General features: G+C 41.3%; 3 protein-coding genes and 3 long non-coding RNA genes across 10 annotated transcripts; 2 read left to right on the forward strand and 4 right to left on the reverse strand.

The window, feature by feature from the left end:
• Positions 1 to 35,015: 35,015 nt before the first annotated feature.
• LOC120552631 lies at positions 35,016 to 38,939 on the forward strand. Of its 2 annotated transcripts, XR_005638051.1 has the most exons (5): positions 35,033 to 35,099; positions 36,432 to 36,639; positions 37,517 to 37,618; positions 37,872 to 38,126; positions 38,255 to 38,939. It is a non-coding gene; the product is annotated as an uncharacterized LOC120552631 (long non-coding RNA). The 2 variants fall into 2 exon arrangements; XR_005638052.1 differs by lacking the exon at positions 36,432 to 36,639 and having other exon boundaries at positions 35,016 to 35,099.
• LOC120552628 (WAS/WASL-interacting protein family member 3-like) lies at positions 37,834 to 43,843 on the reverse strand. Of its 3 annotated transcripts, none has more exons than XR_005638049.1 (5): positions 43,535 to 43,843; positions 42,692 to 42,768; positions 40,495 to 40,571; positions 39,019 to 39,164; positions 38,417 to 38,521 (listed from the first exon to the last, which is right to left on the reverse strand). XR_005638049.1 is itself a non-coding variant. In XM_039790813.1 (3 exons), the coding sequence occupies exons 2-3, from the start codon at positions 38,247 to 38,249 to the stop codon at positions 37,868 to 37,870; spliced, it is 297 nt and encodes a 98-aa protein (XP_039646747.1). In that variant the 5' UTR covers positions 38,250 to 38,317; positions 43,535 to 43,676; the 3' UTR covers positions 37,834 to 37,867. The 3 variants fall into 3 exon arrangements, 1 of the variants encoding a protein (XP_039646747.1); XR_005638048.1 differs by having other exon boundaries at positions 42,692 to 42,967; XM_039790813.1 differs by lacking the exons at positions 38,417 to 38,521; positions 39,019 to 39,164; positions 40,495 to 40,571; positions 42,692 to 42,768 and adding exons at positions 37,834 to 38,144; positions 38,230 to 38,317 and having other exon boundaries at positions 43,535 to 43,676.
• Positions 43,844 to 44,392: 549 nt separating this feature from the next.
• Positions 44,393 to 47,444, forward strand: LOC120552630. The gene is made up of 4 exons (XR_005638050.1): positions 44,393 to 45,113; positions 46,413 to 46,488; positions 46,728 to 46,842; positions 47,219 to 47,444. It is a non-coding gene; the product is annotated as an uncharacterized LOC120552630 (long non-coding RNA).
• A 1,228-nt stretch (positions 47,445 to 48,672) lies between these two features.
• Positions 48,673 to 82,466, reverse strand: eci2 (enoyl-CoA delta isomerase 2). Of its 2 annotated transcripts, none has more exons than XM_039790804.1 (12): positions 82,275 to 82,466; positions 78,805 to 78,866; positions 77,803 to 77,903; positions 75,759 to 75,854; positions 73,996 to 74,184; positions 73,407 to 73,476; positions 71,999 to 72,101; positions 70,156 to 70,276; positions 68,833 to 68,922; positions 67,386 to 67,529; positions 66,712 to 66,873; positions 48,673 to 48,922 (listed from the first exon to the last, which is right to left on the reverse strand). In XM_039790804.1, the coding sequence occupies exons 1-11, from the start codon at positions 82,328 to 82,330 to the stop codon at positions 66,718 to 66,720; spliced, it is 1,188 nt and encodes a 395-aa protein (XP_039646738.1). In that variant the 5' UTR covers positions 82,331 to 82,466; the 3' UTR covers positions 48,673 to 48,922; positions 66,712 to 66,717. The 2 variants fall into 2 exon arrangements, with proteins under 2 accessions (XP_039646738.1, XP_039646737.1); XM_039790803.1 differs by having other exon boundaries at positions 77,803 to 77,906; positions 82,275 to 82,464.
• A 4,814-nt stretch (positions 82,467 to 87,280) lies between these two features.
• Positions 87,281 to 111,612, reverse strand: LOC120552613 (NLR family CARD domain-containing protein 3-like). Its single transcript, XM_039790791.1, has 14 exons — positions 111,551 to 111,612; positions 106,581 to 106,761; positions 104,529 to 104,627; positions 104,390 to 104,407; positions 103,780 to 103,896; positions 102,119 to 102,197; positions 101,749 to 101,956; positions 99,853 to 101,614; positions 99,593 to 99,766; positions 95,401 to 95,574; positions 94,262 to 94,435; positions 93,771 to 93,944; positions 89,006 to 89,052; positions 87,281 to 88,023 (listed from the first exon to the last, which is right to left on the reverse strand). The coding sequence occupies exons 2-14, from the start codon at positions 106,640 to 106,642 to the stop codon at positions 87,491 to 87,493; spliced, it is 3,621 nt and encodes a 1,206-aa protein (XP_039646725.1). The 5' UTR covers positions 106,643 to 106,761; positions 111,551 to 111,612; the 3' UTR covers positions 87,281 to 87,490.
• A 22,329-nt stretch (positions 111,613 to 133,941) lies between these two features.
• LOC120552633 lies at positions 133,942 to 135,010 on the reverse strand. Its single transcript, XR_005638054.1, has 3 exons — positions 134,973 to 135,010; positions 134,760 to 134,879; positions 133,942 to 134,080 (listed from the first exon to the last, which is right to left on the reverse strand). It is a non-coding gene; the product is annotated as an uncharacterized LOC120552633 (long non-coding RNA).
• Between the last annotated feature and the right edge of the window lie 9,169 nt (positions 135,011 to 144,179).

The following is a 144,179-nucleotide window of genomic DNA, read 5'->3' on the forward strand; positions in this document are numbered from 1 at the left end:
TACACACAAACACACACACACACACACACACAACCTGTCATGTTGTGTTTTATGCTCAGCATGCGTATATATATATACATATATATATACTGATAATATATATATACGTATATATATATATGATGTATATATATATATATATGCATATATAGCGATATATGCTGATGTATATATATGCGTGTGTATATGTAATATAATATATGTATATATGCGTGTATATATGTATTAATATGTATGCATATGCATGTGCATATATGTATGTACTGTCTTGGGTGGATATGTCATATGTATATATGTATGCATGTATGCATATTAAAATAATATGTATGTACTTGTAGTGTATGTATATATATGTATGTATGTATATGCATATGTAATATATATATATATGCATATGTATATATATAATATGTCTGTCTTGATTATATGTATATATATATGTGATGTGATGTGTCACTCTCTGAGGTTCGTTGAGACGGAGGAAGAGGAATTGAACTAGCGGAAGGGGTTGATTTCTGTGGACGGGAGGTTAACAACCCCTGCTGGACCAGCTGAAACTAAACACACACACCTCTTCTTCCTAAAATGTCTTTTTCTCTGATTTGATTCAGAGCCCAGACTCAGCTCAGGAAAGACCATTAACTTAAAGTAGGGGAGAGCCGGGACCAATGGAACATTCCAGTTTTCTCTGAGTGTGATGATGATAGACAGACTCCCCTATGGATCAACACATAGAGCATGTTATAACCTCCTTCTAAAATTACCAATGTGTGTGTTATTGATGATGATGTTGGTATTGTGTTGTACTGTCTGATGGTATTGATGTGATATGTGATCTATTGTATGTTTGTGTATTGTTGATATTTGTATTGTTGATGATGTTTGTTGTAATGATATAGTGATACTTTAGTATGTGTATTATTGGTATTTGTATTGTGTATGTACTTGGTGTTGATATAGTATGTGTCTGTGGTGATGTATGTGTCTTGTGATATAGTATTTTTGTGTCTTGATAGTATTGATTATTGTGTGTTATTGAATGTTGATGATAATATTGATATAGATGGTATTGGTGATGGTATCTATTGGTATTGTGTCTATTGTGATGGTAATGATGATAGTGATGACTGTGTATTGATGTTGTAGTGTTATTATTGATGATATTGTTATTGGTATGGTATAACAGTATTATGTCACCGTGTAATCATTAGTATTGTACTTCGTATTATTGATATGATGATGATGTGTGGTATTGTTGATGATGATGTGTATGTGTCTGTTATTGATGATGATCATATTGATATTGTTATTGTATTGGTATTGATGATGATGATACTTATTAATGTGATGTCTGTGTATGATGTATGTTATGATGGTATTGTTGATAGGTTAGTGATGTGATGATGATATTGATTGTGATATATTGTCACGTGATATTTAATACTTACTTATTGATGTGATGATGTTAGTGATGTTCTATGATGATGATGATATTATTGTATTGATGATATTGATGCGTGTATTGATATTGATGATGATATTGTTGTTGAGTATTATAGTATATTGTCTCAGTATTGTTGTTCTGTGTTATTATTAGTATATGATGATATTGATGATGTTGGTATTGTTTGATTGTATGATGGTATTGATGTGTTTTATTGTGTGTATGTGTGTATTGAGTAGTATGATGATATTGTGTATTATTGATGATGTTATATATTGTTATTGATGATGATATTGGTATGATGTTTGTGTGTTGTGGTATTATTATTGGTATTTTGATGATATTGTATGTGTCTGTGTCATATGATGATGATGATGATATTGATGATCTATATGTGTTATTATTGTTTGGTAGTATTGGTATTATTATTATTATTGATATTATTGGTATTATTGTGTGTATGTGTTTGTGATAGTATTGTATGTGTGATATATGGTATTGTATTGTGTGTTATTATAGATGATATTGATGATAGTGTTATTGTATTATTGATATTATTGTCTAGTATGCAATTATTATAGTAGTGTGTGTCTGTTGTATTGGTATTGTGTTGTTGTGTTTATATTTTATTGGTAGTATTGGTTTATTATTAGTATTATTGTTCTTGTTAATTAGTGTATGGTCTTGTGTGTATTGTGTTGTGTATTATGTGTATGATGTGTTATGTGTTGTTGTTATTATTATTATTGTTACCAATGGTGTATGTGGTATAGTATTATTGATAGTAGTATTATTGGTTTGTGTTGTTGGTATTATTATTGATAGTGTGTTTTTTTTGTTTTTTGTGTGTTTTGTTATTATTATTGTATTGTTATTATTATGTATTCGTATTATTATTATTATTGTTGATATGATAGTATTGCATTATTTTATATTATAATCGTTTTATATTATCTATTGTTGTGTATTGTTATTGTATAGTATTGTGTGAGTTGTATTATATTAGTATTGTAGTATTATTGTTTGATGGTAGTATTATTGTTATTGATGTTATTTATTATTATTTGTTGAGTTATTATTGATAGTAGTGTGTATATTGGTTTGTTATTCGTGTGTATTATTATGTTAGTTTTGTGTGTGTTTTGTGATATTTTGTTTTGTTGTAATTGTTTTGTGTGTTATTATGTAGTTGTGTGTTTTTGTGTGTTGTATTGTGTGTATGTTTTTTTTTATTATATTTTTATTCTATATTGTATTAGTATTGTGTGTTTATTTATTTTTATTTGTTGATATTTGGTGATTTTTTTATTATTGTATTGTTTTGTTGGTTTAGGAGGTGTTTTTTGTTTTGTATTGTTTTATTGTATGCGAGTTTTGTATGTGGGTTGTGTGTGTGTGTTTTTTTTAGTTTATTTTGTGTGGTTTTTTTATTATTAGAGGTATATGTGTTTATTTGTATTTTGTATTTGTTATTGATATTTGATTTGTGTTTTGTTGTGGTTGTGTGTGTATTATTATTAGTGTTAGTATGGTTTTAGTATTAGTATTATGTGTATGTGTGTGTTGTATTATTATTAGTATATGTTGTGTGTGTGTGGTATTTTTTTGTGTGTATTTGTTGTTGTTTGTTTGTGTGTGTGTGTGTTATTGTGTGTGTGTGTTGTTATTGGTTGTTTGTGTGTTTGTTGTGTGTGTGTTTTGGTTGTGTATTGTGTGTGTGTGTTTGGTGTGTGTGTGTATGTGTGTGTGTGTGTGTGTGTGTTGTGTGTGTGTTTGTGTGTGTGTGTGTGTGTGTGTGTGTGTTTGTGTGTGTGTGTTGTTTGTGTGTGTGTTGTTGTGTGTGTGTATTGTGTGTTGTTTGTGTGTGTGTGTTGTGTTGTGTGGTGTGTGTGTGTTGTGTGTGTGTGTGTGTTTGTGTGTGTGTGTGTGTGTGTGTTGTGTGTGTGTGTGTGTGTGTGTGTTGTGTGTGTGTGTGTGTGTGTGTGTGTGTTGTGTGTGTTGTATTGTGTTGTTGTTGGGTATTTATTTTGTATTTGTGTTTGTTTTATGTTGTTTTTTATGTGTTTTTATAATGTTTTTTGTTTATATTTTTGTATTTATTGTGTTTGTTTGTGTTGTTATATATTTTGTTTGTGTGTATGTGTTTGTTTTTTTTGTGTTATATATGTATGTATGTGTTTGTGTTTGTATATTTATGTGTTTTTATTATTTATTTTGTGTGTGTTGTGTGTTATATTATGTATTATATGTATTTAATATATTATGTGTGTATTTTTTGTTTTTATTGTGTTTATTTTTATTATATTGTATATTTTGTGTTTTTTATTTTTGTATGTATGTTTTATGTTTGTGTGTGTATTTTTTTTTTTTGTTTGTGTATTTTTTAATTGTGTTTGTTTTTTTTTTTTTTTTTATATTTTGTGTATATTATATTTATGTATTGTTATGTATATTTGTGTATATGTATATTATGTGTTTTTTGTTGTTTGTTTTTGTGTTTTTTTTATTATGTGTTTGTGTGTGTGTGTTTTGTGTGTGTGTGTGTGTGTGTGATGTGTGTTGTGTGTTTTAATTTGTATTTTATTTGTGTGTGTTGTGTATTATTTATTTATTATTTTGTTTTGTGGTGTATGTGTGTGTGTTGTGTGTGTATATTGTATTATTATTGTGTGTTTGTTTATGTGTTTATTTTGTGTTATTTATTATGTGTGTATGTGTTGTGTGTATGTGTGTGTTTTGTGTGTTATGTTGTTGTGTTATTTGTGTGTGTGTGTGTGTGTGTGTGTGTGTGTGTGTGTATGTGTGTGTGTGTGTGTGTGTGTGTGTGTGTGTGTGTGTGTGTGTGTTGTGTGTGAGTATGTCTCTCTCTCTCGCTGTAACATTAAAGTTAGTGGCTGTCAGGTAACCTAACTGTTTAAGCTTACATTGAGAAGGGTTATGGTTATGGTTTAGCAGACATTTGTGTCCAAAGCGACTAAATATGAATCTTACAATGGTTAAAATTAACAGTAAACTGTTTTTAAAGTTGCTAAGCCAATATTAAGCAAAATAGTAATAATAACAATATTGGCAATACAGTTTCAAATATCAATAATAAAAAAATTATAAAAATACCATAAATATACAAATCATAACTCTAAGAATTAATGAATTATTGAAGTGTAAGATCAACAGATAAGTCTTGACACCCCTCTTGAAGGATCCAAAACTATCACATGAACGCTGAACACTAGGCAACTCATATCATAGCATGCACGCAGATTTTAAGAGGACTGTCTGCAGGGAATGTGCCCGACCAATCACGGTGGGTGTGGGCCGCCTGGGCCAAAAATGCCAGGGCCGATTTTTTGTCCCAGTCCAGCCCTGGTCTGGTCATACCTAGGCAGTCTCCTGTGCATCGCCTTGTTGTTGTGCTGCTGCTGGTGTCTGCAGCAGCTGGAAGCATGGCTCTGGTTCCCTCCTCTTCAGCTGATTGAGGAAGCAAAGTCGAACCTCTACGTATACCAACTGGGCTTCCTCTTCCTCTTTTAATTAGTCTGTTATTGTTGTTGAAAACAAGTTGAAGGAGCTTTCAGATATATATATATATATATATATATATATATATATATATATATATATATCCCCAAAAATCTGGGTTCAATGCATCCCTAATAAATAGTCTGGATATATCACAGACTATTTATTAGGGATGTATTGAACCCAGATTTTTGGGGTTCTGCTTTATAACGAACCCACTGGTTAAGATTCTGCCGAACACCAAACTGAACCGAACCCTACTCCCATCCTTAACACAGTAAACACATTAATGAAGTAAACAACGTCCACAGCAGTGCATTTTTCATTTTATTTTATTTTAACTGTAAAAATTAAAAAGAAGAATAGACAACATTATGCCTGGCACACAAGTGGGAAAAACTATTTTTGACAAGGCCTATGTTTACCCTATCTCAAGATCCAACCAATATCCAAAATATTAGCCTTTTAGATTTATAATCCCATAAAGTAGGCTATGGTGCATCCCTACTATTTATTTCAGATAACTTTCATTGACATGTGTTGCAGCGGTATATTTTCAAACTGGTAAAGGAAACCCTGTCTTTGCATTTTATTTTAATCACAATCAATAAAAGAGCTTGTGGAAATGATGAGATGATCAGCCATGAGTTCATCCGTGGCTGATAGTTCGTACGTAGTTGATAGTTCTTTCGCGGTTTTTATGATATTACGATATCCAAAATCTAAGAAGATATCTAGTCAGACATCGTTGTGAAAAGTAAAAGAGTTTTTTTATCATTTTTACCTGCACTTTAATGTTTTAATTAGTTATTTAATCGTTTTCTAACTGCTAGTAGTTGGATGCTCAGTCGGATGCTGTAGTCGGATGCTGTAGTCGGATGCTCAGTCGGATGCTGTAGTCGGATGCTGTAGTCGGATGCTCAGTCGGATGCTGTAGTCGGATGCTCAGTCGGATGCTGTAGTCGGATGCTCAGTCGATGCTGTAGTCGATGCTGTAGTCGGATGCTCAGTCGGATGCTGTAGTCGTGTGGATGCTGTAGTGGATGTTAGTGTTTATGTGTCGGATGCGTATGCTGTCAGCTCCGTCGGATGCTGTAGTCGGATGCTCAGTCGGATGCTGTAGTCGGATGCTGTAGTCGGATGCTCCGGTCGGATGCTGTAGTCGGATGCTCAGTCGGATGCTGTAGTCGGATGCTGTAGTCGGATGCTCAGTCGGATGCTGTAGTCGGATGCTCAGTCGGATGCTGTAGTCGGATGCTGTAGTCGGATGCTGTAGTCGGATGCTGTAGTCGGATGCTCAGTCGGATGCTGTAGTCGGATGCTCAGTCGGATGCTGTAGTCGGATGCTGTAGTCGGATGCTGTAGTCGGATGCTCAGTCGGATGCTGTAGTCGGATGCTGTAGTCGGATGCTGTAGTCGGATGCTGTAGTCGGATGCTCGGTCGTGGCTCCGCCCACTCTAGACACACATATATACAAGAGAGGAGACAAGAGGAGACAAGAGGAGACAAGAGGAGACAAGAGGAGAGAAGAGGAGAGAAGAGGAGAGAAGAGGAGAGAAGAGAGCCTTCTGTTGGACACTCAGCCTTCTGTCAGAGGTGGACAGATCATTGGTGTGAAAGTCAGATCTAACTCAACGATGGAAGGAGTCTTCAGAACAATCCCCGGCAGACTGCTGCAGACGCTGATGTCTCTCAGGGACTTCATCTCTCGGTTGGATGTACAGCTGCTCCACGAGGAGCCTCATGGGCTGGTTCTCATCATTTCGGGGGCCAGAGAGAGGCTGGCTGTGATCTCCATCACTAGACTGCTCACGCTGATGCTGACCACCAGAGGAGGAGGAGAGTAGCAGGGAGATCACAGTGACCTGTGTTGGCTCATGCGGACTGAACGAGACTTGCTTCCTCAACGTGAAACTCTGCTGACATGATGACACGATCACAGTGCTGAAGGGGAGTGAATTGATCTTTTTTTATTTTATTTTTTTTGTCCAACCGATGTATCTGAAGGTTCAGACTAGAGCTGGGCATTATATCGATATAATATTGATATCGTGACATGAGACAAGGCAAGGCAGCTTTATTTATAGAGCACATTTCAGCAACAGGGAGATTCAAAGTGCTTTACATAAAACTTTAAAGAGCATTTAGAAAACGATTAAATAACTAATTAAAACATTAAAGTGCAGGTAAAAATGATAAAAAAAAAACTCTTTTACTTTTCACAACGATGTCTGACTAGATATCTTCTTAGATTTTGGATATCGTAATATCATAAAAACCGCGAAAGAACTATCAACTACGGACGAACTATCAGCCACGGATGAACTCATGGCTGATCATCTCATCATTTCCACAAGCTCTTTTATTGATTGTGATTAAAATAAAATGCAAAGACAGGGTTTCCTTTACCAGTTTGAAAATATACCGCTGCAACACATGTAAATGAAAGTTATCTGAAATAAATAGTAGGGATGCACCATAGCCTACTTTATGGGATTATAAATCTAAAAGGCTAATATTTTGGATATTGGTTGGATCTTGAGATAGGGTAAACATAGGCCTTGTCAAAAATAGTTTTTCCCACTTGTGTGCCAGGCATAATGTTGCCTATTCTTTTTTTTTTTTTTTTTTACAGTTAAAATAAAATAAAATGAAAAATGCACTGCTGTGGACGTTGTTTACTTCATTAATGTGTTTACTGTGTTAAGGATGGGAGTAGGGTTCGGTTCAGTTCGGTGTTCGGCAGAATCTTAACCAGTGGGTTCGTTATAAAGCAGAACCCCAAAAATCTGGGTTCAATGCATCCCTAATAAATAGCCTATATATATATATATATATATATATATATATATATATATATATATGAAAGCTCCTTCACTTGTTTTCAACAACAATAACAGACTAATTAAAAGAGGAAGAGGAAGCCCAGTTTGTTTACGTAGAGGTTGGACTTGCTTCCTCAATCAGCGCTGAAGAGGAGGAACCAGAGCGCCATGCTTCCAGCTGCTGCAGACACCAGCAGCAGCACAACAACAAGGCGATGCACAGGAGACTGCCTAGGTATGACCAGACCAGGGCTGGACTGGGACAAAAAATCGGCCCTGGCATTTTTGGCCCAGGCGGCCCACACCCACCGTGATTGGTCGGGCACATTCCCTGCAGACAGTCCTCTTAAAATCTGCGTGCATGCTATGATATGAGTTGCCTAGTGTTCAGCGTTCATGTGATAGTTTTGGATCCTTCAAGAGGGGTCTCAAGACTTATCTGTTGATCTTACACTTCAATAATTCATTAATTCTTAGAGTTATGATTTGTATATTTATGGTATTTTTATAATTCTTTTATTATTGATATTTGAAACTGTATTGCCAATATTGTTATTATTACTATTTTGCTTAATATTGGCTTAGCAACTTTAAAAACAGTTTACTGTTAATTTTAACCATTGTAAGATTCATATTTAGTCGCTACTCTCCTCCTCCTCTGGTGGTCAGCATCAGCGTGAGCAGTCTAGTGATGGAGATCACAGCCAGCCTCTCTCTGGCCCCCGAAATGAGGAGAACCAGCCCGTGAGGCTCCTCGTGGAGCAGCTGTACATCCAACCGAGAGATGAAGTCCCTGAGAGACATCAGCGTCTGCAGCAGTCTGCCGGGGATTGTTCTGAAGACTCCTTCCATCGTTGAGTTAGATCTGACTTTCACACCAATGATCTGTCCCGTTTAATCAGATTACATTTCGGAGCTGCAGCCACCACCTTCAATCTGAAAACTAATGCAGAATATTTTTGTGTTTCTTATGGGTGAATGAAATAAATATCCTCTTTTTTTGGTCAGGGCACTGAAGTTTTACATCACATTACATGTCATTTAGCTCACGCTTTGACCCAAAGAGACTTACAGTTGCTATATGTGTCACGCCTCTGGAGCAACTATAGAGGTTAAGTGCCTTGCTCAGGGACACACTGGTTGATGTATTGCAGTGGGAATTCAACCAAGATCTCCCACACCAAAGGCATGTGTCATATGTGTGCCTCCCCTGTCTCCTCCTCTGTCTCCTCTTCTGTCTCCTCTCCTGTATATATGTGTGTATAGAGTGGGCGGAGCCACGACAGACTATCCATCCACAGCTGTATATCGGACTAAAGGCTCCTTCTCGGATTGTCCTCCTACTCGGATTGTGCTCCTACTCGGATTGTCCTCCTACTCGGATTGTCCTCCTACTCGGATTGTCCTCCTACTCGGATTGTCCTCCTACTCGGATTGTGCTCCTCCTTACTGCACGTACACACCGCCACCGACTTGAGCTGCAAAGGAGCTCTGGCCGCCCTGTCCAGGACGCTTGTCAAAAAGTACGGGGAAGCTGTTTGACGCTTTGGCCGCTCTGACGTGGCAGCATATGATCGATCAATGGAGAAGAGAAGTGTCACAACATAAAATGCAAACAGAAAACAAGCACACCAGGCATCCAGAAAACACATGATTGAAGAAAAAGAACAAGCAGCCACTGCACAGCCAATACATTGACACTAGAAACCTTTATTATTTAGTTATCATTTTTTATAACCGTTTTGGTCACATTTGGTCGAAAAAAAAAAATAATTAGCCATTTGTAGTACAGAATAGCCAGTCCTGTTAGTTTGTGTGTGGCCTGTATTACAATAACTGGCATTGATTGAAGTTAAATGCATTGTGCAAGTTATAATTATTATTATTTGCATCTAGTGCAATTGGTCAAATCGGTGTTAGCCTACTGTGAGCAAATGAATTGCATTCCAGCTTAAAACAAACGTTCGTAAATATTAAAAGTTGCGCTCATCCTCAAATGTGTATCACTGGATCATTATGGATCATCGTGAAGTTGTTGTGTTTGTTGCTGCTGTACTGTATTTGCGGAGAAGACGTCGGACACGGACATGACACCCTCCAGGACCGTTACCAATTTGGAGAGTATCACCGGCTGGTGCAGCAGCTGCGGCTCGATAACGAGACGTGCAGGACCACCACCAGCTGCAGACAGGGAAGTTGCTGGGCTACAGGCAGTAACCCGAGTGGGCAGCAACAACTCCGCACGGGAGGCCATCCGTGTCCGGGAGACATATACCTCCTATTTCTCCACCGAGGGAGCTGTACGCAGGCAACCAGGAGTATAAGCCTTGTAATTACACTCGTCCAATTAAATAGGGCCCTGCACTACAAAAAAAATAAACACATAAAATACAATGAGTCAAATATACTTCTTTCAGTCATTTTACCATCTCTTAAAGAAAAACTTGGAAAACACAAAAACAAACTGTGAAAAAAAGGCGTCAAAAACGTCGAAAAAAAAACTGACTAGCCTTTAACTAGACGGGCCCCACAATGTTAGTGTCACTACAGTACAGAAAGTGCATTGAATGCAAAGAAATTACAACAAATATAATAACACAAAATATGACAAGGCTGAAATACCAAAGCATAATTACCGTGTTTGCCTCTTGGACCCTGCCCAGTCACGTTCGCTGTCTCTGTATTCCTTTTTACCCACAATGCAACAGTTGTTAACATGGATTTAAAAATACTATGAAACACACAATCATGAATGTTGAAAATATTTATATTTTTATATTTTTTTTGTATTTTATAATATTTATAATAACTTTAAAACCCCTTTTTGTCTCTGCCGCTGTCAGTTGTCATTTCAGAACGAACAGATGCAAATAATAATAACAAATTTAAATGTGACTAAAATATTTACTTTTGAGTGAACTAACAAAACTTGGTCCCAACAGGGCCTTTAACGTCAACGTTACGTTAGCATGCGAGGGAGAGAGAACAAGGGGCAGCCTCACTGCACTTCCTGTGTGAATGATACTGTGTGTGTGCATGTGTGCATGTGAGGGAGAGAGAACAGGGTGCAGCTGACAGCACTGCGAGGGTAACAAGCTTACTAACACCCCTCACAGTGTTGTCAGCTGCACCCCGTTCCTCTCAGCCCAAGGGTCAACCTCACGACACTTTGCCTCATACACCAGGCGGTGCATCTCAAACTTGAGATCCTGCCTTGTTCTTAAAGACAAGGTTTTGAAGTCTTCCTGCAGGCTTTTAAAAAATAGCTATCACTATCCTCAGGAGAAGGCGGAGGAGGAGGAGAAGGGCTGGGGACAGGTCCCGGTCTGTTGCTCACAGCCTCCAATGCTGTGAGCAGTCTCTCCTCAAAGTCAGAGGTGTGGGGCCTCTTCCTTCTCGGGGCGGGCTTGCTTGCTCTCTGCACTGGTGTGTTTTCTGCTGCCTGAAGCTCTGGTGTCTGCTGTGCCTGACTGTACCCGGCCATGGCATCTTCACTGTCCTCTAGCCATTGTCCACTGTCCTCTAGGGCTTCCCCTCGCCCCATATTACTGGACGTTGGTCGGTCCTCCATGAAAGGGTTGAGGAAGCCCATGACAGCACTGTACCGCCATGGCCGGTCACTGCTTGAACCTGCGCCACTCATTTGCTATCTTTTTCCTTCTTTCTTTCCTTCCTGAACATGTCCCTCAAGCTCTTCCATTTCTTTTTGCAATCCTCAGCTAGTGAACAGACAACAGAAAAAAACCATAAGCAATGTGAATATTCAACATCACATAACAGAGCAGCTTCTTTACATGAAGACCTATGTTTCTCTCTTGTAAGCTTAACTTTATCAGAGTTGCTATACTATGCTTTGAGGCTGGCATTATCACAGTCCACTGTCATCTAAGGTGACAATATTTGTTATCCATCAATCAAGGAAATAGCATGATTAACGTTATTTATCTTTCAAAATTACTTACAGAAAATTAAAAATCCATAGCAATCACTGCACTATATCGATATATCAAGTTTTTAACCATATGAGCCTGGTATGCATTTGGGGGGAGAGCAAGGTTATATTACTGGCAAGACAGAGACAAATTTGAGTATCTGTCAGAAACAGTTTAAACCTAAAATGGACGGCGGAATGTATGACAAACGCCGAAAAAAATGAATGAAACTGGCGGTAACTTTATGGCGGGCGGGCCAGATGTTGTAGCCGTAAATCGTTTGACACAACTCATTAATGTAAGTGCATTGCACTAAAATGCTTCTTCTACTTTTAATTACTTTTGCGCATTTAATAAGGGAAAAATGATCTGCAAACAGATCGTACCATTCACATCAAGCAAGGAAGACTAGCATGCTATTTCCCTCCTAGTTAAAAATAATATATATCATCAGGACGCACAACTCACCGGAGACACCAACTTTCCCAGCTATTTTATCCCATGCCTCGTTCTTTTGTAACTGGTCCCTATATGCAAACAACGTCATATCATAAATGATAGGGGAACACAGCAACGGCGATTATGAGATTTTCCTCCATTTTCTCTGAACTAATGTCTTGGTAGGAACTAAAGTTTACATCGTATGTTTCTCTGGGATCAGCCAGCGCGAAGGACGTCTATATTCTGATTGGCTGCTGCCGTTTGCCACTGCTTGCCGCTGAACCGCGTCATAGCTCATTACCATGAAGCTGACCAAAGTTCAACTTTCTGATTGACGCTCTGGACGCTCAAAACGCCCAAAACGCGACGCCGACTGATTTGATGCTCCTTGCAGCTGAGAGAAGCTCCCGTTGAAAATTAATGACTTCCTGTAACTTTAGAAGCTCAAGTCGGCGCCGGTGTGTACGTACGGTCTGACTGCCCACCTCCTCCTCCTCAGACTGTCTGACTGCCCACCTCCTCCTCCTCAGACTGTCTGACTGCCCACCTCCTCCTCCTCAGACTGTCTGACTGCCCACCTCCTCCTCCTCAGATTGTCTGACTGCCCACCTCCTCCTCCTCAGACTGTCTGACTGCCCACCTCCTCCTCCTCAGACTGTCTGACTGCCCACCTCCTCCTCCTCAGACTGTCTGACTGCCCACCTCCTCCTCCTCAGACTGTCTGACTGCCCACCTCCTCCTCCTCAGACTGTCTGACTGCCCACCTCCTCCTCCTCAGACTGTCTGACTGCCCACCTCCTCCTCCTCAGACTGTCTGACTGCCCACCTCCTCCTCCTCAGACTGTCTGACTGCCTACCTCCTCCTCCTCTGTCCACCTCTGACAGAAGGCTGAGTGTCCAACAGAAGGCTCTCTTCTCTCCTCTGTCTCCTCTCTTGTACTCTGTAAGAAACAATACACCATATCTCCTCAATAAAAATGAGGCAACAGATTACAAGCAATATTATTAATTAAATTTCACATGATTTGGTATTGAGTAAATATTTGTGGTGGAAGTTTTCTCGAAGCAGCAGAGTTTAGTAAATATCAATGATAAATATGAAAACGAATAAAGACTGTTTGAGAATTAAACCAAAGTCTGGTCTTTGAGCATTTATTATATTTTGCAAAATAGAGGAATACAGATTCACAGGTACACGCAGTACAACTGCATGAGCATTTCTAACCTAAAATCTAAACATCAAAACATGATATAGTCAAAACCTCTGCTAAGCCACCCCTCTAACTTTATCTTTTAGCCTGGCCATAGTTGACAAGAGGACATCACCAAAAGTCAAACCATCCTCACCTTCCTCCCTGCTCTCTGTTCCCAACATTAGTCTAAACAATAGTTTATCTCAGGAGGCAGAAGGAGACATGGTTTGTGGCCTCCTCGACTTTGTCTGCTAAAAAGTTAAACAAATGAGAAGCTAGAGTTTCTTAAAAATAAAACTACTAGGCTAAGAGTTCATGGCTACAGCTGTCCCTCTCTGGTCTTTAAGAGTCTAAGAGGAAGGAACAGCATTTTGTGGAGGTTTAAAACAATCTTTAAAAACAAATGGTTAAAATCATTAATCAATAATGGAGTAAATAAAATTTGCCACCACATATTAATTAAATGAGACCGTTAATAGTTATCCATTTAATATGAGTAGATGCAAATAGAAAACATTACAGAATTAATTATAACTTAAACAAAAATATTTAGTTGATTTTAAAAAGATAAACTCCCTAATGTGTAAATAGTAGTAAAAAAATGTAATTTAATTCTACATATCAATGATATATAATTTAGTAGTAATCATCTACATTAATCTGCACATTGATTTGAATGTAATCAATGCAATGAATTAAATCTTCTTTCTTTGGAATAACTAGTCTATTTTATTAACAATTCACTTTTGTGCTATCCACCCATTGTAGTAGTGCTGGGCGGTATAGGATACCGGTGTTCATTTCCTGTTTGAGAGGAATTTTTCACATACCGTAACACCGGTGCATCGCCGCAGAGAACACTACGGCCAAATTAATCTGTGTCTTCAGAACGGGAGCCCTGTTAACTTCGTACCCTTCTCACTCATGGTTGTAACTTTATATATATAGGCCTATATATACATATATATATATATATATATATATATATATATATATATATATACATATATATATATATATATATATATATATATAGTATATTAAATGAATAACCCACAACTAACTCTCTTCAACAGGATAAAAAAAAACACCATAGCACACAACTATTTGTGACTTTAACAATTTCTAACACTAATAATTTGACATTTACAAATGTACATAGCTGAACGGCATGCTGGGTAACATTATAGCTGATAGCTAGCTAGGTTGACAGGAAGTGCTTTTCAATTAACATTTGCCTGATTACATTAATTTGAATTAACTCAATATTCTCTCTATTTGGGATTAGATAAATATAATGCTTATGTTTTATTTAACTACAATGGGTGGATTTTATTCCAAACATCCGACCGAAGGCTGAGCATCCGACTACAGGCTGAGCATCCGACTAAAGGTTGAGCATCCGACTAAAGGTTGAGCATCTGACTAAAGGCTGAGCATCCGACTACAGGCTGAGCATCCGACTAAAGGTTGAGCATCCGACTAAAGGCTGAGCATCCGACTACAGGCTGAGCATCCGACTACAGGCTGAGCATCCGACTAAAGGCTGAGCATCCGACTAAAGGCTGAGCATCCGACTACAGGCTGAGCATCCGACTACAGGCTGAGCATCCGACTAAAGGCTGAGCATCCGACTACAGGCTGAGCATCCGACTACAGGTTGAGCATCCGACCGAAGGCTGAGCATCCGACTGAAGGCTGAGCATCCGACTACAGGTTGAGCATCCGACTACAGGTTGAGCATCCGACTAAAGGTTGAGCATCCGACTAAAGGTTGAGCATCCGACTACAGGTTGAGCATCCGACCGAAGGCTGAGCATCCGACTACAGGTTGAGCATCCGACTACAGGTTGAGCATCCGACTACAGGTTGAGCATCCGACTAAAGGCTGAGCATTCGACTACAGGCTGAGCATCCGACTAAAGGCTGAGCATCCGACTAAAGGCTGAGCATCCGACTACAGGCTGAGCATCCGACTAAAGGCTGAGCATCCGACTAAAGGCTGAGCATCCGACTACAGGCTGAGCATCCGACTACAGGCTGAGCATCCGACTACAGGCTGAGCATCCGACTACAGGCTGAGCATCCGACCGAAGGCTGAGCATCCGACCGAAGGCTGAGCATCCGACTACAGGTTGAGCATCCGACTAAAGGCTGAGCATCCGACTACAGGTTGAGCATCCGACTACAGGCTGAGCATCCAACTACAGGTTGAGCATCCGAACGAAGGCTGAGCATCCGACTACAGGTTGAGCATCCGACTAAAGGCTGAGCATCCGACTAAAGGTTGAGCATCCGACTACAGGTTGAGCATCCGACTACAGGTTGAGCATCCGACTAAAGGCTGAGCATCCGACTAAAGGCTGAGCATCCGACTACAGGTTGAGCATCCGACTAAAGGCTGAGCATCCGACTAAAGGCTGAGCATCCGACTACAGGTTGAGCATCCGACTACAGGTTGAGCATCCGACCGAAGGCTGAGCATCCGACTAAAGGCTGAGCATCCGACTAAAGGCTGAGCATCCGACTAAAGGTTGAGCATCCGACTACAGGTTGAGCATCCGACCGAAGGCTGAGCATCCGACTAAAGGCTGAGCATCCGACTACAGGTTGAGCATCCGACCGAAGGCTGAGCATCCGACTACAGGTTGAGCATCCGACTACAGGTTGAGCATCCGACTACAGGTTGAGCATCCGACTAAAGGCTGATCATCCGACTACAGGTTGAGCATCCGACTAAAGGCTGAGCATCCGACTAAAGGCTGAGCATCCGACTACAGGCTGAGCATCCGACTACAGGTTGAGCATCCGACTACAGGTTGAGCATCCGACTACAGGTTGAGCATCCGACTACAGGTTGAGCATCCGAACGAAGGCTGAGCATCCGACTAAAGGCTGAGCATCCGACTAAAGGTTGAGCATCCGACTAAAGGCTGAGCATCCGACTACAGGTTGAGCATCCGACTACAGGCTGAGCATCCGACTACAGGTTGAGCATCCGAACGAAGGCTGAGCATCCGACTAAAGGTTGAGCATCCGACTAAAGGCTGAGCATCCGACTACAGGTTGAGCTTCCGACTAAAGGCTGAGCTCCGACTAAAGGCTGAGCATCCGACTAAAGGCTGAGCATCCGACTAAAGGCTGAGCATCCGACTAAAGGCTGAGCATCCGACTAAAGGCTGAGCATCCGACTACAGGCTGAGCATCCGACTACAGGCTGAGCATCCGACCGAAGGCTGAGCATCCGACCGAAGGCTGAGCATCCGACCGAAGGCTGAGCATCCAACTAAAGGCTGAGCATCCGACTACAGGTTGAGCATCCGACTAAAGGTTGAGCATCCGACTAAAGGCTGAGCATCCGACCGAAGGCTGAGCATCCGACTACAGACTGAGCATCCAACTAAAGGCTGAGCATCCGACTACAGGCTGAGCATCCGACTACAGGCTGAGCATCCGACCGAAGGCTGAGCATCCGACTAAAGGCTGAGCATCCGACTAAAGGCTGAGCATCCGACCGAAGGCTGAGCATCCGACTAAAGGCTGAGCATCCGACCGAAGGCTGAGCATCCGACTAAAGGCTGAGCATCCGACCAAAGGCTGAGCATCCGACTACAGGTTGAGCATCCGACTAAAGGCTGAGCATCCGACTACAGGTTGAGCATCCGACTACAGGTTGAGCATCCGACTAAAGGCTGAGCATCCGACCGAAGGCTGAGCATCAGACCGAAGGCTGAGCATCCGACTACAGGCTGAGCATCCGACTAAAGGCTGAGCATCCGACTACAGGTTGAGCATCCGACTAAAGGCTGAGCATCCGATTAAAGGCTGAGCATCCGATTAAAGGCTGAGCATCCGACTACAGGTTGAGCATCCGACTACAGGTTGAGCATCCGACTAAAGGCTGAGCATCCGACTACAGGTTGAGCATCCGACTAAAGGCTGAGCATCCGATTAAAGGCTGAGCATCCGACTAAAGGCTGAGCATCCGACTACAGGTTGAGCATCCGACTACAGGTTGAGCATCCGATTAAAGGCTGAGCATCCGACTACAGGTTGAGCATCCGACTAAAGGCTGAGCATCCGACTAAAGGCTGAGCATCCGACTAAAGGTTGAGCATCCGACTAAAGGTTGAGCATCCGACTAAAGGCTGAGCATCCGACTACAGGTTGAGCATCCGACTACAGGTTGAGCATCCGACTAAAGGCTGAGCATCCGACTACAGGTTGAGCATCCGACTACAGGTTGAGCATCCGACTACAGGTTGAGCATCCGACTAAAGGTTGAGCATCCGACTAAAGGTTGAGCATCCGACTACAGGTTGAGCATCCGACTACAGGTTGAGCATCCGACTACAGGTTGAGCATCCGACTAAAGGTTGAGCATCCGACTACAGGTTGAGCATCCGACTACAGGTTGAGCATCCGACTAAAGGCTGAGCATCCGACTAAAGGCTGAGCATCCGACTAAAGGCTGAGCATCCGACTACAGGCTGAGCATCCGACTACAGGCTGAGCATCCGACTAAAGGCTGAGCATCCGACTACAGGTTGAGCATCCGACTACAGGCTGAGCATCCGACTAAAGGCTGAGCATCCGACTACAGGCTGAGCATCCGACTAAAGGCTGAGCATCCGACTAAAGGTTGAGCATCCGACTACAGGCTGAGCATCCGACTACAGGCTGAGCATCCGACTAAAGGTTGAGCATCCGACTAAAGGTTGAGCATCCGACTAAAGGCTGAGCATCCGACTACAGGCTGAGCATCCGACTAAAGGCTGAGCATCCGACTAAAGGCTGAGCATCCGACTACATCCTTCTCGGATTGTGGGCTGTCTGACTTACCGCCTGCTCCTCCTCAGACTGTCCACCTCCTCCTCAGACTTCTTTTTTGAGTTTTTTTGTTGGTTTTTGACACTTTTGTCCAGATGTTTTTTGGAGGTTTTGAGGCAAAAAAATCTTAAAAACTGAAAACTGAAAAAATGGAAATAACAGAAACGTGTTTAGTTTATACTCACCTCCTTTCATCTGCTCACCTCCTCCTCATCAGGCTATCTGACTGCTTCCTCCTCCTCATCAGGCTGTCTGACTGCCCTCCTCCTCAGGCTGTCTGACTGCCCTCCTCCTCCTCAGGCTGTCTGACTGCCCTCCTCCTCAGGCTGTCAGACTGTCTGACTGTGCTCCTTCTCGGATTGTGCTCCTACTCGGATTGTGGGCTGTCTGACTGACCGTCTCCCTTCTCCTCCTCAGGCTGTCAGACTGTCCACCTCCTCCTCCTCAGACTGTCCACCTCCTCCTCAGACTTCTTTTTTGAGTTTTTTTTGTTGGTTTTTGACACTTTTGTCCAGATGTTTTTTGGAGGTTTTGAGGTTTTGTCCGCGAGGCCAGATGAAAACTCAAAAACAAAGAAATAGCAGAATCTGTCATTTTTTGCTTTACAACATATATAGCAGTCAGTATTAACAAGATAATATAATCACTTAGATAGATGTGTTTTGAAAAGCCCAAAAAAAATAACATATATCTTGCTTACATATTGATCTGTTTTGCATTTTATGACAGAAAGAGCTTTCTTTGAGAAACAGTAAAGTGTAGGAAAGCACCTAGACAGATAAGAAGGAGTTGGAGGAGCTGCGGCCTTGACCGGTGCATGCAGCTGTGTGTGTGTGTGTGTGTGTGTGTGTGTGTGTGTGTGTGTGTGTGTGTGTGTGTGTGTGTGTGTGTGTGTGTGTGTGTGTGCGTCTTGAAGGCACATGTGTGGCCATACACAGCACACGAGCTGTAGAGTTCATGAGGTTCATTACTTTAAGGTTATTTGTGAAGTGTTTCCTACATTACCTTACAGGGATAGGGAAGTACATATAGTAGTTCCCTTTTGATAACTTTGGGAGGAGTATAACTATGAGTGTTTTTGCCGAGTAGCAGCCCCTTTCGGGTGCCCTTTCTGGGTGCCTTTTGAGCCCTTTCGGGTGTTCCCTTTTGGGTCCCTTTTGGGCTCCCTTCGGGCTCTTTTACCCGAACGTTTTACGTGGCATCGGGATACCATGAAGCCTTCTCCATCTACCCTTGCACTTCCTGTTGCACTGGGGAAGATTCATGATGCCTCTCTCAGCTGGAGAGGGGTTCCCTTGTGCTCGCTGAGTGTAAGGGAGGAAAAGAAAAAAGACTATCTCTGAGAAGTGGCTTCGAATACCTCTGTTATACAGAGGCCAAAAAGTGCTTCTTCTCTCTTAGTTTGCCAAGACGGTCTGACTGCCCACCTCCTCCTCCTCAGGCTGTCTGACTGCCCTCCTCCTCCTCCTCAGGCTGTCAGACTGCCTGCCTCCTCCTCCTCAGGCTGTCGCCCTGGCGCCTCCTCCTCCTCCTCAGGCTGTCTGACTGTGCTCCTTCTCGGATTGTGCTACTACTCGCATTGTGGGCTGTCTGACTGACCACCTCCTCCTCCTCAGGCTGTCTGACTGTTCGCCTGCTCCTTCTCATAGTGTCTGACTGACCGTCTCCTCCTCCTCAGGCTGTCAGACTGCCCACCTCCTCCTCCTCAGGCTGTCAGACTGCCCACCTCCTCCTCCTCACGCTGTCAGACTGCCCACCTCCTCCTCCTCAGGCTGTCAGACTGCCCACCTCCTCCTCCTCAGACTGTCTGACTGTCCGTCTCCTCCTCAGGCTGTCTGACTGATCGCCTGCTCCTTCTCAGACTGTCTGACTGCCCACCTCCTTCTCCTTTTTTCGTGTTTTTTTTTTTTGTCAAAAAAAGTTTTTTGGAGGTTTGAGGTGAAAAAAGCTTAAAAAGTGAAATCAGAAAAAATGGAAATAACAGATATATATTAAATTATAATATATTATATCGATATATTGCCCAGCTCTATGTCTGAACCTGAAGATACATCGGCTGGACAAATAAAAAATAAAAAAGAGCAATTCCCTCCCCTTCAGCACTGTGATCTCCCTGCTACTCTCCTCCTCCTCTGGTGGTCAGCATCAGCGTGAGCAGTCTAGTGATGGAGATCACAGCCAGCCTCTCTCTGGCCCCCGAAATGAGGAGAACCAGCCCGTGAGGCTCCTCGTGGAGCAGCTGTACATCCAACCGAGAGATGAAGTCCCTGAGAGACATCAGCGTCTGCAGCAGTCTGCCGGGGATTGTTCTGAAGACTCCTTCCATCGTTGAGTTAGATCTGACTTTCACACCAATGATCTGTCCACCTCTGACAGAAGGCTGAGTGACCGACTGAAGGCTCTCTTCTCTCTCCTCTTTTCTGTCTCCTCCTCTGTCTCCTCTTCTCTCCTCTGTCTCCTGTATATATGTGTGTCTAGAGTGGGTGGAGCCACAACAGAATATCCGACTACAGGCTGAGCATCTGACTACAGGCTAAGCAACCTTCCTCCTCCTAAAAGAAACGTGTTTAGATTATACTTACCTTCATTCATCTGTCTTCTTTCTTCGGCTCTCCTCCTCCTCCTCCTCCTCCGCCTCCTCCTCCTCCTCCTCCTCAGGCTGTCTGACTGCCCTCCTCCTCCTCAAGCTGTCTGACTGTTTGCCTGCTCCTTCTCAGACTGTCAGACTGTCCACCCCCACCTCTTGAGGCTGTCTGACTGCCCTCCTCCTCCTCCTCTGTCTCCTCCTCATCAGGCTGCCAGCCTCCTCCTCCTGAGGCTGGCAGAGTGTTTGCCTCCTCCTCCTCAGGCTGTCCACCCCCACCTCTTGAGGCTGTCTAACTGCCCTCCTCCTCCTCCTCCGTCTCCTCCTCCTCAGGCTGTCAGACTGCCCGGCTCCTCCTCCTCAGGCTGTCTGACTGCCCACCTCCTCCTCTTCCTAAAAGAAACGTGTTTAGTTTATACTTACCTTCATTCATCCGTCTTCTTTCTTCGGCTCACATCCTCCTCCTCCTCAGGCTGTCTGACTGCCCTCCTCCTCCGTCTCCGTCTCCTCCTCAGGCATTCAGACAGTCCTCCTCCTCCTCCTCAGGCTGTCTTATTGCCCTCCTCCTCCGTCTCCTCCTCCTCAGGCTGTCAGACTGCCCACCGTCTCCTTCTGAGGCTCTCTGACTACCCACCTCCTCCTCCTCAGGCTGTCAGACTGTCCGCCTGCTCCTCCTCAGACTGTCTGACTATTCGCCTCCTTCTCAGACTGTCTGACTCTTTGGGCCTTCCTCCTCCTCCTCCTCCTACTCAGACTTTGTCTGACTATTCTCCTTCTCAGACTGTCTGTCTGTTCGCCTCCTTCTCAGACTGTCTGACAGTTTGGCCCTTCCTCCTCCTCCTCCTTCTCCTCCTCCTCCTCCTCCACCTCCTCCTCCTACTCAGACTTTGTCTGACTGTTCGCCTCCTCCTCAGGCTGTCAGACTGCCCTCTTCCTCCTCCGTCTCCTCCTCCTCAGGCATTCAGACGGTCCACCTCCTCCTCCTCAGGCTGTCAGACTCCTCCTCAGGCTGTCTGACTGTTTGCCTGCTCCTTCTCAGACTGTCTGAATGTCCGCCTCCTTCTCCACAGACTGCCAGACTGCACACCCCCACCTCCTGAGGCTGTCTGACTGCCCTCCTCCCTCCTCCTCCCATTAGACTTCTTTGTTGACTATCCGCTTCCCTTTTGACTGTTCCTTTGCCCACCAGCCTGGCTTCTCCCTTTAAGTCGACTGTTCCACCTCTTTGTTCTGACTGTTCCAATTCTAATCGCACTGGTTTCCTTCCTTCCTTCCGTTTTCCTTCCTTTGTTAAACTTCTTTGATCGTTAACTCTTTCCGGATCTGTAGCCTTCTTGACTGTTCCGCTTCCTTCCTACGGTTGTTGATTGTAATTCCCCGGAAATCGAGCGAGTTTTCGAGCATTTCGACGATTTGTTTCTACCTTCTTTATCCTTCCTTTGTTCAATTTGTTTCCATTTCCTTTGATCTGTTGACTTCGTTTACCTTTGTTGTTGATTTCTTTGTCTGACGAGCGAGCCTAATTCTTTTGATTCGTTTGACTGTTCCTTTGTTCTTCTTTACTGATTGTTAGCTTCCTTTGCTGGCGGATTGTTAGTTTCTCTTCTTTGACTGTTGAAAGCGGTTTCTTTGTTGTTGACTGTCTCGTGATCCTTCCTTTGTGGTTGTCTGATCTCGACTTTGAAAGAAATCGACTGTCGACTCTTCTTCTTTGTTGTCTGACTGTTCTTATGATCTGTCGACTTCAAGAAACGATTGCCTTTATTCTTTATTCACCTTTAAGCAGTTGATTGTCGGTTTTGATTCATTTTATTCTTTGTTGATTTGTTCATGAAAGTTTTTGACGAAACGATTTGTTTTGACTGGTTTTTCTTCCACATTTGATTTTGAAATGATTTCCGAAACGAGCCTTCTTTGACTTCCGAAACGACTCGGTTCTTCCTTCCTTTCCTTCCGGATGATTTCTGACGATCCGAAATTACTTTGTTGTTGATTGTTTTTCTTCATTGTTTCCTTTTGTTGACTGTTTTACTCTTCTCTTGTTTGTTGCCAGACTGTTTGTTTCTCATTGGAAAGAAAGATCAATTCCTTCCTTCCTTTGATTTCGTCTGACTGTTCTAATTTCTCTTCCCGAAGAAATGAAAGGATGGTATTTTATTTATCTATTTTGTTTACTCTTCCTTCCTTTAGATTCACCTGACTGTTGCTTCTTCTTTCCTTTGTTGACTAAAGATCTCTTCTTTTTAAGACGATTTAATGCATCTTCTTTGTTATCGACTGTTCCATCTTTGAAAGAAAACGACCGTTTCTTCTTCCGTTTCTCTTCCTTTAAAAGAATTTCCTTTGATTGTTCTGATTGTTAATCCTCTTTAGTTGGCGGATAAAGCTCTTCTTTGTTAGACTGTTCCGCTTCTCCTATTGGAAAGAAAACAGATAATTCCTCTTCCTTCCGAAGAGTGAGCAAGATTTTATTTTTATCTATCTGAAATTTTTTGTTTACTTCTTCTTCTTTATTTTTGATTTTGTTTGTTTTCTTTTAGATTTCCGAAATGAAAACGAGTTCATGAAATTTCCTTTGATTTTCCTGATTTGCTTGCTTTTTTTTTTGTTTTTGTCTTGTTCATGAGCTCTTCTTTGATTTCAAATGATCATTTCTTTTTAGATTCCTTTTACTTTTGTTTCTTCTTCCTTCTTCTTCATTTAGATTTTTTTTTATTTGTTTTTTGATTTCCTTGTTTTGTTTGTCTGTTTTGTGCCTTCCTTTAGTTGTTTGTTTGTCTTGCTTGTTTTTCCTTTGATTGTTTTGATTTTCTTTTTTAGTTGTTTTGAGTTTTTTTGTTTTCCTTTTTAGATTTGTCGACGAAATTTTGCTTTCTTTTAGATTTCCATGTTTGACTTTTGTTCTTCTTTCTTTTTCTTCTTCTTTATTTGATGTGGAAATTTGATTTCAGCTTGTTTTTGGTGAAATTTGATTGTTTACTCTTCTTCTTCCTTTGATTGTTGATTTTGTTTCTACTCTTTTATGTTGACTTCAGCCTGCCTTTCCGTGAAGAATGAGTTGTTTTATATGCATTTTATTTTTGTTTTACTTTCCAGTTTCTTTCCTTAGATTGTTTGATTGTTAGTTTTCCTTTTCCTTTGTTGTTGATTCGTTTTTCCTTTCTATTGTTGTTGATTCTCACTTTCCTTCCTTCTTTGTTGTTCTGACTGTTTGCTCTTTTTCCTTTTTCCGAGGAGTTGTTGATCAATTCCTTCCCCTTTAACTGCCCAATCTCCACCCAAAAGAAAACATGTTTATTTCCTTCACCTTCATTCCATCCGTCCGCCTCGCCCTCCCTCGGCCGTCTGACCGTCCTCCCACCGCCCTCATCAGCCGTCGACCGCCCACCTCAGCATTCCAGACAGTCCTCCCTCTTAGGCTGTCCGACTGCCCTCCCTCTATCCTCCTTCCTCCTTCAGGCGTCGATCTGCCAACCTCCTCCTCGACTGTCTGCCCGCCTTGCCTCTCTCTCTTGCTGTCAGACTGCCCACCTCCTTCTCCTCAGGCTGTCAGTCTCCTCCTCAAGCTGTCTGACTGTTTTCCTGCTCCTTCTCAGACTGTCTGACTGCACACCCCCACCTCCTGAGGCTGTCTGACTGCACTCCTCCTCCTCCTCCTCCTCGCCGTCGACCTTCCTCCAGGCTGTATGACTAGCCTCCTCCTCATCGGCATTCACTGTCCACCTCCTTCTGTCTGGCTGCCGCCTCCCTATCCTCCGTCTCCTTGCTGTCGACTGCCAACCTCCCCTCTCGACTTCTGACTGCCAACCCCTCCCCTGTTTGACTGCCCACTTCCTCCGCTGTTCTCCCCTCGCTGTCCTGACTGTTTTCCCCTGTCTCTTCGGACCTCGTCTGACTGCACACCCCTTACCTCCCTGAGGCTGTTGACTCCTTGTACTGTCACCGCTCTCCACTCCTCCTCGAACTGTCCGCTCACCGTGCCTCCGCTCTCTTGTATGGCAGCCTCTTCCCCGCTGCACATTCTGACTGCCCACCTCTTTTCTCTGTCTGTACCGCCCTCCCCTCATCCTCCGTCTCCCCCTCCTCTGCTGACTGTCCACCTCCCCTCCTCGGGGCTGTCAGTCTCCTCCTCAAGCTGTCTGACTGTTTGCCTGCTCCTTCTCGGACTGTCTGACTGCACACCCCCACCTCCCGAGGCTGTCTGACTGCCCTCCTCCTCCTCCTCCTCCTCCTCATCAGGCTGTCAGACTCCTCCTCAGACTGTCTGACTGCCAGCCTCCCTCCCTCCCTCCTCGTCCGACTGCCCCACCTCCTCTTCATCAGACTGCCCACCTTCCTCAGCTGTCGACTGCCCACCTCCCTCCCTTGGCCTTCAGACTGCCCCACCTCCCTCCTCCTCAGGCATTCAGACTGCCCACCTCCTCCCTCCAGGCATGTCAGACTGCCCCACCTCCTCCCTCTTCAGGCTATCAGACTGCCCACCTCCTCCCTTCTCAGGCTGTCAGACTGCCCACCTCCCTTTCGGCGTTCAGACTGCCCACCTCCTCCTCCTCAGGCTGTCAGACTGCCCACCTCCTCCTCCTCAGGCTGTCAGACTGTCCGCGTCCTCCTCCTAACAGAAACGTGTTTAGTTTATACTTACCTTCATTCATCTGACTTCTTTCTTCAGCTCACCTCCTCTTCCTCCTCCTCAGGCTGTCAGACTCCTCCTCAGGCTGTCTGACTGTTTGCCTGCTCCTCCTCACACTGTCAGACTTCCCGCCTCCTCCTCCTAAGGCTGACTGTTTGCCTGCCCACCTCCTCCTCCTCAGGCTGTCTGTCTGTCCGCCTGCTCCTCCTCACACTGTCAGACTGCCCGCCTCCTCCTCCTAAGGCTGACTGTTTGCCTGCTCCTTCTCAGACTGTCTGACTGTCCGCCTCCTCCTCCTCAGGTTGTCTGACGGTCAGACTCCTCTTCAGGCTGTCTGAATGCCCACCTCCTCCTCCTCAGGCTGTCAGACTGCCCTCCTCCTCCTCCTAACAGAAACGTTTTTAGTTTATACTTACCTTCATTCATCTGTCTTCTTTCTTTTGCTACCTCCTCCTCCTCCTCCTCCTCCTCAGGCTGTCAGACTGTCCTCCTCAGACTGTTTGACTGCCCTCCTCCTCCTCCTCTGTCTGAACCAATATGCTTGAAATACCTTCATTTAAAAGGGGAAACTTAGATTAAAATCCAAATATAAAAACATAATGGAATATATTACAGTATACAGCTCTCAGTCATTCTGCATCACTTCATCTATTCTCCTTTAGATCGACTTCTCTGATTACATCTGAGTCAGCACACATGGAGCCTAGCATCATTTACTCCTCCCTCCTCTTTAGCGTCTAACCTCCTTAAATTACAACTTTTCACCTCAATGATACATGAATTAACGTTTATGTATTAATAAACCCCTGGAGTGTAGCCTAATATTTCAAATGTTTGAGCTAGATTTCTGCTCGTATCCAAAACTTTGTGCACATTCAAAATATACATCTCAAAATATACATCTCAAAATATATATCTCAAAATATACATCTCAAAATATACATCTCAAAATATATATCTCAAAATATACATCTCAAAATATATATCTCAAAATATACATCTCAAAATATACATCTCAAAATATACATCTCAAAATATACATCTCAAAATATACATCTCAAAATATACATCTCAAAATATACATCTCAAAATATACATCTCAAAATATATATCTCAAAATATAATATCAAAAAATATACATCTCAAAAATATACATCTCAAAAATATACATCTCAAAATATACATCTCAAAAATATATATTCTCAAAATATAACATTCTAAAATATATTCCTATTGTAAATCTGTTTTTTTTTTGGGTTTTGGAGGATTGTCAGTGATATTTTGTGAAAAATAAAGTGATAATAGGCTATTAGGAGAATAAAGTCACTAGATTTCACCATCTAGCTGCACCGTAGCCTGCTGCAGGGCACTGAGCGTGACAGTCACTCATTTCGGCACTCCCACCACACATTGTATTTCTCAAATACAAAACTATTTATAATATATTTAATATGCCTCAGCGCCCAAAACGTCTCTGGCCGCGCCGCTCTCACTATGTAACCGGTTCTTAGTCGAGCCGGCCACTTATCAGCCTATCCAGTCCCTCCAGAAAAACGGGATTATGCGATCACATAATTCAACACATAATCAGCCAAAGTCCGCATATTTACGCTGCACTGTCGCGCATAAATTGCCGATTTCCTCGCAAAATATGCGGGGCTTGCATGATTTCATAACCCCCCGCATTTTCGTTGCAAAAAAGTCCCGTAATATATGTCAGCAGAAAGTTGAAAAATCACTTTTTTTTTTTCTATTTTTCATCAAACTGCAGTTTTTGCAAGTTTGCGCAATTTCATCACATACAATTGCATAAATATCATATATAGCATATAACACATCGCGTTTTTTAAGAAAACGTGCCGCATAATCAAGGATTTTTTCCCGCAACAATCAGAAAAAACTCCACATTTTTCTGGAAGGACTGACTGTTGTATCACACACACACACACACACACACACACACACACACACACACACACACCCTGAGAGCCCTGCTGCTGTGCATTACGTCATTGCTCTGCTGACAGACCCACAGCCCCGTTTGGATGAGACCAGGTTTAGGGAGGTGACTGCACGTGCCATTCTGTTTTTTGTTTTTTTTTCAATTATAGGCTACTTATTTTTGTATAAAAAAACGAAAGAGAATGCCGTTTTATTCACAATTAAATAAATACATAAATAAATGAATACATACATGAATAAATAAATAAATAAATATGCCTTTGAAATAGATCATGAAATAAATAAATGAGGCAATAAATACATAAATAATTTTAAATTAATTAAATTTAATATTTATTTATTTCAAGAGACTTTTATTTTCTAATGCCACATTTATTTATTTCAACAGACTTATTTTCCTAATGCCACATTTATTTATTTCAACAGACTTTTATTTTCCTAATGCAACATTTATTTATTTCACTCTCTATTTATTTCAAGTTCTTATATGCAAATCAGGGGGCGTAGCTATCTCTCACATTCAGAACAGAGCCGTGGGCTTAAACACGACCGGCAGTTCGCCCAGTTACCCAGCGCACAGTCACCTATTCTGGGGTAACTAGACCACCAACTAGCGCTGACCTGACGGAGCAACACGACCAGCAGTTTGCAGTGCTGTGTGCCCAGTCAACCTACTACTTGGTCGGAAGTAGTTTCAGGAACATAGTATGAAAAGTCCACTTCTAAGCAGTTCTACTAACTACTCTCCCCCAAAACCGTTTTTTTTACCATTTGCATTCGCACATATAGGGACTATAGGAGGGGTAAGACTGTGATGCAAGCACGTCAACGGTCTTTATAGCGTTAAAATCAGACAACAAATACACCAAACAAGTATGAACTAAATACTAAATCTAATGTATATGCATATTTGTCATAATTTAAACAAGTCTCCCGAAGAGAAACTGGTATCTCTCTCTCCCCCGCCTCTGCCGGCTGCACTGGACATGTGTGTGTGTGTGTGTGTGTGTGTGTGTGTGTGTGTGTGTGTGTGTGTGTGTGTGTGTGTGTGTGTGTGTGTGTGTGTGTGTGTGTATACATGTGTCGTGATATTTAAACAAACGAACCGTCAACGGCGAAATAAAAGCCTCTCATTTACGAGATCGGTCTGAGAGACCTCCAGCCTACAGCGGGGTCTCTGAGCCAGTCATGGCCGAGCGGCGAGCCAGCGGCCGGGGCAGGCGCCTGCCGACTGTCGCCTCATTTCATGGAGCTTCCCACCTCCAAAAACGTTGAAGCCATTTGTCAATTCGGCATCGATTTTCTCAAGACTGCCTATATTCGAAATGTTAACAGTTCATTTCTCGCCTTAAACGTTGTCAGAAGTGAATTTAGTGATGAATAAGATGGCGAAAATGGTTAAAATTGTCCTGTTGTTGGTCTGCCAAAGAAGTCCCATTCACCTTGTTCTGAATGTGAGAGATAGCCACGCCCCCTGATTTGCATATAATAACTTGAAATAAATAGGCGAGGGAAATAAATAAATGTGGAATTAGGAAAATAAAAGTCTCTTGAATAAATAAATGTGGAGTTATTAAATAAAAGTCTCTTGAAATAAATAAATATGGACTTATGAAATACATTTATTTAATTATTTATGTATTTATTGCCTCATTTATTTATTTCATGATGTATTTCAAAGGCATATCTATTCATTTATTTATGTATTTATTTATTTAATTGTGAATAAAACGGCATTCCATAAGAGAGGGAGAGAAAGATAAAAGAGGAGAAACACAAACCAAATAATAGAAATGTGTGTGTGTGTGTGTGTGTGTGTGTGTGTGTGTGTGTGTGTGTGTGTGTGTAGTGAGCCAGTTGGTCCAGCAGGGGGCAGCACTCTCCTGTTCCATCTAAACTACACACCTCTCTCTTCTGCTAGTTCCCTCTCTTCTTCTGCTCTCACTGAACACTTTTTAGGATTTATTCACCTCGAAATAACAAGCCTCAAAATCTTAAAAAATAACTCAACAAATGTTTATAGAGAGAGAGATGCGAGGCTATTCATAAAACATTCGGGGCTAAATCAGCTGTTGCCGCCTCTGAAAGTAAGTAAAACTGAACAGATGAATGTAGCGGAGTAACTAAAGTAACTAGTAACTAAAGCTGTAACAGATGAATGTAGCGGAGTAACTAAAGTAACTAGTAACTAAAGCTGGAACAGATGAATGTAGCGGAGTAACTAAAGTAACTAGTAACTAAAGCTGGAACAGATGAATGTAGTGGAGTAACTAAAGTAACTAGTAACTAAAGCTGGAACAGATGAATGTATTAACTGGAAAGTAACAAGTAACTAAAGCTGTAACAGATGAATGTAGTGGAGTAACTAAAGTAACTAGTAACTAAAGCTGGAACAGATGAATGTAGCAGAGTAACTAAAGTAACTAGTAACTAAATCTGGAACAGATGAATGTAGCGGAATTAACTAAAGTAACTAGTAACTAAAGCTGTAACAGATGAATGTAGCGGAGTAACTAAAGTAACTAGTAACTAAAGCTGTAACAGATGAATGTAGCGGAGTAACTAAAGTAACTAGTAACTAAAGCTGTAACAGATGAATGTAGCGGAGTAACTAAAGTAACTAGTAACTAAAGCTGGAACAGATGAATGTAGCGGATAACTAAAGTAACTAGTAACTAAAGCTGTAACAGATGAATGTAGCGGAGTAACTAAAGTAACTAGTAACTAAAGCTGTAACAGATGAATGTGCGAATTAACTAAAGTAACTAGTAACTAAAGCTGGAACAGATGAATGTAGCGGAGTAACTAAAGTAACGTAGTAACTAAAGTAACTAGTAACTAAAGCTGGAACAGATGAATGTAGCGGAGTAACTAAAGTAACTAGTAACTAAAGCTGTAACAGATGAATGTAGTGGAGTAACTAAAGTAACTAGTAACTAAAGCTGTAACAGATGAATGTAGCGAAGAACTAAAGTAACTAGTAACTAAAGCTGGAACAGATGAATGTAGTAGAGTAAGCAAAGTAACTAGTAACTAAAGCTGGAACAGATGAATGTAGCGGAGTAACTAAAGTAACTAGTAACTAAAGCTGAAACAGATGAATGTAGCGGAGTAACTAAAGTAACTAGTAACTAAAGCTGGAACAGATGAATGTAGTGGAGTAACTAAAGTAATAGTAACTAAAGCTGGAACAGATGAATGTAGTGGAGTAACTAAAGTAATAGTAACTAAAGCTGTAACAGATGAATGTAGTGGAGTAACTAAAGTAATAGTAACTAAAGCTGGAACAGATGAATGTAGCGGAGTAACTAAAGTAACTAGTAACTAAAGCTGGAACAGATGAATGTAGTGGAGTAACTAAAGTAACTAACTAAAGCTGGAACAGATGAATGTAGTGGAGTAACTAAAGTAACTAGTAACTAAAGCTGGAACAGATGAATGTAGTGGAGTAACTAAAGTAATTAACTAAAGCTGGAACAGATGAATGTAGTGGAGTAACTAAAGTAACTAGTAACTAAAGCTGGAACAGATGAATGTAGTGGAGTAGAAGTAGAAAAGTGGCATGAAAAGAAAAAGACTCAAGTAAAGTAAAATTACCTCAACATTTGGTACTGAAGTAAAGTACTGGAGTACATGTACTTAGTTACTTTCCAGCTCTGAGATGTTGGCTGCCAGTCAGACACACACCACCGAGATGTAAGGAGAGAGGCTCTCTCTCCTCCTCCCCTCCTCCTCCTCCTCCCTCCTCCTCCAGTCCGACTGCCTCCTCCTCTCTCTCCTCCTCCCGTCCGACTGCCTCCTCCTCCTCCTCCTCCTCCTCTTTCTCCTCCTCTGGTCCCGTGTATCCTCCCATGGCTGAATACCCAACGGCTGTGAAAACTACAGGCTTAACTTCAAGAAGAGCCAGGCTCTTCAAACAGTAACTGGTGGCCTGCATAGCTTCAGATTAACCCAAATTGACCAGTTTTCAATTTTTATTTTATATCAGAAAATATGTAACGTAGAAATAAGCGCTGAAAATGTAAAGAAGAAAAATTTTACAATTTAAAATGTTGGAAAAAGCAAAAACTGAAAAAATGACGTCAAAAACATCGAAAAAAGTGTTTCTTTTCAAGGTTGAAGGGTAGACACAAGGGTTAGGCAACATTTAGGTATTATTATTATTATAAAAAAATATATTATATCTCTCCTGTTGTCTTCAGGTCAAGTCTGACCCCTTTTCAAAGTTTTCTATACTAGAAATGTAGGTTTCTTTTCACAAAAATTGCCCAAAAAATAACACTGATGGTTCAACGCAGCGCTCTTTGTAATTAAAATGTAAAAAATAAAAATAAAAAAGTTGAAGAATGTTGACTGAAATGACATAAAAGTGACAAAAGCACCAAAACATAACAAAAAAAGCGACTAAAAGGCATCGAAAGCCTCGAAAACAGCAGAATACAGCTTTGAAAAAAAACGTCAAAACAAGGCACTAACAAGGTTTTTAAAAAGCATCGAAAAATGTGTCGGGAAAAAGTGTTGATTTTCAGTTATTTCGGTTATTACAATATGTATTTAGTAGAGTAGTGATAAATAACCAACAGGTGATGGTGGAAACTGTCCTGTGGCCTCTATGTGGGAACTCCGTCCACCAGAGTCTCCGGAGATGTGGAGCCCAGCTCAGCCTCTGGCACAGTGAGCAGGTCGGGCTCTGGGGGTCTAGGGTGGGCGGAGCCACGGCAGGCTGTGTGTCCCGGATGTAGCCTGGCTGCTGCTGTTCATTACATAGCATAGAATGCGTCAACAGAGCCGCCATCTTGGAACAGGGCAGCCACTCCTCTTTAATGCATCAGCGTCAATGTAGACATAATGGGGGAAAAAAATTAAAAAAATTCACCATACATCGTCAATCTCGAGTGATTTTCTACTTTTTGTGGTTCGTTCCAAAATGTCAGACATGTTTTATGATGTAGAGTTCAGAGAAACATGTAATCTTTTGATTATATATTCATATAATCTATTTCGTTCAAAAATGTAATGCCTAGGTTTTTGTAGTCACGTTTTTCCACTTCGCCCTTGTGTTGACTTCGGGTCAAACTAACCCGTTTTCAATTTTTGTTTTATATCAGAAAACATGGGACGTCGAAATAAGCGCTGAAAAATGTGTGTAACAAAAAAATTTACAATTTAAAATGTTGGAAAAAAGCAACAAAATAAAAACTGAAAAAAAGGCGTCAAAAACGTCGAAAAAGGTGTTCTTTTCAAGATTGATGGGAAGACCGTACATGGGTTAGGCAACATTTAGGTATTTTTATTATTATTATAAAAAAATATATATATTATGTATCGCTCCTGTTGTCCTCAGGTCAAGTCTGACCCCTTTTCAAAGTTTTCTATACCAGAAATGTGGGTTTCTTTTCACAAGAATTGCCCAAAAATAACATGGATGGTTCAACGCAATTAAAATGTTTTTAAAAAAAAAGTTGTTGATGAGATGATGAATGTTGATTAAAATGACATAAAAGTGACAAAAAGCACCAAAAACATTGAAAAAAAGCGACTAAAGGCATCGAAAGCCTCGAAAACAGCAGAATACAGCTTTGAAAGAAAGTGACAAAAAAAAATAGGTAAAAATAAAACCAGTCTAAAATGTTGGGGGAAAAAAGCATCGAAAAATGTGTCGAAAAAAAGTGAACAACGTGTTGATTTTCAGTTTTAAGGACAACAGGGTTATTATAATAGGTATTTAGTAGAGTAGTGATAAATAACCAACAGGTGATTGGGGAAACTCCGTCCACCAGAGTCTCCGGAGATGTGGAGCCCAGCTCAGCCTCTGGCACAATGAGCTGGTCGGGCTCTGGGGGTCTGGAGTGGGCGGAGCCACGGCAGGCTGTGTTTCCCGGATGTAGCCTGGCTGCTGCTGTTAATTACATAGCATAGAATCATTGACATATGTAAAAGCATAGAATACGTCAACAGAGCCGCCATCTTAGAACAGAGCCGCCATCTTCAACAGGGCAGCCACTCCTCTGTAATGCAATCAGCGTCAATGTAGACAAAGATCTAATGGAAATAAAAATAAAAAAATAAAAATCACCATACATCGTCAATCTCAAGTGATTTTCTAGTTTTTGTCGTTATAAAAAAAAAATAATAATAAAAAATGTCCGACATGCATTTGTGATCGAGTCCAGAGGAAAATTTAAGCTTTTGATATTCATATACATTCAAAATGTAATGCCTAGTGCTTGGACGCCTAGGTTTTTGAAGTCGCGTTATTCCAATACACACTGCTTCCACTTTGCCCTTGTGTTGACTTCGGGTCAAATTGACCCGTTTTTGTTTTTATAAATCACAAAATATGGGACGTCGCAATAAGCGCTGAAAAATGTGTAGAAGAAAAATTAAAACGTTGGAAAAAGCAAAAACAGACTGCTGCAAAATGACGTCAAAAACGTCGGAAAAAAATGTTTTTCTTCAAGGTTGATAGGAAAGTAAACTTAAAATGAACTATCGGATACAATACATACAAAACAAAGACTAATTAATGTGTTAATACACAGAATATTTATTATAATCGGTTCACAGATCGTGAGTTCAAACGGAAACTTCGCCCTTCTGAAGTAAGAGTTTTCTGCTTCAAAGCGAGGTTGAAACAGACTGAAATGTCCAGACTCACTCCTCCCGATAACTACGCTGTCTTTGGCCGGTCCGATCTGGATCAGCGGGGACCGGCGCAGCAGCGAGGCGAAGCGGGGTTCCTGCCCGGGGGAAGAGACGCTGCCGACGGCCACGGAGCTCTCCGCCTCCCGCCGGAGCTCAGATTGCTGGTCGAAGGCATCGATCATAAAACACGGAAACTTCACCCTTCTAAACTAAGAGTTTCTGCTTCAAAGTGAGGTTGAAACAGACTGAAATGTCCAGACTCACTCCTATGCTATTTATTCATTTATTTCTGCATGCATTTATTTAATGATACTTAAAGTCATGTTTCGTCGTCCACAGTCCGAGTCCCGCCAGACTCCCTTTAAAAAACCTGTGATTTAAACTTCAGCAGGCTGTGGCAGTCCGCTCCACTCAGTCCTGGTTCTGGTTCCCCCGGGCTTCCCTTCCCTGCAGCGGGCCCAGCAGTTCGGCCCGGGTCTCGAGCTGCGTGGTGTCGGATTTGGCTCCCAGGAAGCGGACACTGAGCTCCAGATCCTGCAGCCGCAGACAGTCTCTGCTGCCCCGCTGTAGCTTCTCTCCGTCCGCCTGCTGCCGGGAAAACGCAATGGAACTTACCGTCGAAATCGACATACACGTCGACTTGCTTCCGACCCCCCGGCCCCTCTGTCGCCTCCGGGTGGGCGGGGGGGGGGGGGGGGGGGGGGGGGGGGGAGGGGGAGGAGGAGAAAGGAGGGAGAGAGAGGTGGACGGGGGGAAACAGCGCTGCTTTGGCCTTGCGTTGGTTTGTCTTTTTTTTTTTTTTTTTTTTTTTTTTTTTTTTTTTTTTTTTTTTTTTTTTTTTTTTTTTTTTTTTTTTTTTTTTTTTTTTTTTTTTTTTTTTTTTTTTTTTTTTTTTTTTTTTTTTTTTTTTTTTTTTTTTTTTTTTTTTTTTTTTTTTTTTTTTTTTTTTTTTTTTTTTTTTTTTTTTTTTTTTTTTTTTTTTTTTTTTTAGAGTGGGGGGGACACTACAGAATCCGTCCGAGCTCGTCACGGCTGACTATCCAACCGAAGGCTGAATATCCAACAACGGCTAATATCCGACCGAAGGCTTAAGGTTTGTCATTTCTCATTTTTTAGAAGATGTCCCCTGTCTTCGACAGAAACATGAGTCTGTTAGTTGTTAGTTACCGGGTAATTATTTTCATAACGGGACAGCCTGTAGAACTTTACTTTAGTTTACCGAAAGCAACCACATTTCTGCCCCCTCTGACGGCTAGAAAAGCGGCCGTTTTTTAATCATTTTTACCTGCTTTTTAACGTTTTAGTTTTTTAATCGTTTTCTAACGGCTCTTTAATGTTTCATGTAAAGCACTTTGAATCGCCCTGTTGCTGAAATGTGATCTACAAATAAAGCTGCCTTGCCTTACCACGGATTCTAATTAAGGAAACAGCTAACAAGCTAGCAAGGAGCCTATGTGCTTACTACAACTTAGCTTGCAGTCCAACAGCAGACTTTAGCTCTGGTTACTCAGCTACTTGATCTTGATTCACGGTGGTCTACGAGGAGCACTTTGGCTCAGATAATCCATTTAGCAACAGTGATTTCTAGCTAACTATGGTTCATGCATGCTTATAAGGCTAAGGCTAACTTCAAGTATTATAGCGCTAATGCTAGTTGGCTAGCTAATGTTGTAGCATGATAGCTAAGATTTAACTGGAGAATATTTCTTAAATCTCTGAGGGAGTGACTCAGAAACCGTGCTTTGTGAGGGTTCACTACCAACAGTTACCAGGTAACCAGTGACCAAGTGTCTGAGGCAAATTACGAGACATATTCACTATATGAGGTATTATAACGTTTTAAAAAGATCGCTAATGCTAACCGCTAGCTAGCGCTAATTGCTAAGCTAGCAGCTAGTACAGCTAATAGCGAAGCATTCTGTTGACCGAGTAATGAGTGTTTAGTGTAGTTAACCCACTTTGCTGGTTGAACTAGCACTCCATTGGGATTTACCTGGTCCAGAAGAGACCACTAGGTTCTAGTAACCTGGTTCTACTGGTAACTGTTGGCCCTCCTTCCCTCTGGTCGGCGTTACGGGGCTCTGTTCCCCAAAACCAGCCGACCAGAGACCGTTTCTCTCCCCCAGCAGTCGCTCTGTTGAACACTCAGGAATAGCCCCCCCACCCTCACACTGAACACAGTCAGCCACCACTGTTCTGCTCATCTACCTCATGTCTATTTCAGTCCTACAATTACAATATTATTAATATATTACCATTGCACTGATATGCCTTGCACTGTACTCATATTTAAATCCTAAAATCTCAGTCTACTGACCGATATTTTACTATTCCTTCCCTCTCTTTTGTGTGTGTGTGTATATATATATATATATATATATATATATATATATATATATATATATATATATATATATATATATAGTGTGAACATGACCAGATCTTCACATGCTGGGATTCTCTACAGCGATGCCCGAGCTCCACACACACAGCTGAGCCGAGATGTGTGTTAGTTAAAGGTTAAAACACGCAGCACCTGACTGGGAACGATACAGAGAGAGTTACCAACGGCTGCTGGGGCAGATAAACTCACGCTGGTCTCTTTTCTGTAAATAGGCTACAATTAAACCTTCGTGAGTAGAAAGTCAATACTCATCAATACGCTCACCTGTGTAGACCGGCATCAACATGTAGAAAGCCATATTTCAATCTGCTCACTCCACCGCGCTGTTTTACGCTAAACACAGCTCTACTCTGCAAATAGCAAATTTTTACAAACAAGCTAAAACAAAAGCTGTCTGTGTGTAGTCTAACTGTTTATCTTAGGTTGCCGGGAATCTGGACATTTGGACAAATTCTTGTAAACCTCACTGCTGGCTGAACAAACCAAACCCTCCGCTAGAGCGGACAATCTGGAGCTACTTAATATGCACGTGAATGACGCGATCGTTATGTTTGAGTGATGATGATGCTGGTTGTATTATTTGTTGCATTGTTTCAACATTGTTTCATTGCAAATGAGGCATACATGACGAGTGCATAGCCTGCTTATCAGTCCATTCGAAAAAGAATAGGCGTATTAGGTATAAATTCATTTTATTTTCTTTATTTGAAAGTTCGGCTGCCAGAGTGCTTAGAAAAATTCTGAAAAAAATGTAGTTGATGATCCCTGCTGTAGACTCTCTATCCAGTCAGAGACATATATTGTGTAATTGAGGTTTTCAGTTCAATTAATTAAATCCAAGTAAATGGAACACTCACAAGATGTCACCAAAATCACTCGGTCCCCTTTAAATCTTTCAGAAAATATTGTAAGTGTATCGAATTACATCGTATCGTGAGATTAGTGTATCGCTACAGCTCTCTCTCTCTCTCTCACTCACTAACTCACTCACTCACTCACACACACACACACACAATCTCTCTCTGTCTCTCTCATGTTATTCTTTTAGTTGTGATGATCTACAGTATATATAATGTGATGAATTCTTCTCCATGTCCCCCTCTCAGGTTGTGCAGGACTTGGAGGTCCTTCATGAAGAGACATCAGACTAGATGTTGGTGATCTGGAGAAGATGAGTCACACTGGATCCAAACACAGCTCACACACAGGTCTGTTATTATCTGAGGGGGACAGGAAGGCAACACCAGCCTGATCCTAGTCCCCCAGACAGACTCACTGAGTGGTCTCAGGTCCTGAGTAGAGGGAGTCTGACTGGACCTTGTTACTGGGAGGTGGAGAAGAGAGGTGACGTTTACGTAGCAGTCTCATACAAGGATATTAGCAGAGCAGGGGGGTCCACGGGATGCTTGTTTGGTGGAAATAACAGATCCTGGGCTTTAAACAGAAACCCTGTGTCTTCAGGTCCTGAGTCCTCCAGAGTAGAAGAGAGGGTCTGCAGAGGATGGCAGGGGCTCCTGCAGCAGAGGACCAGGTGGTGGTGGCGGCAGAGGCGGCTCCAGGAGGGGCTCCTGCAGCAGAGGACCTAGCGGCAGAGCAAGGGGCAACTGTGGTGGTGGTGGGGGGGGCGAGAAGAGCCTTTTTCTCGGTGCCTTGGAGGAGGGCTTAGGTCCACGCTGCTGTTTGGCCTCCTCCAAAGCTGCCCTCACCGGAGAGTCGGTGAGTAGTGCAGTCGTCCTGCAGAATTAAATTGGACATTAACTACGGTTATAATTATTAAAATACAAAATGCAAGAAAGGCAAAAACTGAACTCTAACTTGCCTCTTTCTCCCTTTTCTCATTGTAGTCTTTCTAGGGCCAGCCTTGGGGAAAGGAGGGACAATCTCCGGGCTGATTTCTTCGTCAGAGACTTCAGTGAGAGAAGAAAAAGACGAAGAGGATAGATTAACGTTTATGAACTTTTTTTATTCTATTTATTGGTTCGTTCATGGACTTAATGTTGCCTAGCTGGAGCAGCGCTGGCGTTTCCAGCCTCCTGGACCTGGTCCCCTGGGGGGGAGGAGGACGCTCAGTAACGTATGACGGCACAAATCATCCTCGCTGAATTTTGGGTCTGAAATGAAGTTAATATTTGACTATTTCAGTTTCAAAATCTGAGGGAATTACTGGAATTGTTGGGGCTTTGTAAATTATAGAGTGTGGCCTAGACCCACTCTATCTGTAAAGTGTCTCGAGATAACTGTTATGATTTGATACTATAAATAAAATTGAATTGAAAATCTCAGCATTGCCTCCACGCATTGACAAACTCAACTTCCCAGAGGGCCACACTGGAAAAAAAGAATCGCATCAAGGGCCAGACATGTTTAGTTTATTGATAGGCTTTTATTTAATTGAAAAAGTAAAATATATTTGACTGTATTATTGCATGTGTCATATTAGTCTTCTCATTTACACTTTGGTCCACATAAAGTCTTAAAGAAGTCAGGAGAAAGTGTGTTTTATGATACTAAAATAAACAATTTAAACTATTTTGTTGTTTTGACTTATACTTCCACATTCTTTTTGTTATTAAAATGTACATTTAATATTGAAGTAAAGTACAAGTACCTGGAGGTGGTGTTTTTGAATGTGCAGGTCCTTTTGTTCTTCTGTGTCCTCTTCTACCTCTTCAACTTGGGGGACATTGCGTGCGGCGAGGGCGAGAGCCCGACGCAGCTTCCAATCTAGAGTCACACAACGGGCCATGCTGGCTGCTGAACCGAGTACAAGATCCGGAAGAAGAAGGAGAAGCAAAGATGACAAAAACAAGAAGACGATTGTGTGTGTGTGTGTGTGTGTGTGTGTGTGTATAATAAAAGTGTTTAGTAGGACAGTACTAGGTTTGTTTCTTTGACCCCGAAGGCCAGAGTAGTGGAGAAATACCAGCGATAAGGTATGGGTCACATTGAGCTTTGTAATTCAATTAAATTCAATTTTATTTATAGTATCAAATCATAACATAAGTTATCTCGAGACACTTTACAGATAGAGTAGGTCTAGTCCACACTCTATAATTTACAAAGCTCCAACAATTCCAGTAATTCCCTCAAGAGCAAGCAGTGCGACAGTGGCGAGGAAAAACTCCCTCTTGGGAAGAAACCTCGGACAGACCCAGGCTCTTGGTAGGCGGTGTCTGACGGGCCGGTTGGGGGTGTGATGAACAGTGGCAATAGTAGTCACATTAATAATGGAACAGTGACTGGATGTAGCGGGAAGCTACAGGGTTCAGCAGGACGCAGCATGATATTGCAGGGCATCGCTGAGCTCAGCAGGGAGTGCAGCAGGACCACGGCGACAGCTACAACCAGGGTCTTGGTGCCAACGTTCTCCAAGGAAATACGCTGGGGGAAAAAGCATAAGGACTCCGGGGAGTAAACTCCCCAGAAGCTAGGATTAGTAACAATGCTATGTAGTCACCAACAAGCTATGTAGTCACCAACAAGCTATGTAGCCACCAACAAGCTTTGTAGGCACCAACAAGCTATGTAGCCACCAACAAGCTATGTAGCCACCAACAAGCTATGTAGCCACAAACAAGCTTTGTAGCCACCAACAAGCTATGTAGCCACAAACAAGCTGTGTAGGCACAAACAAGATATGTAGGCACTAACAAGCTATGTAGTAACCAACAAGCTATGTAGCCACCAACAAGCTATGTAGCCACCAACAAGCTATGTAGCCACAAACAAGCTATGTAGCCACAAACAAGCTATGTAGCCACCAACAAGCTATGTAGGCACAAACAAGCTATTTAGCCACCAACAAGATATTTAGCCACCAACAAGATATGTAGTAACAAACAAGCTATGTAGCCACAAACAAGCTGTGTAGGCACAAACAAGCTATGTAGCCACAAACAAGCTATGTAGCCACCAACAAGCTATGTAGCCACAAACAAGCTATGTAGCCACCAACAAGCTATGTAGCCACCAACAAGCTATGTAGCCACCAACAAGCTATGTAGCCACAAACAAGCTATGTAGCCACAAACAAGCTATGTAGCCACAAACAAGCTATGTAGCCCATTCTTCAGTAGTAGCCTACCTGAGGCCAAACAGTTCAGGGTCTTAACACAGTCAGTAGCACAAACTTCACTTGTCCAGTTCATTCATTTGGTGGAGCTGCATAGAATAAGAATAAGATATACCAGCGATAAGGTATGGGTCACATTGACCCCGAAGGCCAGAGCCGCTGTAGTGGAGAAATACCAGCGAATAAAGTGCGGGTCACATTGACCCCGATGGGCAACACAAGGGTTAAGACGTTGGAAAAAGCAAAAAAAACAAACAAAGGTTGACAGGAAGACAACACAAGGGTTAAGATAAAAAATAAACTGAATAGTTCACGTGTTGTCTTCCTGTCAACCTTGAAAAAAAATCCTGTTTTCTACGCCTTTTTTTAAGTTTTTTATTTATTTTTTGGGACTTTATAAAACGCTTAATGTGAAAGAGCTTACTATATGAGTGAACAATGTGAACAGGGCCGGCTCTAGGCTGAGCCCACACAAACACATTATGTCCTGCTCACCCAAACCTGGCCTAAGTTAATAACATCCAAACATACGATGACATACGATTTCAGTAGCCTAGGAGTTCGATCTAATTCTCGGTAATTGTCATTCACCAAAATCCTTCAATATGGTGAAGCATCTGATTGAACTCTCTTTCTAACATCAGTCAATTAAAGCCAACCAATCACAACACCGGTTACAGCTGCTATTAATGTCGTCTGTAACAATGAATGATGACATGTTGTAGTCTTACAAGCAGGCCCTAATGAAAGCCTACAGGTCTAAGTCTTGGAGTAGTCGGTCGTTTATTAAGAATGTCCACAGCACAAACTCACTGTAATAACAGGGGGGGGGGGGGCAGATGTGGACACATTTTTCTAAGACCATGATTAGTAATTAAATAACATTGGTTAGTGTTCCAGCATCATGACAATTCACAGAAAGTGCCTACAGGAAAACTAAGGTGATGATTTACCTTTATCCCACTATATCCTTCACAAACAAGCTATGTAGCCACAAACAAGCTATGTAGTCACAAACAAGCTATGTAGTCACAAACAAGCTATGTAGCCACAAACAAGCTATGTAGCCACAAACAAGCTATGTAGCCACAAACAAGCTATGTAGCCACAAACAAGCTATGTAGCCACAAACAAGCTATGTAGCCACAAACAAGCTATGTAGCCACAAACAAGCTATGTAGCCACAAACAAGCTATGTAGCCACAAACAAGCTGTGTAGCCACAAACAAGCTGTAGCTCACAAACAACTTGTACAACTGTAGCCACAAACAAGCTGTGTAGCCACACGTGTAGCCACAAACAAGCTATGTAGTCACAAACAAGCTATGTAGTCACAAACAAGCTATGTAGCCACAAACAAGCTGTGTAGTCACAAACAAGCTATGTAGCCACAAACAAGCTATGTAGCAACAAACAAGCTTGTAGCCAATGTAGTACAACAAGCTATGTAGCCACAAACAAGCTATGTAGCCACAAACAAGCTATGTAGCCACAAACAAGCTTGGCCAAATATGTGCACAAACAAGTTGTAGCCAAACAAGCTGTGTAGCACAAACAAGCTATGTAGACAAACAAGCATGTGCAAAAGTAACAAACCACAAACAGCTATGTAGTACAAACACTGTAACAACTAGTACTTGTAAATACAAGCTATGTAGCCCAAACAAGCTATGTAGCCACAAACAATATAGCACAAACAGCTATGTAGCCACAAACAAGCTATGTAGCAACAAACAAGCTATGTAGCCACAAACAAGCTATGTAGCCACAAACAAGCTATGTAGCCACAAACAAGCTATGTAGCAACAAACAAGCTATGTAGCCACAAACAAGCTATGTAGCCACAAACAAGCTATGTAGCCACAAACAAGCTATGTAGCAACAAACAAGCTATGTAGCCACAAACAAGCTATGTAGCCACAAACAAGCTATGTAGCAACAAACAAGCTATGTAGCAACAAACAAGCTATGTAGCCACAAACAAGCTATGTAGCCACAAACAAGCTATGTAACAACAATCAAACAAGCTATGTAGCCACAAACAAGCTATGTAGCACAAACAAGCTATGTAGCCACAAACAAGCTATGTAGCCACAAACAAGCTATGTAGCCACCAACAAGCTATGTAGCAACAAACAAGCTATGTAGCCACAAACAAGCTATGTAGCCACCAACAAGCTATGTAGCCCATTCTTCAGTAGTAGCCTACCTGAGGTCAAACAGTTCAGGGTCTTAACACAGTCAGTAGCACAAACTTAACTTGTCCAGTTCATTCATTTGGTGGAGCTGCATAGAATAAAGCATTGAAGTCATTGTCAATTTTTTGGCTTTTATTGATCGTTGTTTAGGTACATTAAACCACGTTAGGCTTGAAACGGAGAGATGTGATTTCAGTGGTTGAGGCGGCAGATATGGACTCAGGCTCCAGAGGAAGTAGGCCTATGTCTGGTTAACAGAGTTTAGTTTGGTAGTTTGAGCTTGTGGTCTACAAGAAACAAAGAGAAATATGGTAAGAATATCAATTTATGTTGTAGTATAATAATATCAATGATAAAGGAGCTCTACTAATAATTATGAATGGTACAGGAATCAACAGTGGTTACTCTAGTTACTAACTGAACAAAAGGCAGCAGCTTTAAACTTAAAGTGCACAAATATTAGCTGTAGCTGTTACCAATGTTATAAACAGGCCACAGACATGGAGCGTTGAATAAATCACGAGGTCATTAAATGCACATATAACCTACAGAGCAGAGCAACTGAAATTCACTTCACAATAACCTCCTCCACTATATTATAGAAAGTAATTTAACATACAAACACTCAAAGCACACAAAGTGTGATTATAAACCGGCGTTATCACATATTAACGGCGATAATTAGCTAATTAGACTCTTAACAGGTGTGCCGTGGAGAAAGGAAAATAAGGCTTACATAACAACTCCTGCCATAACGTGGATCTAAATAGTTCAACTCTACAGTTAAACTAACACATATATTGTAGACTACCTGCATGTGGTCACACAACTAACTCCGCATGTACAATACTCACGTTTTCCTCACGGACACACAAACCAGACAGAATGGAGAGAAGGAATAAGGAAAAGTCCGCTATTTAAAAGTCTCTAAACAGATATCAGAGCACAGTGGCGCTCACTCCACCGACATCAGACTGCAGTATGGCCATCCACCTGCAGAGGGGGGGGGGGACAGGCTTTCTAACAAAGCTGTTTTCACGTTAAGTTTTGTCCTTAGAATACCCTTAATGGAGCAGCAACGCTTAGTGTCAGATAACGTCCATAATATTTGGACTTTGGGTTAGATTTTTTGACAGTTTTCAGTGGTTATGATGAGCAATATAGGAGAGGATTTTGGTGATGATTGATCGTTGTTTAGGTACATTAAACCACGTTAAGCTTTTTCCTCGCCATAGGGCCAATGATGAAGAAAACATTAACTTGAGATAACTTCTATAATCGTTGGATTTCGATTTACTTTTTTTGACAGGCTTAAGTGTTTATGACAAGATATGACCATGATACATCTGGTTATGATTGGTCGTTGTTTAGGTACATTAAACCACGTTAAGTTTTTTCAGACAACACGGGAACTATTTTTCGGCGTTTTTGTGTTTGTTTTTTGTTGTTGCTTTTTACAACGTTTTAAATTGTTAAATTTTTCTTCTACACATTTTAAGAGCTTTTTTCTACGTCCCATATTTTCTGATATAAAAACATAAATTGAAAACGGGTCAATTTGACCCAAAGTCAACACAATTAAATAACAATTTCCAATAATGTATTTTTTCTTATTTGTCATTCGGCCGAAGTTTTCGATGGAAAATAAAAAGCATGACAACAGAGAAACATTACTAAAATATATTTATTGTATTGATTGTCAGAGTAAGGCATGGTAAGGCATGGTATGGTATGTAATGGTCTGGTCTGGTGATCCTAGGCAGTCTCCTGAGCACCGCGCGGTCCGTGCAGCGCTCAGACTGCGTCGTCGACCCTCAGCAGAGCTCCGCGCTGAGGAGGCGAGTCCCTCCCAGACCAGCCGCGGCGCAGCGCACTCGGTCGCTGGGATCGCTCTGCTACTCTGCTCCGAAGACGGCGGTTATCACCACCGGCGTGGATATCACCGCGAGCCGCTGCCTGTCGAAGTTAATGACGACGACCAGATTCTGGGGCCGCTCGTTACGGAGACCCAGCTGGACCTGGAACCGAGAGGCGAAGCGAAGGGCGGCCAGCAGCCACTGCTGCAGTGCAGCGGTCAGGCCTCCCGGGTTTCGGTCCATAGTTTGTCGCGGTCCGAAGTGTGCAAGACGACCCGTCCCGGAGGAGATGATAGCACGGGGAAATAACAGCGGCTGCAGCAATTATCCCGAGTTCAAACTGCTGGAGGAGACCGGACATCCATGGAGTCGACGAGAAGTGAAGAACCAGCCCGGGCTCCTGGCTTTAAGGGGCTGCCATTTAGCATCCGAGCACGGCTAGCTATCCAACCACGGTTGGATTGTTAGCCGTTAGTTGGATATCCAGCCACGGCTAACAATCCAACGGCTAACTAGCTAACGGCTAACTAGCTAACGGCTAACTATCCAACGGCTAATATCCGACCGAAGGCTTAAGGTTTGTCATTTCTCATTTTTTAGAAGATGTCCCCTGTCTTCGACAGAAACATGAGTCTGTTAGTTGTTAGTTACCGGGTAATTATTTTAATAACGGGACAGTCTGTAGAACTTGACTTTACCGAAAGCAACCACATTTCTGCCCCCTCTGACGGCTACCAGAGGCGGCTGTTTTTTAATCATTTAATCAATCTTTAACGTTTTAATTAGTTTTTAAACGTTTTCTAACGGCTCTTTAATGTTAGCTAGCTACATGTAAAGCACTTTGAATTTCCCTGTTGCTGAAATGTGCTATACAAATAAAGCTGCCTTGCCACTGATGCTAATAACGCAAACAGCTAGCTAGCAAGGAGCCTATGTGCTTACTACAACTTAGCTTGCAGTCCAACAGCAGACTTTAGCTCTGGTTACTCAGCTACTTGATCTTGATTCACGGTGGTCTACGAGGAGCACTTTGGCTCAGATAATCCATTTAGCAACAGTAATTTCCAGCCAAGTAGCTATGGTTCATGCATGCTATGAGGCTAAGGCTAACTTCAAGTATTATAGCGCTAATGCTAGTTGGCTAGCTAATGTTGTAGCATGATAGCTAAGATTTAACTGGAGAATATTTCTTAAATCTCTGAGGGAGTGACTCAGAAACCGTGCTTTGTGAGGGTTCACTACCAACAGTTACCAGGTAACCAGTGACCAAGTGTCTGAGGCAAATTACGAGACATATTCACTATATGAGGTATTATAACGTTTTTAAATAATCGCTAATGCTAACCGCTAGCTAGCGCTAATTGCTAAGCTAGCAGCTAGTACAGCTAAAAGCGAAGCATTCTGTTGACCGAGTAATGAGTGTTTAGTGTAGTTAACCCACTTTGCTGGTTGAACTAGCACTCCATTGGGATTTACCTGGTCCAGAAGAGACCACTAGGTTCTAGTAACCTGGTTCTACTGGTAACTGTTGGCCCTCCTTCCCTCTGGTCGGCGTTACGGGGCTCTGTTCCCCAAAACCAGCCGACCAGAGACCGTTTCTCTCCCCCAGCAGTCGCTCTGTTGAACACTCAGGAATAGCCCCCCCACCCTCACACTGAACACAGTCAGCCACCACTGTTCTGCTCATCTACCTCATGTCTATTTCAGTCCTACAATTACAATATTATTATTATATTACCATTGCACTGATGTGCCTTGCACTGTACTCCTATTTAAATCCTAAAATCTCAGTCTACTGACCGATATTGCACTATTCCTTCCCTCTCTTTTGTATATATTTTTAAACATGACCAGATCTTGTTCTTCTCCCCTATAGCGGTTGAATATGGAGGACTTTGTTAAACTAAAGATAACAGAATGGCAACCTCCAGAGCTGATGGACCCTTTTGAAGGTAAATATGTTATATTGTTGTACTCTAGGCCTATTATTAAGATTGTAAAAAAAATAGTTACCCTATCCTCATGCATCCACGTGTAGACACAGTCTTTGTCACAAGGTAGAAACTATAACCTCAACATAACCCTTAGATTTCAATATTTGGATTTGTGCATGTTTTTGGAGCCATACGCTCCTCATCTGATAACCTCTGATAATACTTCCTGTCTGTCCAACAATGATCTTTCTTTACAGGCTCCAGAGACTCCACCTGAGGGTTCTGCTGAGCCCGATGCTGCCTGCAGTCTTCAGGATGGGCCAGAAGACCTTGAGGACCGACTCCACGAAGGCCTTCATCCATCTCCAGCCTGTGAGTATTCCTAGACTCACACAGACCATTAAGGTCCAGACCCCCCAACCAGACGGCAGAGAAGCTGATCAGTGTCCCCGAGTTGGTGGTGGTGGTTCATTACTAACTATACATATATCAACACGTGCAGCCTAGCTAGCAGGTGAAGAACTCCAACAACAAAATCACCAGCTAACTTACTTTGAATTTGCAAGAACTAGAGACTAATACAATAACAGGCTTATTAAATAAACCCAAACTGCAAAGTGCTGCAGGAAACACTGCAGTGATGCAGGTCTTGTAATTGTAAAAATAGTTTAGGAAACATCAGCTGTCAGCTGCTCAGAGTCTTTGTCATTCCAGTACTTGATTTGTGGAATATTCTTATTATTTGCAGGTCAGAACAGACAGCAGAGCAGACCAGGACATATACCCCCCCCCCCCAGGAGTGCTGCTCTCAGCCAATCAGCGTTCTCAGAGGGCGGACCCTGGACCAGGACACAGAGGTCCAAGCTGTGGTTTTTGGAAATGCTCGTGTGATTAGGGAAATGGACTTGTTATGGTTATTCCAGTTTCTCTCTTTAAATGAATGAAATATTGTTCAATAAAATCAGTGACATTAATGAAGTGTATGCATCGTCTGTTATTATTAAAAATATAGTAATTTCATAGATTAATCGTTGAACTAGCAGAGGAGAGAGGTGTGTAGTTTCTATGGAACAGGAGTGCTTCCCCCTGCTGGACCAACTGGCTCACTACACACACTTCTCTTCTTCTAAAATGTCTTTTTCTCTGATTTGATTCACTATAAATGTCACCTTGTTATTTCAGATTGTCTGATTAGAATATACATCACATGCAACCTATCAACTACAGTAGATTTAGTCTAATTAAGATTTTTTTCCACCTTTTTTCATACTTTTCTTGCCATTTTTGACACAATGTAGCTTATTAAGCTTTTAAATTGTCTGACTGTAAATGTCATGTTTCTATTTCATATTGTGTACATCACATGCATCATCTGGTAGATTTAGTCACATTTTTTGCAGGTTCTTTTCACATTTTTGAAATAACTTCTGATTCAAAAGCTGAAAAGTTCTCAGCTGATTCTTGGAACCAAAATGCTAACATCTTCTTTACCACGAAAGCGCCCTGAATTATAATTATAAATGTTTTGAAGGGGACAAATCTCTCTCTTCTAAACTTTGGAGGGACATATCCACTGCTTCCCCCCAAAATCTACCTGCGTATGAACTAAATATTCACATAAATCACAACTTAGAGTAATTACAAAGTCAGCTTTTATTGGACAGACCGAGTGAAGAAGGACTAAGACGAGAGTTTAAGTCTCTGACAGATGTGTGACAGGGTTTAAGGCACTTCAACTATCCACAGAAAAACTGACTGAATATCACATTTAGACATTTATCATGATGTTAGTCAGAGCTGGGACAAGTATTCAGATTACTGCAGTAGAAGTACTAATACCACACTGTAAAAAATACTCTGTTACAAGTTAAAGTCTATTAGTATCATCAGGAAAATGTAGTCAAAGTATTACAACATTTTAGATATGTGAATGATCCAAACAGTTGTGTGTTTAATGGGCTAATCATCTCAGCTACACACACACGGACACACACACACGGACACACACACACACACACACACACACGGACACACACACACACACACAAAAAAAAAAAAAAAAAAAAAAAAAAAAAAAAAAAAAAAAAAAAAAAAAAAAAAAAAAAAAAAAAAAAAAAAAAAAAAAAAAAAAAAAAAAAAAAAAAAAAAAAAAAAAAAAAAAAAAAAAAAAAAAAAAAAAAAAAAAAAAAAAACACCCACACAGTCTAATAATTTCAGCTGGACTTGTAGGCAGTTATTTTGTTGGCTAGTTTCATTCATATTTTCATGTATGTAAGTGCATGTACTCAGCACCATCCCAGCTGTGAGAGGTTGGTTCCCACCGAGATGTGACCAGGAGCTGCTCCAGGATCAGTCGTCATCACATCTGGCCTCCGGAGAAACATCTGGAGACTTTAAACTCACCGCGGGCGCTCTGGTGATCCGACGGGTGTTGGGTTTGTAGAGGCCGAGTCTGGAAGAAGAGAGACGAGAAGTCAGCTCCGCCAGACTACAAGGTGTAATAAAAACTTCATCACCAGACTCCATGTAAATAATCAGGACTTTTAGCGTGTATAGAGCCAGCATATCTCCACCAGACTCCATGTAAATAATGTTTAGTGTATAGAGAATATCCACCAGACCATGTAAATAATCAGAGCGTAATAGTATATCCACAGACTCCATTAAATAATCAGACTTTAGGGTATAGAGCCAGATATTCCCCTGTAATAAGGACTTTTATCATCGTAAAACACACTTCATTCAAAGTGGACAGAAACTAAATAAAACTACCAAAAGCCGTCTTGGTTCATCCATCACTCTGGTTTGGTTGAAATAAACCCTTAATTCATTTACATGTGGAGATATGCTGGCTCTATACACGCTAAAAGTCCTGATTATTTACATGGAGTCTGGTGGAGATATGCTGGCTCTATACACGCTAAAAGTCCTGATTATTTACATGGAGTCTGGTGGAGATATGCTGTCACACACACACACACACACACACACACACACACACACACACACACACACACACACACACACACACACACACACACACACACACACACACACACACACACACACACACACACACACACACACACACACACACATACCCGTTTTTGTTATCCGGTGGGGACTCATGACATAGCGAATGTACATGGGGACCCTTTCTAAACTACTACTTCTAAATGAGCTAGAGCCATGGTTTCAACTCCAAAAATTCTTTTTTGATTCTGGGATCCTGAAAATCACTTCAAATGTTAGGATTTCACAAATAAAGGTCAAACCTGACTTTCACCAACCCTATGGGGACACATGGCAAATTCTTTTAATATTTATAATATTTATACCCCCATTCCATTGAAATACTCCTCCTTCTATTATATACATTTTTTTTTCAGCTATAAAGACCTCATATTTACTTTTATCACTCGTTGTTGTATAGTACAGGTGAAATAATTAAAGTAGCCACCAGGTGGCGCTTCCATGGTTTTTGTTTTTTATGTTTTGATGCTCCTCTTGCCTGTCTTAAGTTTGTTTTGGCCATTTAATGTTTTTTTAATTAACTGTTTACTGATTCTGCAAGGGTGGACAAGCTGGTTTAAAGAGAGTAGCTCTGCTCCGCAAACAGACCTGTTATGCCCTATCCTCCACTCAAACACCAGACTACTGACATCACAATAAAACCGCTGATCATATTTATACCCTATATACCCTCATTGATAAACATATAAAAGAATATACATGCTTTTTTATTTACTTTCAAAAAGCTTTAGTGTATATTTGACACAAGATTGTTCTACAAAGCTACTGAAAGTAATGTAAAGGGCATTTTAATGACTTTTTAATGAACGCAGGACTTTGTATGCTGTACAAAAATTTAAAAACAAAATGCCAATTAGAATTTGGCTAAAACTCATTTGAGTTGTGTGTTTGAACCAAGTGCACTCCATACCAGCGAGGTGGGGGTCCGGTACACTTACAAAACAAGAATTGAATCAATAAGATAACACACTATTGACAGCTTGCATGCAGAGTTCTGTAAGCTTCTCCTACATGTCGAGAGGAAAACTAAATATAATGCAAAGAGGCAGAATTAAGCCAGTTTATCAGAACTTAAAACCAAAAATAAGCAATTAAATTTTGGACACATCTAAACATAGTGACCCCTCTCATATTATCAAGTGCCAAGAGATGAACAAAAATGGACACCCGCTTACCCAGCTGAGTTCACAAACCTGTTCCACCAAAGCATCAGGAACATAACCAACAACTCAACTAGATTACACCACAGCTTAAACAAAACTACATCATCTATTTTCCAATAGATGTTGTAGTTTTGTTTAAAAACTACATGTTTTGTTGCTCTAAATCAACAGGACACCATAGCAGATTATTTGAGCATGGTTACGGATCGGCACAGTACAGACTGAGTGCGCACAGCCTTGCCATTGAAAACAGGTGACAAAGGAAAACCTGGCTCCCTGTAGAGCAAAGGCTGTCCACTGATTGCACCCTTAGTGAGCCTAAAACAGAGCCAAACTTCCTCACTTAACATGTCAAATATATAAACATTTGGAAACTATATTTCCAAAGAATATATATATATATAAGAACCAAAAGGTTTTCTATAGCTCTCAGATTAAATTAAATTACCAGTCCTACTGGGAGAGGACACTAAGAGCTGTGAGCAGGCAGCAGTCTGTGTTGCTTCCAGAAACTGAGGGACAGTGAGTGACAGCAGCAGTCGCCTGCACCTTGTACTTGTTCTGTTAATTTGGCTTTGTTTCCTTTCGGTATTGTTCCAACCAGCTTTTGACTTGTAGTACTTTATATATTCTAGTTTATTTTATTGAATTGTCATTACTGTAATGTTAACTTTTCAACACTGTTTGGCAATATGTTAAGTCAATAAAGTCATTTGAATTGAATAAACCTTATTATAAGTCTGATTTTTAAAAAGTCAAGATTCTTAACACAGATTCACCTAGTTAATTTATTCATAGAATAGTTGGTGACAAATGTTATTTTATGTGGTCAAGTGGTCCGTTTCTGCATCGAATAGGATTTCATTCAAGAAATGCCACAGAAGCAATGCTGTTTACTTTGCAGATGAACTTTATTGTCACAACTCATCCATACACAAATTAACTTATCCTGGCTCTTTGCTATGATCATTCCTTCTCCTTCACCTCTTTCTCTCACTTCCCACAAACCTGTCTGTCTCTGCCGACCTGAATTTCTCTCTACAAACATGTCTGTCTCTGTATGTGTCTCTCTTTCTACCTCTGTTTCTTATTTAAAAAAAATGTTCAGGAACACTTTCTACATACCCATATCTCTCTATCCCTACATACCAGTCTCTCTCTCTCTATATAGCCTCTCTCTCTGTCTATCTAGTCTCTCTCTCTCTCTCTGTCTATCTAGTCTATATATATCTAAACTCTCTCTGTCTGTCTAGTCTCTCTATATATATGTATAGTCTCTCTCTCTGTCTATCTAGTCTCTCTCTATATAGTCTCTCTCTGTCTATCTAGTCTATCTCTGTCTATCTAGTCTCTCTCTCTCTCTGTCCATCTAGTCTCTCTCTCTCTCTGTCCATCTAGTCTCTCTCTCTCTGTCCATCTAGTCTCTCTCTCTGTCCATCTAGTCTCTCTCTCTCTCTCTCTGTCTATCTAGTCTCTCTCTCTATCTAGTCTCTCTCGGTCTATCTAGTCTCTCTCTCATCTACATACCTGTCTCTCTCCACATGATTGTCTCTCTATCACTACAAACCTCTCTCTCCTCTACATACCTGTCTCTCTCTCCATCTAGTCTCTCTCTCTCTGTCCATCTAGTCTCTCTCTCTCTGTCTATCTAGTCTCTCTCTCTCTCTCTCTCTCTCTCTCTCTCTAGTCTCTCTCGGTCTATCTAGTCTCTCTCTCATCTACATACCTGTCTCTCTCCACATGATTGTCTCTCTATCACTACAAACCTCTCTCTCCTCTACATACCTGTCTCTCTCTCCATCTAGTCTCTCTCTCTCTCTCTCTCTCTCTCTCTGTCTATCTAGTCTCTCTCTCTCTCTCTCTCTCTCTCTCTCTCTCTCGGTCTATCTAGTCTCTCTCTCATCTACATACCTGTCTCTCTCCACATGATTGTCTCTCTATCACTACAAACCTCTCTCTCCTCTACATACCTGTCTCTCTCTCTACATACCTGCCTCTATCCCTACATACCTGTTTTTCTTCTCCCTACATACACCTTGCCCTCTCTCTTACATACCTGCTCTCTATCCCTACATACTGTCTCTCTCCCTTTACATACACCTTGCCTCTCTCTCTCTATCCCTTCCCACATACCCCGTAAGCGTATTGTTTGACATTTGTCCTCGCTCAAGGGCCACAAGGACTTTGCTGATCTTTGCGAACTGTAATGTACCCTCGGGAAGCCTGTAGAACGGTCTGTGTACTCTAATGTCGTGGCCAAGAAATTCAGCAAGGTCATCCATTTTATTATCATGTAAGTTTAGGACTTTTGACATGGTGGCCACGTTTCCTCAATTTAGTGAATGACAGGGCCTCTGGATGCTTGGCCCCACACTTGCGTGCAAGTTGTCGGATAGCATCTGATCCTTTAAGGTGTGTTCGTGCTTCAGGCCTTCCAAACAGGAAGTGGTTTTCATTGGGAACTCCACATTGCATGCGATTCTCAACAAGAGACCTTAAGGATCCAGGAGCGAAACTGTCAAACTCAAGTTCCTTAACAGACAATGAAGACTCTAAATGGTCTTGCACTGTAATGAGGTTTCAGTCATGAAATTAAAAAAAGAAAGATGGGGCCAGAATATACAGTTAAAAAAAAAAAAAAAAAACATACTGCTGCTTTTGCTTTTTGCCATTCAGTAAAATGGCGCACCACTTGGAGGCAAGACGTAGTAATTTAGCGGAGTTGAAAAGAACAGTAAGTTTTCCGAAAGGATCTAAACAACTGAGAATTCAACTTACTCTCCTAAGAAATAGAGGTGACTGTATACATAACAATAAGGTGCTTAAAGATGGAAGAGGAGTGATGATCCCAAGTCAGCAGAACAGTGAACCTGTCAGCCCAAATGAATATATGCACTGCATTAATTGTGAGGCATTACTCAAAAGGAAAGCCTCGTGGAGGCTCATGCGAAGAAGTCATCTGGCCAAGAAAGTTGGTTCCGGTTGCACAGCACCAATTTTACCGTACAGTCAACTTTGTGAAACTTGTAAATGGCAGCATAATTTCATGCATCAGGATGAAAATAATGGACACAGTTCGAAGTGAAACGTGGATACTAAGACTTGGAGAGAAGCTTTACAGTAAGCTTGGACATGACGTAACAAAACACGAATACATCAGGCAAAAGATAAGAGACCGGAAGACTAATGCATAAAGCAAAGTGAATTGGCAAACTTAAGAGAACTAACTATTTCTTTATTCCAGGTAACTTTACTCATGTGGTGGAAGCTGTGAAGAAAGTGGCTGATTTTGATGAGGAGAAAGGTCTGTACAAAACTCCCATCACTGGCTTTAAAGCTAGGCCACAACCTAAAAAAATTGGCAAAAATAGTCGAATGTGAAGCCATGATGTCACAAGATGAGAGTGCCCTGCACAATGTGCGACATTCAAGCGGCTTTATGAAGCCCGATGGAATGAGTGTGTGTCAACACATGCACTCAGGAATCTAAAAGAAGCAAAGTGGAATGCACCTACGCTCCTTCCCTTCACTGAGGATGTTAAAAGAATGCACAAGTACATTGATGAACAGAGGAGTGAGTGCCAAACAAAACTGCTTGGAGCACCAAATAAAAGCTGGTCGGATTTGGCCAACCTTACACTCGGTGAGATTATACTGTTTAATCGCAGGAGAGAGGGCGAGGTAGCAAAAATGCCTCTCAAAGCTTTCACCATGAGATACACCTCTTCAATTCATCCAGATGTTGAAATTGGATTAACTGACCTAGAGAGAAGCGCATAGAGATCCAGGGAAAACGTCAAAGAAAGATCCCTATGCTCCTTGCGCCAAATATGCTCTCATCCATGGATGCTCTAGTTCTTCTTCATTGTCTGATAAGGAACTTGAGTTTGACAGTTTCTCCTTTCTCTCTTCCCTTCTGCTCATTTCTTACTTTCTCGCTTTCTTTCAGTACCCCACTTTTCTTTTTCCACTCTCTGGTTTTACTTCTCTCTCTGCCTTTCTTCTCTTCCTCTCACTATCCCTCTCATTGTCTCTCTTCTCTTCCTTTCTTTGCCTCTTTTTTATCTTGGTGCACTTGTCTTCGGAAACGTAATCTTCTGACTCAGAATCTGAAGGTGGAACATACTCTCTCATGTGACTGATAGCTTTTCTCCTTTCTCTGTTCCTCCCTCTGCATCTCTTCTGCTCGATTTTCCTCTCTTTGCCTTTCTCCTCAGTCTTCGTCCCTCTGCCTCTCTTCTCTCTCTTCCTCTCTTCTCCTCTCTTCTCTCTTCCTCTCTCTTCCTCTCTTTCCTCTGCCTCTCTTCTCTCCGCTCTTTGTCCCTCTGCCTCTCTTCTTCTCGCTCTTCCTCTCACTGCCTCTCTATCACCACAGTGCACTTGAACTTCTTTCTCTGAAAGGGAATCCTCTGACTCAGAAACTGAAGGTGAAACGTACTCACTCTCATGTAAACTTGACATCTTTCCTCCTTTCTTTCTTCCTGCTTCCCTTTCTTTCTCTACCTCTCTTCTCTTTTCTCTGCCTCTTTTTGCCTTTCCACCGGCCCGGTGCCCTTGAACTTCTTTCTCTAAAATCGAATCTTCTGATTCAGAAACTGAGTAGGGAACGTACTCGTCCTCACTGTCCTCTCTGTCTTCAAGGCTAATTGAGTCATCTGTAGAATATCCAAGAGTTTTTCTGGTAAGCTAAAGAAGAAGCCGAAATTTAATTAATCCTGCAAGGGGAAATAACATTTTTCACACCATAATCTCATATTTAAAAAAAGGTTGGTGTAGGCTGGCATGTGAGATACATGTTGACACTATGTAAATTTTTTCTATCAAATAAAAGGTTAATAAACATTTTTACATTCACCTGATGTATCAATATTTTTAAAATATAGTCATGCCTAGTGATGGCCATTTCTGTGGTCAATTATGTGTGATTAGTTGCTACACCAACTTTGTTACATTTTCTAGTAGGGCTGGGTATTTGGACTTCAATACTTTTAGACACCGAATCAAATTGCTTTAATACCATTGATTACAGAAAAAATGCCATATCATTAAATACCAAATGTAAGTACCGGAGGAGTAGGCAGAATCCCATCAGTGTCAGTGAGCCAATAAGATTTGTATATTTTCTGAAAATTGCTCAGAAAAGTATTGGTCTAGAGTTTCAGATGTTGCGTCTTAAAGTTCCATGAGGCTGTGATTAACCTAGAGTTGTCAATAAGCACAAATTTACAATAGCTGCGACCACTTACTGTGCTGTGGAACCAGTACCAGTTACTGGACTTAACAGGTTAAAACCAAGACAATTTCCCCCACTACTGTTATTGTCAGACCAAGTTGTGCATTGGATTGTATGTGAACTTACATATACACTTTCTGCTCTCTTGAGTTCAGGAACGCTTATGTCCTCCTTTTCAGGGACGGAACTTAGTTCAAGGATCACTGTAGGGTCAGAAGAGCTCTGGTCCATTTCCTGGGGATCAAATAAAAAACAAAATTATTGTTGTTAGTTAAAATAAATGTATGCCATTTACTTATTGATAATTTTTCTGTTAAAACTAATTTATTTTAGAATTCCTCTCCGACTACATTCCATATTAGTATTATTATGCACCACATCTAACGTACCTAGTATAACCTGCTAAACTGACTGACTCTACTCAACATTTGGATGACCACCGTTGAAAAGCTGTAATCTTTGACACTGATGATGATGATGGATAAAGCCTAACAAGCATTTTTTTTTTTACAGATTAACCTAATGATGAAAATGTGACATATTATGGTGGGATTCATGTAGGCTTATTATTACTTGAGATTATGTACAACACTGTGATTTTATAAAACAAAATCTATAATACAATGACTTACACAAAGCAAAACCTTACTTGGAAAAAATATGAAACCTACAACTCAGGCTAAATACTGGATTATCCTGCAATGGCTCACATAAGCCAGTTATGATGCCATGTTGTTAAATAAAAACATGATGCAGAGAGAGGAAGAGATTGCTAGGTGTGTTTGCTTAAAAAGTAGGAAGTTTACATTGGCATGACAGAAAGGCAGGCTATGTTTGATTTGTGTTGCAGGCTAGTTGACTTACGGCGTGAGTTTAAACAGCAGCCATAATGAACCAATAACATGTATGAGGGCCTATGGCAAGAATGCTTTAAATGAATGATTACAGTTGCTGAGCATAATAAAACATAATGCTAATGTTACTAGCCACAGCTCTTCTTATGGTGCTGCTGAACTTTTCTCATAAACTTGTAGCTGATGACCGCATTATTATTGAGGATGCAGTTATAGGCAGTCATTACAGGTAGCTGTTGGATTGTTTTCATTTTCCACTTTAAAAATACCTACACAGGGAAAACAACATTGTAAACTTATAGCTTATATATCTGCCTTGCCGCCGTAATTTATGACTATGAAGGTAAATATGGTGCAAAATGTGAGAGCTTGTAGAACAAAAATCTGATCTTGTAAGAGAAAAATTTTCACCTATTGAAAAAAATTCACACACCTGTGATCTGAATGTGAAATCACAGAAAAAAAAATTCACAAACGTGTCAATTGATTTTTACATAGATACAATGATAGCTGCAAACTTTTAATGCAACATTTACCCATCATTTTTTTTACTTAGGTTCATTTTCCATCACATCACAACTCAGTGATTACAACCTCTCAAATCTGTCACTGCAATTTTATATAGTGCTCTCTCGCATCACCAAGTGGTGAAACTGTGCGCCTCGACTTTTGCAACACTTCTTGCGATATATTTGGTGCAAAACTAATTTGTACCTGTGGACTACGGCTGTGGAGCTCTGAGCCAACAGAACAGGGAAAGCAGGGTTTCTGTCTTGCTCATTTAGTGTAGCATGGAGCTTTGTGACGTGAGATGTATGTAAAGTTGCAGTGACTGATTAAGATGTTGTTAGCAATGTTGTGGTTGTGCTGGAAAATGGACTCAAATAATAAAAAACAAAGAAAAAAAAAAAAAAATCACAAAAAAAAGTTACATTACAAATTTGCTACTGCCATTGTATCTATGGTAAAATAAATCTACACATTTGTGAATTAGTGTTATTTTTTTCTGTAACATCACATTCAGATCACGGTTGTGTGAATTTTTTGAGTGAAAATCTCAATTTACAAGTTCAGATTTTTTCTACAAACTCATGTTTTTTTTCCTGTGACCTCATGGTCTACAAGTGCTCACATGAAGTCTACAAGCTCGCGCATTATGCATCATATTTACCTTTATATATGACAGCTGATGGAGATTTTGTGCGATAATTGCAGGCGGGAGAAAGGTTCATGTGTGAGTCTCAAGTACAATGCATGAAAGGTGGTCACCCTATTCAACCTATCAATAATAGTGTTACTCACATTGACTTAACTGGCTCCTGTACTATTAAAATCAATAGCATTATCACTGACCACATTCAACAGCGTGTGTAGATGGAGAGTCCTCTCACGCTCTTTATTTGCTTGCTCAATACTAGATTTCCTGTATCTCTCCTCACACAAAGCATGATGTCTTCTGAGTTTCTCAAGACGACGCATGTGACAGTTTCGTTCCTGTAAAATAACTGTTCTTAAGATCCATCTCTCTTTGTCCATCTAACATAATATCCCATGTGTAGCCTCTATCTTACCTCATTCTGGTGTCCAGATGGATTCATCCCTCGATCAGCTGTAAGGCAAGACAGATTTATTTGTATAGCGCATTTCATACATGGCAGCAATACAATGTGCTTCACACAAAAACAATAATTAAAATACAATTTTAGCAATAATAGAAAAAGTAAAATGTATATATAACAACAACAAAGAGTCAATTTACAATGTACACAGACTGCACTTCTACATTCACATGTATTATGCAAATGATTATTAACTTTATACTCACAGACAAACACAAGTCCCTCTCTTTTTCCCCTCTCTTTTTCCACCACACACTATCTAATGTGTGGGCTGTACCTGGGGCTGCGTGTGCAACATGCATGGTGTGTGTGTGTGGTTGTGTCCATCATACAGCACGTGTCCAGAAGACAACAAGCAGGAGCCCCTCCCATTCATCGGCTTCTATACAGTCTATGTTCGCAGTCCAGATGCTGTCCAAATTGTTTTTATGTTTATACGCTTCAGCGCTGCCCCTAAGCTCTATAATGGCAGAGATAACCCTGCATGAGACTCAGAAAGTTGGATTTATCAACAAAACTGCAGGTGGAATAATCAAATCGAGCCTTTGCCATGCAACACATCAACTTTCTGAGTCTCATGCACCAAACCAACACTGATTTCCATGACAATATTTCCAAACAAACATTCTATACCAGACATTTTTATGTGTACCAGCAAAATGACCAAAAAGAGATCATTAAGTGCAAATTCATATCACGGTTGTCTTCCAATTATGACTTTACTGACCTGAAGAATTTAAAGGGGCTGTCACAGTGACCACGAATGGTTGTCAAATCTTCTTCCTGCAAGTCATATCATATATCATATTAGTCACACATTTTAGCTTCTACAGTTTATTTGGCAGTATGTGCCACATACACAATCATAGAGCATTACACTGTATGTCCATATTTTCTATAAATTAATAGGTAAAAAAATAAATATTTTCAATTGTGTCTGATGAAATAATGAAAACTTTGAGTCTAATGGGGCTTTCAACATTATACATCTTTCTTAAGCCATACAAATGCTCAGTGCTTATAAACCAATTAACACCACAAAACTGTAAAATATTAGTCCAGAAAACCTGATAGCATGTTATGGGAAAATCTTTAAGTACAACATATTTATCTCTCTGGAGAAAATAGTTCCCTTTAGAAAATGCAGCCGCCTCTCCTTCTGTAGTCACCACTCCCTCTCACTCAACATCCCCCAGCACTGATGATTCTGACTGAAGACACATGTTGCACGCGCCTTTCATTTCAGCTCAGTATCAGTGCATTTAACAATACTGCAGCCATCTCTCTTGATTATATACTTTTGTTTAAAATCCCCCTACACACAACCACGCGGCGCTTTCGCTCGATGCACACTCCTCCACACAAGTAAACTTCAGGCCACTTCCGTGGAGCTCCGGATAAAGTGGAGCCTCCACAGAACCATAAATTACACTTCTGTCCTTCAATCTCCGCGTTTTAGCAAGCCACACACGGCCGTCAGCTTGCAAAAACATTGGCTGCTCTGTTTAAACAATGTTAAAAACGTGTTTGTAGTTAAAAAAAAAAAGATTCCCCCGCGATAGTACGCGTTAACTTTAACAGCCGTGTTATAAACGTATTCTGCCGTATTGCTTATTGGTAAATCACCTTAAAGTCAGGCTGTGTGTGCGTCACATTCTTTTCTGCTATTGCAGGTAAAAGTTGCAAAATGGCGACAGGTCACGCATGTGTCGCACCGTTACTAAATGGCTGACCTGGTCCTGAGAAGCACACCTGCTACTGTCCTAAACTAAGGTTTCCATTTCACACGACGACGGCACAATTTACTGTAAACTAAGATGGTGTTGGTTTATAAATTGTAATGTTAGCTGCCAGTAAACTAGCTAGCATTAACTTATTTGGCTGACAAGATATAAGTTAGCCTTCTAACATTTTACTTTCAAATGTATCTATAAGAATTGCTTTACACGTGAAAACAGTACAAATCTATTTTAAACAGAATTGTAAACGGTTTAAATGGAAGTAAAATCAATTTTAGACTCACCATCTCTCCCTGATCCATCAATCCAGCCTGCTCTCGTCCGTGCAGTGAAGATCTGACGCAGAGTTCACAGCTTACGTGAGGGGAGGGGCTGGACACCATGGGGACTCCGGTATACACACTGGCCACATGGCCAGAGTGGGGGATGGGCGTGGTCGGGATGGGGACTTGAACATGACATACGTGTGTAACAGTGTTTTCTTTTAAACGGCGTCAGTAGCTCAATTTGAGAAAACGATCGAAACCAAACGAACCCTGAAACCTTTCAGCATATAAGCAGACGAATGCTTTTGACTTAACTTGAAATAAAAATAATTATTTTTTTATTTATTATTAGTTAGTTTTTTCCACAAAATTCAGCCAATGACAAGTGTACATAGTAAATGGATAAATTTTTCCTCATTAGGAAAAATTAATAATAATTATAATAAATATTTTTATCTTACATGTTCATAACATTCATCAAAATATCTGTATAGATGCTTGTGTATGCAGTTTAAACAAAATCAATGATGTCAGCGTGCTCTTATCTACACCACGCCAAACTCACCTAATGTAAGGGGAGGGCCTGGACACGCAGGGGACCCTAAACACACCTCATGTTCGCCACATGGCCAGAGTGGGGGGTGGGCGTGGTCAGGATGGGGACTTGAACATGACAGATTGTGTGTAACAGTGTTTTCTTTTGAATGTGGTAACATTAGCTCAATTTAAGACTACAATTTAAACCATACGCTACAAACCCTGAACGTTTTTATCATATAAGCAGACAAATGCATTTGGCATTATTTGAAATTAATTAATTTATTATTATTGGGTTGTTTTTATACTAAATTAATACATTTTTCTCCCCATCAATAAAAATTAATTAATAATTATAATAAATATTTTTATCTTACATGTTCATAACATTCATCAAAATATATTTCATATATTGTACTTCTCTGATTCTCAACTTTGTTCTAACGCAGCTCCCTCTCTTCAATCTCTCTCTAACTCGCTCCACCACACCCTGGTTGCAGCGCTCGTTGAGCCACTGTCTAAAACTGCCATTTCCACCAGCTGAGAGTTTGTAACAGAAATAAATGCATTATGGATCATTTTATTTCTATAGTTTGTAAGCTCACTCGACCAGCTGACTAACGTTTTAAAACCAGCCTCTGGAGACTTGACCAGCTGAGTCGCAGCAACACCATTAGCCGGTTTGTGTCCAGCTGAGACGAGCCAGTTTAGACTGCTGAAACTGCAATGTTCGAAAACAGTTGTGTCTCGTCGCCAATCTTTGGTCTAAACTCTTCTATAATATATTAGAAACTTCCAATTTGATGAAGTCAGTGTTTATCAGACCACAAATGAGACAATTATTAGAACAACACAGAAACTGTCTCTCACTTGTTACTCAAAATTGTCATGAAAATGACAAAATACACTGAAAGGGGCCTTTAAGATGTCCTGTTTGATTTAGAATTTGAGTGAAAAAAAATGTAATTGTGCTGAGAGAAAGCGAGCAATTCGGCAATTCTGAGAGGTGCATGATGCCAGGGGTAGAGCAGCGCCTAGTTGGGCGGCACTGCTCTCAATGGATTGGCCCGCGCAGAGCGATTTTGCCGGCTTTTATGTGTAGTCAGCTTTAAGCAGTCTGGACCATAGAAATTATATGGTTTTGAGTATTGTTATTAATACATGAGCTTAAAGTTTTCTGAATTGTATTCATAGTTCCCTTTAGGCCTTACAGCTTTTTTAAAGTTAATTACAAAAGTAACAATATATTCATCATTGTTAGCTTATACTATATTATCTATATGTAAATGAAATGTAGGGATAAGATGCAGATCTGAAGCAACATCAGAAGTATCCATGGTGAGAAAAAAGCAATAAAGCTGAACTGCACCAAACCTTCAAATGAGCTTGAATATCAGGTATGGTAGTCCAGCAATGAGGTGGCATAACTAAAATATCAAAACCATATTATAAAAAGGTTGCTCAAATCAAGCAAACTGATTTGTTCTGGTTCATAATAGTGATATAATAACAACCACATACAAAAGCTATAATTAGAATTCCTTTGAACAACAAGTATCACTCCAAGTTTGAGATACAACATTACACAAACTGATAGCTGGTGCAACGGACAAAAGCTGTTCATCTGCACACACACTGCCATGAAACAGAGTTGGTTGGCGAAATATCTATATACTGTATATATTTAGAATATTTTCCCCGCTTTATTTTGCCATCAGACTGCCCTTTACTAAAAGGAATTGAAGTTGTTGTCTATGCTCTCTTAAAAGCCTTCTTCATTGATAAACACAGCAATTTTAATCTAGCAGAAAACAGGAGTTGCTCTTCTACCACTGCCGCCAGCAGTTAGTTGCTTGTCTAGTTCTGTCTCGATTGTTAAGTTAGTTTTTGTTATTGTGTGCCTTTTCATTAGCTTTATGTAAAAGAAATTGTCTGTGCAAAAAGTCTGTGCTAGGCTAACATTATCTGCCCTGCTATATGTTGTGCCTTTATCACAACATACTATGGCATGTTGTAAGCTATTACTTAAGTATCAAAATATCTTAATCATCTCTTAAATAACTATAAATATAATTATAATGAATACATATTTAATGCATTAGTTATAGTTTGTCTATTGAACATGTATAGCATAAAATAACGTGAGGTTTTGTTTGGAAATAACCTCAAACTGAATTCATGCCAAACTGTCTGTTCCTCTGGGCCTCTCTGCTTCAGAGGTCACAACCAGGTCAGTTGAGACATATTGGGTGGGGAGGGAGGGACTGCAATCTGCACCTGCACTACTGCTGCATTCAAGGGAATATGGAAATTGCAATTTTTTTCATGTTTTTACTAAAATGGAGGACTGCTGATTTTTTGCAGTTATTTTAAGACAATTTAGCTCTTGCTGAGTAATTCAAGGCATCCTCTGACCTGGATGACTGAGAACACACTTTAAATTATGGATTTGACTTTTCTGTTTGTGAAATTTACCTCAACATGAAGACCCATAGTTCTGTAATATCCAGGCACACCTGAACAAACCGTTAGAAACGTGCTTGTTTGTTTAAACCTAAACAGCCCAAGTTATGAAGGATACAGATGCAGCAGCATGATTAATCCATGTGAAACATATTACATTTTTTATCAAACTAGGTTGGGCTGAGTGTAAAAAAAAAAGAAAATCTGGGCTAGGGTAAGTAATGATCTTATCAAACAGAATATACAGATTTCTTTGTAAGCAATAGCAATAGCAGGGCGTGAGGGTTATAAGGGGTTTGTGGCAGAAGGCTGTCATATATATACATACAGTTATTTGTTAATGAGGGGGGAAACATAGATATGGTAGCTTTCAACCAATGATCGATTTAGCAAACTGGATAATGCAGCTGAGTCTGGCTAAGTCCTGAGTCCTGTTTAATCTTACCAGAAGCAGGAAGTATGCTCTTTCAGCCTTTTGCAGTGGTGTTGATTTTTGCATCCCACTTCAGATCCTGGGATATTGTGTATTCTTGAATGTGTGTCCCAGTGGTGACTACTGAGCCAAGAATGTTAAAGATGATAGGTAAAGGTCCCAACTTTTCCAAACTTAAATATATTACAGAAGTTATAATTATAAAATAGGCTATATATATTAAAGCCTACCTTTTATTTTTGCTCTCTATCAAAAGAAAAATATGTTGTATGCTGTAAATCAAGGCCCAAACGCAAGGCCCAAACGCACTGAAAGCGATAATTGACGCAGTTCTTTTGACCTGCCTTATTTGACCTGCCTCATTTGATGCTTCCATGGCGCACTGCAGGCATCAGATTTTAAGCGCCAACACCACAGAACCAGCAGTATTGTAGAAAAGGTCGCTATTTAGGCAAAGGTTTTGTATGTTACAGATCCCCCAATCAGTAGAGGCATTAGACTTTTTGTGCCATAATGGACACTTAATTTTTTATATTAAGAAATATTTAAGTTGCATTCATTCATTTTCACTTTTTTATAATGACTATAAGCTACAGAACAAGTTTATAGTCCAGATTATGGATACATGACCAGAGGCACCGACCCTGCACTTACAAAACAGATGCCGGATAGGTTTTTTTTTAGTGACAGCGCAGGTCACTAAAAATTATTGTAAATATGTATGATATAGTGCTTGTTCCTCATCCTCCACTGCATCAATCCTTCCCATTTTTTCAGCTCATTTGTAAATGCCATCACAATGATTACTGGGCTTTTAAGAGAAACTTTCACTCAGTTGCCGTGACATTTTTGAATGGTTTAGGTGCACAGATGTATGAGCTTGATTCACACGATCATAAACATCCTCTCGTGTTTCACCATCAACAAAAATAAATAGAAGGCTGTTTGTAGAGCGGATCTCCGTGGCGTATACACACAACTATCATGCTGATCTCACACCTGGTGTGGCCAGTTTCATAGCAATAAACTATGATCACGGTCAGTGAGACAGCGAACAGACTAGAGTAGACTAACGCTTTTGTTGCGTATTGGCCATTTAAAACATTAGGTGTACTTCAAAACGCGCGTGTCAGATGCTTTTAGTGCGTTCGGAACTTTAAGCTCAAACTTTTGCCACGGAAGCTACTGTATTGGAAGGTTACTCCTGAAAATTTAAAGAGTGCTGGAATGTGGAACGTGTGATACTTGTGGAATGGGGTTATTATCTTCGAACCTTTGCCTGTCTTTAAGGGCAGATGGAGGGTGCTCAGGGGGGGGCTCTTCCTGAAGTCCACAATCATCTCCAATGTCTTCTGAGCATTTAGTTACAGGTTGTTGTGGCTGCACCAGGATGCCAGCTGCTTGACATCATGTCTGTAAGCTGACACATCATTGTTGGATATAAGCTTTACAGGGGGTCCTGGAGGGCCAGTCAGTAGTGTACAGAGCGTAAAGCGAGGAGAGCAAACTGCACTGTAGGGCTCCAGTGCCAGAGACATGGTCAGTGAGATGTGTGCTTTCTGAGCCTCAAATGATGTTTCCTATTCGTATTTTGGAAATATGTGGCCAGATGGGAAACCCCATCTCCAGCATAATGGTTTTGGGTTAAATTCCCACTGCGATACATCAACCAATGTGTCCCTGAGCAAGACACTTAACCCCTAGTTGCTCCAGAGGCGTGCAACATCTGACACATGTAGCAATTGGAAGTCACTTTGGAAAAAAGCGTTCGCTAAATGACATGTAATGTAAAGGAGCTGTAATCTTTGCAAGGTTACTAGGTCTGGTAATATAGTTATATTAGATGAATGAGGTAATGAAGATATTAGGCACAGGCGTTTGACATGATGAAGATGTTGCATGCATGGTTAGTAGCCTATATTACCAAGTTTCTAATGGTATGAAACAAAACTATGAAGAAATAACTCAGCAAGAAGATTTAGAGATGCATCTGAAGGGCCAATATAGTGAGGTGTGTTTTTTACAGTTTCATAACTACTTGTAAATAGATTCACTAATTCACTAGTATATTTGATGGATCATCAGGATAAAAAACATTTTGAAAATCAGTAATCCTATCTTGATAATTTAGGTCTATAAACAGGTAACTGGAAAAGTAAGTACAGTTATAGTATTATGACAGAAAGATAAACTAGCTATCTGCAATATAATTACAGTAAAATGTAACATTTAACTTAACTAAGGCAACAAGATTTGTTCATAATTCTCTTATGTTAGACAATAAATAGCCTCATTTTAGTTACAATTGCAAATTAAACAAAAAGGAAAAGCACATTCTAGGAAATGTTTAAGCAGAGATAGCTTTTTTAAGTGGAATTGAATAGGCGGTTAAATTGATTTTATGTTAAACCACTAGATATTGATCAAATTGTAGGACTTTAATTTTAAGTATTCTGAGTTTGAGTTACTATGGCTGGGCTAACAGAAAGTTCAACTTGTATTATGCTGTAATACCATCTCCCACCAGGAGGGCACATCATTGACTGAGTTAAATTTTCATTATGCTGCAATACCATTTATTACCAGGAGGGGCGCATGTTCACAGAAAAGTTTACACACTTGCAATACCACCGTTTGCCAGTAGGACGTCAGCGTCTTACCAAAAACACACATTTTCTCATGAAACCCCCAAAGGGGACATTGGAGATATTGATAACTGGGCATATCAGGAAGCTGTTTTCTATGCTTTGAGAGGCGGTCTGCCGTGGGGACCCTGATTTTGGTCCCTACGATGACACGGAGTCCCCACCTTGTGAGTGTGTATTCAGGTCAAGGTCCCCATCGGTATAGAATGCGACAGTAACACAACACACACACACACACACACACACACACACACACCTTGTCTCAGAGTTTGGCCTTGGCCTGGAAGAAACTCATGACGGCGTTGAAACACTCGTCTGACGTCCATCGCTCCATCAGACGCTCCACCTCGGCGTCGTTCACCGCGTGGAGACGATCCTTCTCCATCGATCGGATCAGCTGTTTAGAGAGAGCCAGAGACTGGGGGGGGAGGGGGATGCAAAAAAGGAAACAGAGACATTCATTATTCTCCTGTGTGTGTGTGTGTGTGTGTGTGTGTGTGTGTGTGTGTTTTTGTGTGTGTGTTTTTGTGTGTGTGTTTTTGTGTGTGTGTTTTGTGTGTGTGTGTGTGTGTGTGTGTGTGTGTTAGGGCTGGGCAATATATCAATATCTTGATATGAGACTAGATATCGTCTTAGATTTAGGATATTGTAATATCCTGATATGACATAAGTCTGGTTTTAAAGGCTGCAGTACAGTAAAGTGATGTACTGTACTGTGTCGACATTTCTGATGATTATTTACCTAAAATCTCATTGTGTAAATAATATTTTGTTAAAGCAGCAATTGTCAATCCTACAATATCGTCCCAATATTGACATCAAGGTATTTTGGTCAAGAATATCGTGATATTTTCTCCATATCGCCCAGCCCTAGAGTGTGTGTGTGTGTGTGTGTGTGTGTGTGTGTGTGTGTGTGTGTGTGTGTCTCACGTTGGGGGGCAGCTTGGCGTAGGCCTTCAGGCGGCTCCAGACCTCCGACTGGAAGCTGCTGTCGGGGAAAACCTCGGTGACGAGGCCGAGCTCACAGGCCTGAGCCGCAGTCAGCTTCTTGTTGAACAGCAGCATCTCGCTGGCCTGGACACCGTTATTAACAGGTTATTAACAGGTTATTAACAGGTTATTAACAGTCTATTAACAGTCTATTAACAGTCTATTAACAGTCTATTAACAGTCTATTAACAGTCTATTAACAGTCTATTAACAGTCTATTAACAGTTTACAGAGGTGGGAGTAGAATTTATTTTGTTTGCAAAAAATGCAAGTCATTTATTTTCTACTTTTCTCCTCATACACAGTAATCACTTCATAAAGAGGTCAGATACTGTGATATTGTAGTAATCCCTTCATAAAGAGGTCAGATACTGTGATATTGTAGTAATCCCTTCATAAAGAGGTCAGATACTGTGATATTGTTAGTAATGATGTCATAAAGAGGTCAGATACTGTGATATTGTAGTAATCCCTTCATAAAGAGGTCAGATACTGTGATATTGTTAGTAATGACGTCATAAAGAGGTCAGATACTGTGATATTGTTAGTAATCCCTTCATAAAGAGGTCAGATACTGTGATATTGTAGTAATCCCTTCATAAAGAGGTCAGATACTGTGATATTGTAGTAATCCCTTCATAAAGAGGTCATATACTGTGATATTGTAGTAATCCCTTCATAAAGAGGTCAGATACTGCGATATTGTTAGTAATGATGTCATAAAGAGGTCAGATACTGTGATATTGTAGTAATCCCTTCATAAAGAGGTCAGATACTGTGATATTGTTGTAATCCCTTCATAAAGAGGTCAGATACTGCGATATTGTTAGTAATGATGTCATAAAGAGGTCAGATACTGTGATATTGTAGTAATCCCTTCATAAAGAGGTCAGATACTGTGATATTGTTAGTAATCCCTTCATAAAGAGGTCAGATACTGTGATATTGTAGTAATCCCTTCATAAAGAGGTCAGATACTGTGATATTGTTAGTAATCCCTTCATAAAGAGGTCAGATACTGTGATATTGTAGTAATCCCTTCATAAAGAGGTCAGATACTGTGATATTGTAGTAATCCCTTCATAAAGAGGTCAGATACTGTGATATTGTAGTAATCCCTTCATAAAGAGGTCAGATACTGTGATATTGTTAGTAATCCCTTCATAAAGAGGTCAGATACTGTGATATTGTTAGTAATCACTTCATAAAGAGGTCAGATACTGTGATATTGTTAGTAATCACTTCATAAAGAGGTCAGATACTGTGATATTGTTAGTAATCCCTTCATAAAGAGGTCAGATACTGTGATATTGTTAGTAATCACTTCATAAAGAGGTCAGATACTGTGATATTGTTATTATTGATATTTTATTGATACTGTGCGTACCTTGGCGTTGCCCATGATTTTGGGGAAGGTGTAGGAGGAGCAGCCTTCAGCGCTCTGACCCAGCTGACTGAACGGAGTGTGGAAGGTGGCCTGACAGACAGACAGGCAGACAGGCAGACAGACAGACACAGAGAGAGAGAGAGACAGACAGACAGATATTAAGATCATCAACTTCAAGGGGCCAGATGCAGCAAAGTCACGACTAAAAGTGTGTGTGTGTGTGTGTGTGTGTACCCTGTCTGTCTGTGTGTGTGTGTGTGAGTGTGTGTACCCTGTCTGTGTGTGTGTGTTTGTGATTTATTGATGATGTTGTACCCTGTGTGTGTGGTGTGTGTTATGTGCTGTGTGTATGTGTACCCTGTTATGGTATTGTTATACCTGTGTGTGATATTGTGTGTACCCTGTGTGTGTGATGTGTGATGTTTGTGTACCCCTGTGTGTATTGTTATACCCTTGTGTGATGATGATGTGGTATTATGTATTGCCTTGTGTTATTGATGTGTGTGATGATGTGTATACCCTGTGTTATTGTGATATTATTGTTATGTGATGTGTATACCCTGTGTGTATTATTATGTGTACCCTGTGTGTAGTGTGTACCCTGTGTGTATAATGATGATGTATTATTAGTGATGTGTGTGATGGTATTATTGTACCCTGTGTTTATTATTATTATGTGTACCTGTGTATGTATGTATGTGACCTGTGTGTGTGTATTATGTGCCCTGTGTGTGTGTATTATTATTACCCTGTTATTGTGTGTGTATGTACCCTGTGTGTTATGTGTACCCTATGTGTTGTGTTATGTGTTATTGGTGTGTGTACCCTGTGTGTGTGTGGTATTGATGGTGATTGTATTCGTACCCTGTGTGTGTGTGTGTGTGTGTGTGTACCCTGTGTGTGTGTACCCTGTGTGTGTGTGTACCCTGTGTGTGTGTGTGTGTGTACTGTGTGTGTGTGTGTGTGTACCCTGTGTGTGTATTATTGTGTGTACGTGTGTATTGTGTGTGTGTGTATGTACCCTGTGTGTGTGTGTGTACCCTGTGTGTGTGTGTGTGTATTGTACCCTGTGTGTGTACCCTGTGTGTGTGTGTGTGTACCCGTTGTGTATGTGTGTGTGTGTGTGTGTACCCTTGTGTGTACCCTGTGTGTGTGTGTGTGTGTAGTGTGTGTACCCTTGTGTGTGTGTGTGTACCCTGTGTGTGTGTGTGTGTGTGTATTATTACCCTGTGTGTGTGTGTGTGTGTGTGTGTGTGTGTGTACCCTGTGTGTGTGTGTGTGTGTGTGTGTGTGTGTACCCTGTGTGTGTGTGTGTGTGTGTACCCTGTCTGTAGCGTAGACCAGGTCAAAGAGTCCCAACACCGTGACTGAGATGCCTACAGCCGGTCCGTTCACCACGGCAACCAGCGGCTTCGGGAAGTCTATGTACGCCTTCACGTACTCCCTGTGGAGAGAAAAGGCTGGAGTTGGTTTTCGGCATTTGTCACCAGGACACCATGGCAACCTGTGCCGATGTCGTCACGACATTAAATCCAACGTGTACTGCGAGCAGCGTTGGGTAGTAACGTTAGCGTCAAGTCATAGAGACAGATACCGTATTTTCCGGACTATAAGTCGCACTTTTTTTCCTACTTTGGCTGATCCTGAGACTTACCGTCAGGTGTGACTTGTATATCAATATACAGTACAGGCCAAAAGTTTGGACACACCTTCTCATTCAATGCGTTTTCTTTTTATCTTCATGACTATTTACATTGTAGATTCTCACTGAAGGCATCAAAACTATGAATGAACACATATGGAATTATGTACTTAACAAAAAAGTGTGAAATAACTGAAAACATGTCTTATATTTTAGATTCTTCAAAGTAGCCACCCTTTGCTTTTTTGATAACTCTGCAAACCCTTGGTGTTCTCTCAATGAGCTTCATGAGGTAGTCACCTGAAATGGTTTTACCTTCACAGGTGTGCTTTGTCAGGGTTCATTAGTGGAAGTTTTTTCCCTTATTAATAAAAAAGCAAAGGGTGGCTACTTTGAAGAATCTAAAATATAAGACATGTTTTCAGTTATTTCACACTTTTTTGTTAAGTACATAATTCCATATGTGTTCATTCATAGTTTTGATGCTTTCAGTGAGAATCTACAATGTAAATAGTCATGAAAATAAAAAGGAAAAGCATTGAATGAGAAGGTGTGTCCAAACTTTTGGCCTGTACTGTATATATAATTTAACATGTTTTTAAATGTTAATTCATACTGAAAACATCACCGTCTACAGCCGCGAGAGGGCGCTCTAGGGTTGTGACAACTATACGCTGCTCCTAAAGACAACTGAGAAAGAAAAGAGATACCAAACTGCAGGTAGTAAAATATGCAGCCGAAAACGGTAATCGAGCAGCAGAAAGAAAGTTTGAAATGAGGGAGAAACTTGTGAGGGAGACTGGTGAAAAGGTGACTCTTACTGCAATGAAGAAATCAGAGAAAGCTAATCGGCTAATCGGCTAATGGCGCGCTGAAAGCGAGATGGCCAGAGCTGGAGGAAGGAGTCGGGAGGGGCTGGTCAACGGTGCAGTTAGGTCTCCACGCCTTTTAACCCTTGTGTGGTCCTTCGGGTCCCAGTGACCCGAAGGACCACACAAGGATTATGTACTTCCCTTTACTTTGTTGAGAATTGCTCTCTAAACCCTGTTTCTTGTTAAGTAAGTAAAGTTTATTTCTAGAACACATTTAAACACAGTTTAAGCTGACCAAAATGCTGTACAAACAAGAACTAAGGTGCTGTATTAACCCTTGTTTAGAGAGCAATTCTCAACAAAGTAAACGGAAGTACATAATCCTTGTGTTGTCCTTCTGGTCACTGGGACCCGAAGGACCACACAAGGGTTAATACCTCCATGCTCCACGCCCTGGTAGCTGGCTGTTCTGGGTGCTATTGTGTAGTTGAACTGTTAATGTGTTACGTTAACATAGAGGACACCTTTTTTTTTTTTTTTTTTTCCTCCTCATGACGCATTTTTTGACTGATGCGACTTATACTCCAGAGCGACTTATAGTCCGGAAAATACGGTAGTTTGGCTCCAAAACACACACAGTAACACACACACACACACACAGTAACAGTATGAAGTGTCCAGCTGTGGCTGCTGAAGGTCAGCTGATGATCACCTGAGCAGGTCCCCCCCCTTTTTGGCCATCTCGTCCACCCCCCCCTCGGGGATCTTGGTGAAGTTGGACAGGTCGTTGCCGCTGCAGTAGAAATCACCGGCACCTGCAGCCCCCCCCACACAGACATTAGAGACCAGTTCAGCTGAGACATATATTAACTAACGCTAATGAGAACTAAATATGGATGTTAAGATTCTGACATTCCTCTCCTCCTTTTCTTTTGTTTCTAGGCCTTTCCCCTTTTCATTTCCTCCCTTGCTTTCCTCCTCTCCTTCCCTGAAGACAGCTACCATCAAAGTTTTCTGAAATGTTGTGTATTAAATATGCAAATGAGGCATCATCTAGAGACAGTGGAGTCAAATCACCTGTCTGAGAGAAGACATGAAATGGAAGATAAAGAGCACTACATATCTAAAATAACTCGCGCATGGAGACATGTGTGTGTGTGTGTGTGTGTGTGTGTGTCTGTCTGTGTGTATATGAGTCTGTGTCTCTGTGTGTGTGTGTGTGTGTGTGTTTCTCTGTGCGTGTGTGTGTCTGTCTGGGTGTGTATTCCGTGTCTGTGTGTGTGTGTGTGTGTGTCTCATGTTGGGGGGCAGCTTGGCGTAGGCCTTCAGGCGGCTCCAGACCTCCGACTGTGTGTTTCTCTGTGCGTGTGTGTGTCTGTGTGTGTGTGTGTGTGTGTTCTCTGTGTGTGTGTGTGTGTGTGTTTGTGTGTGTGTGTGTGTGTGTTCTCTGTGTGTGTGTGTGTGTGTGTGTGTGTGTGTGTGTGTGTGTGTGTGTCTGTGTCTGTGTGTGTTCTCTGTGTGTCTGTGTGTGTGTGTGTGTATATATGTGTTGTGTCTGTCTGTGTGTATATGAGTCTCTGTGTGTCTCTGTGTGTGTGTGTGTGTGTCTCTGTGTGTGTGTGTGTGTGTGTGTATATATGTGTTGTGTCTGTGTGTGTGTATATGAGTCTCTGTGTGTCTCTGTGTGTGTGTGTGTATGTGTCTCTGTGTGTGTGTGTGTGTGTGTGTGTGTGTGTGTGTGTGTGTGTGTGTGTCTGTGTGTGTGTTCTCTGTGTGTGTGTTCTCTGTGTGTGTGTTCTCTGTGTGTATGTGTCTCTGTGTGTGTGTGTTTCTCTGTGCGTCTCGGTGTGTGTTCTCTGTGTGTGTGTGTGTGTGTGTGTGTGTGTGTTCTCTGTGTGTGTGTTCTCTGTGTGTGTGTTCTCTGTGTGTATGTGTCTCTGTGTGTGTGTGTTCTGTCGTTCGTGTGTGTGTCTCTGTGTGTGTGTGTGTGTGTCTCTGTGTGTGTGTGTTCTCTGTGCGTTCGGTGTGTGTTCTCTGTGTGTGTGTGTGTGTGTGTGTGTGTGTGTGTCCTGTGCGTCTCGGTGTGTGTTCTCTGTGTGTGTGTGTGTGTGTGTGTGTACCTGTAAAAACGGTGATGACCGAGTCGTCTTTAGCCGCCTGCTCTAGAGCTGCGATGATGTCGTTGTACATCTGAAAGAAAAGAGACGTCAGAGTTACCTCAACTCCTTTCATCCTCCAACTCCTGCATGACTAAACATTCATTATGCATTTTAAATCCATCAAATAAAGTTCAGAGTATATATTTTTCAAAAACATGTCTTGAAAACATTAGTTTGTACAGTTTTTACACACACACACACACGAACACACACACACACAACAACAACACACACAAAAAAAACCACAAAACAAAAAAAACAAAAACACACACACACACAACACACACACACACACGAAACACACAACACACAAAGAGAACACACACAAAAACAAACACAAACACAAACAACCACACACAAGAGAAACACAAACAACAAAGAAGAAAACACACACACACAAACACAACAGAGACACACACACACAACACACAAAACACAGAGAGAGAGACCCCGAACACACACACACAGAACACACACACACACACACACAAGACACACACACACACACAGAAGAGACAACACACACACACACACACACACACACACACACCTCGGTGGTGATGGCGTTCTTCTTGGCCGGTCGGTTCAGTTTGATGGTGGTGATGTCATCCTCCGTGGTGACCAATAACGTCTCGTACGTCGTCCCGCTCCCAGCAGGCTTTGCAACCACGGAGGTCCCGCCTTCTGCCGTCACCAGGGAGCCAATCAGGTCGCAGTATTGCTGCCTGGCTTCATCCTGAGAGACACAAAGACAGTTTTTAGAGCTTCTTTAAAAGAGGACCGGGAACTTTAATTTGGTTGTTTTTTCAATGTCTGTTTCACTGAACACCAAATATTTATTATTTTACCTTTTGAGCTTCCTGCTATTATAAAAAAATCTGTCAATCAAGGCATAGTAAGGAGTCTGTGTGGGTGAGATCGCCTTGAAAAGTGACCAATCAGAAGAGAGTATTCAGATCCTCATCATCTCAGCGTGACTTGTAGCTCTTATATTGTCGGCTAGTTTACTTTAATCAAACATCAGATTTTATAAACTACATGTGTTCTGTGTCCAGTAATCTTAATGTGTAAAGTAACTAGTAACTAAAGCTGGAACAGATGAATGTAGCGAATTAACTAAAGTAACTAGTAACTAAAGCTGTAACAGATGAATGTAGTGGAGTAACTAAAGTAACTAGTAACTAAAGCTGGAACAGATGAATGTAGCGGAGTAACTAAAGTAACTAGTAACTAAAGCTGGAACAGATGAATGTAGCGGAGTAACTAAAGTAACTAGTAACTAAAGCTATAACAGATGAATGTAGTGGAGTAACTAAAGTAACTAGTAACTAAAGCTGGAACAGATGAATGTAGCGAAGTAACTAAAGTAACTAGTAACTAAAGCTGGAACAGATGAATGTAGCGAGTAACTAAAGTAACTAGTAACTAAAGATGGAACAGATGAATGTAGTGGAGTAACTAAAGTAACTAGTAACTAAAGCTGTAACAGATGAATGTAGCGGAGTAACTAAAGTAACTAGTAACTAAAGCTGGAACAGATGAATGTAGCGGAGTAACTAAAGTAACTAGTAACTAAAGCTGGAACAGATGAATGTAAGGAGTAACTAAAGTAACTAGTAACTAAAGCTGTAACAGGCTAATGTAGGAGGTAACTAAAGTAACTAGTAACTAAAGCTGGAACAGACGAATGTAGAGGAGTAACTAAAGTAACTAGTAACTAAAGCTGGAACAGATGAATGTAGAGGAGTAACTAAAGTAACTAGTAACTAAAGCTGGAACAGATGAATGTAGTGGAAGTAACTAAAGTAACTATTAACTAAAGCTGGAACAGATGAATGTAGCGAAGTAAGTAACTAAAGTAACTAGTAACTAAAGCTGGAACAGATGAATGTAGAGGGAGTAACTAAAGTAACTGTAACTAAAGTAACTAGTAACTAAAGCTGGAACAGATGAATGTAGAGGAGTAACTAAAGTAACTAGTAACTAAAGTAACTATTAACTAAAGCTGGAACAGATGAATGTAGAGGAGTAACTAAAGTAACTAGTAACTAAAAAAAAAAAAAAAAGTAACTAGTAACTAAAGCTGGAACAGATGAATGTAGAGGAGTAACTAAAGTCCAATATTTATCTCTGAAATGTAGCGGAGTAGAAGTAGAAAGTGGCATGAAAAGAAAAAGTACCTCAACAGTACAGTCACACACACACACACACACACACACACACACACACACACACACACACACACACACACACACACACACACACACACACACACACACACACACACACACACACACACACACACCTACACCGTGATATGGATCCCAGAGATTTCCAAGCGTCCCATTTCACCTTGTTGACAAAGTCCAGCATGCCCGGTTTGGGGGTGTTGCAGGGACCCTGAGTGGCCTGCAGAGAGGGGAGGGGGGGGGGGGTAAACATGTGACAAACTGTAGGAAAAGCTGCTGTTAAATATACTGACACAATGTACAACAGGGGGGTCAAACTCAGTTTCCCAGAGGGCCACACTGGAAAGAGAGAATCCCACCGAGGGCCAGACATGGAGAGTTTATTGAAGCGCTTTTGTCACTTTCTTTTACATTTTGGGAGCTTTTCTCCTCATTTTTGTTGGTTTTGATCCGACTTTTTTGTGGCTTTCTCAGACATTTGTCACCTTTTTGTAAATTTGTTGCCTTTTTAGACATTTTTGTACACTTTTTGTTGACATGAAGCCCTCCAAAAGTCATCAAAAGAGTTCCTTAGCAATCGTAGAATTTAGCCAATCAAGCAAAACAAAGATTACGTTTTCTTTTTAACAACAACTTGTTCACAGCCTGGATATGAAAACTGTCTCTCTGCTTCTGGGGGAATTTATGAGTCTCAGAGTCGGCAAATCTGCCAAATTTTGATTTGAATGTCACGTAATTGCCTTTTTAAAAGAACACCTCCCTGTGTTTATAGTTTGGCGCACAACTAGGCAGGCAAACATTTATTTTGACCCCAAACTGACTGGGCCTGATTTGGCCCGCGGGCCTTGGGTTTGACTCATGGGTTTGCTATCCTCCATCATAACAGCAATGCTGGATTTTGGTTGATTGCACGTTACGCCCAAAACACACCTCTGATTAATGAAGACACTAAGGACAACCCTTTAGAACCAGGCGCCCAGCACACAGACCCTTTATTCCACTGTCAAACTAGCAAAAGTGGATTTGGACACGCCCTAAACACACCTGGACCAGATGCTCCACGCTGTGGTCTCAGATGGTTAAAATAGGACCCTGTGTGTCATTCAGAAAACAAGATAAGAGTTTACTGCAAAACGTGGATGGGCAAAATGATTGGTTTTCTCAATTACAAATTTTTTGTGATCGTTAGGAACCAAAATATCGCGATCCAAATTTGATTAACTGTGCAGCCCTGTTCACACTAATCACATAAACTGGACTCATGCATTTCTGAAGCTGGAGCACAGCAGAGCTGTCTGTCTGTCTGTCTGTCTGTCTGTCTGTCTGTCTGTCTGCGCGTGCATGTGCATGAATGACATGTATGCATGTCCTTCCCCCTCTCTCTCCCCTTTCATGTCTTCAGCTGTCCTGTCAAATAAAGACCTAAAATGCCCCCAAAAAAATCTTTAAAAACAAACTGGACTCTAGTGGACTTTGGCACGGATCGACCAACCGTGCTCGGGAACGGTACTCAGCGTTCACACTAATCAAACTGGACTTTAGAGTCCAGTGTAGTCCGTGTGCCCAGGATCCCTGATGATGGGACTGATTTATATATTCCATTATATTTTCTATTGCCATAGTGTCTCCGTTTGTGCGTATGTGTTGTTGTCCTAATGTGTGTCTGTGCACTTTCACCTGTGTCTACGGTGTATGCTAATTGTATTATGTTTTTCTCATGCCATCAACCTGCCAGTCGTCCTGATCTGCAACAGTGGTTGTGTCCTTTTACATGTCTATGCCTTTATGTCTTTCTTGTTTAATGTATATTTGTTGTAGTGTATCTGTTGTTTTAAGGCATTAACATGCTAGGGACTGCAGATGAAAATTAGCCTGTATGGCTAAATCTGGCACATTTACATGTTGGACTCTGTACTCATGTTGATTAATGTGTGTTAATTAATGTGATTAATGTGTCCGTTTTAAATCGAGAAATCTGAAATCTGATTTGGAGTCATCCAACAGCTTCAGGAGAACCCCTGTTGTCTCCAGTTTATATTGCATCCTGTTGCTGAACACACAGTCTGAAAGAAGACCTGTGTGTGTGTGTGTGTGTGTGTGTGTGTGTGTGTGTGTGTGTGTGTGTGTACCCTGTCTGAAAGAAGACATGTTGAACAACGTCCCTGTACCTGTTTGAAGAGAGCGTAGATCTTGAGTTTGGCCTCGTTCCCCGGGTCGTTCTTCAGCGTTGACAGTTTGGTCTTGGCCTGCTCAAACTGCTCCACCGTCGCTGCTGCAAACACATGAAACGTAAAGCCAACTTCAACTTCGGTCATAGAATGGAAAATCAGCGTGGAATTAAAGGCAGAGAGAATAAGCATTTACCAAGTAACGTTACCTGAATTTAATAAACCATTTTTGTGAAGTGTGTTTGTGCTCTAATAACATAAAATGATAAAACATTTGTCACATTTAGAGCTCTTTTGCTATGAAACTAAAAATACAAAATAAAGTAAATTAAACTGTAGCCACAGAGAGTATTTATTTATGGACGTTACGGCATTTGATTATAATCCCACGAACAGACAAGAACAAATGCAGAGAATTTTTAATGGCCCATACACGTTTTTTTTTTTTTTTTTATGTCGGATTTTTTATTTATTTCTTTTAAACGTAACAAAAAACCGTAAAAAAAACCCCGTCAAAAATGTAAAAAATAATGTCTAAAGAACGTCAAAAACATCAAGCAGCAACTCAAATCTTGATTTGAGAATACGGAAAGCAGCAACAATTTAAAATCTGTCCTATCTATATCATCGCGACGTTCAACAACCTTAGCGCATATTTTCCTCATATCGTGCAGCCCTATTGTAAACATTACTGTTGCTGCGCTAGAAACCATCATTTAGCCTATTTATATTTAAAATATTAAATTATATTTGGGTTCTGAATTTAAAGACAACCAGACTGACATCTGAAATGTATAGCTAGTACGCTCCACTACAATATCTGTTGATTTATCGGAAGTGATATCGTCATCGCAATATTTAACAATGTTATCGCACATCGCAGATTTTCCACATATCGTGCAGGCCTTAGTGGGAACCCTGAAGAAGTTAGCGTGAAGAAGTAAATGGCGAGGAGCTGAAAGTGATGATGTTTGGGATGCAGGTGGAGCAGCAGATACTCACCCATCAGAGGAGAGGCTGTGGTGTGGATCTTCAGACTGGGATTAGTGGAGAACCGGACCAAGCTGCTGACACAAGACAACATTTACTGACTGCACACTAGGGTTGGGCAGTAATACAGTGTGGTGGAAGTTTTCCATGAAGCAGCAGGGTTAGTGCTATTCATGATAAAATCAAAACGAATAACGACTGTTTGAGAATTAAACCAAAGTTTGGTCTTTGAGTATTTATTTACATTTGCAAATGGAGAAAACAGTTTCAAAGGTACACGCAGCACAACTGAAAATGACTTCCTAACCTAAAATCTAAACATCAAAACATCATATAGGGAAGAAAGTCCGTTAAGCCACCCCTCTAAATGTATCTTTTAGTATGGCCATAGTTGAAGAGAGGACATCATTAACAGTCACACCATTGTCTCACCTTCCCCTCTGCTCTCTGTTCTTTTCATTAGTCTAAACAACAGTTTATCTCAGGAGACAGAAACCTACGTAGTTCTCACTGTCGTAAACAGTCATTGGCCTTCTCCTCTTCTATCTAAGCAAAAAGACAACAATGTGAGGAGCTTCAAGCTAGTAAAACTAAATAACGCTCTAGGCTATAGTTCACGGTTGCCAACTATTTCACTTAAAGTCTTCTGAATCTACACATGAAGAAGCTAAATCTTGTGGCGTTATAAAACAATCTTTAAACAAATGGTTAAAATAAAATTTGCCACCACAACAGTATACCGCGGGGTCTTAAAACAACTGATAACAACGGTATCAGTGTCAATACCGTCATTAAAAAAAAATGCAATGCACTTATATAGGAGACAAGGATTAAATATTAAATATAATTTATGTAATTATGTGTGGTTGTCATCACGTGACAGTGTGGAGGAGGAAGTAGTGTTTTTGTAAGTTGTTATTGTTATTATTGTTCCAGTATTAGTGTTTGGGATTCAGTTTCTGAACGGTGTACAAGACAACGGTTTGGTGACGCCATCTGAGCCGTGCGTCATAATGTTTAATTAGTCACGGTAACACCGTATACCGCGGTACAATAGGGAGGAGGTCTGACGGTATCATAATTTGGATACCGCCCAACCCTGCTGCACACTTACAGGACCGCCTTAAAGCTGGTGCATGCTTGTTGCGTTCAGCGCGGTCGGAGCTCTGAGGTCAGCGTGCGTGCTCGCAGCGAAACAAAGCGCCCGGTCGTTCAAACCGACTCCTTCTCTCCTGTAGCCAATCAGTGCAAGGCGGCCTATGGGACCTCGTCCGCATTGTTACAAAATCTTAGTGGAGCTCTGCGATCAGACCCTCCACGCCCTGACCAATAAGAGGAGGGAATGTTCTTGTAGGGCTGCTCGATTATGGAAAAAAATATAAATCACGATTATTTCGGTCAATATTGAAATCACGATAATTTAACACGATTACTCGTTGACTTCTGGAAAGATGTTGCAATTATTGAACTTAAAAAAACAGTTGAAAAAGTTACATAAATCAACAGTAAAAAAAAACGAAAAAAACAAACAAACATACAACTGTGAAATTTGCCGTAATACTTTTCCTATTGAAACTTTATTTTTTCATTCAGAACACAAGAGAAAATAAGAGTTAACTTGCAAAAAGTAATGAGCTAAATAATAGTTTTTCTCAATTATTCTGTTTTTGTGATCATTGGGAGCCGAAATTATAATCACGATTACATTAAGATTAATTGCACAGCCCTATGTTCTTGTGTGATTTGTAAGGACGTATTTTGGTTTATGTAACTCATCAACTGATTCGGACCAAAGCAAACGAACTACAGGTGTGAAAACGCCCTTAACGCAGGAAAAACCTGCTCAGGTGTAGATTTCGGATTTATTTAGCAAAGGGTATATTTGTTTTTGTAAAACAACCCACTACCCCAAGAGAGGTTCAGGGGGCTCAAAACATGTACGTAAAACAGAGAATTGTGCTACATGTGGGGGTTAAAGAAACAACAGCAGGGGGGGAATATGGATAGATTTTGACTGTCATGTCGTTTATGTAGATTTAAACTTTGGAGATTTTTTCATGATGTTTTGAATATGCAGAAAGTTTAGAACAATGCAAGAGAATAACCATAGTTTGATGCAGAAAAGGCACCAGCACTCTCCGCAATTTTCAAAGATCTGTATCACAAATATGGGTTTCTTTCAACCAAATTGCCCAAAAATAACATGCATAGTTCCATACTCGAAATGGGCTGTAATTATCCATCAACATACGTTCCCCTATGAACTAGTAGCTAAAATAATTCATCATTTCTAGGTCTTTTAACAAAAAATGTAGGCAGAATTTAATATGAATGAGGTTTATGACTTCCAAAAATAAGTATAAAACTAGCGGTGATAAGTTGGAATGAAGTTGGCTTTAGAAGATGTAACAGTCTATTGGAAAATGTACACTTTACAAAACAAACTTTGCAAAACAGACCGGGTCAATTTTGACCTGAGAAGACAACACAAGGGTTAAACTAAACCTGCACCCTTGGTGTCCACAGTGTTACATGAAAAGAATCTGGAGCCAAGGTCCCACCAGACTCCATGTACATAATCAGGACTTTTATCATCGTAAAACACACTTCATTCAAAGTGGACAGAAACTAAATAAAACTATCAAAAGCCGTCTTGGTTCATCTTTCCACTGTTCCAACAATCACCACTCTGGTTTGGTTGAAATAAACCCTTAATTCACTTATTTACATGTGGAGATATGCTGGCTCTATACACGCTAAAAGTCCTGATTATTTAGATGGAGTCTGGTGGAGATATGCTGGCTCTATACACGCTAAAAGTCCTGATTATTTAGATGGAGTCTGGTGGAGATATGCTGGCTCTATACACGCTAAAAGTCCTGATTATTTACATGGAGTCTGGTGGAGATATGCTGGCTCTATACACGCTAAAAGTCCTGATTATTTACATGGAGTCTGGTGGAGATATGCTGGCTCTATACACGCTAAAAGTCCTGATTATTTAGATGGAGTCTGGTGGAGATATGCTGGCTCTATACACGCTAAAAGTCCTGATTATTTACATGGAGTCTGGTGGAGATATACACGCTAAAAGTCCTGATTATTTACATGGAGTCTGGTGGAGTTTGGTGATGGTGATTTCGGGGCTGTTATATGAAAAGAATCTGGAGCAAAGGTCACAGTAACTGTAAGAGAGTGAACCCTTCGTTACTTAGTGAGAACTACAGCTGACAGCTGTCACCCTTTAGCCCGACTGACTGATGTTAGCTTGTTAGCTTAGCCACAGGACAGCGGTCAAACCGGGTAACAAGCAAACGGTTAGTTTAATATTGACTGAGGCTGCTAACTTAGCCAAGCTAACAGGTAGCCAAACTATAGATGTCACCGGCGTTTTAACTTCAGCTTCACCCCTCTTCCGTAACGTTAAGTGTACCAATAACCGCGGTAACAGCATTAAAATTAGACGACATTGTGATCCTCACCTTCTTAATTTGACAAAGCGCCACGGAGCGGACAGCTTCAGGGCGACGCCGGCCATTTAAACCCAGAGAAGGAGGTCCAAAGTGCGGCAGGCAGGACGGAGAGAGTGAGGTAGCGAAGAGTTAACTAGCTAATTAGCTTAGCCACAGCCTAGCTGTTTACAACCGCTGTTCCCGCCCACTCTGTCCTCCTCTGCTCTCCCATTGGCTGAAGCGAAGCCCCTGACAAATGAACGAATGCTTCGCTAACGTCCCTTTTTAAACCAATTGGAACGCACGCTTACAAAGAACGCCCGCCCCTGTGTATGTGCGTGGCCAATCAGCGTTGAGAGATGCGGGTTAAAGAAAGTGCAAGTGATAAATTAATAAATTATTTAGTATTAGCAAGTGTTTTGATTAAAACATCCGCGACATAATAAAAACAGACATAGTTTAAACATAATACTTCAGTTTGAAATGAATAAAATGAGATTGGGATTAATTAATTCATAGATTATCAAAATGAGTATTCACAATCAAAAACAATTCAGAATGACATAATAGAAAGCACTGCTCATGTTAAGAAGTAAGAAATAAACACAGTGCCATTCATAGCAGTGGAAGTGGATGACACCACAGACATATAATGAAAGTCATAATCCGCTACGTAAATGAAAAGGGCATGATATGTGACCGGTTTCTAGGTTTTTTTGACGTTAGCCCTCAACGAGATGCTGAAGCTATAACTGCTGTGGTGATGGGGGCAATTACCAACTACAATCCTGAAACAAAGCTCATTTTTCAGACATACGATGGAGCAAGCTGCATGAGTGGGCAAAGAGGCGGTGTAGCCTACAGGCACTCGTCAAGGTGAAATGTCCACATGCTTTGTTCATTCACTGCTATGCACACAAACTTAATTTAGTTTTGGCTCAGGGGACAAGCAACATTCAGGAATCAAATCTACTCGCTCAGGTAGAGGTAATAGTATCCGAGTACCTGGTGGGAGTACCACTCGGTGGAACTTTAACAGCCGGGCTGTGCATGCTGTACATGAGGGACATACATCATTGATTGCTTTTGACCGGATCATGACTGAGCCTGGGTGGGATAAGGATGCGATTGCACAGAGCTCTGCCCGGAAACAGAAATTGAACGACTTTGATTTCATTTTCATGCTTAAGGTTTTTCAAACCATTTTTGGCCACACTGAACTACTGTTCCAGTCTACAGTCAGCACCGCGGACAGCGACATGGCCAGCCGCGTAAAATAATATGCTCCTCCATCTATTGTTTTATTGCTATTTTGCAAAAAGTTATACAGTTATACATTGTTTTATATACTGTCTGTGGAGCATAATCACTTGTTGTCTTAATTAGGCTATTTCACTTGAAGACCACACATAAATGGCATTCTCTGGTATGCAGTCCGTAGCTTGTGTAGCCTATAGTCCCACCTACTGGGCTATTAGTAGTCTGCTGTCATGCTTCAAACAACCAATTATGTTTAATGTTTAGCCTGTATGGATCTGTTGTGCGTGCCTCTTTTAGAGTGAACAGAATTGTTGTTTCTTGTTGATTGCAGTTATATTGTTGATGTCCCTCATATATAGGCACAAACTTTCGTTTTTCCTACGTGTTGTTGTAGAGTATTTGGAGAGCGAAAATAAATCGCAACTCGTGTTGTTTTTTAGGCTTAAATGCTATTGTTCCCTACAAATGGGATACAGGGGCTTTATGAACACTTTGGCTTTTCATTATTTAAATGTCCTTTTTTCTGTAGCCTAGTCATATATCCTGATATTTCATTATTTTATTGTCATCAATTTTTAATTCAACCAAATTGAGTAATTCTCTTTGTTTTAGTTATTGTATGTCGAATTTTTTTATTGTATATTATTTTCTAGCGACCTAGAGGATTTCCCACGGATTTCTGACCTCTCCAGCACACTCTCTCTCTTTCCATGTGAAGGACATTTGATTTGTGATGTATTGTTTTCTATGAATGTGTGCAAACCAATAAAATCAAATAAAAAGCATTTCGTTTTTACATGCGGGTGAGAGAAGGGCGACATTTTGCTGAGCACCGTCGTGTGACAGGCTGCCAGCAGGCTACATTCATTTAAAAAGGGTGCTAAGTGGAGTGGTGGCATTGATTCTTAATTTCCCACGAAGCTGATCGCGGTTACGTGTCAGTTAAACTTCTGTATTAGTGAGAAGTGGCGCTGTCCTGAGTTGAAAGCCTACTTTACGGCTGAATTATTGAGTTAATAGGCGTGTGTGTTTGTGTCGGCCGCTGTCCATTTCCTAAGGTTCTGAAATGCAAAAATGTTTTGACTACCTTTTTTTTTTTTTTTTTTTTTATAAAGGGGGTGCGCCTGTGAGCACCCATGGAGGAAAACATAAATTGCCGCCTATGTAAGGCAATATGATCTCCATACTAAGCTCACTGGCTTCCTCGGTAAAAGTTGCCACGCACCACCACTGAAAACATTATGATGAATGGAAAACTCTTCTTCTCCAATCATCATAATGACTTGGGCCTTCTTTTTGTTCAGTGTTACACTTACTACAGACAGTACATACATAAGTGTGTTGTAAAATATTTGAGAATATTGTTTTTATACTCAGAACACACAAATACACAGTAACAAATATATTTTATTTTTCCCACAAAAACAATGTACACAGTGTACATCCCAACCAACACAAAGTTGCACATACTGTGGTCTACATACAAAACAGCAGAAGAATTAACTGTGTACAGTTATAATAAAAATTTTAAAAAATTTAAAAAACTATGCTGCATCCTCTCTTCTGTTTGGGTCTGGCCACAGCACCTCATCCACATCATAAGCAAGGTTTTCCCTGACCAAGCAGCGGGGGAAACATGGCCTAGCATGGCATGAAAACATTGACTAAACAACAGCCTTTTTTTTAAATAAAAACATTTAAATGCTACATTTCAAATGTTTAGAATCCATCACTTAATTCATTCATTATATAGTATATAGTATAATTTCTTTTAGGAATTATACATGACATATTTTTAAATTGACATTTTTGCAAAGATTTTACGTGCCCCCTGCAGTACTCCAAAGTACCCCTAGGGGTACACTTACCCCGATTTGAGAAACACTGGGTTAGGGTGTCCAGGAATGTGATCAGATGGGCAGTGTTGTAGGGGCCAAGGGATAGCATAGTAATGGATGACGGCGTGGTGAGTAATCGCTGCACACATTGGGGTGTTCCCTCCGCGCTGGCCAGGGACTTCAACGATGGCATGCTGGCCGACGATATTGCTTCCCCTCTTTCGTCTTTTTGTGAGGTTGAATCCAACCTCATCACTGAAGATGAACTGGTGCTCCACTGCAGCCACCTCTAGCTCAAGGACTCTCTGAAACACACATAACAATATCAGAAATAGACATGAGTGGTCACTATTGTGAAGCACAATCATTATGATTACAATACTGAAATATGTATAATTTATACAGTGTTGAGAGTGTGCATCAGTTGTGGGATTGTATAGGACTCACTTGCACATAGTTATATCGCAATTCTTTGACTTAAAATGGCACCCTGTAGACCTGCTTCATTCTCAGATTATTTCTGCACAAGACACGGTCCAGTGTTGATAAGCTTACCTTATCAATATTTTGAAACATTGTTTTCTATTATTTTTCTTTGTATTTGCTGTTATGTTACGACGTTATTTTCTAGGACCATGTTCATGATTTCAGTTCCCTGTTGAGGAGACAGAAGATGTTCCAGACCACCTTGTGTTGGTAATCTTTCAGTTCTGCAAATACTGTAAATACTGTGTATGAATACAAAGTAGGAATACATTTCCCAAATACTTGAAGCATACTTTATTTTTACAGTCCTAAAGAACAGTCCACAGGCAATAATGTACTACTGTACTCATTGAGTACTGTATTGATATGCAGTACTGCAATTTTCTAGTGAGAGTAGATCTCTTACCTATTCTCATTTCGGAAAGTCCAGATGATGGATGCTACAGCTGTACCTGCTCAAATTTGACTGTACTTTTTGCCCAGCCTCCGTCATTGTTAGACCATGGTCGACCACATGGTCAACCAAAGTGGCTCGGATCTCATCAGAGATTACGGTCCTTGGCCTTCCTCGTCCTCCCCGTCATCCTCCTCTTACTATCACTCTTCTGGCTCTGGCTCTGTTTCCAATGTTGGCATCCATTGCTCCAAAACAGAAGAGCTCACCTGTTGCCCTTTTATGCTAAAGCTCTGATTGCTAATTGTAAAACTGTGTGACAGGTGTTTGCCCACGTGATGAGTCAGGCATATTTGAATGGCAGTGTGTTCCTTGTGAAAACAAGAGCTTTTCTTCATGAAAATTGTGCCAAATGCAGAGAATTCTGTGTAGTGTTTTGAAAAAAATGTGTGCAGTCTTAAATTCTACCAGACCCATTTTGAACACAGCTTCTATAGGTGTAATGAGTCTGACCTCTGGAAGCTCTGGCTCGGGATGGACTTGGACCGAGCCAGACCTGAACCAGAAGCAGTCAGTGCACACAGAATCTAAACCATCTGCTGTCTGACATCATGTTTAAAAATGATGTCCGACAGCTGACAACTTTAAAGATGTTTAAAAATCATTCTAAGGCTGCGTCTGACTGCCTGCGTCCGGCAAAAACACCGGTCTTTCCCTTTTTTTTTCATTAATCCAGATATTCAAGTTTCGCCAAACTACATATCCCATAATGCAACGCACCCTCCCTTGAGTTGTGCTGATCAACCTTTAAACATCCGCAGCATCTCATTAAGAAAGTGTTTTGATCATAGACTGTAAATATTACTGTTATACAGTCTATGGTTTGGATGTTATTAAATGTAAGCAAACAAGTAGAGAGTACTCGATGAATTCCCCCCCCATCCTGGAGTTCATTGACAAGAATGACCACAAACAAGAGCCACATCACAGTAACTTTATGCTTTTATTGTGAAAAGAGACAGAATTAAAAACAAAACATGACACAAGTCAACGGCATTTCTACAATTTCATGATCCCAGCTTCCATCTTTAAAGGACTGGAAGTGGAAGAAGTTTACAATGTTCACGAGGTATCTGTTCAATCATTCTGAATTATTTTATACAAAGTTCATTCATTAGTTTATAACAATAACCTGACCTATTTCTGTAAGTGTGATCCTGTACAGACTCAACTGATCAGCAGTGAGAAACAGGAGGAGACTCTCCGTCCTACAGTGAACACAGAGACACTGAGGAACCAGGAGACCAGACCCTAAACCTAAACCCAGGATAAAGAGGCTGAGTGAATGTGGTGTTGAAGGTGTGGAGGTGGATCAGTGAGTCAGAGGAGACTGTGTAGAAGGACAGAGAGCCAGCAGGAACGTCCACATACACTGCTACTCTACTAGAGACAGAGGAGGAGATGGGTGTTTCTCTCTTATTGTGACAGACAGAGTAACCACCATCAGAGCAGTTCAGACTCCAGGACTGATCATTACATCCAAACCAACAGTCAGCACTGTTTCCTCTCCTGCTGATTCCTCTGTAACTCACTGATATATAAACCCCTCCTCTCCTCTCGACCTCCCAGTAACAGCGACCAGTCAGACCATCTCTACACAGCAGCTGAGGATAGTAGTCAAACCTCTCTGGATGATCAGGATATGGCTGATCCTCCTTCACATATGTCACCTTCCTGTTGTTGTCAGACAGTTTGAGGTTTCTGTTCACTGTGTTTGTGTCCAGTGTGAGTTCACAGGAATCTGACGGAGAGAATGAGAAACAACACAGCTGCACTTATTAAAGTGATGGTTGGGAGTAATTTCCGGTTCTTTTACCATGACCCTCGAAAAGCCACTCTTCAGAAAAGCTTTCGGTGAGAGTTAGCATTATCAGCTAAAAAGCTTAGTGCAAGCGCTAATGGATCCACATTTGTATCTCGTAAATGACCCCACTAATAGTGCCCAAAATGATACCAAACTTCTACAGTAGTACAAATAGGTTATGTACTCATAAAACGATGGATTGGAAAGTTTGTAAGTACACCAGAAGTTTATGTAAATAACACTTGCCTGCTGGCTTCTGCTCTCTGTTGCTGCTGCTACTGCTACCGGCAGTAGGACGTCTACAAATTACAACACCGAAAAGAGATATAACAAAAATATTTATTATTTTAACTTTTTTTTTAAAGTGCTGTAGTATAACTAGCAGGAGACAAGTTATAATTGAGGTAAGTTTGGAGACATTACCTTATTTAATCATTAAATTAAATTAAATAAGTTTGTTGTATCTCTTTTCGGTGTTGTAATTTGTAGACGGCCCTAAGCACTCTTACTGCCCGGTAGCAGCAGCAGAGAGCAGAAGCCAACAGGCAAGTGTTATTTACATAAACTTCTGGTGTACTTACAAACTTTCAAATCCATCGTTTTAGGAGTACATAACCTATTTGTACTAGTGTAGAAGTTTGGTATCATTTTGGGCATTATTAGTGGGGTAACTTACAAGATACAAACCTGGATCCATTAGCCCCTGCACGAAGCCATTCAGCTGATAACGCTAACTCCAATGTTCGACCCAGGTGAAAAAAGCTTCTGGGGGGCGTTTGGCTCGAGGTCATGGTGCAAAGGACCCTAGGCTGAAATTACTCCCAACCATCACTTTAACCTATCAGCACTTTGATGATGACATCAGAAGGTTGAATGAGTGATGTCACAGTTTGATGAATGAAATGTAAAACTGACTTACACTTCCTCAGACCTGGTGTCAACCATCTGACTCCAGCAGGCTCCACCCTGAAAGGAGGGGGGGGGAGGGGCATTACATCACTCTCACACACACAGCTTCGTTCTGATCAAATACAGGGTTGGAATTTACTCATTTTATATTCATATTTGGGCTTTCAATCAATTAAAATATTTAATTCAGTTTAATTTCCTTTAAAGTGTCCAATCATAACAGAAGTTATCTCAGGACACTTTCCAGATATAGGATTTTATTTCATAGTACACACAACAAACACCCGCCCTCTAAAGCTGTTTACTGCTCCGGAAATCAGCTGTTCTTATAATAGGCTATTTGATGTGTACGAGAGTGTGTTCCTAGCGTACTTTATCGTATCATAATGACCAGGTCATGAGAATATTACTGAAACTACAGGTTGTTGTTTTATAGGATGGAGATGTCCATCTCTAGTTCCTGATAAACTGATTTATAGGCTATATGAACGCTGTGTTATTCAACCAAAGCTGCATGAAAATAAAAGCCCTACAGAGGGAAATGAATGACATATGTACAAATAACAGAGTGTGCCTATTATGTTTGGACATTTATGAATTCATGAATTAGACGTTTTATAAAGTTTATGATATCACCTTAACTTAACAACTAGAGAAACAGATGACTTTAAAGGGAGTCTGGGAACTTCTTTCCTGGGATCAAACCTTTTACTCTTTGGGCTATCGCTACATTTGACCTGTTTACCGTCCATCCATAAAATTATCTTTTTCATAGACTAAATGTTAAATAATGATGACATCAGCTGAAACAGACAGTATGACACTAATTTGTGCTTGCAATATAAAACCAATTTGGCGAGAGAGCGAGAGCAAGAGAGAGAGAGAGAGAGAGAGAGAGAGAGAAAGAGAGAGAGAGAGAGAGAGAGAGAGAGAGAGAGAGAGAGAGAGAGAGCTCAACCTGGAATACACTGCAACAGGATCTAAAACTGTCCAATTTGAAACTCATTTTAAGGCTACTGGAAAAAAAACATCTTTGGAATCCTGTTCTTGTTTTTAGTACTTTAGTGTTTTGAGTCTAGTTGGCACTTTTGTTTAAATACTGTATAGTACATATTGTGTATACCATTGTAATTGGTTTGTCTGCCTGTAACTGATTTTGTGTATTGTCCTTAACAGGTCTCTCTTGAGAATGAGACCCTGTGTCTCAATGAGATTCCCTGTATAAATAAAGGTTAAATAAAAAAATAAAGAGAGAGACAGAGAGAGAGAGAGAGCTGATGGTGAGCATGTACGGTGATGTGAATAACCTGATTTCTATGTGTGCCATGTAGTCTAAACATCATATCCTGAATATTATCAAAAACAAGATAATCCTCGTAACTGGAATATTCATATCCATGTAAACACATATGATACAAACAACATGCTAGACCCGTGGGTTCAGTGATAGCAGCCAGTAGTTTATCTACAGCAGTAGTGGGCCGTGTATTCTACACCTGGGCATTCAGTTCTATCCTGAATAGTGACACCGAATACACTACTGCAGAGACATGAACACAGAATCAACAGGCCTACCCACAAATTCCAGCCAAGCAGCGGGGGCTTAACACACGCGTCACCATGCACACACAAAGGCACAGCGGCCACTGACACCGCTCAAATCTTTGACACCTAAAGTCAGCAGTAATAGCTATAAAATCATTTCACTAAAATGCAGAAAAATCCATTAAACTTACCAAAAGCTGCGCATCATTTGAAGAAGTACATGCACCTTTCTTTTATTAACTTTACATCTAAAAATGTAAACAAACTTGCAGCGTATACAATATATAAAATACATAACTATATATATTTATTTTAGAAATTAATATATAGGCCTTTAATTATTTAAAATATTATTTTCTGATTCTGACAATCTCTTGGCCAGCAGAGAAAGCCTTGCTGGCCCTGACGGCCAACCTCTGATCTACAGATCGAGTCATAACAATGAATATTCTTATTAATAGCGGATGGCTTGTGGTTGAAACAACGTATAAATAATGAGGAAAGTATAACTGAACATAGAGAGCAGAACATACTATGTGCGCATTTACACATTGTTATCATTAGATTAGTATCTCATAGAAAAAAAGTGTATGGACAGTGTGTAACAGTGGACCTTTCTCTGTAGAGAAACATCAACATTACATCACTCTAACACACACGTATATTGTGTTTGCACCGCAGGGACAAGGAAAGAGCGTTTTGAGGGACTTTTTGAATTAGAGTCGGTACTCTCCCAGCACAAGAGGAACTTTGTACAATAATTGGTCCAGACGTCAGTGTACATCTCATATCGATCACATGAGCCATGCAGCACCGGCAACTGACATTTTAAAGAGCTAGCTAACTAGTCTGCCCAAAGAGTAGATTGATGCTTCATCAACACACTCTTCTCACAGCGTAGAAAACTCATTGCTTTGTGCATGGCTAGGCTAAACCTGTCCTGGGGCCTCATTTATAAAACTGTGCGTAGGATCCTTACTATAAGTGTATGTATGCCCAAAAGCCCAAAATGGCGTACGCTGAAAAAAAATCTGATTTATAAAACCGTGTGTATGCACACCTGTAAGCAATGTTCCCTTTATAAATCTGAGAGTACCTACAAGCGTGCGTAAGTGGATCAGCCTCTTATCCCGCCCTGTACACGCCCATTTTTAACCATAAATAGTCAATGCAAAGCACCTCGTGAATGCTGATCAGTATATGAATGACACTGGCAGTTGTTACACCGAATCATGATGACTGACGGAGAAAAAGCAAAAAACTTCTCAGACGTTCAGGAATTGCTGCAAATTGAATTATAATTTTGGCCTGTTCTTGCACAGTGTATGTAACCCTGATCTATAGAATACATATATTAATAATATGTCCAAAACGGCAGGCATTACGGCACTCTGGCACAGCTTCGATATACCAAACAAACAAGTCTTAGTGATAAAGTTGAAGATTATATATAATATGTTTTTTCTTTTTTAAACACTTAGCTGTCTGACATTTCCCTCTGTAAACGGACGGTTTCCCCCAGAGTGGCGAGGACCTGTAGCCTCGTGAGACCGTCCTGATCTCGCGAGCTCCAGTTTTCCACTCGCAGATCAGTCTGGCATCTTGAGATAGAGAAAATTTGGAGCCGTTCGCCAAACGACCGGGCCAATCAGCGTTGGTTTTGAAGCGGGTTTAGGTGGTGATAGACAGATGGTTTATCCAATCAGCTAACCAGTATTTTCAGACAGCTGTAGCCCTAATTCTATTAGCTGCTCGCTAATGCTTTTTTCTCTTGGATCCTTCTTTTGGAATATGGACCGGGAACCTGAAAGGGTGCGTTTTATTCATAAATTCTCGTTAAACAAACGGCAAATATCCTTTACCGACATGTTGCTTGCTTGCTGAGCTAACGAGCTATGCTTTGCCTGCAGCAGCAGGGGCTTGTGGTTGTATTTTCATACGCTTCGTGGATCTGATTGGTTGATTTGGCCCGTCTATCACCAACATAGGTGATAGACAGATGGTTTATCCAATCAGCTAACCAGTATTTTTGCCCCTTCCCAAAAGTTCTCCAACGGAAAATTCCCAGATGGATATGCCGAGCAAATGCGAAGCAACCCATCTGGCGGAGTCAGGTTAGAGGACCTGTATTTGGACTGGGATGGCATGGTTCCAGCGCGTTGCCCTCTCTACTGGACCCAATTCAGTACATACTGTAGATCCAAGAGCTCAACTTTAGAAAATCTAAAGTTCATTCAATCGTCATGGTCCCAAGCATCAACTAGTTGTATCCCCGACCCCGAGATACAATTTGAAGACGAAATAAAGTCTAATAGGCAAACACACTTTTCTTCATGCAGGTTTTGTCACAAACAGTATTAAAATTCGGACTGATAACGAGGACATTAAGTGTAACGATTGCGCGAGAGTTTAACGGCTGTATTTTCAGACTTTGACATTTGATCATATATGCAAAGTTTTAAAGACACATATTTAGTTATTCACACTGTGTTCTGTAAGCTATCTAATGCTAGGGTATTTGATGCTGTCCTGTATTCCATGCAGTCGGGCCATCTCCTCCTCCTGCGCTCCCGGAGCGGACAATGTGACGGTGAGACAGCGCTGATTAAATATTAAGAACAAATTTTTATTTAAGATTTGAGTTGGAGGTGTTTATGGAACAGTTATCACTCAGTACAAGTGCAAGTAACACTGCTGGATTTCATCTTCATGGTAACGTGGATGATATGGACTGAAAGAATGTGCGTGAGGCATCCATACTAGAAAATATTATGAGTAATCTTATTCCCATTTACTCTCTGCAGTCTGACTTCAGTTCACCACCTCACCATCTGCGTCGCCAATTCCTATTTTGTCTCCAAAATGTGCGTACGCATGGGTCAGAGTTTGCGTGGAGGACCGCACATTCTTCCGTCAAGTTTGTTTTTTATAAATCACAACCTTTGTGTGACAAGTGGCATACGCACATTTTCAGCCCCGTTTTTGTGCGTACGCCACATTTATAAATGAGACCCCAGGACCTTTCTCTGTCGAGTTGAAACTAATTTGATCCCGGGAAAGAGGGGGGAAAAAAGGATGCTTCTTAAAACCACGGACAGTTCCTTTAACATACAGAGATTTGTCCAAACTACATCAATTATTAACAAAAGGGAGTTATGATTTTAGTTCCTGGAGAAGTTCTTTAAAACTTACAACACAAATATCTCATTTTTGTTCATCAGTGTTTGTACCTGAGAGTGTCCAGTCTCCAGAGAGGATCCTCCAGTCCCGCTGACAGTAGCTTCACTGCTGAGTCACCTGGATGATTATAGCTCAGGTCCAGCTCGCTTAGATGGGAGGGGTTGGAGCTCAGAGCTGAGACCAGAGAAGAACAGCCTTCCTCTGAGATCAGACAGCCTGACAGACTGAAAACACACAGAATAACACACAGGAACTCTCTGTCAACATGTGGAGCCATGTGTTTGTTTTATGTTTGTCTGTTGTCCAGGTACATTTTGGTCCAGAGTAATAATACATCTTTAAAATCATTTGTGGTATTTAATTATTCAACAACAAAAGCAAATGATTAAAAATCCTCATGGAAAGTAACTCTGAGTCTCGAAACTACTGCTGAAGTTTATCGTATCAGACACAAAGCTACATGTTAGCTGTTTATCAACTAAAGTTAATCAGAGTTTAAATGGTCATCAGTTGAATGGGTTAATGAATCCTGAGAGAAAACCTGAGAGTCTCCAGTGTACAGTGTGGACTATTCAGTCCAACAGAGATCAGTTTCCCTCCTGAATCCTGCAGGTTGTTGCTACTCAGGTCCAGCTCTCTCAGACTAGAGGACTGGGAGCTGAGAACTGAGGACAGAACTTCACAGCTTCTCTCTGACAGCTTACAGACACTCAGTCTGGAAATACAACAGGAAACAAGACAGATAACAGTTGTGTTTAAATGTTGAGTCTAGACTTTTGGTATATTTAGTATATGAAATCTCTTTTCAGTTTAAATCCTTTTTTTTTCTAAACAAGTTGTGGATGACTAATCAAGACTGAATCAGGAATCAAAGTCACATGGTATTAACATAAAAAGGATTTCTAGATCTCAGCCACAGTTCATTTTTCATAACCTGACTCCGCCAGATGGATTGCTTCGTATTTGCTCGGCATATCCATCTGGGAACTTTCCGATGGAGAACTTATGGGAGGGGGCGAAAATACTGGTTAGCTGATTGGATAAACCATCTGTCTATCACCTATGTTGGTGATAGACGGGCCAAATCAACCAATCAGATCCACGAAGCGTATGAAAATACAACCACAAGCCCGCCCCTGCTGCTGCAAGCAAAGCATAGCTCGTTAGCTCAGCAAGCAAGCAACATGTCGGTAAAGGAGATTTGCCGTTTGTGTAACGAGAATTTAGGAATAAAAGGCAGCATTTCAGGTTCCCGGTCCATATTCCAAAAGAAGGATCCAAGAGAAAAAAGCATTAGCGAGCAGCTAACAGAATTAGGGCTACCGCTGTCTGAAAATCCTGGTTAGCTGATTGGATAAACCATCTGTCTATCACCACCTAACCCGCCTCAAAACCAACGCTGATTGGCCCGGTCTTTTGGCAAACGGCTCCAAATTTTCTCTATCTCAAGATGCCAGACTAATCTGCGAGTGGATAACTGGAGCTCGCGAGATCAGGACGGTCTCACGAGGCTACATTTTTCATGTGATTATAAATAAAAACCAAATACTTTGGAAACATTCAAAGATTTTCTGAAATTGTAAAGTTTAGTCCCGACATGAGAAGGGCTGTTTAAATTAAATGAAGCTTAAAGTTTATAGAAATATCTCAAATTAAAGACAAACAGTAACTTGATCTGACCTGAGAGTCTCCAGTGTGCAGTATGGACTCTTCAGTCCAACAGAGATCAGCTTCCCTCCTGAATCCTGCAGGTTGTTGTTACTCAGGTCCAGCTCTCTCAGACTAGAGGACTGGGAGCTGAGAACTGAGGACAGAGCTTCACAGCTTCTCTCTGACAGGTTACAGCCACTCAGTCTGGAGAGACAACAGGAAGGAAACAACTTATTTATATTTCACTCCTGTTGAAAGATAGAGTAATTAATGATGCAAAAATCACACTTACAGAGCTTTTTTGGAGGGACGGTAATGAAGAAGAAAGATAACGTTTGTGTTTAAATGTTAAGTCTGGACATTTGGTGAAAGAGAATATAAAATCCATTCTAAACAAATTGTTAAAATTCTTGCTATATTATTCTAAACAAGTTGGAAACATGATAACTAATTGTGACTGAATGAGGAGTAAAAAGACAGTATTCAAATTCACGTAAGATTTTTAAAAATTGAGGTTCTCAATCTCAGCCATAGCTCATTGCTGCAACTACCCGATTGTGTAGCTTCATGCTACATAACATCAGAAGGATACGTCCCCTTCTAACGCAGAAGGTGGCTCAGGTTCTGGTTCAGGGTCTAGTCATCTCAGGTCTAGACTACTGCAACTCCCTCCTGATTGGCCTGCCTGCATGTGCCATCTGGCCCCTGCAGCTCATTCAGAAGGCAGCAGCTCAACTTGTCTTCAACCTCCCCAAGTTTACTCACACTACACAGCTCCTCTGCTCTCTTCACTGGTTACCAATTGCTGCAAGCATCCACTTTAAGACACTAGCATTATTTGGAGTGAGCCTAAGGCCAAGTTCTATATAACAGGGGATGTCAAAGACAGGCCGCAAAGTAGGCGTCCCAAGAAGACGACACCCCAAGAAGACCATTTCCTCACCCTGTCAGCACTTAGGTGCCGTAGTCTGTCTTCTACAGATTTGCAGTCAAGGTTTGCAGGACGATATGGCCGACGGTTCTCGGCCCAGACAATCCGGAACAGACTGCACGCAGCCAATCTCCGGTCTCATAGGGCTGCCAGGAGTCCTGCCATGACTGCCCTTCACCGTCAGGCCCATTTGCACTGGTGTCGGCAACACGTGCACTGGAACCTGAACGTGTAGAGGAATTTTATGTTCATTGATGAGTCCAGATTCTGCCTACGGCAGTTGAATCATAGGGTCAAAGTGTGAATAAGACGTGGAGAATGCTATGCTGATTGCTACACAGTAACAGCTTTTGGTGGAGGCAGTGTGATGGTGTGGGGCGGCATCTCCCTCACTGGATAAATGAGGCTTGTCATCATTGGAGGCAATCTCAATGCAGAGAGATATAGAGATGAGATTCTGCAACCAGTGGCAATCCCATATCTCCACAGTCTGGGACCGAACTCTATCCTCCAAGATGACAACGGTCGCCCCCACAGGGCGGGGTTTATCAGAGACTACCTCCAGAATGTGGGAGTGGAGAAAATGAAATGGCCTGCCAGCAGTCCTGACCTCAACCCTATTAAACACTTGTGGGATCAGCTTGGGCGTGCTGTTCGTGCCAGAGTGACCAACACAACCGCAATGGCTGACTTGCAACAAATGCTGGTTGAAGAATGGGATGCCATCCCACAGCAGTGTGTGACCAGGCTGGTGACCAGCATGAGGAGGAGGTGCCAGGCTGTTGTGGCTGTGTATGGTTCTTCCACACGCTAGTGAGGCTCCTGTTTGTGAAATTAATAAATTGTTAAATTGCCATTATGTCTTGTTTCTTCAAACTTCAATCACCCAATCCACCAATCCAAACACCAAACGAGTCAATGGCAGAATAAGCTGTTTGGCATTGGCAGAGAAGATTTGGCAAATTTTTCATGGGCGCAACCCACATACTCAGTGCTGTTGCTCATCCAACAAATGCATGTTCTTTACAAATGGGGCACCATTTGAAAGGGAACTAAACAGGCTCTCCAACGGTATAAGATTTATTGCCAAAAAGCACTGTTACCACAGAGAAATAATCTACCAAACACAAATTTCCTTACATTTTGTGCTAAGTTTATATATATTTCGTGAAGTTGCACTTTCATATGGCTCTTTGTAGTTTTGCTTAAAGCTAATGTACTTGCACTACTTGTTGTCTGGAGTTTGCAACTTTAGGTTTGAAAGCACTTAACTGGAAGACGCTTTGGATAAAAGCGTCAGCTAAATGACATGTAATGTAATGTAAAGTTCATCCTTCGTGCTTTATGACATATTATAAATAAGAACAAAATGCTTTGGAAACATTCAAAGATTTCCAAATTGTTAAATTTTAAATCCTGACATGAGAAGGGCGGTTTAAATTTAATAAAGCTTAACGTTTAGAGAAATATCATATAAGAAGACAAATAACGATTGTGTTTATATGTTGAGTCTGGACTTTTGGTGAGACAGTATATGAAATCCCTTCTCAGCATGTTTAAATTAGGGCTGAACGATTTTGGAAAATAACCCAATTGCAATTTTTTTCACCAATATTGCGATTTAATATGCGATTACTTTTTAAACTCTTTGTCTTCTGTATTATTCAACAAAGACAAACAATAAATCATTATATAGTATGAACAACACAATGTTAGATAGATTAAACAAACTGTTCTTTCCTGGAGGCCAGGCCTGTATGTGATGATGAAATTAGGTGATGCATGAATTTATATGAATGACATCTTTTATGTAACTACTTCAATCACAGTAATATATTGAGCACTGACCAAGCCTGGTGTAAACATTCATATGAAAGTCAGAAACAAATCACACAAACTAAAGTGCAGATTGCAGAAATATGAAAACAAATATTTGGCTTTACCACACTTAGTAGTATTTACATTATTATTTACTGTAATAAACATATGTAAACATGTGGATTGCATTTTTTAAAGACTGTCTTTGAAATTTACTAGACAGTTAAGTAAAATATAGTATATACTGTATATATTACTGATCTCCATTCAGTAAAATAACAAAAATGCAGAAAATAAAGGGAGAGAAATATCTGCCTGTACCTCTTTGAAAATATTTAGGTAACTCAAGTTAAATGTAATCACTGTCAGAGCATTAATATCTAAATATGAATCTTAATTATCTCTAGTCAGCAACAGCAACACACAACTAAAGTGCAGTGATTATGGCACTACCAGCCATAGTGATCCTGAACACACAGGAAGCAATTTCTCACCATTAGCAACTCCCACTCCGATCCAGCTCCAGTCAGTGTACTTCATACTCGCATCAAATCTATGACCAAATCTGCTTTTTTCATCTTAAAAACTTCTCCAGACTCCGGCCATCACTCTCTGACTCCGTGGCAGAAACCCTCATATAGTTTCATGAAAGGCGCTATATAAATAAGTTATTATTATTATTACTACTGTATGGTTCTCAGTAACTCACAGTTTTTTTTGCCAGGAAAACCAGCATATCCACTTTTGCTGGTTTAGATGACAAGTGAGTGCAAGTCACTATATTCCCTCCGGTGCTAAACAGACGCTCTGTGTAGCCGTGAACCCTGGCTTGGTGACTGTACTAAGGGGCATCAAGTCTTTGGCGATAAACATGACTGAACAGATAATATGACATTAAACACATTAATCATGTGATAAAACATGCGATTAATCTCGATTAACTATAGAAATTCAGCAATTAATCGCGATTAAAAAAAATTTATCGAGTGTTGTTTCATCCAATGATTCACTTCCCATTCTCTTCCAACCATTCATTAAAACTAAGTCTAAGTTAAAATTAACAACAAAACGATCCATTGTATCAATGTTGTAGGCTAACGTTACTGCTTTTTTGGTTCAGCCCTGGAAGTTACAATGTTGCCATGGAAATGGCGGAGTAATATTTTATGTGATGCACCAGGTGTGCTCAAATGGCTCTGGGTGTGCTGTCATGCTGATTTGAATATGTTCTAAATGTCTAGTTGACCAATCAGATTGTTTGGTTGGATTTACATGATCAAGAATAAACAAACGTCCAGTAATCAAAGTCACATGATATTAAAATATATGTTATTTCTGGATCTCAGCCACAGTTCTTATTTCATTCTTTATGAAGTGATTCTAAATCAGAATAAAATACTTCTTCACATTTTTGAATGTTTCCAAAGTATTTTTCAATACTGTGTTTTCAAAGATTATTGTTCTTGATCTGACCTGAGAGTCTCCAGTGTGCAGTGTGGACTATTCAGTCCAACAGAGATCAGCTTCCCTCCTGAATCCTGCAGGTCGTTGTTACTCAGGTCCAGCTCTCTCAGACTAGAGGACTGGGAGCTGAGAACTGAGGACAGAGCTTCACAGCTTCTGTCTGACAGGTTACAGCCACTCAGTCTGTAGAGACAACAGGAAGGAAACAAGTTATTTATATTTCTCTCCTGTTGAAAGATATTATTTAATGATGAATAAATCCCACTTACAGAGCTTTGTTGGAGGCTTTGACCACTGGCAGCAGCCTCAGAAGAGCTTTCTCTGAAGCAGAGTATTTCTTCAGGTCAAACACGTCCAGATCTTTTTCTGATGACAGTAAGATGAAGACCAGAGCTGACCACTGAGCAGGAGACAGTTTATCTGTGGAGAGACTTCCTGAACTCAGGGACTGTTGGATCTGCTCCACTAGAGAACAATCATTCAGTTCATTCAGACAGTGGAACAGATTGATGCTTCTCTCTGCAGACAGACTCTCACTGATTTTCTTCTTGATGTACTTGACTGTTTTCTGATTGGTCTCTGAGCTACTTCCTGTCTGCATTATCAGACCTTGTAGGAGTTTCTGATTGGTCTGCAGAGAAAGACCCAGGAGGAAGCGGAGGAACAAGTCCAGGTGTCCATTTGGACTCTCTACGGCCTTGTCCACAGCACTCTGGTAGATACGTGTTGATGATGTTTGTTTTCCTGACAGCAGGTTGACTCCAGAGTTGGTGAATGTCAGATGGACATGAAGAGCAGCCAGAAACTCCTGAACACTCAAATGGACGAAGCAGAACACCTTGTCCTGGTGTAGTCCTCTCTCCTCTTTAAAGATCTGTGTGAACACTCCTGAGTACACTGACGCTGCTCTGATATCGATGCCACACTCTGTCAGGTCTGATTCATAGAAGATCAGGTTGCCTTTCTGCAGCTGCTCAAAAGCCAGTTTTCCCAGAGACTCGATCATCTTCCTGCTCTCTGGACTCCAGTGTTGATCTATCCCAGATTTTCCATGATATTTGATGTTCTTCAATTTGGTCTGAACCACCAGGAAGTGGATGTACATCTCAGTCAGGGTTTTGGGCAGCTCTCCTCCATCTCTGGTCTTCAACACGTCCTCGAGAACTGTAGCAGTGATCCAGCAGAAGACTGGGATGTGGCACATGATGTGGAGGCTTCGTGATGTCTTGATGTGGGAGATGATTCTGCTGGCCTTCTCCTCATCTGTGAATCTCTTCCTGAAGTACTCTTCTTTCTGTGGGTCAGTGAACCCTCTGACCTCTGTCACCATGTCAACACACTCAGGAGGGATCTGATTGGCTGCTGCAGGTCGTGTGGTTATCCAGAGTCGAGCAGAGGGAAGCAGTTTCCCCCTGATGAGGTTTGTCAGCAGCACATCCACTGAGGTGGACTCTGTAACATCAGTCAGGATCTCAGTGTTGAGGAAGTCCAGAGAAAGTCGACACTCATCCAGACCGTCAAAGATGAATACAACCTCTTCAAACCTGCAGATTCCTGCGTCTTTGGTTTCACTAAAGAAGCGATCAACAAGTTGCACCAAGCTGAACTTTTCCTCTTTCAGCAGATTCAGCTCTCGGAAGGTGAATGGAAATGTGAATTGGATGTCCTGGTTGGCTTTGTCTTCAGCCCAGTCCAGAGTGAACTTCTGTGTTAAGACTGTTTTCCCGATGCCAGCCACTCCCTTTGTCATCACTGTTCTGATTGGTTCATCTCTTCCAGGTGGAGTTTTAAAGATGTATTCTTGTCTGATTGTTGTTTCTTGGCTGTCTGGTTTCCTGGATGCTATTTCAATCTGTCTGATCTCATGTTCATCATTGACCTCTGCAGTCCCTCCCTTTGTGATGTAGATCTCTGTGAACATCTGATTCAGAAGGGTTTGGTTTCCTGCTTTAGCAATCCCCTCAAACACACACTGGAACTTCTTGTTTAGGTTAGATTTGAGTTTACGTCGGCAGACTCCAGCTGGACTTCCTGAATGAATACATAACAAAGAAGATCAGTAAGTGATTTATAAAGAAACAGGAACATACTTTGACCCTTCTCTGGAGACATTAGTAAACGTCCCATAATTCCACCAAGTTAAATCTTAAGAGAAATCCTCTTACTGCTCTGCAGACGGTCAGCCAGCTCATCCTGCTTCATTCTCCTCAGGAAGTGCAGTGTGATCTTCAGAAATGCCTCTCTGCTCCTCCTCTGCTCTTCATCCTCATCCTTCCATTGACTCTTTGAGAATTCTGGGTAATCTGGACTCAGAACCTTCTGGATCTTCTTCAGCTCGTTCTTCACAAAAGTGACGATGTCCTCCTCCAGCAGCTGGAACAGAAGATTATATGAATGACACAATCAAACTGAAATCATTGAAGCAAACATCAGATACTTGTTGGACAGCCTGATAATCCAGTAGTCTGAAAAGTGCAGTATGGAGATGATTGTGAACAGAATAGATGTAAAAGTAGTCGTTTTACATGTACAGACCATAAATATGGAGTCCAGGTGTGTTGGATGCTGCTGGGCAGACTGACCACTGGGAACCTCAGAGCTCTCCTGGTCCACTCTGTGGAGGAATCAGGAAGAATTAGCTCACATCATGTCTGTCCACACAGAGACAAACACAAAGTAAAGGTCCTGCGACTTAAAGTGTTGATTATAACATTGAATCAGATGTTTTCCCCTGACATTAAACTGTTGGTGGTACTGCTGACCTCACTGTGAATCAACAGAAAGAACTAAGAAGCAAACAAGGGCTACAACATGGTTGGCCCTAAAGGACTCCTGAAGCAGCAGACTGGTCTGAGTGAGGAAGACTGCTCTCTTTGCCCGGTCAGCTCCCAGATGACATCATGTTGCGATTAAAAATGGTGAATATATGGGTGCCTGGGTGGCCTAGTGGTAGAACCAGTGGTTAAATTGGGCCGGGGCTCTCCGGAGCTCAGCCCCGGCACATAAGCCTGCTCGTTTGTCCGGATGTGCCTGCTTGCAGTCTAAATATTTCACATTAAATTTGATGAAAGTGATGCTTTTGAAAACATGATATTTCTGACAATAAATGAAAGACTTTTGAAATGGCATGTCTATTTTGTCTCGGCGGAGCTGAGATGAGAACAATCAGAACACGGCAACAACCCATGCAGAACTGCAGACAATTCATCAACTATATAACGTCAAAGTGTCTACGTCGGTAGGATTAACAGATAAAAGGCCTTCTCCTAAAGCTAAAAACCCCGTTCACAGCGGTGGAAGCCCGGTGCTCGGAAGCTCCAACGGCCGCTACGAGTTCATGTCGCTGACCAAGCCGTTAAACTGGTTCTCGTTGTCGCATCTCCTCCAGCGGCAGGGCTCCGAGCATCGGAGAGCCCCACTCGGTGCCCGTGTGGTGTGTGTGTGTGTGTGTGTGTGTGTGTGTGTGTGTGTGTGTGTGTTGTAGTAAAGAGAGAGAATGGGAGAAGGAAGTTTGTGTGAGGTGGACCTGGTCACCACAGACCCAAATCTTCTCAGCTGTTGCTACTGTCATATACTGCACTCTCTCTTCATGTGGCACATTATGTTTGGCACATTGTATGGGTCACTTCTTATATCATAACAAGGTAATACAATGTGTAATCAAGTGATGACTGATTAACAGTAATTTAAATGCTAAATGCCCTAATACCTGTTGATACTACAACAACGCAAAGTATAGGCTCTTAACCTTGCAGTTTTGCACATATCATGTAAGACTCAATTTCTCTTTGCACAAAACTCTTCAGAAAGTGCCATTTAACGGTTTATTTTTCAATTTCTTTTCCTGGGGCGGCATACCCACGGACCCCCCTAGGGAGAGCCCCCCCACATAACAAATCCCAAATTAACCCCTGAGTAGAACTATACATATATAGAGGTTCAGTTCTTGACGCAGAGGTCGTGGATTTTATTCTGACCTGTGACACTTTCCTGCATGTCATCCCCCCCTCTCCCCTTTGATGTCTAAGCTGTCATTAATAAAGGCCTAAATACCAAATAATAAGAAGTGAATAAGAGGTGAATTTACAGCTCACAGCAACTTAATACGATCTAGTGTCTGACAGAAATGATGCCTATTTGAAATACTTCTAAAATACTACATCTATGAATCTCATTATATGGTACTGATAACTTACTTTCTGTCAGATGGATGTCTTTGTTTAAAATCTATAAAGAAATTGTATGACCGGTCGCTCTTGAAGGACACACAGCTGGGTTCAGGTTCAGGAGACTCTGTTCTCTGCTGCTGGATCCTGAAACAAACACAGATAAATGTGCATATCAAAAAAATCTTTTAAAAAGGTGCTCTAAGTGATGTCACGCATTTGTTAGGCTAAATGTTTTGTCACATACAGGAAACATCTCACTATCTGCTATCTGCCTGTCCCCTGAACACACTGTAAAAAAAAGTGTTCTCTGTAGACAGCCCAGACTCCACAAACGGCAACAAAAACAAACTGGCCAACCTGCACCACCAAACATAACAATCAGTCTTCCAGCGTTCCAGCCAATAACTGACAACAAGGATTTGGGGGATGGGGGGGTTAGTGTTCAGAAGCACGGAAGGGAGGGGAAGGGGACGGGATGAGGAGGAGGGAGGAGCGAGCTAGCCTTGTTTTGTTTGACAATACTTTGAACGTCAACAAGAAGTGACGTCACCCAACATTGCTTAGAGCACCTTTAATACAGATAACAAGTGTTTTATATTTCAAATATTAGTAATGCTCGTCAGTTTTTAATTCTTACCTTCTATCAGCAGATAGTCTAAAGAAAAAGAGGAAGCAGCATTGAATACTACTGATAAGTACTGATACTTATACCAAATATAATAATACAACAGGCTATATACATAATTATTAACAACTGAATGCTAATAACGACTTACTTTTTGTCAGAAACACGTTTAAAATTAATACAATCCTCTTTTGACCGGTTGCTCTTGGAGGACACACAGCTGGGTTCAGGTTCTGACCCTGGTCTGGTCCTGATAGAAAAACACATTTATTGAAGATCACATGTTCAATTAAAGACTCCCTGCATAACATAACTGTAAAAATATATAATTAAGATACATACTTATATAAGTCTAATTATTTAAAATAAATGCCAATAATGACTTAATTTCTGACAGAAACACTTTGATTAAAATCAATAAAAATATCCTTTATATGATTCTTCGTTAATAATGTGCAACTGTTGTTCAGAAGGAGTTGGTTCTTTCAAATGTTATTTTAATTTTGCTGACTTCATAAAGTAAATGAAACCATTTCACAGCGGCTGCTTTGACCACTCAGTTCCCTAGTTCACTCAGAGCTGTGGAGATCTGCCAGTGAGAGACTAAGAAATAACAAAAGCAGACAAAAGCAGGAATGTCTGTAGCAATAGTACAGTGTAGTGTAGTAAAATCCTACATATTGGTGAATTTGGGGACGTTTTATGAAACTAATAATAACATACTTGCAAACTCCGAAGGGCTGAAAAAGGTGAAACATATTATACACCCCCCCCCCCCGGGGGGCAATGTTTAGGTTGTCTCTAACGTCCATTTTCGGAGCATCAGATAGAAGCGCAGGCATTTCAGTGGCACCTTAATCCGCGTTGCAATTCGGTCTGGTAGATAGGGGTCGTTAAGGCATTAGCACCCCCCCACCCCCAAATAAAAACTGATTCACGTGGATGATTCAAAACGGGGGGGGGCGACTAGTTTGCAGGTATGTAATAAGGTTATTGTATACCGGTGGTAGGCCTGCACAATATTGGGAAAAAACTGACATTGCAATATTTTTTTTCCTGCGATATATATTGTGATATGAAAAAAAAAAATAGCTCTATTTGAAAATAATAGATAATTCTGACTACTGGGGTGATTTTGTAGGGGAGTGCATCTACATAGAAAATAAAAATGAAAAAGGAACTTTCTAATGTGAACCATTGACTGACATGACACCATTGTATTCATACAATACTATCAATCCAGGCTTAAGTGAATTATATTAATAATGCATGCAATTTCTCTAAATTTCAGGTTGTGGTCAACTAGCAGGGCCTGCTTGTTAGTTATATATATTGATCAACATTGATTGTGATTGGTGGTTCGCTGTGCATGCAGAGCCTGCATGTGACACACTAGCAACTGTGCAAATTATGTTATATCAGACACAGACTTCTGTTATAGATTAATGTTACGTTTCCAGCGTAGCGGCTCCAAACCATAACGTTAGTTGGGACAGACGCCTTATTTCTTTAGGCTAACTAAATTAGCTTTGGCCTGGCTGGTAGCAGCTTTCTGCGGTGAAAATGGCGGGGAGAAGTCGTGATTACGTTACATTAATCAGGTGATTTAGTTCATCTTTGCAGCGCACATAAAACACACACACAGACTACTGTAGCTTCACTACCCATGGAAAAGTATGTGCATCACTGTGTCAGCTGCTGCTTATGGTATTTTTCTACACTGGGTGAGCCTCGCTTCCCATAACAAACTCCGTTGGACTAACGTTACGTCACATACACATGCTGCCCACATGGCAATCTGTCTTAAAGGAGAAGGGTCAGCCGGTAACAATCATGTAAAAGGAGAACGGTGAAAGTTTACTTTTCTATCAAGCAGCAATAAAGTTTTAGCATCAACATACCAACGTTCTGCGATGTGACCATCGCGCACATCGCAATGTAGACGATAAAACTAAATATCGTGCAGCCCTAACCGGTGGCCACCTTTTCCAGGTACCAGCGGGGAAGAGAGATCCGGTGTGGTCTGAGAGATCACTCGGATCAGATTTTAATACCAGGTGAAAACAGGGCCATAGATATCCCAGAATCCACCTGGATGACATGCTACAGTGGGCTGGAAACACAGAGACCCTCTACAAGAAGACCACACACCCAGTGAGACAACACTACTTCTAGTTTGTTGGAGGTTTTCAGAACAACTCACCTCCGTCTTCTCCTCTCCATTTCCATTTGCTTCCTCTCCATTTCCATTCTCCTCCTCTCCATTTTAATTCTCCTCCTCTCTCTTAAGTAGTTATGGATCCATGGACCGGTCACACTTCATGGACACACAGCTGGGTTGAGGTTCAGGATCAGGTTCAGCAGGGTCTGGTTTCTGATGGGTCCTGTTAAAAAGAGAGGAAGACCACTTTTTAATCTCCAGAAACAGAAGCTGCTGGAGAAACTACAAGTTATCAAGCAGAAAATAAAATCTGAATCTCTTCACTGAATGATTTATGCTCTCTGCTCATCCTGCTTTCATTCATGCCATTCATTATCTCTCTGGGAGAACAGGAACACTGTAAAGACTCCAGGACTAATGCCATCTTTCTGTCCTCTAATGGAGACTCCATTATGACAATCAATCTCACCTTTCTGTCCTGTGTATCAAATGTAAAAACAGGATTTAAAGTGGAGCTTTTGCATGAGTCTTTGAGGAGAAACTCTGTTTTACAGACCTATCCATTGGTCGTTAAAATCACTTGCGTGTTGGTCAACTAAGTATTTCTTTAATTGAAAGAGAGCAGATCTGGGCTCAGGTTAAGACGAGGAGATTTAGAAGAGCGTCGAGCTAAGGCTTCATTCTGTGGAAACCTACAACATTTTGTAACTTAAATTTGTGCATACTAATCTATCTGAATGCAGGCATTTAGACGTCAGAAGATTTTTTTCGCCACTGTCGCACCAAATGATTGCTGAGAGTGTGGTCTACACCTACTCTATTTGTAGTGTCCTGATTAGGATTGGACACTACAAATAACATGCTATTGAATTTGAACACAAAGTTGCATCATAAAGAAGCAACACTAGTTCCTGTTGGAGGAGTGCCAGCTCATAGTGATACAGTTCCATATTTGTTGGTTTAGTTAGAGAATAAAAGAGCGGAGTCATGTTGTCTCCACATCAGTCCTGTCAGTGAATAGACCGACTGACACTAACTGCTGCAGACAGCTTACTGATCTTCAACACAAGAGTCCTTAACACTTTCTCAGGAAATAAGAAGTGAAGTAGAAACATTTAGGGCGTTATCTTGCACCTGGCGCAGCGCAAAGCAAAGCCCGACGCCAGTGTCAGTTTCCCATCCAGCGCCCACTTTGTTTAAATAGCAAATGCACTTGCGCCCATCTGTGGCCCATGGGTGTGCTGGTCTTACAGGGAGGTGTGTTCAGGTGCATTGGGTGTGCTGGTCTTACAGGGAGGTGTGTTCAGGTGCATTCTGGGCGTGCTGGTCTTACAGGGAGGTGTGTTCAGGTGCATTCTGGGCGTGCTGGTCTTACAGGGAGGTGTGTTCAGGTGCATTCTGGGCGTGCTGGTCTTACAGGGAGGTGTGTTCAGGTGCATTCTGGACGTGCTGGTCTTACAGGGAGGTGTGTTCAGGTGCATTCTGGACGTGCTGGTCTTACAGGGAGGTGTGTTCAGGTGCATTCGGGGAGTATTGCTATCTTGAGGCAGTGGAAGTGTGGCGCCATTGACCAACAAAACCTGGTCTAAAGTCAATAACGCAGCATTTCATTGTTATTTTAACAGAGCATTTAAATCTACAAGTAGCAAACGTCTAGGCCGCGCGCACTCGCACTATAATTATTACACACACAGGGAATTGGCACACACACACACACACATGCAGGAGATTACAAATAAAAATATTACGGTGCAAATCCTCCATCATAATGGTCCATTCATGCCACCCGGGAATATCAAGGACCACCCCCTTGATTACACTAGGCTCCTTCGAGATAAACTGCGCCTCGCCTGTAAAGTGGACGAGAGCAGGCGGCAGCAGCGGGGGGCGGTGACAAAAGTCCGCTCTCAAGTCGGACAGTTTTCCAGCTGATTCCAGCGGACCCAGGGGCATGCTGGGAAACACCGGCCTCTCAGCTGATCTAACAGCTGATTGGTTCAGAATCGTCTCAACATGATGACGTTTTATATAAACTTTTTATTGATTTTGAATAAGAGGGATTTTAACTGCTATGTGTCTGATTTAAAGGCTTACTCTGTACAAAACACATAGTTATGTTTAAAAGTCAGAGAGATCATCTGCAGTCTGTTGGTGATTAAAGTCAGCAACAGATCGCATGTAGAGCATTCTGACAGCTACTCCGTCATAATAAAAACAACTGGAGACTGTGTAGGAGCTGATATATGGGTCTGATAACATTTCATTAAATCAGAATCAGACCACAGTGTTTCTGTCACTTCCTGTTCAGCCTAAAGGCTGCTGGAATCGGCTGGAAACTGTCCGACAGCGGATTTTGATTTCGCCACCGGCGCTGGCGCTACTCTCATTAGGCCCCGTTCGAGATGAGCCAGATCTGCGGAATCGATCACCGCGATCGCGCCCAATGCATGCCGTTTAGATTTGTGTCCGACTTGATCCCGACTTGCTCTGACGTCATGACACTTGAGCAACGATAATAGGCTCGTTCGAGATGAGCTGTCGCTACCGAAAGTAGAGCGAGGCGGCAGCGCAGCGGGGACAAAGTCCGCTCTCAATTCGGACGGTTTTCCAGCTGATTCCAGCAGCCTTCAGGTAGAGAAGTCACACAAACTATGGTGATTACGGGTCCGATTCGATTTAATAAAATGTTATCAAACATACATCAATACGTTACCGTTCCGATTTTATTATGACAGAGTAGCTGTCAAAATTCTTATGCTGTTGGTTAATTTTAATTACAACAACTGGAGCTGGTGATTATTTGGAATCTGAACAGATTTATACACCACAAACATTATTGCAAACATTGTACAGAATAAGCCTTTAAATGAGACAAATCACAGTTAAAATCCCTCCGATTCAAAACCAATAAAAGTTTATATAAAACGTCATCATGTTGAGTCGATTCTGAACCAATCAGCTGTTCGATCAGCTGAGAGGCCGGCGTTCCAGCATGCCCTGGGTCCGCCTGATCCGCCTGGCTCTTGCAGTTGGTGAAAAGCAACCGCGCTACCTGTAGGCTCGTTCAAGATGAGCCAGATCTGCATATCTGTGCAGAATCGATCACCGGCGATCGCCGCCCGTTGCATGCCGGTTAGATTTGTGTCCGACTTCGGCGACTTGCTCTGACGTCATGCACACGTGGGCAACGATAATCTCCGACGACCAAGTGACGCGGATTCTGAGACGCAGGTAGCGCGGTTGCTTTTCACCGACTGCAAGAGGCAGGCGGACGCAGGCGGACCCAGGGCATGCTGGGAAACGCCGCCTCTCAGCTGATCAAACAGCTGATTGGTTCAGAATCGACTCAACATATGACGTTTTATATAAACTTTTCATTGATTTTGAATCGGAGGGATTTTAACTGCTATTTGTCTGATTTAAAGGCTTATTCTGTACAGAACACCTGCTGTGTGGCTGCTAGTGATGTTTAGAAGTCAGAGAGACTAAATCTGTTCAGATTATAGATCATCTACAGTCTGTTGGTAATTAAAATCAGCAACAGATCACATGTAGAGCATTCTGACAGCTACTCTGTCATAATAAAATCAACTGGAGACTGTGGTAGAGCTGATATATGGGTCTGATAACATTTTATTAAATCGGAATTCGGACCACAGTGTTTGTGTCACTTCCTGTTGAGCCTGAAGGCTGCTGGAGTCAGCTGGAAAACGTTCCGACTTGAGAAGCGGACTTTTGTCACCGCCCTGCTGCCGCCTGCTCTCGTCTACTTTACAGGCGGCGCAGTTCATCTTGAACGAGCCTTGCGTCTCAGAACTCGGCCGCCTTGGTCTCCGTTGAGATTATCGTTGCCCACGTGTACTGACGTCAGAGCAATTCGGGATCAAGTCGGACACAAATCTAACCGGCATGCATTGGCGCGATCCCGGTGATCGATTCTGCGCAGATCTGGCTCATCTCGAACGAGCCTAATCTCAGAACCAAGGCGACGCGCAGTTCTGAGACGCAGGGCGCTTGGTTGCTTTTCACCAACTGCAAGAGGCCAGGCGGCGCAGGTGGACCCAGTGCATGCTGGGAAACGCCGGCCTCTCAGCTGATCGAAAAGCTGATTGGTTCAGAATCGACTCAACATGATGACGTTTTTATATAAACTTTTATTGATTTTGAATCGGAGATTTTAACCGCTATTTGTCTGATTTAAAAGTTTATTCTGTACAGAACACATCTAGTGTGGCTGATAGTGATGTTTAGAAGTCAGAGAGACTAAATCTGTTCAGATTACAGATCATCTACAGTCTGTTGGTGATTAAAATCAGCAACAGATCACATGTAGAGAATCTTGACAGCTACTCTGTCATAATAAAATCAACTGGAGACTGTGTAGGAGCTGATATATGGGTCTGATAACATTTTATTAAATCGGAATCGGACCCGAACGGTCTACAGTGTTCGTGTCACTTCCTGTTAAGTCTGAAGGCGCTGGAGTCAGCTGGAAAACTGTCCGACTTGAGAGCGGACTTTTGTCACCGCCCCCCCGCTGCTGCCGCCTGCTCTCGTCTACTTTACAGGGGAGGCGCAGTTCATCTCCAACGAGACCCTTTAGAACCAGGCGCCCGGCACACGGACCCTTTTTTCCGCCGTCAAACTAGCAAAAGTGGATTTGGACACGCCCTAAACACACCTGCACCAGGCGCTTCACGCCGTGCGCTTCGATCGTTAAAATAGGACCCTATATGTAACATTATAGAGCCATGAAGTGTTTCTGCTGCTAAACGCCGCTGGGAATGTCCGATGTGTTTATCATAATACATAAAGGATCTATAAGACAGTAAGACGGATCAATAACTCGTTACACTCCCAGATACCCACACAACATGGCTGCGGATCTTTGTGAAGACGCCAGTTTTAATTAATCAGAGGTGTTGGTTTCTCTGCAGCTTTCTGCTCTTAAACTAAACTAAGCACAGCTGGAGTTCACGAGTCAAACGTTACAGACAGACGAGTTAAATTACCTTCAGCTGGAGCTCCACACGGTGTGGAAAAGCTGCGACACATCAGCCTCTGGAAAGTGAAAGGAAACTTTAAACAGGAAACAAGAGGAACCGCCCAGAGAGGCAGCATACTTCTGACAGTTAACGTGTAATAACAAATGTAACAGAGTTGTTTTTAAATCTAAAATATGTTTTGATTATAACAGAGGATGGCGTGTTGAGAGTACACACAGAATTTAAGTTATAGATTAAATATTACAAAATAATAGCTGGGCGCCCAGATGGGCGGTAGACGGCCGCCCACCTTTGCTGCACCCCCTCTCTCTCCCCTTTCATGTCTTCAGCTGTCCTGTTAATAAAGGCCTAAAATGCCCCAAAAAATTATATTAAAAATAAAGTAAATAAAATAAATACAGTACCAGTCAAAGGTTTGGACACACCATCTCAATCAATGTTTTTATTAATTTGTATTATTTACTTTAAAGACATCAAAACTATGAAGGAACACATTTGGAATGATATAGTAAACAAAAATTGTTAAAAAAACAAACAGAATATGGTTTATATTTTAGATTGATAGCCACCTATCAAGCTTCATGAGCTAGTCACCAGGAATGGGTTACCAACCGTCTTGAAGGAGTTCCCAGAGGTGCTGAGCACTTGTTGGCTGCTTTGCCTTCGCTCTGCGGTCCAACTCATCCCAAACCAGATTAATTAGGTTAAGGTTGAGTGATTGTGGAGGCCAGGTTATGTGACACAGCACTCCATCACTCTCCTTCTTGGTCAAATAGCCCTTACATAGCCTGAAGGTGTGTTTGGGATCATTGTCCTGTTAAAAAAACAAATGATGGTCCCACTAAGCACAAACCAGAGGGCTATTTCATAAAACCAAGATCACTTACAGTGGCAGCAAAACAAAAATGACAATGTCAGAATCAGCCGTCGGCAATGCAGACACAGACGAGGAGGAACAGCCCAGAGGCCAGATCAGCATGCCCTGGATTTCTTTCAGTTTCCCGGCTTCACCTAACCTAACCACCGCGGTCCCGCAAGCTGTGTCACGACGCTGGTCAACTAGTTCAATCAACCATCAGGGTTTCCCAATCCAGCGGCGCGTGTTCACATAAAAGAGGTGATGTTTGCACAACATGACCAATAGCCACATATTTTACATAAGAAGAGCAAACTATAAATCTACATAAATATGAAGAACACAGACACCGTTCTACAGACAGAACGCAATACAGTCACTGCTTCCTAAAACAGGAGGACAGCTGGCAAAAAAAAAGAATAGCCGATGCTGTAGATGTGTAAATCACAACTCTTATCAATATCACTTCCCCCTGACCATAATTACACGTGTACTTTCCATAAGCTGTCGTTGCTTTAGCCTTTTTCAGTTGCAACCCTGGCAGTGGTAGCACTGAGAGCAAATAAAAAATATAAAAAACATAATTCAAACCGCTGTCGCTCATTACACCACGGCAAATATACCCATCGGGGAATGATAACGGAGCTGTCGGTCACTAAATGTTTTTGTATGAGCACACCTCCTCTTTCTCTCTCCCCTCTCTCTCTGCGCACGAGCTCCACCTGATCTTCTAAGAACGGTGAGCGCACGTTATCAGTGGGGTATTGATTGGTCAGTAGGCGGTGTTTAACACCGTTGATCTCTGATCTCCAACTTAACCCGCCCCGACCAGGTTAGGTGTTCAGCATGAGTTACCACAGCGATTGAACCCGATAACAAGTGATCCACCTTTGTCATTGTAAGCATGGTTACCTTAGTAACAGTGCCAAACAGCAGCTCCATTACCTTGTTCTAGTTCTGCCTGCAGAGCCTGGTAAAAAAAGTGTAAAGGTTTGGAAATTTGTGTTACTTGTGCTTATTTATTTTTTATGTATTATTTTATGGATTTTTATTTTTAAGTACTTGGAATTTACCTGGATTATTTTAATTTAAGCTATTTTGTAATTTATTAAAAATTTATGTAATTGATTGGATGAACTATAATGTGCCTAAAGATGATTATTTTGTATTTTTGTCCGTCTGATTGAATGCTTGTGTTAAAAAATAAATCAGACGTTACTCAACAGTTACTCAGTACTAGAGTAGTTTTTTCACCAAGTACTTTTTACTCTTACTCAAGTAATTATGTTGATGACTACTTTTTACTTTTACTTGAGTCATATAATTTTGAAGTAACAGTACTTTTACTTGAGTACAATTTTTGGCTACTCTACCCACCTCTGTTAATGCAGTTGTTGAGATAATTAGAAAAGGCTGATAAAGTTGCCAAAGGTGTTTTAAATGAAGTCTGTTACTAAGGGCAATATATAACGTGCTGTACATGTGGGTTTCTATAGTGCACCTTAAATTATTTTAGGTGATAAATTATTTTGGTATTCTTTAAAGACTATAATTTGGGAGGATTGTACAATTTTAATAACATATCCTGATTGTAAAATCATATAACTGATGAATATACTCTGTTACAGTCATGTTTACAGTGTGCATGGAATTTATCACTTAATTATCTTTATGTTTCCAGATTTTAGAGTCCAATTTCTTCAGTGTCTTTATTTTCTATGTCCATATATACGAGGAAGCAAAGCATATAATATGTAGAGAAGGAAACTCTGCCTCTGTAAAAAAAAAAAAACACAACTGAGAGAAAAGCGTGGCAGATAATAGCGGACCGACTGAATGATAGTCTAAAAATATACATTTACAAACTACTACTCTTAACTGAAACCATTCACTGAGTCACTGTTATTGGCAAAAATGAATAGTTGTAACTTTGCATTAAAAGCGAGCAGAGGAAGTTAATATGACTTAGGAAATTTATATTTTAGCCCATGGTGCAGTGGAGAGAGAGAGAGAGAGAGAGAGATTTACGATCATATTTTACACAGAAAATTGATCTTCATGGTAAATTTCCTGAGTAACATTATCTTCTGCTTACTTTTAAGGCAAAAGGTACAACTGTTAATTTGTGCCAATGATTAGTAGCCTCATCCTTGAATGGTATGATTATGACGGTTTCAGTTCAGAGCAGTGGTCAGTTAATGGATATATTTAGGCTGCTTACACATTCAGTCGGTCCGTGATCGTATGTCACGCCTTCTCTCGCCGTTTCATTACAGCGGCCAGGTTTATTGATTTTATTATTTTTTTTTTTTACAAATAATGTGTTTCATGTTATCATACTTCCACAAGAACAATGCATATTCTACATTTTAGCCTCAGTAAATCTGTGATCGACCTCATGGTCTTTTGAGGAAATCCGTGGACGCTCATCTATCTGAATTACTTCAGCCTGACTCGACCTAGTCTCTCCTCCTCAGCCTGACCTAGTCTCTCCTCCTCAGCCTGACCTAGTCTCTCCTCCTCAGCCTGACCTAGTCTCTCCTCCTCAGCCTGACCTAGTCTCTCCTCCTCAGCCTGACCTAGTCTCTCCTCCTCAGCCTGACCTAGTCTCTCCTCCTCAGCCTGACCTAGTCTCTCCTCCTCAGCCTGACCTAGTCTCTCCTCCTCAGCCTGACCTAGTCTCTCCTCCTCAGTCTGACCTAGTCTCTCCTCCTCAGCCTGACCTAGTCTCTCCTCCTCAGCCTGACCTAGTCTCTCCTCCTCAGCCTGACCTAGTCTCTCCTCCTCAGCCTGACCTAGTCTCTCCTCCTCAGTCTGACCTAGTCTCTCCTCCTCAGTCTGACCTAGTCTCTCCTCCTCAGCCTGACCTAGTCTCTCCCTTGTGTCTGACCTAGTCTCTCCTCCTCAGCCTGACCTAGTCTCTCCTCCGCGCCTGCCCTAGTCTCTCCTCCTCAGCCTGACCTAGTCTCTCCTCCTCAGCCTGACTTGGCCTTTGTGAAATGCACCAAGCCCTGCTGCACAGATTAGACAAGGTCAAGCTTCGCGTCATCGGTTATCCTGGATGTATAAATTCTGATTTTGTGAAACAGGCCCTGGCCATCTCTACTGCATGTTATGATAACATTACCCAGTTATTGCTGGGATCGGAAATGCAGAAACATCACTAAAATAGATCAGATGATGCAAGAAGCAACGAGCAGTGAGACAGACAGTTCAGGAGAGACAGTAAAGGCAAATAGTACAACTGTCCTTCACAATTTAGACTTTTTTATCAAGCGTTAAGCTACTTTCTGTAGTTGGGGACAGAGTTTTCCTGTGCACTGAGGAATTATTAGCAACATTACAGCTGTGCTCACTTTGGGGTTAACTACAACTTTGGCAAATACAAAGAGGCATGTAGGCTACTAGTTTACCCTTTGAGTAGCAACTAGATCAGCTGGAATACTTGCTGAACACTTGGAGTGAAGTCACTGTTGCGTGTCTGTGTGCAGGTGAACGAGATGGAGCTGGAGTTGGACTCTGAGCAGAAGCAGCACACTGAGAAGACTCTGTGGAAGAACGAGCATTGGCTGAAGGAGCTATTGTTGGAGTCCGAGGAGCAGCAGAAGAACCAGCAGAGGATGCAGGACTGGTGGAGAGACTGCAGAAGCCAAAAGTACTTGCTTGGATGACTCTCGTCATGCCACTGAGCCTCCACATCATTTAGTTTGTCCTCCATGATATCCAGAAAGCAGCAATCTGCCAAATTCTGCACATTTTCCCAAAGGCCTCTCGAAAGACAGCAGCATTGTAGTAGTAATCTCCGTTTGTCATAAATGCTGGATTTACAGAGAAACAGAGACAGTGAGAATCCTGTATATCCTGCCGTGAGCTCCTGATAGTATTCTTTAGACGGCAGACCGCACTCTAGGTTTCTCTGTGGGTGGTCTGCAGGCGGGCCAGAGCTGAATCCTGCTGGACACAACAAAGTACAAAAATAAATCAAAGAAAAACTAGAAAATTCCAGAAGAAATGTTGACAGGGTGTCTACTACTTGCTGCACATCCGAATAACCCAGGCTAACAGTAAATCTGCTGTTTGACATGTGCTGAAAAGAGAGGACAACACGACCTACAGTAAAGAGTCTCCATGATAGGAGGAGAAGTTTGGGTTTGGTTATTCAGAATTTTTGAGAAAGTAGGGTAGTATTCAACTTTCAAATCACATTAATACTTTTAGAAATAGTCAACCTTCTTTGAAGCATTTTAAAAATAGTGTTTTGGATAGAATGAAAATTAGCCGACTGGCTAACTCTGGCACATTTACGGAAATCTTGATTAATGTGCATTGTCCTAATCAAATAAATACATCTTAATGTACTGATTCAGAGATGGGGATCTGACTGAGTGAGGAGCAGCAGATGCTAATTATTTTTACTTTGCTATACCATCCACAGTTTTAACTCTTACATTTATTTTACATCAAAATGTAGGGGATCTTGTGTCCTTTCTAACAATGTGCTTAGAAAGGCAATCTGACTTTCACAAGAGGCACAGAAGCCATGTCCACCAACTGCCACACTGCCTCCTGTACTAAAAATCATACCAGAAATACCAGGAGGAGAAGAGGAACTGGCCCTTTTCAGACAGCTATTGTCCTCACATGTCTTACACAACACACACCATTCTTGCACAGGATGATCAGCAGGGTCTATCACTCACAGTATTAAACATTAAGCGATAGGAGTTAGAGTATTTGAGCTAGAAGCAGGACTATCTACGCTAGAAGCAGGACTATGTAAGGTGCACTAGAGCCTCGTCTCTGTTAAAACAGCGTCAAATTATAATCATCACCAGAGAGATAAAAGTCTGGCGAACTCATTGATGTGGTTTTTATGTGTGTGGGGTCAAATATATGCAACAGAGCAGGTAACAAACAGGGAACAGTCTGCATCCTTCCAGATATTCGTTTTTCATTGTTTTTAAAAAAAAAAATATCGGCAGTTGGTATGAACAGAGCCGAAATTTACATCAGTTGGATTCCATAGTTACACGTCTGCGACCGCCACAAATGTTTCTACATTTTGACCAACCCTGATGTATGAAGAGTGAAAACTGTAGGGGAGACAGCAATTTCTTTGGAAAAATTTCAGAGAATCGTACTGCAGCTGCCGCCCCTAACTCAACATCCCGTCCCCATACGCACACAGTGGAAAATCTGAACCGGTCTGAAAACTGGACGATACATAAACTGTGATTTGGTAGAAACCGTGCTTGATATCAGAATGCCCATTCAGCCCAATAAAGGCCAAAGTTTAAACTTTTAACCAAGTACGTTATGGCCCCAAAGAGGGGTAGTTTTTAGCTATGCTATTGCAGCACATCGGCACAAAAAAAAATAAAAAAAAAATAAAGGGAAAGATGGAATAGCTGAAAGGCCTTTAAAGGGCCCGTTACTGGGCTGTGTTGAGCGGTTACACCACATTGCAACTTGCCTTGAGCTCTTGGATCGTATCGTGGAGCTGCCTGCACTCCTCTTGCTTCTGGACCACGGTCTCTTTGAGGTGGGATCTCTCTTCCTCTAGGTCTCTGAGGGTCATCTGCAGGCGGGCCATCTGCAGGCGGGCCAGAGCCAGGACAGGAACGACAGACTGAAGTATGCATGCATGCATGCATGCATACATACATACATACATACATACATACATACATACATACATACATACATACATACATACATACATACATACAACTAAATCTGGTCTGTTCCAAAATATGGCCATCATATTATCTACTTTTTTAATATCTAAACTGCTTGATTGGATTTTAGGAAAGTAACAGTCCTTCCTGAGTTGTTAAATAGCCAGTTGTTTGCTAGAATAAATAATGATCTTGAATAAATTCATATAAAAACGTAGAGAATGGCACTAGTTTCATTAGGGTTAGCCAGGTCAGGTCTGCCAAATGGCATACTTATGTAATAAATTTCCCAATTCGGGATTATATAAAAAGGTATGTCTTCTTCAACTTCTATTGATACCACACATTCAACATAACCAGTATTAGTTGCTATACCAGCAGCAGACTTTACACCTTGAGAGTTTCCAGCTCTGTCTCTTTGTCCTTGCACTTTTTTTTAAAGTCCGAGAGCTCCTTTTGAAGGCGGCTAGTTTCTCTTAAAGTTTTCTCCAACTCCATGACTCCACCTGTACACGACAGCATCATCAACGAGTGGGAGAATGAGTCTTCACATGTTTTCCTTTCAGGACACTAAAGAAGTCCATGACCAATCAGACAGCTCTTCTTACCTGTGGAGGGATCAGCAGCCCCAGTGGCAGCTCCTGCAGCTCCTGCAGCTCCTGCAGCTCTGACTGGCCTAGCTGTGTAGGGAACAAAGAAAGAGAGGTTTAGATTTTGTCTGAATAAAAACAAGTCAGTGAAACCTCAACATTTTTAAAATGCAGAAGCTTAAATAAATAAATAAATAAAAAAACAAGAGTTGATAATATCTTTGATTACACTTTTCAAGAATAGATCCTTAATTCATATGTGTTGTTACATTCTGACTTTAGTAAATAGATTTCTCTTTTCTAAAAGGTTAGAGCTAGTGACTTACAAATAGGCTCCTTGGCTGGTCCAGCAGCCGAACATGTGAAATCTTTCTTCTTCTGCAAACACACAAAAACACCAGCATAAAACTAGAGCAATATTTTCGGGATGTAACTATAACCTACTTTTTTAAATTAATTTAATAAGAAATGTTTACAAAGTCTATTATATCGGCTCTATTGATGACTCCCATTATGGAGTCAACAACATGAATGCTTGACTACTGGCTTATTTTAGGGGGGCTGACGCTGCCCCAAAATGTTCCTAAGCCCCCCCCAATGACTCCCTGCCCCCAAATAATAAGGAAAATATTTTTATTTCTACACTAGGTTCATTCACTAACTACTTGAGGAGACGGGACCATGTCCAGTGGCTGGACAGGACGTGTAGTATTAATAAAGGGTGCAGTAGTACACAGTACCTGAATACCTCAGGGTACTTCACAGTGTTTCCACTAACCCTTTGGACAGGTTTTTACTTTTGGTTAACAAGCTGCTAATCACAAGCAAACTTCAGCAGCAGACAGACCACAGCGTTTAAAGCCCTGAACACACACACACACACACACACACACACACACACACACACACACACACACACACACACACACACACACACACACAAACACACACAGGTGTTTTCAGCTAACTGATAAGCCATCTTCCCATAGTCGACGCCAGTAATGGGCCAGGCCGGCACTGGCCCGCCCACTTTACTCACTGGCCCGCCCAGCCAAGTTTGATCAAAACGATTTGTTTTCTTATGAAAAATATTCAAATGTATGTAAAAAAAGAAGTAGTACCAGAACTAGCTGTGTGTGTTTAATGTGTCTTCTCTTCTGATTAAAAACCAAACAGTTTAAACCACAGAATAAGGATCAACCAATCAGGACGCCTTGGAACGTATAGGTGGTTGCTTGTCTTGGGTGGAGTCCAGTGGAAATAAGGACGAGCTGTTCTACAGCATGTGCAGCCATTTCCCCAGCGGAGCTGACAGCCAATCAGAGAGAGAGGAGACCCTCACACAGGTAACTTTATATTAAGTAGTCAAACGGGTTTCATGCTTCTTGTGTTATTATTTTAGTAACCTAGTAACCTTCCTATTTAATAAGAAATGATGAATACTGATGATACCTTCTAGCTGAAACCTGTTAGTGTTTTGCCCACATTAAATAAGAAGAGAACTTCTCTGTGAGGGACCTAGTTTTTAGTTTTCTCTGATCCTGTCACTGCCGTGGACTCCAGACACTGTCTAAGACTTGGAGCCTTATGGCCACTTTTCATTCTATCTTTCATAATTCAAACAATGCTAGCCTGGAAGTTTTCATTCTTTGATTTTCTTTTACTGCTGCTAGCTGCTCATGATCTGACCGTATAGTCCTGAAGCATATGGATAGGATATGTTACATGATCTGACCATATAGTCCTGAAGCATATGGATATGATATGTTACATGATCTGACCGTATAGTCCTGAACCATATGGATATGAATATATGTTTCATGTGTGATTTCTGTCTGATGTAGACTGTTCTATGTCATGCAGTATGTCATTTAGATGCCTTCTCTGCTGTGTGGGTTCATGATTAGTTGCCACTTTGTGTAATAAAATGGTTAATTTTATAACAGTGCTGTTCAGAGCCGATGCTGCTGGTTCTACCGGTGCTTTAGCCCGAATAGGTTCAAATCGACAGGTTTTTATCTATTGTTGTGTAAACAGCTATTACGCATTGCTTTGTCACTGTTGGCACATAACTGCTCGCTGTAATGCAGTATGTTGGAGACAGTACTATTGCCGCGTTTTTTTTTTTGTAATGCAGTATGTTGGAGACAGTACTATTACCGTCGCTGTAATGCAGTATGTTGGAGAACAGTACTATTGCCGCTTGTAATGCAGTATGTTGGAGACAGTACTACTGCGTTGTAATGCTAGTATGTTGAGACAGTACTATTACTGTCGCGTAATGCAGTATGTTGGAGACAGTACTACTGCTTGTAATGCAGTATGTTGGAGACAGTACTACTGCCGTTGTAATGCAGTATGTTGGAGACAGTACTATTGCCGTTGTAATGCAGTATGTTGGAGACAGTACTACTGCCGTTGTAATGCAGTATGTTGGAAAGTCAAATTGGTGCTGTTTTTTTTCAGATTGTCCTTTTTGCTACTTCTATGTCTTTTTGAAAATGGCCCACTCACTTTTGTACTGGCTTGCACAAAATACTATTTCTGCCTACGCCACAGATAGATAGATAGATAGATAGATAGATAGATACTTTATTGATCCCCAAGGGAAAATTCAAGGTCCCAGTAGTTTAAAAACTATGGAGGATATATTTATTCATAATTCAAATTGAAAGAACAAAGAGAAAAAGAAGCAAGATCAAATTAAAAATATGCTGCTAGGAAAAATCATGCCATAATCAAATTTAAAAAAGAAAAAGGAAACTGAAAAAGCAAAGTTGAAATGTAAAATGATGATTTAAAATGCAAAGCTTAAATATTAAATGCTTACACTGAAATCTTTGAAATCTTTTATTGATTGACAGAAACATCAAATATGAAACTGAAAATGTGAAATGGAAAAGCTTAAATAGAAATACTTAAATTAAAATCTCAAATAGAAAAAAAGAAATTATTTTATTTTAGCCTTTGCACTTAATAATTTTCAATTTGAAGTTTTATCTTTTGAATTTTACATTTAGTAATTGCCTTTTGACATTTTAAGATTCACCATTTCTATTTCTATTTAACATAAAGGCTTTTCATTTAGAAGTGACACTTGTCAATTCAAATGAAGAGGCGTGGCCCAACGGCTGGTGGGATACATAATGCATACATAATAAACAGCATGATAAAATAACAAACCGACATGAATAATATGGACAATAAAAGAAAAGATACTAAATCAAAAATCCACATCAATGTATTAAGGGATGTAAGCATAGTAAGGTGCTCTATGGGTGTGTGGGTGTCATGGTAGTAGTGCAAATAAGTCCAATATTGCAAGGATAACGTCTAGAGACCAGCATGAAATATGGACAATATAAGAAAATAACGTAGACATCGTAATATAAAAACTATAGCAGTACAAGGATAAAGTTAAAAAAAAGACAGCATTAAATATGGCGTTATAAGGGAAAAAAGTGGACAGTAGGATAGACACAAATCAACAGTCAATATTAGAGGTTTGAAGTAATAGGGTTACAGCCATCGTTCAGTATTAAGTTAGAAGTTAGACCTCAGTCCATGCTGGGGGAAGGAGGGAGGGAGGGAGGGAGGGAGGGAGGGGATGTGCATATGGGCTAATATAGACAGTGAACAGTGTAAGCAGTAAACAGTGTAAACAGTAAACAGTGGGCCAGTGGACAGTCAGTCCATAACTGTTGTTATAGGAGGTAGTAGAAATGGTGGAGAAGGAGGAGAGACAGACAGACTATCAGAGAAGTCTCTCTCTCCTCTTCCCTTTAGTGAAACATTGTAGTTTGGCCCTGGGGACAGATGTCTTTCTCAGTCTGTCAGTTTGTGCAAGTGAACGAATGCTTCACTATACGTCCCTTTTTAAACCAAACAAACGCATGCTTACGAAGAACACCCGCCCCTGTGTATGTGCGTGGCCAATCAGCGTTGAGAGCTGCGGGTTAAAGAAAGTGCAAGTGATAAATTAATAAATTATTTAGTATTAGCAAGTGTTTTGATTAAAACATCCGTGACATAATGAAAACAGACATAGTTTAAACATAATACTTTAGTTTGAAATGAATAAAAATGAGATTGGGATTAATTATTTCATAGATTATCAAAATGATTATTTCGAGGTACACCTTTTTCAAGGCAACACTCACTAATGGATGTAGAAATGATCATTTTGATAATCGTTTCAACGCTCTGAAAGAAGCTGACATCTTCCCACCTGTTAGCATCAAGCTACAACTTTCCAATGAGGAACTCAGCAAACCTCTCACAGGCCCATGTCGTGGCTAGAGCTTCCTTTTCAATTTGAGCGTACCGCTGTTCAGTTTTGCTAAGGGCTCTGGAAGCGTATGCCACCGGCTTCCAGTTTGTCTCGCCTTGTCGCTGGAGAAGGACGGCCCCCATGCCGTTAGAAGATGAATCAGCTGGGATAAGTGTTTCTGCATTCGAGTAATACAGAGCAAGACCTGGCATTATAGTTAACTCTTCCTTAATCTTTTCAAAGGTGTGCTGCTGTTGTGGACCCCAGGCCCACATGTTGGATTTCCTCAAAAGTTCTCTGAGTGGACGTGTTTTCTTAGCCAGGTGAGGCAGAAATGTCCCCAGGTGGTTTGTCGTTCTGAGGAAGCGTCTCACCTCACTGATGTTAGCGGGCTCTGTCATGGCCTTCATGGCGCTCACCTTGTCGGGGTCTGGACTAACGCCTGAGGCCTCAATGACCTGTCCCAGGAACTTTACCCTGCTCTTTGAGGACTCAAACTTGTCGTTGAGTGTCACACCCGCCTCCTGTAGCCGTGACAACGCCATCTTCAGTCTCTCATCGTGCTCTCGCTGCGATGCTCCCCAGATGAGTACATCATCCATCTGGCACACAACACCTTCCAGACCTTCTACGATGCAAGACATGCTTTTGGAAAAGTTCTGGAGCCGACGAGATCTCAAAACAAAGACGGTTATAGCAGTACCGCCCAAATGGGTTATAAAGGTGGTGAGGAGAGAGGACTCTTTGGATAACGGGATCTGCCAGAATCCAGCGTTAGCGTCAAGTTTAGAAAAAACTTGGTTCCATCGAGCTGTCCTAATGTGTGTTGGACTGAAGGCAGAGGATGCTTCTGCCTCATCACTGACTAGTTCAGCTCTATGAGGTCTGTGCAGATTTTGAATCTGTCGTTGAGCTGGGGCACCACCACCATGGGGGCACACCATGCTGTGGGCTGCTACACCTTTGAAACGACCTCCTGCTGCTCCATACGACTCAACTCTTCTTTTACTCGTAGCATGAGTGGGAGAGATATACATCGAGGTGTGGAGAGGGAAAAAGGCTTTGCCCCTGGCTTCAGGACAATGGTGTACTCCCCCTCCATTTTCCCTAGTCCTGAGAAAAGCACTGGGAATTCTCTTTTTACGGTCTCTTTGGTATCCAGGCTGAGGTCATGGTGTCATGGCGGCTAGTCCACCAAGGAGTGGCATTCGTACGCAGTCCCATCCACCAGTAAAACAATCATTTTTGCCATCACAACACACTGCGTGTTGTTTACGTTTTGTTACAGACAGACACACACACACACACACACACACACACACACACACACACACACACACACACACACACACACACACTACTACGTGTTGTATAGTGTTAGAAATCAGGTTTATTCAAACTAGTTGGCTTTCCGTAGCTGGAACTTCCCGGTGCACGGCGCCAGAGAGGTCTGCGAGGGACAGAACACCACCGACACAGACCCGGCATCGAACCGCCGACCGACCCCAGCCTCGGCATCCAACCGCCATTCACCTACCCCCCCCGCAGCTCAGGGTGAGCGCCTACACATAGTCAAGTTTTTCATTAGTTTTTTTTCTATGTTTTTGTCTTACACACTCACCCAACTTTTTAAATTACATTTTATGTATTCATTTTGTAATTCTTATTTAATAAACACTTAAATTCTGTGTAGCCTCAACACGCCATCCTCTGTTATAATCAACAGGGTTCATACGTTTTGAAAAAACCTGGAAAAGTTTCAAATTCCAGGCCTGGAAAGGTTTGGGAAACATAAAAAGACCCAGAAAGTTTTGGAAAAGTCATGGAATTGTTTTTAACACAGCATAATAATATGTGATTTAATAAATGTATTTTCATGTTGTCTTAACCTCAGCGTTGTATTCGGGGAGAGATATGATGAATCCCACTATGAACCACAGACATTATCATTCATAGTTAAACCTCTGAGGGTCAACTTTAACACTGATTGGTATTCTAATTGTATAATGTCGACTGACATTTTCAGGAACGCATAGTCATGGAAATTTGCCAAAAAGTCATGGAAAAGTCATGGTTAAAATGCGTATGAACCCTGAATCAAAACATGCTTTAGATTTAAAAACAACTCTATTACATGTGTTATTACATGTTAACTGTAAGAAGTAGATGTGGTAATGTTGCTCCTCTCTGGGTGTTTCCTCTTGTTTCCTGTTTAAAGTTTACTTTCACTTTCCATAGTGTGTGTCTCAGCTTTGTCTCACCATGTGGAGCTCCAGCTGAAGGTAATTTAACTCGTATATATTTTATATAAAATATACTTTACTTTAAAATATACGGTTTAAATTCCCTTTTTGTTAAACCTAATGAAAGTGTTTGAACTCATTTCTAAAGGCAGTAAAAAAACAGTTTAATTTTTAGTCTTTCTGTGTTTGTGTGTGTGTGTGTGTGTGTGTGGGTGTGTGTGTGTTTAACCGTCATTTTGTTGCAGAAAATTATGTTTTTACTTCCCGTGGCCTATCAGTTAAAAGCTAACCGCCATAGACGGGTGGAAAGTTCCTCGTGTTGCGTTCACGGGACAAAGGAAGAACACACACTGACAACAACAACCACAGTCACACAGAGAGAAAAAACCAAGCTCTTATTGTAAAAATCTGCTTCCTAGAAAGGTCGAGCTGTGACTCATCAGAAAAAAACACCTCACCTGAGTTCTTCTTCATCAAGTACATTTAGTAACAGAGCAGGACGTAGGACCAAGTATTTTCACTGTGTAGTATTAATAGTTTGGAGTTCTTCCACTGCGTCACTGAGTCTGTTTAATCATGAAGTTTGTTCATCACATTTTAAACATATTATAGTAATTTAACATAACCTATATACAGCCGTCACACTTAGATGAATGAATAATAAAATAATGAATAGTTTCAGCCCTAGAACTGAATGAATCAGGACTTTTTCTCCAAGTCCAGTCTCAGTTGTTGCCTCTCATGTTCTGAACATTGGAGTCACAGAGATAAGAATATATATTTTAAGATAAACTCCTAATCATGTTCACTATACACATCATCACTATTTATCTGCCCGCTGCACATAGACTATATTATGTTTTACACATCCTGCACTCAACCATTCAGCCTCTTTTCTCTCATGTTAAACAACTATTTAGTTTATATTTGTTTCTGTATTTATTGTTTATTTCATAATAATGTTTAATATATGTGTTTGTGTACAGTATGTATGCACCAACCACCGAGGTAGATTCCTCGTCAGTGTAACTTCCAGTGGCAGGAATTTAGAGGAAAGGCCAGATGGTGAAGTCAGCCTTCAGCTGGTAGTTTGTTGGTGAAGTCAGCCTTCAGCTGGTAGTTTGTTGGTGAAGTCAGCCTTCAGCTGGTAGTTTGTTGGGAGGGACACGCACACACGCACACACACACACGCAAATGAGAGGGGGAGGATCAGATCAGGTCCATGAGAACAGGAAGAGCTGAGTCAGTGTAGACTCCATTTAATGAGACCAGAACAGAGCAGGAGGAGAAAACTGAAGGCTGAGGCAGACTGAGTGTGTGTGTGTTCCTGTGTCTTGCTTGTAACTAGATAAAAGGAAAATTTTTTTATTCCAGACTGAATTCAAACAGAACTGTAACAACACGTTTACTGTTCTCTGAGCCAGTTTTGGTCAAGTCTTGATATTTCAACAAGTCATTTAATAAAGGAATGTGTCGAAAGGAAGAGGAAGAGGAGAGAGTGTGTGTGTGTGTGTGTGTTTGTGTGTGCGTGCTTGCGGTCTTGCATGTGACTCTTGTTGAAACTAGTTTGTCTTGATTCGTGTGATGTGAGCTTAGAGTCAGTGTTCCTGTTTTAATCCAACATTTATTTAAACCTGCTGTAGACCCAGAAAACAGAGATTTAAAGATAACTGACGGAGTTCTGGATGGTTTTATTTAACTGTGTGTGTGTGTGTGTGTGTGTGTGTGTGTGTGTGTGTGTGTGCGTGTGCGTGCGTGTGTGTGTGTGTGTGTCTGTGTCCACATGTGTGTGTGTCCGCCAAGGTTATTATAGTTTTGCATTTTGCAGTTTTGCGTTTTAATTAGTTTTTAAAGTGGTTTTCCTAGTTTTAGTTTAGTTTTTATTAGTTTTAGTCTTTTTTTGTAATTTGGGTTACTTGTCAGGGTCAAGATTTAAAAAAGGTCAGAACATTTAGAAATATGTATTCAAAAATAGCACCAGTACATAAAATGTACATATGGGCACAAATATGTAAACAGTCTACACAAGACGCTGCAGTAAGTGCAATATGTGTAAGTGACGTGTTCCAGGAAATAACCTAAATAGCCAACAGACTGAAGAAGACAGACATGAACAGCATGTATCAACCCACACATGACATTGCTGTCAGAGTGTCAGGGAGCTCAATCTGAGAAAAGAACATGAAAAATAAAAATAAATATAAACTCTAGAGGTTCAACACATTCAGATGAACCATCTCAGAATGAACTAGGCTACTCAATGAATTGGACTGCCCAGCATTAGATGCGTGTGCTGCAGCTCTATAGCAAATCATTGCAGTTGAATAGCAATACATATGTTGTACTTGACATCATTAACTAACAGTGAATTTTTGGACATTTCATGTACACTGGGATCCAGACAGCTGGCATCTTGCCACCATCTCAGCTGGTAGCTGATGTGGTTTGATAAACAGATTAATCTACAGTACAGGCCAAAAGTTTGGATACACCTTCTTCATTCAATGCTTCCTTTTTATTTTCATGACTATTTACATTGTAGATTCTCACTGAAGGCATCAAAACTATGAATGAACACATATGGAATTATGTACTTAACAAAAAAGTGTGAAATAACTGAAAACATTTCATCTTCATTTCATCAAAACATCTTATATTTTAGATTCTTCAAAGTAGCCACCCTTTGCTTTTTTATTAATAAGGGAAAAACTTCCACTAATGAACCCTGACAAAGCACACCTGTGAAGGTAAAACCATTTCAGGTGACTACCTCATGAAGCTCATTGAGAGAACACCAAGGGTTTGCAGAGTTATCAAAAAAAGCAAAGGGTGGCTACTTTGAAGAATCTAAAATATAAGACATGTTTTCAGTTATTTCACACTTTTTTGTTAAGTACATAATTCCATATGTGTTCATTCATAGTTTTGATGCCTTCAGTGAGAATCTACAATGTAAATAGTCATGAAAATAAAAAGGAAACGCATTGAATGAGGTGTGTCCAAACGTTTGGCCTGTACTGTAGATTAACCAACGTTTCTCCCGCTTGTGGTGTTTCTGCCCATCTGTGGTTATGAAGTCCTTTGAGCGCCTTGTGCTTTCACACCTCAAAGCCATCACCGACCCCCACCTGGACCCCCTGCAGTTTGCCTACAGAGCCAATAGGTCTGTAGATGATGCAGTCAACCTGGCCCTCCACTACATCCTCCGGCACCTGGACTCCACAGGAAAACTACGCCAGGATCCTGTTTGTGGACTTCAGCTCTGCCTTTAACACCATCATCCCGGCTCTGCTCCAGGAGAAACTCTCTCCCTGCTTGGTGTGCCTGACTCCACCTGCAGGTGGATCACTGACTTCCTGTCTGACAGGAAGCAGCATGTGAAGCTGGGGAAAGACATCTACGACTCACAGACCATCAGCACCGGATCCCCTCAGGGCTGTGTTCTTTCTCCTCTACTCTTCTCCCTGTACACCAACAACTGCACTTCCAGTCACCAGTCTGTCAAGCTTCTGAAGTTCGCGGACGACCCCTCCCTCATCGGACTCATCTCTGATGGTGACGAGTCCGCCTACAGGTCGGAGGCTGACCACCTGGTGAAGTGGTGCAACCAAAACAATCTAGGTCTCAACGCTCTAAAGACAGTGGAGATGGTTGTGGACTTCAGGAAGAACCCAGCCCCACCTGCCCCTATCACCCTCTGTGGCTCCACAATTAACATTGTGGAGTCTTTCCGCTTCCTGGGGACTACCATCTCCCAGGACCTCAAGTGGGAGCTGAACATCAGCTCCCTCGTCAAGAAAGCACAACAGAGGATGTACTTCCTGCGGCAGCTGAAGAAATTCAACCTGCCAATGACAATGATGGTGCACTTCTACACAGCCATCACTGAGTCCATCCTCACATCCTCCATCACCATCTGGTACGCTGCTGCCACTGCCAAGGACAAGGGCAGACTGCAGCATGTCATTCGGTCTGCAGAGAAGGTGATTGGCTGCAATCTGCCGCCGCTCCAGGACCTTTACGCCACCAGGACTCTGAAGCGTGCTGGAAAGATTGTGGCTGACCCCTCCCACCCCGGACACAAACTCTTTGAGCCACTCCCCTCTGGCAGGAGGCTGAGGTCCATCAGGACCAAAACCTCACGCCACATGAACAGCTTTTTCCCCTCCGCCACTAGCCTTATTAACAAGGCCCGGAAACCACCCTGACTCTCTCCACACCCACCTCTGGCTCTACATGCCATTGTACTTAATCTGCTCTTTTTATCTCAATTGTTCCTCTTATTTTATTACATCCTGTGTGTGTATATATACACATATATTTATATATTTATACTTATATTGTCTGTTCTGTTAACCTGTTTCTTTAACTTATTTTAGATAATGTGTGACATGCACCTACGACACCAAAACAAATTCCTTGTATGTGTAAAAAATGTACTTGGCAATATAGCTTTTCTGATTCTGATTCTGATTCTGATTACTAACCAGCAGCTATCGGCAGTGGTGTATCGAGAACATTTTTATAAGACATGTTTTCAGTTATTTCACACTTTTTTGTTAAGTACATAATTCCTTCCTTTACTGGGGTGGCCAAGATGGGACACAAAGCTAGTGTGGGGTGGCCATGGCATAGCAAAGTTTAATGCGTATACGTACGCAGACGACCACGGTTCGAATCCCAGCATGTCACATCCCCTCTCTCTCCCATGATTTCCTGTCTTGTGTTAAAAAAAACTATTTTTTAAAAAGTCTTTTTTTTTTATTCCATTTCCACCTATCACAGTCTTCAAGTATCTCTGGTTATTTTAACATGTCTATTTTTAATCAGTAATTATGTTCAGGATAGGGTACACATTTTCTAAGAGCTATTTCCGTGTAGTGGATTAAAGTCCTTGTCTCTTCACAAGTTAGATTAGAGTAGCAAAATCCAACTGCTCTTAACTCATCCTACAGAATAACATTTATCATTCATCAGCTCATCATCTGTGTCACCTGTATTGTTACCTGTGTTTGCTTTACTAATTGAGGCGCCATCTTGTGGTTACATAAAAACAGGCAACAGAACAGACCAAAATGCTTAAAGATAAGACCTTATTAAAAAGTGTATCTGTAAGCAAAAGATAAACTAAGCTTGTAAGGAAAAAATAAAAATATTTGTTGTTTTTTACATGCTTAGTTTATGTTATTATTTAGCTTAGATATAATTTGTTGGAGATACTGGAATTTGAATTTTTTGGTTTGTTCTTTGCCAGGTGTGTTTTTATTTAACCACAAGATGGCACTTAAATTAGTAAAGCAAACAGGTAACAATACAGGTAACACTGACGATGGCCTGATGAATAATGTCATTCTATAAGATTCCTTGTGATGTATGAAAATGTGCAAAAAGTGTTTTTCAACACACAGTATTCATGTCCAAGGCCCTGATGAAGGTATAAATTGAGACGTTGGCTTTGATTCAGCATACATTACAAAGTTTATTTAAATCAAACAGTTAAGACTTAGAATCGTAAATGGTTAATATGGTAAAAAGGGTAGGATAGGCTACTATATATATATATATATAAATGGTATGATAGGCTACTATATATAAAGGGTAGGATAGGCTACTATATATAAAGGGTAGGATAGGCTACTATATATAAAGGGTAGGATAGGCTACTATATATAAAGGGTAGGATAGGCTACTATATATAAAGGGTAGGATAGGCTACAATATATAAATGGTAGGATAGGCTACTATATATAAAGGGTAGGATAGGCTACTATATATAAAGGGTATGATAGGCTACTATATATAAAGGGTAGGATAGACTACTATATATAAATGGTATGATAGGCTACTATATATAAATGGTAGGATAGGCTACGATATATAAAGGGTAGGATAGACTACTATATATAAATGGTATGATAGGCTACTATATATAAATGGTAGGATAGGCTACGATATATAAAGGGTAGGATAGGCTACTATATATAAATGGTAGGATAGGCTACAAAATATAAATGGTAGGATAGGATACGATATATAAAGGGTAGGATAGGCTACAATATATAAATGGTAGGATAGGCTACAAAATATAAATGGTAGGATAGACTACTATATATAAATGGTAGGATAGGCTACGATATATAAAGGGTATGATAGGCTACAATATATAAAGGGTAGGATAGGCTACAATATATAAAGAGTAGGATAGGCTACAATATATAAATGGTAGGATAGGCTACGATAACAACGTAGTGTGTGTTCTGAGTGATGGTCCAACATCAGATATATGAAAGCCTCGAGGTTTTGATATAAATGCAGATATATGAATGTAATAAAAAAAAAACTATTTTCTAATATGTCACCTGTCAATCCAGAAGGAAATATTCGGGAGCCTATTTTGTCCGTCAATACTGCCGACGTTGTCTTTGCTGTAATAAGATCAGAATATATTTATGTTTAACATAGTATTTAATTTTATCAATGGGAAACAACCATGTGTCCAGACAAGGCAGACAAGGCAGCAGCAGCAACGCGTCAGACACCTTTCTGGTGGGTAAAGACAGACAAAGACAAAATCCACGCTGCTGACACGCAACAGAAACGCCACGCTCACGCCACGCCGGCAGTGTGTAACCGGCCTTAGACAAATTCTGGGTTCATCCATCTTTACATAAGATGAATTCTCCTGTTTTGGTGATTGGTAGCAAAAAGTTTAATAAACTTGTCCATGTCAAGTGACTTTGCTCTTCTAGCCTCAATGCTGAGAACACCCAGGTTGCTCAGTCTGTCATCTGTCATTGTTGTGCGCAAATGGGTCTTGATGAGTTTAAGAGCTGAGAAGACATGCTGCACTGCTTACTGGGAGGGCTATGGCTATCTTGCACAGACGAAAAAGCTCGTGAAAAACATCCTTATGAGGTTCAAGGAACACTGCAAGTTCAACAATACCGGACAAGTTCGGCATTCCACTTTGCTGTTTCCTTTGCAAAAGCCTCCTTGTCTGGTGGAGTTCATGACTGAGATCTTCAGAGTCACTTTCATAAATTTCTCCCAGGCGAAAGACTGCTTCCTCTTGAAGGAAACATCTGCTTTCGGGGCCCAAAGCTTGTATTCCTCTCATTATTTCACAATTGTCTTTTGAGAAGCGCCTGTCTAACTCTCCAAGTACGGGGTCCACAATGGGGTAGAAGATTGTCCTCCTAAAGGAATCCTTGTCACCATCGTTACATTTGCGCTGACCCAATCACGTATGGAAGAATCTGTTAGTATTGCCTTCTTGTGCTCCACCCCATGCAAACATGGCATTGACATGACCCTCTGACTTTTCATGTACTTTAAATCCACCATCTTTATACATTGCCTTTTTCCAATGAGAGAATCCCAGTTGTGATGTGAATACAGATGCTGGGGTGTTTGGTAAAGAGAAGTGTCGACATGCAAAACAGTAAGCAGAGTTTTGGCTTTGGGGGTACTCAAGCCATGGGTGTTGTTTAGACCACTTGCTGTTGAAGGACCTCTTCCTGTTGCCTTGCATGGTTCGCGGAAATACTTTGAGTTGAGGCTGTGTAGGACCTGCTGCTCTGGACTGTGAAACGTCTGTAAATTATAAATAATCATGATCAGTCCTTACTTCAGTTTTTATGAAGTTTCATTCAAAATGATTAATTACAAAGTGAATTCGTGGTCAGTATTACAACTTCCATGATATTTAAGTGGATGGCACTCATAATGTCATGTAAACTGAAAGATAAAATGTCACAACATACCGTGAGGTCCAGGTGGGGCAGCACGTACTTGTGCAACATGAGGAACCTCTCTGTCATCGGTGTCACCATCACCTACTGACATGCCCTCTGAATCGCTTTGCTCACTAGATGAAGTACCTGAAGTAGTAAAAGCAATAACCAATTGGACCGTTGAAAATTGGACCGTCCTTTTTAAATTAAATCAAGTATGAGAGTACACGACAACTTCAGGTAACTGTTCATGAATGACATATCTGGACATAACAGAACTTGACATACCATGCTGAGCAGGTGGAGCTCCAGACACTGCTGGATCCTCCTCTGGGTGTGGCTGGTCAGCTGTGGGAATACACAGATATCTGAGAAATCTGAGACATCAATAGGCTGGAGGTTCTGCCACACACTGCATGAAAAGTGGGATTTCCGTCCCCGTAAACGCCCGGAAATCCCCCTAATTTTCGGCAGTTATCAACAATTTGTAGGCTGTGAACGTCACGTTCGTCTGTGCCACATATTGTCGGAAACGAACCATGACGTATGTGGAGAGCCCCCGCGGAGGTGTTAATGGATCTAATTAGAATATGAATAGGAGCCTGGCCAGAGAACGTCTGGTCTGGCTGGAATTTTCTTTTAAACAAGAAAAATCTCTCGTGATTGGTTGACAGGTCTGTCACGGGTTAGCGTATTGGTCAACCTGGGCCATTATTATTATAATAAAATTATGTATATATATATATATATATATATATATATATATTTTTCTTTTATTTATTTCATATATTTATGTATTATATATATTTATTTCATATATGCTATGTTGTATATTCATGTCATGGTTATCCTAATTAAAATGATTTGCCAGGAACGTGCTGTTTATTCAAAGATAGAGCTTTATTGACACAAAACACAAACACAATCAAAAAAAACTGTACAAAGCATCGGAGACACACAGCACACACAACAAATATCTCGCTCACGGAAGCAGCACCGCCCACATTAACTAAACCCGTGGCCGGCTCGGAGCTGTTGGTAACCGGCAGCATTCGGTCTGATTCGGTCCATTTAGCAGACGTCTGTGGTGCGTTGTCCTGTAGGTCTATGTAGCGCACTAACAAATGTCACCTCACCCGCAGCCAGCACTGTCTCGCTTCCAGCAGCTGTAAAATCAATCAATAAAGACAATCAGTACTGCGCAATGCACTGCTTATGGACACAACACACATATGAATGCACCTGAAAAATATTCACATTGACCAAACGGATCTAATCTTACCTGTAGAGGTTTGAAATCTTGAGATATGCAATGGCTTACGCTAATAACCGTCTAACATTGTTCCAAGCAGCTAATCCCATTTGCAATGTCCATTGCAACGCAGCAACACAGTCCAATAAATCCACTTTGGAAACGTTGTTGAAATAAAAGATGAAATCTCCGGTTTTATTCCTTGGTTTCCGATTTACAAGAGGGAATGTGAGCTGACTAATACACTTATTGTAGTTGCTAATGAAACAAAAGGAAATTCTTAATAGAAATAGCTAGAAGTTAGCAGCTAACAGGTAAGAAAACCGTTCGCTTCCACAGCTCTCAAGATCTGAATCACAAAATGAAAATCACAGTAACGTAGCCGGAGTTGGCTTTCCGGGCCGTACATTAAAGAAATATTAAATTTACCAAAATGTACAAAATATAAAAACATGAATTCTAGTATGCTTTTAACTTTTTATGTATTATTTAACATTTTAACCATTACATGAACTTCTAAATGAAATTACTTACTTCTTTAACATTAATTCTTATTCACATTGCTATGAATTGTACTTTGGCCTCTACATTACCCTCTTTTCTTCTCGACCGACTCCGAGCTGAACTCTTCACAGCTTCTGCCTGCGATGCCACATCTGGTTGTTTCTAGCTGAAGCTCCTGCGTGCTGTCTGGTGATATGTCTTACAGGCAGCTGGAAAACAATTATATGAGAGTGGTATGAATAAAAAAACATAAGTTACAGTAAAATTAAACAAGGAAAGATGAAAAAGTAAAAAATACTTACACACAATGGCGTCATTATCAGCGTCATGTAAATCTGGACTTGCAGACAGCTCCGAGCAAATATAGGTCACAGCCTCGTTATGAGGAGAGGTTAGTCTGTAAAAAAAATAAAAAAAAATAAAAAGTACGGTTAAGATCGGTATCTATTAACGTATCTATGTCCTTATACAGAAAAATGAATGAAGTTCATTCAATGAAAGCATATTCTTTAAATCTTACCCATGCTCCGGTTCGTAGCGCCTGCTACAGTTTGTCTCTGAGTTGTGAAGACGGCGGACTGCTTTCTGAAAATTACAAAATCAAAAAATATACTTTTATAAAACAACTCACCCGCTCAGCTCTGTAATGAATGGCGCTGAAAGCAGACACAGCTCTGTGCTGCTCGCGTTTAAACTTGGGGGGGGTTCAAAACATTACTGCTAAGTCTAAGTAGCCTGTTTAACATCCAAAGACAGTCACTGTACGATCAAGAGTTAATAAACAGTACAGACTAGCTCGCTGTTTCATTAATAATCATATACTTACGTTGACTTCTTCTTTCTGTGAGCGCATCTTTGGAGCCCCGGAGGTGATATGGAGGAGAGAAAAAACCGCTCCAAATGTCTCGAACATCTCCTGTGTGTTTCCAAGTGAAGTTTGACAGAGTGTACAGACAACTCTTTTACCAGTTGGCCTGAAATATTCCCATATTTCGGAAGTTTTTGCTCTAACTCTCGGACTCATCTCCCGAGTCCCGCCGCTTTTTTTCAAATGGAAGCAGTGAGGGCGGGGGTAGGGGGGGGGGGCAGTATGATAGAGAGAGACAAAGAGGAGCTGATTAACCAGCAGGGCGCGAACAGTGCACACACTGGTGTGGAGGTGAATTACAGTGAGTTTTAATGGAATACTGGGAAAGCTTAATAACAATAGGACAATTGAAGTCTAGATTATGAGGCCATTTGAGCAGAGCCAACAGCTTCATATGCCATGGACATGTGAATATGGTGCTGAATTTGCCAGTATTTTAAGAAGACAAATGGTTGGGACCTTGTCATGCAATGACAAAGCTGATATGCTTTATGTGAAGCCCAGTGTTTTGGTGTCAGCAGAAAGACTTCTCTTAGAAAACTGTACAGTGGAGCCTCTGGGGCTGTCCACACGGAAACGTTTTTTTGTGCAAACGCACGTTTTGCATCGTTTGGGCTGACCGTCCAGACGAATCCTGCAAACGCACTGCCTGAAAACGCACTTTTTTGAAACCAGGTCTCAGGGTGAAAAAATCCGAAAACAGCTCTCGTTTGGCTTTGTATGGATGGTGAATACGGATCCGTATCGATGATGTCATCGCCACACCCCTCTTTTACACCCTCTCCCACGGCCGCTGACGCACACAACTGCGTTAAAGCTAAGCGAGCATGTCCCATCTCCATGGTTACACCAGCTCACTTCATCTAAATACTGAGTCTCTGCTCCCTGACCCTTCCCTCTGGATTCTACACAAGATATATTGCTAACGTTATGTAGCTAACGTTAAACATCGCTAAAGTAGCTGACCGCTCCAGCAGCGAAGTAACGTTAACGTTAGCTGCTATGGCTATCTGTTTATAAAGTGGAAGTAGATAACTTATCAACTAGCTAGCTAATCTGTCTGCTTATCAACTCCTTGAACGGATTATAGTAACTTTTACCACGGTTTATCGTAGAAAGGCTACTGCAAGAAAAACGTATAGATTATTAAAAAGACATAATTCATGGATCATTGATGTTTGTTTGACTGCCGATGTTAGAGCTAGCTAACGTTAGCGCGCTAACGTTAGCTCGCTGGCGCGCTGCAATCATGCAAAATAAAAAGCCATCCAACAGCACATTATACAACGTAAACAAAGACACGTTTTCTTGCGGCAGCCTTTATAAGATGAGCAGTGGTGAAAGTGATTATAGTCCACGGATGTATTAAGAGAGAACGTTATAATCTAGTCATGTTATGATAGGAAGTGGAAGTGACTATGCTCTTCTTCTCCGTTTTTGGTGAATTTCTGTAGCAGAAACAGCGCCGCCTATAGGCCTGGAATATGAAGTAGCGTGTTGAGTCATTTACAAGTGGATTCGTTTGGACGCAACTTTTCTTGAAACGAATCCAGGGAAGACGGGTAAAAAAAAGATCGTTTTGGTACGTGTGGACGGGGCCTCTGTCTCCATTTCACCAGACAATGTTGGATGAGCAAGACCAAAGAAAGGTCACTGTAGTCATGTCACTATGTACAGTGGTTGAGACTGTGAATGAATCATGGATTGCACATTTTACCTTTGTGGCAAAGCCTGATTAAAACTAATTGTTGAAATAAATTATTTTGTGTATCTTTTTTTACATCTAATTAGTCATTACTAATGACATACACAGTAATTAATCTAGCATACTTTCATCAAATAAATCTACTAAAGAGTCTACAATTAGGCTATACTGAATCTGATCTATTTTAAGAGATTTTCTTAAAATTAAGTTAATACCTTTTAGAAAAATGTCACGTGGGGTAAAACTCCCCCTGCTGCTACCATGATTTGCATTTGTATAGCTCACAGCATTTTAATTTACATGTGAAAGCCTCACCTAGAATTAGAGGGAGGGGGGGTCATGGGGGGACAACTGCCAAGCAAGGTCCACGTCAATTTCCGACAATTCACGGCAGTTTTCGGTGTTGCCTGTAAATTGGCGTATACAGCCGTAAACCTGAAGTTCCACGACAATCTACAGTGCCGCATACTGACGGAAATCCCACTTTTCATGCAGTGACACACACACACACACTTATTTTTTTACACTCACACAATCATACATATGTACATACATACATACGTTTGTGTGTGTGTGTGTGTGTGTGTGTATGTATGTATGTATTATGCACATTTTATTATTGTTTTTCTGTCTTTTACAACTGTTTTAACTATTGTTCTTGTGTAGTGATGTTTCAGACAGTTGTAATTGTATAACTGGAGTGACAAACAACTTGAATGTGAGCCTACATGGTAAATTCAAACTATCCAAGCATGACTTACCATCCTGTGCAGGAGGAGCTGACTGCTCTTCATCACTACTGTACCTAGGCTGCTGACTTGACGGAGCCTTTTCACTGCTGCTGGTAGAAGCTGTGGCTGGCTCTTACTCTTTTCTTCTTTTTTTTTAAGAAGAAGCTCTGAATATCTCTGCCTCTCTTCATAACTATTCTATTAACCCTAACCATGGGGGAAATGTAATTCAATTACTCAATCAGTCAGTCAATTCACTTTGAAGTAATAGCGATAACTAGCAAGCAGGAGAATTGTCAAATTGGGTTAGAATCAGTGTGCAAAATACAGGTGTTTGTGGGGCTCTGGAACCCCTTAAATAACAGCTTTGACTCAATTAAAATGTCAAAAATAAAGGAGGTGTCAACAATGTGCCTAATTATGTCTATTTATAGGATCTACAAAAGGTTTATTTTTACATAACTACCACTCACTTTTAATAACACAATTAACACATATTGCATCTCAAGCATTTGTGGCATTTTAATGCAATTTGCTCTGCCTCTGCCTATTTAAACATCTAAAAATATGTGAACTGTGAAGATGAGCTAATTGACACAAACAAAAAGTCCTTTATCAACAAGTGCAAAAAGTCTTTTGTAGGATTCTCGTAGGGTACAGATTTGATCATTGGCAAATTATCAAAGATGTTTTATCAATATTAATAAAGTTATGAATATGGTTATTAATAACTTTATCAAATCGACAAAAAATCAAAACGGGGCACCACCCTGCAAGTCAGGGACCAATAATCAAACTGTGGAACAGTCTCATTTCTGTGGTAACCCTTTAAAAAGGAAATAAAGGAAGGGCTGAATCCAAGCATGGACCTGATCGACCAGCAATTATTACAACAAGTACACAAATAATCACAAGCAACTGCTAATTAAGTATAATAAGATTTATTAACGTCACAATTATCAGTAGCTAATCAATAATCCTTAAAATAATAAACTAATATATCTTTTACCATATCACAACCAAAACCAAAACAAAGCAGCATGTGTCATGGACACGTCTGTGTGTGTGTGTTTGTGTGTGTGTGTATGTATGTATGTATATATGTATATATATATATATATATATGTGTATATGTGTGTGTGTGTGTGTGTGTGTGTGTGAAGGAGGAGGGGCGGTGTCAAAATGTAGTCCTAACACAAAAACCAAAATGGCTACTCCTGTGAGCTGCACAAAACTATTTAGCCTCAAGAGGGCGGTAGTGGTGCTGCGTGCACGGGGAGGGGCTGAAGAAGCCGAGGGGGTTGCTAGGCAACGCGCACGCTTAGCCTAGTATGCTAGGTCATGTGTTAGCTCTGTACAAGGTGATGCCGACTCCACGTGTGAAGCTAGCCTACAGCGTTAGCTCGGGAGATCTGGCGGCTAGCCTGTGTATGTGTGTGTGTGTGTGTGTGTGTGTGTGCGTGTGTGTGTGTGTGTGTGTGTGTGTGTGTGTGTGTTAGTAAGAGGAGAAACAGAAGAAGAGTAAAGAAAAGAGGCACTTTGATCTTAATTATCGATAATGACCTAGTTCCCCTCAGCCACTCTGTCCTACAGACTGAGACTTTTGGTTTTGCTGAGGGAAACGTCACTATAACCACTCCAGTAGATTTTTGCGATTCTATCGCAGACAGTAACTAAATTCCATGAAAGGAATGAATTAGCAGGTAGCGATTACAGTTATACCCAGCTACTTAACACAACCTAAATCAACGGTATAATCGATCGTTTATACATTCACAGAACAGATTAATAATCACATATGGACCAGTACATGATTAAATCAGATCACATTAATGGCAACAATGGTAGCGAACCCTTTGCTCATTAATAAACACACTACTTATCTCTGCCCAGACGTCAGCCTTTTTACGGTGTGTTCAGTCCGTTGTTTCTGTCCATAGGTTTCCACAGAAATGAAACAGAACGACTCCCGGGGCGCTCATCAGGGCCACGGAGAAACTCCCTCCAAAAAGGCAGTAAGGGGAAGAGTTTGGTCGACTATGAGAAGAAAAACGTTGTTTCCTTCTCACTGCAGTTATGAAAAACACTGGTGCGTTTTTCATAGGATCTCTCCGCAATTAAATCCACTTTCTCCAGAAAATAGAAGTTGAGCACAAGCGCTTGCGCCTCCCTATCAGCAACGGGAGTTGCAGGTGAAGACGAGGGGTTTCCTAGGGTCAAGGTTATTTATAGGTTCAGACCCCTGCTGTGTTTATGGTCCCGCTGAACCAATAGAAAGACTCCGAAACTCTTGAAAGAAGGGTGAAAACTACACTTCTGTAGTCCTTTGACTTCCTGCCAGGCGTGTTCCCTTCTGGCTGGCCCTTTCACATAGAGGTGTGAACTAACCAGGCTTTGAGGTTTACATACTGGCCAAGATTCCCTTTGTCCTGGCCACATGTCCCCTTGTCTCTGGACATATGTGTCTTGTATCCAGAGGTCAGTTTATATCCGAGGCATCAGGTTTAACCAGACTCTTGGTCCCCAACAACTGCATTTTCCGTGTAGTTTCTCCGCAGTAAGATATTTCCATCTATGGGAAATAAAGAGGATGACTGAAAGTATTTTCTAAGTGGATTTATCAATCATTTTCTGTCCTCATGTTTAACAGAGATTAAGTAGCCTGCAATTAAAACAGTTGTGTGAAAGATGTGAAACATTATCCACATAAATGATCAAACTTTTCAGCCGGATATAATTTTTTTTTTCATAGACAACGTTACAGACATATGCCAGTAACTGTAGTGGAAACTTTATTTTGTAATGTTCAGCATTTTGGGGACTTTTCAGTTAGAATTACCAAGTTACACAGCCAGAAAAGACTTTGCGGATCTGCCCGCACATGCTCTACGCCAAGTACATTTTTATACATCACAAAGTGTCCGTGAAAACCAGCGTACGAAGCTTTTCGCGCGTACGTAACGTTTTATACATGAGGCCCCAGGTCCTGCATAGATCTGGTGATGTCACGCGTGTGACGTTGAGGGGTGCTGTCGACATAAAAGCTTGATTTCCGTCTTATCATGGTCCCACCACTGCCTAAGACTGTTAAAATCACCATTTCTCTGTCTAAAAATATCCCAAAATAAATAAGGACCTCTCTAAAATTTTTGAAAAGTTAAAACCGATAAAATGCCAATAAGCACCTTTTCGGTTCACATCTCTTATAAAAACATGACATAAAACCAAAGAGTGATCAGTAAAAACAGCAGGAACAATATTACACAATTTTAAAAATATTAAAATGTTGTTTAAAACAATAAATGCATCAAGTCTGGCTGAGGAGATCCTACTCTCTGAAGTGGGACCATGTGTACTGTCGGCAGTCTGCATGCATCCCTTCTCCATACATCCACCAGGCCATAGGTGGAGACCAGCCGCCCCAGAGCATGCTGGGAAGCTGGATGCAGCTCTGCATGGTTACGATCTAAAAGAGCATTTGCAGTACAGTTAAAATCCCCACCCAAGAATAAAAAAATCATTTAAAACCCCACCTACCTTTTCTAAAAAGATCTTTCTCTCTGCACCGGTTGTTGGGGCATACAGGTTAATAAAAACAGCCGTAAAATGATCAAACTGAGCTCTGACTAAAAGCAGCCTCCCCTCGAAAAATGCTGGACCTCCAGTGAGACCAAGTTCTGGAGAAGAGGAAGCCCACCCTCCACCTCCAGAGGAGCCATGGCTCAGGATGGCTTCCCCTTCCCATTCTCTCCTCCAGTCGGCCTCGTTGCTGCTGTCAGTATGTGTTTCTCGTAAAAATAAAACATCAATGTGTTTCATTCTCATGGTTTCATAAATGCTGGCTCTTTTAGTTACATTCCTAGCTCCATTTACATTCAAACTCCCAACTTTAAAAACATCCATAATAAATGAAATGTTAAAAGCAACAACAATAAACAAGAAATTAAGCAACATTGGAGCATAGTTCATCATTAAGACGTAGTTGTTTTTTTACTTTAAAAACAAGTTTTTTCAATCTAAAACCTTCTTGGACTGTGATTTCAGAAACCTCTTTTCGGCTGTTGTGAAAACTAACGGAGGAGCAGAAAAGAACCAAATCGGGAAAAAACTCTTCTACTTTTACACCTTGCTGATTCTTTGTTTGTTTTAGGAAACATTTAATTTCAACAGCAGTATAGAACTTCCTCTGTTGACTGCTGCTATAATTAGGAACTTCACTTTCATCAGACACACCTTCATCACCTCACTACCATCCTGCACACACACCTTCCTCACACTCTCCCCTCACTCACTGCCTCGCCTAGCCCTCACTGGAGGCCTGTTTGATTTCCCTCATGCTTACAGGTAGTTTGGATTTAACTACAGCCTCTACTTCCTCCATCACTACTCTCCATCACTACTTTCCATCACTTCCTCCATCACTACTTCCTCCATCACTACTTCCTCCATCACCACCTCCTCCATCACTACCTCCTCCATCACCACCTCCTCCATCACTACTTCCTCCATCACCACCTCCTCCATCACTACTTCCTCCATCACTACCTCCTCCATCACCTCTCCATCACTACCTCCTCCATCACCACCTCCTCCATCACTACTTCCTCCATCACCACCTCCTCCATCACCACCTCCTCCATCACTACCTCCTCCATCACTACCTCCTCCATCACCACCTCCTCCATCACCACCTCCTCCATCACTACCTCCTCCATCACTACTTCCTCCATCACCACCTCCTCCATCACTACCTCCTCCATCACCACCTCCTCCATCACCACCTCCTCCATCACCACCTCCTCCATCACCACCTCCTCCATCACTACTTCCTCCATCACCACCTCCTCCATCACCACCCTCCATCACTACCTCCTCCATCACCACCTCCTCCATCACTACTTCCTCCATCACCACCTCCTCCATCACCCACCTCCCTCCATCCTACCACCTCCTCCATCACCACCTCCTCCATCACTACTTCCTCCATCACCACCTCCTCCAGCACCACCTCCTCTATCTGTTCACTCCACCTTACACTTTCCTCACCTACCGTTTCATTTCCCTCCTCAGTCTGTACCTCCCCTGTCTCCCCAGACTGTCCCCCCTGTGTGTCCCTGAGCTCACCTGTCCGTTCCCCAGACACCCCTTCACCTCTTCTTTTTCTGTTTCTTTCTCCTCACACACTAAACTACTCTCATCTTCACTCACACTCTCACTCACAACATCCACACTAACACCCGGTGTATTTACAGTACTACTCACCCGGTGGCCCGGTCAGAACACGGCATCACACGCCACAGTAGCGCGAGCGCCATCGGGCAGCGCCCCGAGGCAGCAGCCCGCAGGCGGGGGGTCCCCGCCCCGCAGGCGGACCCGCTGGGCATCCGCCCCCCCATCCCCCCCGCTACCCCCGGAGCGGGGCCGCCCCGCTTCGGCACCTGGCCACATCCCGGACCGGGAGGATTGGATCACCTCGTCTCGGGCAGGCCCTCACCGTGTGGCCCACCTCTCCACAACCAAAACATTTCATCCCCTGATGACGTTGCAAAAATCACGTATTCATAATCATCTACTTTAACATGGAACCGGAGGTTCAACTCCTCGTCCCGATGGTTCAGTATCATATACAGCTGTTACGGTGAGACACCACGCGGCTTCAGCAACGGAGACTTACATCCAGACAGGATCTTCTTAACGGGGAGACTATCTTCCCGTGTCTGGACAACTCTCTGCTGAGGAAGCCATCAGAGATGAACGGTGGACGCGTTGGACAGGACCACCTTAGTGGCCGGTTGAGTGAGCGGTAGCACCTGAACAAACATTTCACACACGGTGATGCCCGCCTTGATAACTTGGTTCACCTTCTCCTCCCGGTCCAGGAAGATGACCACGGCGCCGTTCATCCGAGCGGCCGACATAATACTACCGTGCCCGACCTTCTCCCCCACAGCTATCTATGATCTAAGATCTTGATGCCATGTTTCCTGGTGAGCGTGGAGAACCCCTCTCCATTTACCATGGCGGCTGCACACGCCGACCGGAGAGACGCCGTCAGGAGACAAACCACCCAAAGAAACCTAAACTAACCACCAAAACGTACTACAAATGAAAAATAAAGTGACCTACACCATTAAACTAAACAATACTAAATGAAATTATCAACAAATGAAAAAAGAAAAGTAAGAAAAACCTACAAACACGCTAC

Source organism: Perca fluviatilis, chromosome 22 (genome assembly GCF_010015445.1).
Source record: "Perca fluviatilis chromosome 22, GENO_Pfluv_1.0, whole genome shotgun sequence".
Lineage (NCBI taxonomy): Eukaryota > Metazoa > Chordata > Actinopteri > Perciformes > Percidae > Perca > Perca fluviatilis.

Coding starts and splice junctions, on each gene's coding strand:
- LOC120552628 (XM_039790813.1), bottom strand. CDS start 38,249: ATGAGAAAAGGGAGAAAGAG. Junction 38,145..38,229: donor ATGAGAAAAGGGAGAAAGAG/GCAAGTTAGAGT, acceptor TTAATTCTGCAG/GACGACTGCACTACTCACCG.
- eci2 (XM_039790803.1), bottom strand. CDS start 82,330: ATGGCCGGCGTCGCCCTGAAGCTGTCCGCTCCGTGGCGCTTTGTCAAA. Junction 74,185..75,758: donor AATCTCTGGGATCCATATCA/CGGTGTAGGTGT, acceptor CTTTGTGTCTCT/CAGGATGAAGCCAGGCAGCA. Junction 68,923..70,155: donor TGGTCTACGCTACAGACAGG/GTACACACACAC, acceptor TCTGTCTGTCAG/GCCACCTTCCACACTCCGTT.
- LOC120552613 (XM_039790791.1), bottom strand. CDS start 106,642: ATGGAGAGGAGGAGAATGGAAATGGAGAGGAAGCAAATGGAAATGGAG. Junction 101,957..102,118: donor ACCTGGACTCCATATTTATG/GTCTGTACATGT, acceptor CTTCTGTTCCAG/CTGCTGGAGGAGGACATCGT. Junction 88,024..89,005: donor GACACCAGGTCTGAGGAAGT/GTAAGTCAGTTT, acceptor TCTCTCCGTCAG/ATTCCTGTGAACTCACACTG.